Genomic DNA, 144,179 nt, shown 5'->3' with positions numbered 1-144,179 from the left:
ATTGTGAGCATTTTACCTCAGTGTAGAATTCTACACTGAATTTTTTCTCTAAGAAAAAGAAATCAGACTTCAAGCTAGTGAGATTGTTACTATCCAGATAATTACACTAAAATTTTTTGTGTTAATTTGAGTTTTTCAATCATTGAAGCCTGACTGATATGTAACAAAACTCATCACTTAATTAAGGATTACAATTTTATGAGTCATGATTAAAGTTTGCGGTCTTAAAACCACCATCTTGATCATGACTCAAAACATGCCTATCATTCCAAAAACCTCCTTTGAAACCCTTTGCCTTCAGTGTCCTTAAATCTAACCCCTGAGCCCTGGCAGACACTGATTTTTTTTTCCCTGTCAATCACAATGGTTCTACCTTTCTTGAATTCACAAAATGGATTCATAGAATATGTATTTGCTTACATAAGATTTCTCTTACTCGGCGTATGTTTTAGAGATTCATCACTATGTGTATTGGGATTCTAGTCTTTAATTTTGTTGAGTAAGTTTTCCTTGAATGTTCTATCATTCTAGTGGATAGACATTTAGGTTGTGTCCAATTTGAGCTATTTTTTTATATAGCTGCTATGAATATTTGAATACATGACTTTCTGGGGACATAGCTTTTCACTTTGGGGAACTGATTATCTAGAAGGGGAGTTGTGGTTGTATGCTAAATACATATTTAAATTTACAAGGAGGGCAGCCCGGGTGGCTCAGAGGCTTAGGGCCGCCTTCAGCCTAGGGTGTGAACCTGGGGTTTTGGGATCGAGTCCCACATCAGGCTCCTTGCATGGAGCCTGCTCCTCCCTCTGCCTGCGTCTCTGCCTCTCTCTCTTTCTCTCTCTGTGTCCCTGATGAATAAATTAATAAAATCTTTAAAAAAATAAATTTACAAGGAAATTATAAATTGTTTTGTGCTCCCACCACAATGTGTGAAAGTTTAGATGGCTCAACATCCTTATCAATACTAGCTCTTATTTTCTGTTTTTTTAACTAGAAACATTTTGGTGGCAGTCATATCTCATTGGTTTTAACTTGCATTTGCTTAGTGACTAAGGATATTGAACATTTTCAATATACTTATTTCTCATTTTAAAAAAATTGGGAGGGTATCTGTTCTCTGCATTCAGAAGCATTCTTCCTTTGTCTTCAAGTATATCCTGTTTTAGCAGCTCAGTATTTTTATCAGCCTGCTTTCCATCTGGAAAATATTAGGAATCCAAGCCTTCTTTCATTTCGTATTCATCTTCTCTCTGTTCTTTTCAGAACCTGGGGTCTCGAGTGTCCACTACCCACAGGGTGTTATTCACAACCCTTAAACTTAATGGATTTTGTCCAGTTGAATTTTGAAGGAACTGAGAGTCAGAGAATTGCTATATGAATAGGAACGTGAATCCATTTGATTATAAAGTCAATGTTCTTTTCCTTTCATTAGTATTTTGGTATGATGGGCTATGTAGTATGTTCTTTAATAAAAGGAAACATTAATTCATCAGGAGAGTAAGATATTTGGTGATTAATATCTAAAAGGAAATTATTCTTTTATGAAGAATATTGAATAACAATAAGATATTTAACAATGATTTTACATAAGGTACAGAACATTTCTCCATTTCTGAAAATTTCAACTTTAATAACTTTCAACTTGAATAAAATCAGGACATTAAAATATGCCTAATGAAGATCTTTAAATAGGTAGCAAAGCAGATGAGTTTGAATATGGCTTTGAGGTAAATCTATACAAGACAAAAATAGGAAGTTCAAAGGGGTAGATGTATAATGTCTATTTAAGAATGACCAAGAAATTTTGTGAAGAATTCATAAATTTATACCTGATTAATTTGCAGTGGCACTGAACAGAAATTTTCAGTAGTCTGACATATCTCTCAGGTACTGTCTTGTATTTTTGTTTTTTAATTTTTCCTGGTTATTCAATTTCATGAGTATTGACAGTTTTTTATTTTTATTTTTGGCCATTGCTATGTTTCAATGTCAATATGCACTGTATACTTTAAAACATAGTGGGTTTCATATTCAAATGCTAAACTCAACTCTCCAATTGTAAATTCTCTTTAGAGGTACTTAAGAAATTGTCACTCAAAGAAAAAGATGCCTTGTAATAATTAAAATTTCTAGTTTGCTTAAAGAACATGAGGTAAATTTTCCATTGAAAGGATGTGCGGGGGGTGGGGGCAGCTGGGTGGCTCAGTGGTTGAGCATCTGCCTTTGGCTCAGGTCTTGATCCTGGGATCCTGGGATCAAGTATCTCCTTGGGCTCACCGCAGGGAGCCTACTTCTCCCTTTGCCTATGTGTCTGCCTCTTTCTCTGTGTCTCTCATGAATGAATAAATAAAACCTTTTAAAAAAAAGAATGTTTGGATAGTACAGTTAAATAGCAGCAATGAAAACAATGGCTAAATCTGACAGGTTTTTATTTCCATATTGGTCCAATTTATAATCTATCCTTTAACAAGTCCTTTGCTTAGGAACTAGTTCTTATTGAATCTTAGGTGTCTTTGATAATCAAACAAGATGTTGCTAATACTGGCTGTCGGCTATGATAATCAAACAAGATGTTGCTAATACTGGCTGTCGGCTATCCTTTTTCAGCCCATCAATTTACTGTGGGTTGTTTTGTTTTTGTTTTTTTGTTTTTTTTTTTTTTGTGGGGAAGTATTCCCAGAAAAAAATCGTGTCTTGATAATTCTGCAAATTGTCTTCTGATGATCAGCTCATAACCAGTATGACAATAATAGCAGCAACATGTATGCTGCTTCAAATGTATCATTTAAGTTACCGTAAATTCACTATTAGAAACCCTCAGCAGTAGGTTTATATATGGAATCTAAATTTCAGGCTATAATACCATGATTTCTACTAACTCTAATATTGACTTAGCACTCACCATGCTAAATGTTATCTCTTAGCTATTTTGTTGAAAGGTACAGGTTAGATTTCCCTAGAAGCTATGGGATGAATACTATTACATGGAGTTTTAAAGATTAAAAAAATATTTTAAGATCCTAAGCAACAAATTTGCATAGCTACTAAGGGATGGAAGTGCGACCTAAGCTTTTCTTAGATACCAAAGCCCACAGCCTCAGCCTCAGCTGCGGCTCCTTCATGATTCTAATGCTCTAGGCAAAACTCCCCACCGAACCAATAGAAAATCATTATATGCGAATAGCACTAGGGAGACAGGTCCCTGCCTTTGGAATGTTCAGTCTAAACACAAGCAAACAGGGAGTATCCCAATAAAAAGTGTTCTGAAGAAAATACTGATTTGTTTTTAATAACACTGGCAAAGATATTATTGAGCTTCATTAACATTAAAAAGGAGTTCTTCCTAGGTCTCAGTGCTGTGAAGAAAGAAGAAAAGGAAAGGAAAAAGAAAATCTTGACACGTTGGTAGACCTGTTTAGAAAGGGTTTTGTTTTCTCTTGTTAAGAAACTCCATTAAAGAGATGGAAACATTTTTTCCAGTCTTCCATTATTGAAATAATATGTTACAGCTATACATTTAAAATGTATTATAAAATTATCAACTTGTAAATTGTATAATTTCAGTTTTAAGGAAGGCACTCAAATATGTAGAAAATAAGTGCCAAATTGAATTGTGGATCATGTATGCTCAATGTCACAGCTTCATTGAAAAATTGTGCTAATTTTATTTTCCCATTTTTATTTCATGCCATTTATTTAGCTTGCCTTTTTTCTTTGTTTTTTTTTATAGCCAGATTATTTTATTTTATTTTTTAAGATTTTATTTATTTGAGAGAGAGAGAGAGAGCATGAGCAAGGGGAGGGGCAGAGGGAGAAGGAGAAGCAGACTCCCCGCTGAGCAGGGAGCCTGATGCATGACTCTGGGATCATGACCTGAGCTGAAGGCAGACACCCAACTGACTGAGCCACCTACGTGTCCCTTTTTATAGTCAATTTAAATATAATGATATTTATGTGTCTTAGATAAGAGTTCCTTGGAAGCAGAACATGTGATGGGGACTTAGTGAATGTGATTTATTTGGAAAGAAATCTCTGGCCCACAGGAGTGAGAGAAGCAGGAAAAGGCAAAGGAAAAAGGCTGAGCAAGAATGGGTTCTCAACTGGAGCCTTCACTGTGGTGTCAGGTGACTCAGAAACACAAATTACACCCTCATTACATCCTTGAGGCGAGGGGAGCAGCGTCTTGTAACCCTTTGCCAGTCAAACTTGGGAGGGCGCCAGTTTTCCAAGCAAATGGCAACCATGAGGCATTAACAGTCAATTCCCAGAGCAGCTGGGATGTGGGTGCAACAGCTGGCCAGAGGCCAGAGGCTACTTACACCATCCATGGTGCAGGTATGTCTTAGAGGACACGCAGTCTATCATGCTGTGTTAAATACGAGCTGAGCTTCTTTGAATTCACATTTGTGTATTCCCTAGGGTAGTAAAGAACATGAAGTGGTTGCAAATGACTCAGTAGAGGGTCACCTACAGGCTCACCAGCTAGTGAGCCAAGAAAGCTATTTTGTTGAAAGGTACAGGTTAGTTTTTGCCTGATTGGTCAGTGACTTGTTTGAAATTATACCCAATCCTTTAATTTTGTAGTTCTTTAGTGCAAACTTATAAGAAAAATGCTGCATAAATAATTACAATGATAAAACTTATGTAAATTCAATTTTTACATGATTTGTTTATTCCTAATTGTGTGGTTTGCAGTGTGGAGTTACCAGGAAGTATGGGCAGTCATCTAGGGGTTTTCCAACTGGAAAGGATTGCTTTCAAGCCCATAGGATGTTTAGATTCTTCTGTTATTTTCTCTTGTTTGTCTTTGAAGCAAGAATGAAAACTCCTATGTAGCATACTTTATTAAGATAAATCATTTACACAAATTGTTTTGTATCTGATTCAATAAACGTGAATTGAATCAAATCTGTTGGGTTGGGTAAAGAATGCTAAATTCTCTGGCATGATTCTCTTAGATAAAACACATGTCATACATTCTTGATTATATTGATGCGTTTTGTAAAAGGATTTTTTTTCCTAATAAGGCATTTTTTGCTTGAGGAAACTCAAAAAGCAGTTTTTTCTTTTCTTTTTTTAATTCCTGATTTGCTTCTCTATAGTTACGTTTACACTGACAACGGAAATAACAGAGTCCAACCCTGAGACAACTGGCTGAATGTTAAATGCAGTGTGTCTCTGCCATCCTTGTCTGTATGAAGGGGTATCAGTATCTTTCTTTTTTTTTTTTTTGAAACAGTACGTCACATTGGGTTTTATCCTATGATTATCTAAATTGGGGTCTAAGTTTAGCTGAGACAATGACAGCCATAGCAACCCACAGTTTAGTAAAGCCAAGGAGAACTTTAAAAGAAAAGTCACAGATGAAAGAGATCCCAACTTGCCTCATATGTATACTCTTACATGATTTTGTTTACCAGCCACATTTTAGGGGAAAATGAGGGCATTTCATCCAGAATAGAATATATGATTATAATTCAGAAGGAGAATATGGAACAGAAGTAAAAAAGAATGAGAAAGACTATTGAAGGCAAATAAGAATCCGAGTATAAAAAATAAAATGTTTTAAAATATTTAAATTATTAAGTTGTTGGATTCCATTCCTAACAAAGGTAACCTTTAATTAATTCAGATTACTAATAACAACAAATAAAGTCTCATTTTGTGGGTCTTTTAAGAAACCATAGCTTATTTATAGACATTGGGAGGCAGTAAGTGTATCCTTTTGACCATAGTACCACGTCTTAAAGACATCACATTTCTTTGAGTCTTATGAGACATTGAAAATATAGTTGCAATGTATTTCTTAATTAAATATTAGGAATGCTTTGAAAATAATAACCTGTATGTACTTCAATACATCTTTTGGACCTAAACAATTGAAGAAATTGCAGAGAAGTTTGTCGTGAAGGACCACAGAAATATACATTTACAACAAACAAAAAGGTAAGGCTAAGTTTTACAATGTTATTCTTTGGAGGTAATGAAAGAGTTGTTCTCTCTGCAGTGCATGGATTCTGTTTTTCCTCTTAAAATGTGGCAATTAAAAAAATGCTATATTAAAAACAAATTTAATGTATGCCTTATAAGAGGAAATATTGCATTTGAATGTTTCACTACATCTGTACTGACTTATAAAATAAATATGGTATCATTTTGTCTACCCAGAATCATTAAGACCACGAGTCATTCTGAGAAAAAATATTTTTTACTTAGCTAAAGCTATCCCTTTATATGCTACAGTGATTTTCTTCAAATTTTAACTCTTCTGTTGAGATTTTTTTCTAAAATACTTTGTGTATATCCTTGTATGTTCTTAATACTGCTGAGTGTGATGAGTATAATTTAGATATCAGGCATCATGGTGAGAGCAAAAATGATGGGCTTTGGTGCTGATTGAGCTTAAATTCCAGTTTTACTATTTAGCAAGCTTCTTTAAAAGTTGCTTAACTTTCTGATTTAAAACCAAATTAAAACATAGAGATGATTTTCTGTCTCCTGGAATTGTTCAGAAAATTAAGCTTGAGCTTATATACCACTCCTGGCATTGATCCCATCCTTAGATAATTCAGGATCGTTGTGAACATCAAATTGAGCCATTAGACTTATATGACCACATGTTAATTAACACTAAGGATTTGGAGAGTCCTTTGCCTGATTTAACTTTTTCTCATTTGTTTGTCATCTCCCCTCCAATTTGCTCCCTGTAATCTGCTGGGATCCCTGAAAGACAACTTTAAAGAGAAAATAAAACTGAAAGCCTACTAAAAATTAATTCACTCAAACACTACATGAACTGTCCACAACTGCACTGTTTAAGACAGTAGCCACTATCCACATTCTAATTTTTATTACAATTCAGAATCCAATTCTTTAGCTGCATGTTTCACATGCTTGACAGCCACAGTAGCAAGAAGCTATACTGGATGTAGAGAAATAGTTCCACCATCACACAGTGCTCTATTGCACTGTGCTGTTCTGCATTGTTTAAGGTTCTGAGTTTCTGTTGCGGAATTCTAAAGATGAGTGGAATGTGGCTTAAGCCTAGTGGAAGGAAATAAGATATTTTGGGGAGCTGTTTGGAAAATGTAAAAACTCAGTGGTGTAGATGACGACTGTTTGAAAAACACTGGGGAGTTAGAGTAAACAGCTCAGGATTAAAAGAGGAAAGAAATGATGGAGATGAATCCTCAAGCATTATTACATTTCTAATCCTCCCAGAGCATCAAGATTATAGAATGTACTTCCTCGGGTCTACTTGTAGAAGGACAGAAGGGGAAAGGTTAACTTTGTGCCCTTACTTGTATTAGTATTTAATTTGTTTTGTGTTTGAGGGCTTTGTACTAAAAACTCATAAATAGAAGTATATTTTAAAAGAATCATGACTTTTGTATTATTTAAAACCCTGTCACTCTCCCATTCTCCAAATCAATTTCCTGGCATCTGTTTTCATTCTTGTCATTTTTAGTTCTACTTCACTGAAAGATCTTTCTCATCCTGTCCAAGACTAATGTACTTTTCAGAATTGGAAGAGTATTTTCCCCTCCTATCTCATCTTGGGGGTACAAAACACACTTTATTTCCTTCTTAGCCTGTTAATATAGGTATGAGTTCTATATCAAACCTGTTTGATCTTTTCTTTCTCTTTCCTTTTCAAATTTCCTAAAACAGTGGCCCCCATTTATATCCCCAATCCCTCACTTAGAAATGATTTTTCAACCTTGAAGTTTGGCTTTTCACTCATTATTAAGTGTATGTTTTTGTTTGTTTTTCCATGGCCTCCAATTAACATTGCCAACAATTACTGTTGTCAATGCTAACAGATCCTCATAGGCCATCTATTTCTTGGATAAGATGTTGACCTCTTCATTCACCTATACTGATGACTTCTGAATATGTCTCTGACCCAAGTGTCCCTCATAGTCTGTCTGTTTACTGATTGACCACATTAAAAACATTTGCTATTTCCACAAGGATGTAGGCATTTCTAACTTTACACTTGATCTTACCCAAAAGGCTGAGAGGCGATAGGCATTTCAAACTTTAACACAAACTTTTCACACCAAAATCCTCACCTCCTGCTCCTCGGGTATTTTTCTCTTGGTCAGTTGCACCACCATCTACTCATTTGCCCAAGCTAGAACCTTAGAAAACCATCTTCTGCATGCCAAATACATTTGGTCTAGCACTGGCTGATACCTCCTTGGAATTTCTCCCATCCGCCTCTACAACCTCACCATCACTGATGTGGTGCAGGAGTAAACTTGGTCCCAAATCTTTGTCCCTTAGTTCTCACCCCCTCCAATTCATTCTTCACACTGCCTCCAGGGTGATCTTTCTAAAATTTAAATCTGTCCTATCATTGTTTCTTTTTCTATGTCCTTTATTTTTAACTTTTTTTTGCTAAAGCTCTCTGGTAGTTTCCCTCCCTTCTTAAGTAATGCCTGAATGATCGTTTTTTATTGAAACAAAGCAAAATACAGAATTCCCAAGGTCTGAGCACCACTCTAAGAATCTCCAAAAAAGCACCCAGATCTGACACTTCTTTGCTTTCAAACTCCCTTCAGCATTTTCTCTGTCATTACTGCCATCCCCCAACATGCAAGGTCCTAGAAATGACACTTCTTGGTTAGAATATAGTCCCAGATGATACCAATTCTTATACATAATATTCAATGATCTAACAAGTACACAAGGGGCACCTGGGTGGCTCAGTTGGTTAAGTGTCTTCCTTTGGCTCAGGTCATGATCTTGGGGTCCTGGGATCGAGTCCCCACATCCATTGGGCTTCCTAATCAGTGGGGAGCCTGCTTCTCTTTCACTCTCCCTCTGTGCACACACACACTCTCTCTCTCAATCTGAAATAAATAAAATATTTTTTAAAGTACACAAAATTATAACTAAATATTATAAAACATAATTAAAACTTGAGGGAGAACAGAGAAAATCAAGGAAAATTACAAAAGCAAAGACTTGTGATTTTATTTCATATCTTGCTGCCTTCTTTATTTTTTTAACCAAGTGTTAATCCACATCTCTTAGGCCAACATTTTAGATGGAGGAAAGGTAGGCCTACAACACAGTTACTCAGCTACTCTGCTACCCTCTGAATAAATGAGCCACAATCAGTGCAGCTCAGATGGTTCCATTGGCCTTTGTGCAGATGGTGATGCTTGCTTCTGGCGGTACTTGAGTGTGGGTTCCTGGTGATTATGGATGATTGATCTACATCTAAAACTCCAATAAGAACCGGAGTTGGCAGGCATGATCCTAGATGATGTGAAAACTATATTTTCACTTACCTATAAAATATTTGTGAATCATAGGATGCTGCTCTTAGAAGAATTCAATGAATATTTCATGGCCATTTTGAGTGAGAAAGTTACTCTTGATGCAGGTAGGACTAGTCTCTGTAGACTGATGGGATGGCTCAGTGGCCTACTCGTCAATATTATCAGTAGAAAGGCTTAATATTTTCAAATTACTGTTTCCAATACATTTGTGCCAAATAATTCCATATGGAACATCAATTAGTCTAAAATTTTAAAGATAAGTTTGGCACCTAATTTGTATGTGTTTTGGGGGATGGTGCATGGAAAGCTACTTTAATCAAAATGAGATGGTCACTAAGAATCTTCTGTTTTAAAAAAAGTTCATAAAATATATTGTCAATAAAATGTCTTTATAAATGAAGACTGATCCCAAAAGTAGTATATAAAACATGATTTTATTTCTTTGTTCACAATGTAGATTAAATCGTTCACATCGTAAACATATCTACTAATCGGCCTGATGTGTGTACCTATAGTACATAATACTAATGACCTTGAGCCATATCCCAGAACTGAATGTTCCTAGATTTTCAAAGCATTTTCTTCAGCATAGTTTCAAAGTTAAGGTTAATTTAATTGCAATCAGTTTTTATAATCCTAAAATGAGTGTCCTCTGAATTGTAACCTTTACCAGAAAGCATACTTTATTGAATCACAGAGCCAAAAAAGACCTTTGAATTCCCGTAGCTTATTAACTTATGAAGCTGTTTATGGATCAGCATCATCTGGGGAAATTTTTTAAAAGAATGCAGATCTGTAGGGCTTGCCTCAAACCAATTAAAACCTGAAGATTAGGGTTTTTAAGAAATTCCTTAGATATTACTGATGTGGATAGAAGCCAGTTTTGGAAGAATAAATTCATTCTTTCCAATTTATAAATCAGAAACTGTAGCAAGCCAAAGAAAGCCAAGTGACTTACCCAAATAACATAGCAGGTCTGAGACAAGATCCTGACTCCTATCTCCCAACACAGAGTAATTTCTGTGAACAAAAATAGAGTATTTCTTTTTTTAAGATTATTTATTTATTTATGAGAGACACAGAAAGAGAGAGAGAGAGAGAGAGGCAGAGACACAGGCAAAGGGAGAAGCAGGCTCCATGCAGGGAGCCTGATGTGGGGACTTGATCTCGAGACTCCAGGATCACGCCCTGGGTCAAAGGCAGGCGCTAAACCACTGAGCCACCCAGGGATTCCCTAGAGCATTTCTTTTTTTTCTTTTTTTTTTTTAAGAGCATTTCTTATACAAGGAAATCAGAGAATTATTTAAAACAGTGGAAAATACATGAGTTTCTGTGATTTCATGTGGTGGGTCTCTACTAAGAATACATTTTTTGCTTCTAACTTAGGTGCTGTTGGACCAGGCTGAGTAAATAATATGTTTGGTTGAGATTTGCTATCCTAAATGGAGGCCATGCCAATAAATGTATTACTTGTGACAAGTGCAAAGACTAGTACCATCAATAATAATATGCATTTTATAATAATTTACTTTTTCATATTCTTCTAAGAAACTCAATATATTTTCCCTCAACTTAAGCTTTGTGGTTTTATAAGCTGGATTTTCAAATGACATCGAAATGCAGCATTAAGTTCTAAAAATATATTCACTTGTTCCATAATATAACACTGCTAAGACATGAGCAATCACTTTTTATGCTGCTGCAACACTACAATGATGCTAAATCCCTGCCAAGTCAATGGGTTCAACTAAAGCAGCCATTACCCAAATCATAAATCATGGCAAAAGGCTCATATAATACTTGGCATTTGTTTTTATCTCCAAAGAACAATGCATTATATTAAAAGCTAAAATCTATACTGATCTTTAATAATTTCTGCCTATTGATAGCCTTCATTTTTTACCCTGTACCTCACTGATGCTAATAAGTGCTCTGAAACATTAGTAGGGTTCAGAATTTAGCTCTAAGTGCTTTTGGTAGAATGGCATCATAGGTCCTTAAAGAGTGATGGGTTTACAATAGTAATTATTTAGTCTCCTGCTGAATTGAAATTGCAGTTCTTTGGGAAACCATTGCTAGTCTTTTATTTACTAGCCCTAGCAAATACCATTAAACTTACATATAGCAGACAATCCTTTATTTTTTATTTTTATTTATAAAGAATTTATTTGAGAGGGGGGAGAGACAGAGAGAGAGAACAAACACATGAGCAAGGGAGGGAGGGAGAGGGAGAAGCAGACTTTCCCCAGCCTCATGTCAGGAGCAGGGGCTGTCAGCAAGGGGCTGGATCCCAGGACTCAGGGATCACGACCTGGGTCAAAGGCAGATGCTTAACCAACTGAGCCACCCATGTGCCCCAACAATCCTTTTACTTTTGCCATTGTGAGAATCTTCGTCAAGTCAGTGTACTTTCCTGCTCCTGGATGAAAGGCAAAGGAATCTGTCCTTGACCAGTCATCAGAGTGTGCTTCGGAGCCTTATAAGGCTCATCATCATGGTATGTGTCAAAGAAGTAGGAGCTTTTGACAGTGCCAGCTCTGTTCCTAAAGAGCACATTCAGATTCAGTGTGACCACTGCAAAATGAGAGGTAGAAATAGAACATCTCTAAGGAGCTTTTAGTTCCAAAGGTCTGTATTATTTTGAAAATGAAAGGTTGGGCCACACTGTCCTGGTCCTTGCTGATGATCTTGAGTTCCTAGTGTTGGCCACTTCGTCATCTTTAGATTGCTCTTAAAAGGGAAGAAGATTTCCTAATTAATGGAGGCTTCATCTTAATTAGGCAGTAAAAAGAATAATCAGCACACTGATTTGCTGAGCATGGCAGTTGATCACGTGATGTGAGTGAATGCTATTTGTGTAACAACAAAACTTGTCATAAATGGCTGCTAAAACTCATCCCCACTCTATGTGCCTCACACCACTCAAGTTCTCTGCTATGCCTATCCCCGTTAGGCGGCAGAAATAATTCAGATATTCAACAGTTGGGGCTTTAGGTGTTTGTTTTTTCTTGCATTCCTAACACATCGTTGGAAAAATGAGCAAAAGTAATTATTAGAAATAATCCAATCTACCTTAGTTTAACTCTGAGATGTTTTATACTGAGTAGAAATGACTTTGTTCCAATTCTTTGTGTGTGTGTGTGTGTGTAACATGCTACTATTGGTTATGCATTAATATATTTTTAAATACATTGTAAAAGCAAAAACACATGTAGATATGTGCAAAGTATAAGAAACGATCATTCAAATGCATACTCTGCCAAAATCCTGTTTTAAGAAAATGGTTGTCATTCCCTTCGAGGTCATCTTTGTCATCGACCTGAATTCTATTCCCATTTTTTTTTCTGCTCAAAAGAAGTAATTTTCCGCTTAACATTCCTTTGCTTTTTGACTTACACTATACATCATTGTGTACCAAAACAACATCATGTTTAAGTTTTCATGGATCCCAAAGAGAATTACGTTGTACAAATCACGTATGATTTGCCTTTTAATTTTATTAGAGGCCATGCTCCAGAAATTCATTCTTACTATTCTTTAAGGGTCAGTACATTCATGCTTGTCTTACATCAATATGACAGGAACGTAGCACAGTTTAGGGATTCTTTTGCTAATGTACAGATTGTATCTGTAAACACTGGGTCCTTGCAGAGATTATTGTAGTATAGTGACACACAATGTTACATTAGTTTCAGATGTATAACATAGTGATTGGCAAGTCTGTATGCATTATGCTATGCTTACCACACGTGTAGCTACCATCTGTTCCCTGACTGATTTTGAGGTTTAGCATGATTTCAGGTATTAATTTGATGTTTATGATTATTTTTATATGATGCACCTTTACATGGCTTTTGACACGTTTTCTATTGTGTTGTGTGTTTTTAAAAGACTTGTAGAATTTCCTTGTGTATTTTGGACACTACCTTCTCCCAATTTTTGTTTTCTTATTTACAGTATCCTCTGATGCCATAAAACCTCATTAATTCATTTGTGTGTTACTTTGTATCTTATTTAAGCCTTTCCTAACTGGTAACATAAAGATACTGTTCTATATTAGCTGTTAAAGTTTTTATAAATTATGTTTTGTCACTAAATGTCACACAACGATATATGGTGTGAGGGAAGAATTCAATTTTTGCTTTTATGACCTCAAACGGTAGTGTACCATTTATTGAAAACTCGATCCTTTCTCCACTGACCCGTAATGTCATTCCTATCATGAAGCGATTACCAAGTATATGTGGGCTTTCTGTTGGGGGAAGAGAGGAGAGGACTGTTCAACCGGTTTATCTTTAAATAATACCAGGTTATCTATTACTCTAAGTTTATAATACTTTCTGATGTTTGGTAAGGTAATTCTTCTACATTTTTATCTTCCTCAAGAGTATCTTACCTATTCTTGGGTCTTTGCATTTCCATATACATTTTTGATTTAGCTTTTCAAATTTCACAAAAACTATAGTTTAATCGATGCCAGTTAACATTTGTAGCTATCCTCATTTTGGGAAGAATTGATATCCCTATAATGCTGATGGTCTGGGTTCATTGTTCATGTTATATTTTCTAGATTTTAAAAAATTTCTGCTGGTGAATTATATTTATAAAGATCTTGTAATCTTAGTAAAGTTTCCTTATATACGTTTTATTCAATAGGTGACATCTTTGAAAAGTTACTTTGAAAGAAAGAGACTTTATTTTTAGAATTATTTTAGACTTAGAGCACAAGTAAGCAGATAGTATAGAGAGTTTCAATATACCTACCCCTACTCCACAGGTTCCCTTCCTAACTTTTTATGTTAGTAAAAATGTGTATGGCACATTTTTTTACAACTAGTGAACTTATAGTGGTACAGTATATTAACTAAAGTCCAAAATTTATCCAGGTTTCCTTAGTTTTTATGCACAGTCTTTGTCTTTTTCTGTTCCAGGATCCCATCTAGCATATCACATTACATTTGGCAATCATGGCTCTTTAGGCTCCTTTGTGGTCTGACAATTTCTAGTTTTCTTTATATTTGATAATCTTCACTACCTGGAGGATTACTTACTGTTCATGTATTTTGGAGACCCTTCCTCAAGTGGGATTTGTCTTTTGATCTCATGATTAGAATAAGGCTATGGATTTGAGGACGGAAAACACAGAAGTAAAGTAGAATTTTCATTATAACGTATCAAGGGAACTTACTATCTACATGACTTATGACTGTTGCAGTTGACTTTGATCACTTAGCTGAAGTAGTGTTGATCCAGACTGTCCCCTACTATAAAGTTACTATTGAATTCCAACCCCCTTTCCGTACTTTTGGAGGGAAGTCACTATTCACAACCCATACTTCAAAAGTAGAGAGTTATGCTTTCTCCAAAATTACACTCTGATTTTTCCTTGGTGAATAAAAGTTAGCATTTTTTAATAACCTGAAAATTGTCAAGCTGTCTCAATATTTGTCTATTTTTTGTTCTTTTTAAACATAGACAATAATATCATCTGCAAATAATGTTTTGGTTCTTGCATCTGATACTTTTTATTGTTTACTGAATTGGCCAGATGCCTGAAGACAACAGTGAATAGAAGGGTTGATATTGGATATCATTATATTTTTCCTAATCTGTCTACATTTAGTTCACAGTGGACCCTGGTTAGTTGTGCTCAAGAATCTTGGAGAAATATGTAAAGATGGATTTTTAAACCAAATACGACTGTATTCTGTTACAGCAACTATAGGTTCTTTGCCCAAATTTAGCTTTATTACCATCAACTTCTTGCCAAGTGACCTAAAACATAACCACATATCAATTTTACAACAGCCAGAGTGTAGTAGACCTCTCTGTGTCTGTGAAACTAACTCCTCTCCTGCCTCCTATGTATAACCTGATCCTCCTCTCTTTTTGTCTCTTGAAATTCTTACTCTGCTCTCTTCCCAAGTTCTCATGTTCCTGACTCTGAGATGTAGAACCTGCTCTAGGCTCTCTTCTTTCTCTATAGTTTCTCCTCTATGTATTTCCACTACCCTCTTATTTCAGCTTTGGCCAGTATATTTCTCCTACCTTTAAACTCTTTTCAAACCCTATCCCCATGTTCCACTGCCTGTAGGATAATTGAATGACGCTGTATGTAGACTTGTCTAAGATCCAACCTAATTCCCCACCCCCCAAATCAGGCCTTCTTCCTTTCACATATCTACATGAATCCCACTGTACTTCCAGTTACCAGGTTCAAAACCGTGACATCTCCTCTTCATACATGGAAAAAAAAATAATATGCAAATGATGGTACTAGGCTAGACATGGAAAATAAAATGATGAATAGCACATGCCCTGCCCCCATGGACAGTTCACAGACACGTGGCAATCTCTCATTCGCTTCAGATGAGAAGTCCTAAGGTCTATAGATTACCAATAAATTCCTATTGATTTAATTTCTTTTCAATCCCTAGTGTCTTGACTAAGATTCAAACCTGCCTTCATTTTATTTCTGTTCCTCACAGACATCCCAGATGTAATCTACATGCTGGAAAGTTGGCCTTTATTCAATACAAGCTCTGGTGATATTTTGATCTTACTAAAACAGGTGGCTCTAAGTTCTGAACCTGACATTCGAAGCCCTCCTCAAAATGTTTGTTTGTTCTGGGTATGTCATCATTGCGCTACTAAACTCCCAAGAAAGAGCTTCATTAAATTCACAGTTGGTATGACACCGCAGTAAAATGTAATTTTAAATGAATTTTTACCTGATACCAGAATTTTTTCCCCCAGAAAATAGGCAGGATATCAGCCTTTTAGATTTTCTTTAGGCTTATGGTTTTTTGTTTTGTTTTGTTTTTAGGTTTAGTAGTGCTCCAATCAGCTCACAATGTTTAACTCACTAATCCAAGTAAGGAAAGTCAGAATTGTTTTTTTAACCTGCTCCTGACCTATTGTACTCTCATGGGGAAGTCTGCTTTTTCTTATTTGCTTGCCTATAAAACGGTAATCATAAACTGTTTAATTCTTGACTATCAACAGGTGAATTATAATCATTGTAGATAACCTTGACTTTATGTCCTTGTTGGCTTAATTACAGAGTACTGGAAATCATCTTTAGCTGACATTGAATACTAGTAGTAGAAGTAGATTCCTGTCTATTCAGTCTTTGTCCAGACACTTTGTTGCTCTTAAAGAGGGCTTTTAGACTGAAAGACATAATCAATTAATATTTTCACATGTTTGGAAATCTTTGAACAAGTATTTCTTAGCTACCACTTTTGAGCTGATTAATTGAGCAGACCATGCTTGTTATATATAGCTTGGAGTAAGGAGTGAGGATGATGGGGCTTCAGAAGAAAAAGCTTAATGTTTGCCCAACTCCTATGTTAGCTTTTCTTTTTTAAACAGACAGAAATGCTTTAATATTTGATGATATGCCTGTCAAACAGTAGATAATTACCTAGAACAATTTTTGAATTGAGTTTGGATCTAGATTATGCCTCTCCTATGTCTGTGACCTTGGGGATAGTATCTAATCTCTCTAGTCTCTGCTTTTTAATGCACAAAATGGACAGGAAAGAGGATGAGGATTGCACTTAATCCACATGTCTGTTGTACCTTCTGACCCATGTAATAAACAGATGTAAAACGTTAGACCAGAAGTTATCAAAGTGTAGTTCCTAACTGTAGCAACATCATTACCTGGGGACTTGTTTAGAAATTTCAAATATTGGGTCCCACACCAGACCTACTAAATCAGGAGCCTTCTGGGTGGGGCTCAACAATCATGTTAACCAGTCGGCCTAGAGTCTCATGCCTACTTCAGGGAACCCATGCAATGAAAGTATGAATGAATAAAAGCATTAGTCTACAATTATGGGATGAAACAGGGAATGATCATATCTTATATGGCCGAAGAAAATTTGAGATAGTCACTACATTTGAGCTGATAATGTGTCATTTATCATAGAGACAATTCAAAATAGTTAAACTTGGTTTGGAAAAAAAATAACTTTATGCAGGAGAACAAGATGAGGATGTGACTTCCATTACTCCAATACATTTAGGGAACTAGAAGTTCTTTTTTTTAATTAAAGATTTTATTTATTTATTCATAAGAGACACAGGCAGAGGGAGAAGCAGGCTCCCTGTGGGGAGCCCATCATGGGACTCAATCCCAGGACCCCAGGATCATGAGCTGAGCCAAAGGCAGACACTCAACCACTGAGCCACCCAGGTGCCCCAGGAACTAGAAGTTTTTCAGAATGCACAGAACAAAGAGCAGGAGGAAGAATTTATTGAGTTAAAAATATGTAAGTTTCCAAATTTCAGAATCAGTTGAAAATCAAGAAGTCATACTCGTTTTACCACATAATAAAATTTCTAGCAGTTAAAGGTGCTGTAGCAGAACTGTATCATCCAGTGGGAATGACAGAAATCTTGGGGTGGAGTGAGGGGTCCCTATTCTTAAGGTGTTGGGTCTCTTAAATCCCTAAATAAAATGAGATCAAGGAAAAGGTAAAGCTTACAGTACAACACTTAGAAAAGGTAGAAATTCTTTAAACTCTATAATCAGTTTCTATCTCCTAGTCACCAAGAAACACTTAAATATGTATCCCAAACTGTATGGATTGGAACTGACCTACTTTTAAAGTATTTCTTTCTTGAATGAACTATGTGAAGGTCAGAAGAAGGGGAAGGGGGGGCCGGAGGAAACACTACCAACAAAGGAGTCTGTGTGTTTTAGCCAGAGTGCTCTGCTTGACTTCACTGGGCAAATTCATGATTGGCCTGAGGCAAAACAATTCTATTTCATTCCTGACCCTCTGCTATATGCTCTGCCTTTCTTGCTATGAGGTTTTTAGAGCTAGGAAAATGTGATTCTAGAAATGTTTGAATATAATATTCTGACTTAAAGGCATGAATTAATTCTGTTATGTAAATCATCAACTTGTAGGTATGCGTTAGGACAGAAGGGTTCAGCTGCCATCTGACCTATTCTGTTAACACTATCATCTTCTAAGGAAAAAAAGAAATCCAGTTAATATTTTTTTTAATAGTTTTCTCTCCCCTTCCTTTGTTTTTAGTAGGTGTCTTTCTAATCAGAGCATGCCAGTCACCAGGGTCATAAGACATTCAAAATTTTCTTGTTAAGGCTTTTGGATTAAAAATGTGGGCAGCCAGATGGCCCAGTGGTTTAGCGTTGCCTTCAGCCCAGGGCGTGATCCTGGAGACCCGGGATTGAGTCCCACGTCGGGCTCCCTGCATGGAGCCTGGTTCTCCGTCTGCTTGTGTCTCTGCCTCTCTCTGTGTTTCTCTCTGTGTCTCTCATGAATAAATAAATAAAATTGTTTTAAAAAAATGTCTCTGCGGTCAATATCAAATATAATCCCTAAACTGTACCAAGACCTTGGGTGATCATTAATCTACCTAAAAGTTCCATTTGCCTGTTGATTTTTATTAACATGTTTTTAATAATTATTTTAATTCCCATGCTATTAGGAGTCTTCCTTCCAGATTTTTCTTTTTTATTATACTCTGGAATCTGACAATTCCTTTAACAAACTTCCCTACATCTCCAAGCACGTTGACGAAAACTGCTTCTCCTCAGATGCCTATCTTGGTGGAAATACCCCTCCCACATAGTATGTGCAACAGGGTTTTAAAACAAAGGTGGCATCACCTGATTCCTTGAGATGGTTTCCAAACAACTACTTTTCTTAATGTCTTTAAAAATTATTTTAAATTTAATTCACATTTTTATTGAAGTGATATATGGATATACCTTAAAAATGTAAATAGTTCTATAAAGCTTTTTACAAAAATCCAGTAGTCCCCCAGACACCAGGGGCTTGCAATTCTCAAGGTAATACTTGTAATTCTGAGTTGTTTCTTTTGGAATCTGCCCTCAGATTTATAAACAACATGTATATATATTGTCTTTTCCTTTTTCTTTTCAGTTTTAGATATTAGCTATTCCTACAGAGCAAGGGATAGCCTTACTTACCTTTATTATTCACTTATCCCACTTTCCTTTCCTCTCTACCCACCTCCAAATATAGGTATAGTTATTAAGCTAGTCTTTAAATCAAGATTTAGTATAAGGATTGTGTGATTATTATTTACTGCTGAGTCATTCATGTGATATACAAAATTTCTTTTCTCTAATATTTCTTCCCTTAATGATACACTTTCTCTGTTTTCTCTGCACCTTCACTATGTCATCCTTAAACTCTGGGTCAATAAAAGCCATAAGTCTGTCTCAGAAGTGGATATCATTTTATGTTTCTCTGATCTTCACTTTTTTATTCTCCATACATTTTGCTCTAAAGCCTCACTGTTTCCTCAAGTTGTCTCTCTGCAGGGTTATGGCCTTATCTAAAGACATGACTCATGACTTCACACGTGACCATATAGCAAAACTCAAAGTGATCAGCTGTGGTAACTAATACAACCTCTTTGTTACCACTTTCACTGCTTTCCTTCCAGTCTCAGTAGACAGGCTTGCTCATACCTTGTACAATCTAAGTCTGCTCCTTTGTTCTAGATCACATCCCTCTAGCAGCTCAGTAAACTGCATATTTAAATCCCTCCAAGCTCATTTCTTACCTTTTTATTTCATTTACAACGGCCTTAGTCTAGTTCTTATCATCTGTGTTTACCTATTACAGCAGTCTCCTATGTGGTATGTTTATCTCCTGCCTATGTCACCCCCATCTATCCTCACATTGCCACCAGAGTGACTTCCTAGAACACTTTTTTTTTTAAAGATTTTATTTCTATTTACTCATGAGAGACAGAGAGAGAGAGAGAGAGAGAGAGAGAGAGAGAGGCAGAGACACAAGCAGAGGGAGAAGAAGGCTCCATGCAGGGAGCCTGACGTGGGACTCGATCCCGGGTCTCCAGGATCAGGCCCCCGGCTGAAGGCGGTGTTAAACCGCTGGGCCACCCGGGCTGCCCATAGAACACATTTTGAATCATGTGATTCCCTTGCTTAAAATCCTTTGGAAGCTCCCCAATGTGTATATAGTAGAATGCATGCTCCTCACCATGTCGTGTGAAGCTAGTACAGCTTCCTGACTCTCAAAACTTATCTTTTCTAGATTCACAACCATTTTTTGATGTATTATATATTGTTCAATGCACAGTCATTAAGAGTCATTCAATGTGTTTTGATAAACGTGTAGAGCCATGGTACACTGTGCTTAGACTTAAGCTCCCAGAATAATGAACTACGTATATTTCTTCAAATATGCCTCATTCTGTACTTCTGCATATGCCTATGATTTTGTCCCTTGACCTACAATGTTTGGCTTGTTACCTGGCAGCAAACACGATACCTTCTGGGAAATATATCCATTCTTTTTTTCTTTTTCTTTTTTTTTTCTCTCGCACCTTCTACATAACTGTCATGGTACTCATGAAGCCTTGTCTTTATATATCACTTACCACTATTCTCTATCAGAGTGGGCACCTTCCAGAATGGGATCCACGTAAATATTTTTCTATGAATATTCCATCGTTAGTAGCAAATAGGCATTCAATAATCAAATAAAGGCACAAAATTAATATTTCTTTTATTTTCTTTAATCTTAATATAGTGCAGTTCAGGTGAATGGTACAATGAATGGTTAAGAGCAGAAACAGGAGAATCTGACTACTTGAGTATAAGTCAGGGCTCAGCGACATATTGCCTGTGAGATTTGGGAAGGTTCTCTAGTCTTATGTGACTCAGCATCCTAAAATGTAAAATGAGGAGATTTATGGCACTTACCTCATGGGTTGTTTAAAGCTTAAATTGTACTCTTAAAATTATTGGAACAATTTTTGGTACCCGGTAAACATTCAACATTATTGTTACTATTGTTAATTTACATTAGTAAATTGATGTTACATTGAAAATACTAAAAATTTTAGCTAATCGAAGGAAGGTCAAATCTTAAAAATTAAAAATCATTTAATTTGATCAACGAGGTACCTTGTTCATAGTGCCTCTTAGGGAAGGTAAGAAAAATATTGAATTATCACAAGTATCTATACCACTGAAGTGGTATAGGATTCCTAGAATCCAGGTTTGTTCATATGTATTTCCTCTTTATTATTTTTATGGGTATTACCTTAGAACTACCTAATATAAAAACATTAGTGCAGCAAATCAAAATTAAACCTGTATTGTTCATACTGGAGATCACCAAAACACACAAGCACATGTAAGAGAATGACATAGCAAGCCCAAAAACCTAGAGCTATTCGGATGCATAGACAATTGATCAGTTTTTCAAAAATGAGAAAGGATGAAAGGTTGAGAAAGTAAAACAAGGAGAGTGGTGCATGGTTAGAAACAGGTGGGACTGATTTAGAATGCCCTCCTGAAGGAGATGCTGATTCAACATGGAGTTGTTTTATAGTCCAGATCTGGTTGTAGCCTGTCTTTAAAAATGATTCTTTTAAAAGACTCTAAAATCTGTTGCAAAAATGAGTTGGCAGCCCATTCAAATGGAAAGCTGTAGTTAATAAAAGTAATTTTTCCTGCCTAACACACAACAGAATTTGCACCAATGTATTTTTATGGCTATTCAACTAAAAATAAAATCAAGATGGGGACTGTAGTTATATTTTTCTTGAGCATAATCTGAATTTTTAGATTCTAAAGTTCTGTGGCTGTATTCCTGCCATCTGGTGGTTGAAAATATTGATGTTCTTGCAGTCTGTGAAGCTATATCCTTTGTACACACATATTAATATGCATTGCCTCCCACAAAGTAATTTGCCATAACTGAAACTGGCATGCGTTTCAGTACATTGTGCATGGAGAAAATGGAATGTAGTTTCCTTTTTGAATTCTTCAATCAAAATTTATGATGACTTGTTCAATTATTTGCACACAAAAGTTTATTGTGTTGAATTCTGTAAACAGTATTGTTTCGGAGTGAAGCTTTTTTTTTTTTTTTCATTTCAGCATGCTCTATAGATATTTTTCTCCACTCTCTCCAACTCAGTGCATTTTTAGAATGCCAAGGAATTTTTAGGTAGCCTTAGAATAAATTATTAATTTTGGTTAACACCTTTTCAAGAATGGCAAAGTAAAATTGAATGCAAAATGAAAAGCAAAGTGGAGTTATGAGTGGAGTTGAGTCGAAGACAACCATTTGCTTGGTTTGTGAGCATCTGGACCTTCCTTCACTTCTGCAAAGACAAGTTTTTTGTATGCCTTCCAAATCACAGAAAATATGTAATGAAGCAGGAGTGAGGACAAGAGAATGGGGAAGGAGAGAGAGCAGACCCTAACTTTGTTATAGTGGAAATAAATATATCTCAGGTTAGGTAATCCATCAAAGACTCCCTTCTCCCTAAGGTCAGGATCAAACTTAATTGCTGACTCCTTTTAGGACCTTGACTCTGGGTTCATGACTGCCCTTAAAACATTTCACTCCTGTTGGTTACCAGGAACCTCCTCTATCCTATGGCTGTCAGAGGACTTTCAACACTGTGGAGAATTCCTCCTTTTAGAATGGGGTTGGTTTTCTGCGGCTTATTTCTTTGTTTAAGCCTTTGCAGCTGTGTGTGCAAGAGGAGTGGTTAGATAAGAACATTTTCAATATTAACTGGAGTTTTACTTGCCATTCCCTTTGAAAGCTCTGATTTTTTTCTACTTTGTTGGACAAGGACATGGAATTTGGAAACCTACTATTTGGATACCAGGTCTAGTTTTTTTTTTCTGTTAATTGACTTCACTCAATAATTTTAGTCTTAATAGATGTATCTGTAAAATGGGGATGATGACAATACATACCCCCCCATCAGAAGGCTTTTCCATGATCAATAAATACGCTGCTAAAGAATTTATAAAATAGACTGCTAAAAAAAGTTGTGACATTCATAATTGCTCCAATTCTATTTGCTTCTTTTTATCTCTGGTTCCAGCCAGTTCAAAAAGAGGGCAAAATAGTATTTAATGGAGGAAGAATATTGTGTGTGACAAGAGCCACTTTACAGAAAAGGCTTATTTATAATGGAGACTAAGTGTATGGGCAGCTACAGAATGTGGGTTAAGGAGACTAAGAATGGGGCCCTCTACAAATAGCTACCACCATCTACTATCAAACTGAGGTTGAAATTTTGTAATTAAAGATTTATTTCATTTAGATCTCGATGGTCCCTCTTCAGAAAGTCTGTACCAAAATGCAAACACTTTACAGAGGTTATCAGTTAGTTACCAATAGCATGTAGAGATAATTGAAGGGGTGGTCTACTGGTCAGAGGTCAAGTTACCTTGGTCTTCCCAATGGATTTTCCTAAGGCTGAGCCCAATTCGCATATTTTTCCCCTCAAAGAACATCCCTTTACTAAAACATAATTAAAATAAGAATTCACCAGGGATATAAATACTCAAGTTTGTTTTCCTTCACTATTCTCTAGGCTTTCCCCAAGTTTGAACTCTTTTTTTTAAATATTTTTGAATTTATACTATATGTAGTTATCACTGTGGTAACCTTATAAATAAAAATATCTAGCACATACAATACATTTAAAAGCATTTCTGTGGATAACCTTGATATGGTGGTGATAGCTCAGGGAATTTTCCGTTGCTATTTAAGAAATCAGGGTGAATTTTTTCTTTCTAAAATTACTCCGCGCCAAATATATTTTGTTCACAACCATAAAAATGATGTTTAGAATGGTGACAGGTTGTGATCACAATTTTCTCTGTGCCAAGGATGAATTTATAAAAATACCATTCTTGCAAGATTGCCAATCATTTTATATTCCTTAATATATTTTAGGAACTAAGTCTATAAAATAGAAAAGATAAGGAAACAACATCTTAAATGATATTCTCTATGTAGTAAAATCTTTATAGAACTTGAAATTAAAAGGGCATGAGATTTAAGTATGATCCTTAATTAAATACCATACAAATATCCATTTGTTCATTCATTGTTAGCACCCAGTACAACTACTGGCTTAGTGCGAAGTCCTTGAATGGTATATGTAACAACTCAACATGGATCCTGCCTTTAAGGAGCTCATACATTTCAGGGAAATCTAAGACGTTATGCAGCATGATAAGAACAGTATGACAGACACTTGAAAGGTAAGGTGCAATCAGAAAGAATGACAAATTCTTCTCGAGAATAAGAATGAAGAAAGGCTGTGTAGAATAGGACAAAAAAAGGAACTGAGTCTTGAATGAAGACAATAGACTTTTTACTAATTAGATAGATATGGTGGGTAGAGATGTGCGTAAGAACTGGCATTTTGGAGAGAGGGGTTGACATACATAGGAACTTTATATGACATAAACTAATACTTAAATAATAGATTAAAAGGAATGAAAACTAACATGACATAATATGTCTAATGACCCACTTCTTTCCTCACTTGAATAATAGCTACAATTAGAAAGAATGCATTATAAGATGGAATCTTTAAGTATTTTGCCTGTCTTGTTTGGATCCAGTATTTTAAAGCATCAGTAAATTATAAATGATACAGGCATATGAAAGAATGTGTTTGAATATTAAGGATGCCTATGAGAATTTATGAATCTTACATTCTCTCCTCAAGCTATGTTTCTATAAAACTGGTATTTTTGATGTGGAAATACATGAATGTTTTAATGCTTCAAAATTTTTGAGGTATATACTTTAGAATTTTATTTAGGTAAGCATGGAGATATGATAAAGAATAAGATTTTTTCTAATATTTTTGAATTTATACTATATGTAGTTATCACTATATGTAGTTATAAATAAAAATATCTAGCACATACAATACATTTACAGATTATACTGATTATGCAATAAGATTTAAAATTATTTGATAAAGAATTAAAAACAAGCCCATTTAAGTAATAGATTTATAATAGTAAACTAGTAAACCAACCTAAATATTTAATAGTGGAAATGCTAAATCAATTAAACTATATCCATACATTGCAAATACTATGCAGTATATTTAAGCTCCTTAACTGGACACATTGAATGGAAAATATTTCACAATATATCAAAATTTACAATATAATATTTGCTACGTAAAATAGGCATTTGTCTTTTGAAAAAAATCCTATTTGAAGATTCTAAACTTGATGATGTCTCAGTTTTGTGAAATTCAATGACTAATCTTTAATCTTTGGGACAGTACTTAGGGATAAATGTGAAGTATAATAACTGATGCAATTCTGAAATTTGTATAAGTATATATTATATACAATAAAATATACTATATAATAGAATTATATATAATAAAACAATGTATATTGTGTATATATGTAATTTATATTACATAACATCTATAATGTTGTATATTATATATATTGATTAAAGTATTTTTAGTCATTATATATATATAAAATATTGCAGACATTAAATTAGAAAAAAAAATAGGCTAAAATAGTAGTTTTATAGAGCTAGGATTCTTCAGATAGCTTGGATCATCCAGAGAGGTGTTCTTATCTTCCTAACATTGTCTCCCTGGTAAGCCTCTAGAATATTAGCAGCTATCATCTCTCAATAGGCAGTTATGGTTGCTTTTTAATTTTTTAAAATCATATATTGGCTGAATATTTTCTAACAGGTACTAATCACTATCATAAAACCATACTGTTTTTGGATAAACAAAAAATATGATGAAGAGTTGGTACTGAATTTATCAACTGGAGTAAATGAAAATTTCATTCCCTTATCCTCATTGATAACTCTTGGAATAAACTAGCGCTTTAATTATTTTTATTCAAGTACTTAACAAAGGCAGAAGAGACATATTCATTCATTCATTCATTCATTCATTCATTCACTCATTCATTCATATAGCTAAGAAACGTAACCATTGTTTTTCCTCTAGCTGCCTAGTAAATCATATAATTAGTTTCTACTTTCAAAGTACCTTTTATAAAGGAGGCATACTGTACCCATTGTCTTCGGTAGTATACTTCAAGTGGCATCATCATATTGTAAAGTGGGTTAAATATCCAAGGAGGTAGTTATATAGGGAATATTTGGCTGCAACATTAACTAAAGTATGTGTTTATCACCAAGCAATGACTGAGAATGCTTAAACTAGACCAAATTATGAAATGTTAGTTGTGCCTTAGAGATAATCTAGTTTGACTTCAAAAATGATCATTTTACAGATAAGTAACTTAAAACCCCAGAGCTTATGTGAAACAACTTTTCCAGCTAATCAGTAGCAAAATTAACACTAGATTCCATTAATATTTAACAACTTCTACATCATATTTTTTCTACTCTGTAACATTAGCTCCAACTATTTTGAATTTTTTCATAATTGCTTGAAAACATTATTTTTCAGTCTTCTAACCAACATTTTACAAATTCAAATGCAAATTCATTCATTAAATTAAAAAGGAATCCTACTGAAACCTGTTTTGCTTTGGGTCATTTTGATGGAGTGTAATAAAAAATAAAAAACCATATTAATAATTCCGTGGTTAGGGGTCAACTCATACATTAATCGGAGACATAGAATGGAGAATACATCTCATGGGGAATTAAAAGTGTAAACTCGGTAGTTATGTAAAATGAGCATTTATACTTCTTAAATAATAAATTTTCTTATTTTGAGGATTCCAACTTTAGGATTTGTCCCAATTCTTTTAAATTACTACATTTTGTTTAAAATATAACTTTGACATGTCATTAACACAAAATTAGGATATTTTATACTTATTTATTATTTTATTTTAATTGAATAAATTTAACATATAATCTTGTGTAAATTTAAGGAATACAGCATGTTACTTAGAAACATAAATTGTAAAATGAGAATGTAGCAATATTTATCACCTTAAATAATCATAGTAAAATATTATCTATGTTCATTATACTGTGCATTAGATCCCTTTGGTTTATTTAGTACCCATTACAGGTTGGTACTTTTAAACACCATTGATCTTATTCCCTTCCGCCCATCACCTGGTAACTACCATTTTACTGTGTGTGTGTGTGTGTGTGTGTGTGTGCGCGCACGTGCACACACTTTACAGGTATAACTTTTTTTAGATTCCACATATAAGTAATATCCTACAGTACTTAGCTTTCTCTGTCTTGGTTATCTTGCTTAGGATAATGTGCTCAAGGTCCATTCATGTCACAAATGGCAGGATATCTTTTCTAATGGTTGAATAATATTCCCCATGTATACATACTACATCTTTTTTGTCCATTCTGTTTAAATATTCTGTTGATGAATATTTGGGTTATTTCCATATCTTGGCCATTGCAAATAAAGCTGTGATAAACACCTTGTCAAACTCCTGTTGCCCTTCCTTTGGATATATACCCAGAAGTAGAAATGCTGGATCATATGGTAGATCTATTTTTAAAACTTTGAGAAACCTGCATAGTTATTCATAGTGGTTGGACCCATTTACATTCCCACTAACAATTTTTAAGGGTTTCTCTCTTGCCACATCCTGGGTAGCACCTGTCGTCTCTTGTCTTGTTGTTAATAGCCTTTCTAACAGGTTCTAAGAGCTCATTATGGGTTGATTTGATTTTTCCCTTCAGGATTATTGATGAACATCTTTTAATGTACATGTTAGCTATTTTGGCATCCTTTTTGGGAAATGCCTTATTCCTTCTTAAATTGGAATGTTTTGTTTGTTTTTGTTGTTAAATTGACTGAGTGGTTTATGTATTTTTAAGAATCAACTCCTTACCTGACAGATGTTTTACAAAATTTTTCTTCCATTCTGTAGTTTATCTTTTCATTTTTTTGATCTTTTTGGTTTTTGTGCAGCAGCTTTTGAGTTTGATGTAGTCCCACTTAAATTTATTCTAAAGTGATTTGTTGTCTTTTAAAAACAGATATATTTATTTATTTGAGAGAGAGAATGGGCATAGGGGAAGGACAGAAGGAGAGGGAAAATCTCCAGCAGACTCTGGGCTGAGTGTGGAGCTGGACTTGGAACTTGATCTTGAGACCCTGAGATCACGACCTTAGCAAAATCAAGAGGCAGACACTTAACTGACTGAGCCACTTAGACACTCCCAGTGTTTTATTGTCTTTTAATGCTATTGTGAGTGAGATAGTTGTATTTCTTTTTAGATGGTTCATCATTCATGTAAAATAATGCAACTGACTTCTATATGTTATATTTCCATTTTTATTTGTTTCAAGATATTTTTTAATGCCACTTCTGATTTCTGTGACCAATTAAATGTTCAGGAGCCTACTGTTTAATATCCAAATATTTGCAAATTTTCCATTTTTCTTATAATTGGTTTCTAATTTTATACCATTGTGGTCAGAAAAGATGGCTGATATGATTTCATTGGTTTTAAATTTATTAAGATATATTTATAGCTTAACATATTTGTTCTGGAAAGAGCTCCACGTGCACTTGAGAAGAAGATGTATTCCATTTGGTTGGAATGTTCTATATATGTTAAGTCCGTTTGTTCTAAAGTATGGTTCAATTCCAATGATTCCTTGTTGATTTTCTGTCAATCTATCTATTGCTGATAGTGGAATGTTGAAGTTCCCTATTACTGTACTGTTGACTATTTCTCCCTTATTATCTCTTAGTTGAATACATCTTACTGCTTAAGTATTGGGAGTGTATGTATTTATAATTATTATACCTTCTTGATGTACTGACCCTTTCATTATTATACAATGACTTCCTTTGTCCCTTCTTACCCTTTTGGGCTTGAAGTCTACTTTTTTTTTTCTGATATAAGTATGACAATGTCTACCTTCTTTTGGTTCCTATTAACTTGGAATATCATCTTACATCTTTTCACTTGAGGTTATGTGTGTCTTCTTTTCGTGTGTGTGTGGATTTTTAACATTTATTTGAGAGAATGAGAGCGCACCTATCATGTGAGGGTGAGGGGTGGAGAGGAAGAGGGAAAAGGAGAAGTAGACTCTATGGAGCCAGGAGTCCAATGCAGGACTCAGTCCCAGGGCCCTGAGGTGATGACTTGAGCTAAAGGTAAATGTCTAACTAACTGAGCTACCCAGGTACCCCTTTTGTCTGTCTTTAGAGCTGAAATGAATTTCCCATAGGCAGCATACACAGTTGACCCTTGAGCAAGATGGGATTTGGGGATCCAACACTTTATTCAGTAAAAAATCCACATGGAACTTTTGACTCCCCTAAAACATAACTAATAGCCTGCTATTGAGTGAAAGCCTTACTGATAATGTAAGTAGTCAATGAACACATATATTGTTGTTACCTGCATTATATACTGTATTCTTAAAGTATGCTGGAGAAAAATGTTACTAAGAAAATCATAAGGAATATAAGATACATTTACAGCACTGAATTATATTTATCAGTACTGTATGTTTATGTTATCTGTTTATAAGATGTAGGTACTGAAAAGTGACTCATAGATATGAGGATAGAAAATGTTATATGTAGATGTTATATGTATTGCTAAAATTAAAGATGAAAAGTGAAGAGATAATATGAACAAAATTATATTACAGATATAATGATGCATTGATACGAAGAAGCAGCAATATGATTGTATTACGGTAAGCCCCATGTAATACATGTGGTTGCTTCATGATAGCCTACCCTATACACTGAAGAATGATAGAAAAATTTGTATGGCATACAGTATTAGTCATATTCATAATAAAACATTGGAAACATCATTTCATTAAAAACCCTCACTTATCTGTGGTGTTAGGCTAATAAAGTTTCTCCAATTAGGAGGAAGAGGCATGTTGTGTAATTCTTTGAAAAAAATTACAAAACTAACACAATATTTTATACTATCACTCACCTTATGCCTGCATAAGGATAGGCTATGCACTTACGCATGATCTACATGATGAAAGCTTAGGTGGTGATGATAAACGTCTGATGCGGTTTGTGCCGTTCAGTCATCAGATGTCCACATGAAGATACACGCATACACACCAGATAGTTTTATTAGCTGTACAGCATGATGATTATCTACTCTTCATTAAGAGAAAATAGATCATCATAAAGGTCTTCATTCTTACCATCCTCATGTTGAGTAGGCTGAGGAGGAGGAAGAAAAAGAAGAGGGGTTGTCTTACTGTCTCAGGAGCGGCAGGTGGAAGGGGAGGCAGGAGAGGGAGGCACAGTAAGTGGAATTTTATGGAAATACACTGTAATTTCTGAGTGTCTTTTTAATTTCTCTAAAAATATTTCTATACAGTTCCAATCCTTCTTCCACCATTTGCTTTAGTTTCAGTGCCTGTATCATAGAAGGGTCAATGTTGTATAAGAAATTCAAAGCAGTCTTGAATAATTAGAGCCCTTCTACCAGAATGTCTGAAGTCCATTTGTTTTCTGGCACTATTTTCTTCCATGATTTCTTCCTCGTCATCTGTCATGGGTTTAAGCATTCACCTCCATGAGGACATCTTCTGTTAATTCCTCTATATGCCGTCTATTAGCTCTTAATTTTTCTCAAGATCTGTATCTTGAGAGTCTTCACCCATCACCTTTTTGTCATATTAATAATCTCTTTAATGATTTCACTTACTAGCTCTGTTGATAAACCTTGTGAAGTCTTGTATAACACCCAGTTTCCTCCAAGACGAATTTATTGTTTTAACTTATGGTTTTCACAGCTTTTTCTATAATGATGACAACATCTGCAGTGGTGTAGTCCTCCCAGACTCTTATGTTTTTTCTATTAGGGTTCTCTCCTATAGCATTAGTAGTTCTTTCTATAGAAAGTTGTGTGTAATGATCCTTAAAGGTTCTTATGACTCTTTTATCTGAAGGTTGAATTAGAGATGCTGTGTTTGGGGGCAGAGAAGCCTTTTGACACTTTGGTGTTGAACTCATAGGGTGCTGCACCCAGGGGCATTGTCCAATATCAGAAGAACTTCAAAAGGCAGTCCCTTATTGGCAAGGTACCTCCTGACCTCAGGGACAAAGCATGCATGGAGCCAGTCCAGAAAAAGAGTTCTTGTTGTCAAGGCCGTCTTGTTGTGCAACCAAAAGGCTAGCAGCTAGTATTTATCTTTTTTCTTCTAGGCATGGGTTAGCTGTTTTATAAACAAAGGCAGTCCTGATCATAAATCTGACTTTATTTGCTTAAAACAGTAGTTATCCTATCCCTTCCCACCTTAAATCCTGGTGCTCACTTCTCTTTCAAAACGTCTTTGCAGCATTTTTTTTTCCCCAAATAGGGCACTTCTATCTGCATTCAAAACTTCTTCAGGCAGATATCTTTTCTTCTCAATGATTTTCTTAATGGCATCTAGGAATTCATCTGCTGCCTCTTGACCAGAAGCAACTGCTTCTCCTGTTATCTTGACATTTTTTTTTTTTTGAATTTTAGAGCTAGGATGAGAGCATGCAAGGGGGAGGAGTAGAGGGAGAGGGACAAATGGACTCTGATGAGCATGGAGCCTGAGGCAGGGCTCGATCCCAGGACCCCAAGATCAGGACCTCAGACAAAATCAAGAGTTGGACGTTCAACCAACTGAGCTACCCAATATCTTGATATTTTTAACACCAAACTTCTTTTTAAAATTCCCCAATCATCCTCTGCTGGCATTAAATTATCCAGCTCTAGAACCTTCACCTTCCTTCTGGTTTAAACTGTCATATAATAACTCCACTTTCCTTGAATCCTATTGGAATCTATAGGTGTGCCTTTCTTAAAGCAAGCTGCACCCACCCTAGAGCTGCATATTCAACACAAGATAAAAAGGTACATATTTTACAAAAAGTGCAAGGCTATTATGCCTGCTGGTGTAGCTGCTGTGGTAGCTTCCCAAATGTTCTTGTTTTTTACAATTCTCCTTACACCAGGTTGATATTTTGAAATGGCAGGCAACTACAGCTGCAGCCTTAATCTGTGGTACATATCAATTAATTCAACTTTTTCTTGTGATGTTAGGACTTTTCTTTCTGCTTCTTGGGAGCTCTTTCAGCATCACTAGTGGCAGTTAGTAAGGGTCCCATGGTGTTAGTTAAGGTGCATGGTACTGCACCAAACACAACGAAAACTATGTGAGGATGATGAGAGATCACTTTTTACTGTGATATGAAATGTACAGGAGAGACAAACTGGTCGGGAGGAGATGATTAGCATCACACAGCATGTTAAGTGGATACAAGAGGCGACTACAGAATTATTACAGTATACTATGTACTACTGTTGTTTTTATGTGGTTATGATTTAATACTGCACCTTTACATTAGTTGACATTTCTCTCAACTGTGAATGGCATGTATAGCCTATGTATATAAGTTTTAACAAGTTTTAGCTTTTAATAATTAGGGTATATTTTATGGTAGTAAGCAATAAGATAGACTGACTAGTACCTACAATTCGTATATTATGCATTCACGTCATACCTAACTTTTTCTGAATTTTGTTGTTGTTGTTATTTCTGGGCAATGCGGTTCATCTGTGAGTTCTTTCAAATTGTCAAAAACCTCCAAAAGAATTTTCCAGTATATTTATTGCAAAAAAAAAAAAATTCACATATAAGTAGATCCATGCAATTCAAACCTATGTGGTTCAAGAATCAACTGTCACTAGGTCTGGCTTTTTAATCCAGCCAGCCAGCCTGGGTCTTTTGATCCATAAGTTTACAACCTTATCTGATATTTAGGGTGATTATTAATAAGTGAGGATTTACTACTGCCATTTTATCTTTTGTTTTCTGATTATTTTGTTTATCCATTTTTCTTATTCTATATCCCCTCTATCTTTGTAAGTTGGTGGTTTTCCGTGGTGATTTGTTGAGTCTCTGCCACCTGCCCCCCACACTTTATTTTGCTTTTAGACAAAATGCAAGTAGGGAGGAGGGGTAGAGAGAGAGGGAGAAAGAGAATCTCAAGCAGGTTTCATGCCCTGGACAGAGTCCGATATGGAACTCAATCCCAAGACCCTGAGATCATGACTTAAGCCAAACTTAAGATTCAGAAGCCTAACCAACTGAGGCACCCCAATATCCCAAGCCTCCTCTTCTTTGTGGATTTGTATCTCTGCTCTAGATTTTTGCTTTGTGGTTAGCAAGGTTTACATAAAACACCCTATAAATGAAATAGTCCTTTATTTCTAATGATAACCATTTATCTTCAGTTGCCCATAAGGATTCCAGCCTTTTATTCTTCCCCTTTCATTTTTTTGATGTCACATGTTACCTTTTATGCTATAATTTAACTACTAAGAGGCAATAACCATTGTTATTTTTAATGTTTTTTCCCTTTAACCTTGACACATTATATAATTAAGAGTATGATAGACTATTGTAAAAAAAGAGTTATACTCATCTAGTTATGATGGTGTATGTATCACTTTGATCAGAGCTTTGTGTACTTTCGCCTTTTGGTTTCAGGTTGAAGACTTCCTTTTTACATTTTTTTAGGCAGTTCAAAAGGTGGTAAACTGCCTCAGCTTTTGTTTGTCTGGAAAAGCCTCTATCTTTCTTTCAAATTTGAAAGATAACTTTGCCAAATAGAGTATTCTTGGCTGGCAGTTCTTATCTTTCAATATTTTGAATATGTCACTCCATTCTCTCCTGTTGTACAGGATTTTTGCTGAAAAATTGGTGGGTTGGCTAATGTGGATTCCTTTGTAGGTTGCTATACTTCCCCTCACCCCCTGCCGGATGCCTGTAAGCTTCTTTATCATTGACTTTTGGCAGTTTTAATATAATGTGTCTTGGAGAAGGTCTTTTGCATTGAGATAACAAGATGTTCTATCAGCTTTGTGGATTTCTATCTCCAGTTCCTTCCCCAGGTTTGAGCAATTCTCAGCTATTATTTCTTCAAATACACTTTCTGCCCTTACTCCCTCTCTTTTTCTTCTGGTGTATCCATTAATATTTTTATGTCTTTTCAAGATTTTATTTTTAAGTAATCTCTATACCCAGTGTGGGGCTCAAACTCCCAAACCTGAGGTCAAGAATCGCGTGCTCCACTGAGCCACTAGCCAGGTGCCTCTATTCATTAACCTGATGTTGACTTTCCTGGTGGACTCTGATAGTTCTCATGGAGTGTCTTTACTTTTTAAAAACCTTACTTCTTTCTTCTCTTCCACCTGAATTATTTCTATATTCCTATGCTTGAGCTCACTTATTCACTCTTCCATCTGATCTTTGCTATTTCCAATGATTTCTAGTGCAGTTTTTATCTCATTTATTGGGTTCTTCAGCTCCAGAATTTCTGCTTTGCTTTTGAATTTTAATCTCTTGGGTGTTCCATCTGCCCACCAATTTTTATTCCTGAGATTATTGTGTTACCTTCCTGACTTTTCTTGTAGCTCATTGGAAACAGCTATTTCAAATTCTTTATCAGTTGATTAAATATGCCACGCTTTCAGCTCAGTTGCTGGAAAATTGTCATTTTCTTCTTGGGAAACCATAATGCCATGATTTTCTGTAGCATTTGATGGAAAGTACATTTGCCACCACATTAGAAGTATTAACACCTTTCTTACTTAGGTTATGTTTTGCTTGCTTTGATTCTAGAAATTCAGCAATCTTCCTTTTGTTTTCCAGATAGTGGCACTAGAGCACAAGTTTTTGGTTTCTTTTAACAGAGCTGACTCGAAGCTATGATTGGGAAAGCTTGCCTAAAAAGAGCTGGCAAAGAAAAAAAAGGGTGTGTCAACAGACTGGGGTGAGGTGTCTTCTTTGCCCCAGGGTTTTGGGTGTGCCCAGGACCTGATTGTGTGGCTCTATTGGGGACAGGGGCAGGGTCATGGAAGTCCTCTTGCCAGAATCTCAGGGCAGACCCCATGAGACATTTTCCCTCAGTTCATTGCCTTCCTTCCTCCCTTGCCTTTAGCCCCCACCAGTCACTGAGGTCACTCCTCAGAGAAGGCGGTAGGCATCTCCAGCTGCAGAGCCGAGCCAGGTGGACCTTCACTTGCCGCCTTCACCTTCCACCACTTCTGCCGAAAGAGGTCCCTTGTGGGACCTGTGTCTACCACCACTCCCCTCATTCCACAGCCTCTTCTGAAGTTGAATTCACCCGCTTCGGGGTGCACAGATGGATGGACACTCAGGTGTCCTGCACAGAGGTGATTTTCTCAATTAAGAACATTTGATTAGTTGTAAATTAAAGGGGAGAGACAAAAAGAACTTGTGCCACCATAATGGTGACCACACTCCATCCCAGTTCTTAAAACCATGTATTCTTTCATTCGAAACTTCTAGATACACAGATAAGTATTCTGGAACTGTTTCTTAAGCTCTCAGTGGGGACCCACCTATTATGCCAAAGATGGTTGGCTAAAAGTAATTTGGGAAAGCAAAGAGGAAGCTTTTCACGAATCGATCAGAATCTTGAATGGTCTGACTTAATCCAAGGATACATTTTTGAGTATCTGTAGGAATAGTGCATATCCAGGCAAACCACAACTACGGTCTTGTCCAACTGGACAAATATTTAATATCTACAAGACACAGTGGTGTGTTTTACTCCCTCCCCCTGCCCCCTTGCCCTGGCTACTAATTAGAATGCTACTTCTCTAGTTTCCAGTTAAGTGCAGTCATACATTGCAGCAAATGGCTGCATAATATATGATTGACGTCTTACAGAATTTAATCTCTAACAAGATTCTACATTTATGACATGGTAAGCCAAGCAGAGAAGAGAGATGTCGATAAAGAATGGAGGTTCCATTCACAGATGATATTAGAACTGAGTTTTATGAGATTATTCAAGGAGAATGTAGGAGGAACAGAAAAGTGGTATGTGAAGGCCACTTAGAGGAAGCCAGAAGTCCTATGGAGAGAATGAGCACCACAAGAAAATGGTGCCTTGGTAGTCAGGAGTAAATAGTATTTCAAGAACAGATTGGCTTAAAATAAAAAGTGCCAAAGAGAAACGGAATAGGATAAACTGAATGTTAAATATCATTGAGTCAGTTAAGATGTTACCATTGACTTTACTTTGTCTTTGACAAAGACAGGTTGCAGTGCTTTTAACATTATTTGAGATGTGGGAAAGTTCCTAGTCATCAAACAAAATTGGACTGAAAAAAAGAGAATTTGGGGATCTAGGGTAGATTTAGGACAAAAGCATAGAAAACAGTGTTTTATGCAGGTACAAACAGCAGAAAAAGTATTTAATAGAGCAAGTCCTGGGGAGGTAAAGTAAGATGAAGTCAAGATTACAAGTAGAAGAACTAACTTTGTAAAATGGTATGGACACCTCTCCTGTTAAAATTCAAAAGTTAAAAAGGATGGTTGAAAATAAAGGACATTATGAAAGCAGAATGTTTTTTTGAAAGATTATTTTGTAAAATCAGCTATTTGGATAGAGGTGGCTAGATTAAGAATAAAATAAAAGTTTGTAGTGAATACTCTAGGCTGTAAATAATTGATTTAAGGAAAATAATTTGAGGCTGATTAGAGACAATGAATAGAATTCTGAACCAATTACAGGCTGATTCATAAGAGCATCATATATTTGTAATGATATCTAGGTGTAAAGCTCTCTGACTCTGCCTGGTGATGCTTGACAGCCTAAAATGGGGGGGGGGGGTATTCCTCTTTCTCCAGAGATGGGATTATCATGATAGCTGCAGTGATAAAGACAAAAAGACCACAAAGTTATTATTGAACCGAATAAAAGAGGCTTTTGAGACCACTTGAATGAAACTGTTAAGTAGTGGATTGGCAAACTAAGATTGACTTAGTAAACCTCTGGGGTTTATGGAGTTACTTCCAGCTTATTTTCTGGTATAGCTTAAACTCTGTCAAAATCTGCATCAGTAATCAGTTGAATAGTTTGATCTCAAAGACAAACTCTATTTGTTTTCTATAAACATAGGCCAAAGGGAGTGGAAAAAATCAAGCTGAAAATCAACAATTCAAAACTGTTCCTATTCTATGTGTGTGATTGATATAAAATGATGATGCAGGGGGAACTTCATTATATACATATTCAAAATTGGGATGTAAAATTTAATGGTATTACTATGAAACTTATCATTTTATTTATTATTTTTTTAATTTTTAAAAGATTTTATTTATTTATTTATGACAGACACACACACAGAGAGAGAGAGAGAGAGAGAGAGGCAGAGACACAGGCAGAGGGAGAAGATTGATGTAAGACTCAATCTCAGGTCTCCAGTATCATACCCAGGGCTGAAGGCAGTGTCAAACCTCTGGGCCATCGGGGCTGCCCTATTATTTTATTTAAATTTTAGTTAATATACAAGGCATTATTGGTTCTGAAGTAGAATTCAGTGATTCATGACTTATATACAACATCCAGTGCACATCACAAGTGCCCTCTTTAATACCCATCACTCATCTAGCCCACCCTTACCCTCCTCCCTCCATCAACCTTCAGTTTGTTCTCTATCATTGAGAGTCTCCTATGGTTTGTTACCCTCTCTCCTTCCCCCCACCTCATATATTCATCTTTTTTTCTTTCTTAAATTACAAATATGAGTGAGATCATATGGTATCTGTCTTTCTCTGACTAGCTTTTAACTCAGTGTAATATACTCTAGCTCCATCCATGTCATTGCAAATGGCAAGATTCTATCCTTTTTGATGGCTGAGTAATAGTCTCATGTGTGTGTGTGTGTGTGTGTGTGTGTGTGTGTGTGTGTGTACAACACGTCTTCTTTACCCATTCAACACTAGATGGGCATTTGGGCTCTCTTCATAGTTTGGCTATTGTTGATGATGCTGCAATAAATATGGGGAGTGCATGTAGCCCTTCAAATATGTATTTTTGTATCATTTGGGTAAATACCTAATAGTGCAATTGCTGGATATTAGCATAGTTCTAATTTTTTAACCTTTTCGAGGAACCTCCATAGTGTTTTCCAGAGTGGCTGTACCAGTTTGTATTCCCACCAACAGTGCAAGATGGTTTCCCCCTTCTCCACACCCTTGCCAACACCTGCTGTTTCTTGTGTTAATTTTAGCCATTCTGACAGGTGTGAGGCAGTATTTCATTGTGGCTTTGATTTATATTTACCTGATTATGAGTGACATAGAACATCTTTTCATGTGTCTATTAGCCATCTGGATGTCTTCTTTGGAAAAGTGTCTATTCATGTCTTCTGCCCATTTCTTAACTGGATTATGTATCTTTTGAGTGTTGAGTTTGGTAAGTTCTTTATAGATTTTGGATATTAGCCCTTTGTCAGATCACTTGCAAATATCTTTTCCCACTCTGTAGGCTACCTTTTAGTTTTGTTGATTGTTTCTTTCATGGTGCAGGTTTTTATCTTGATGAAGTCCCAATAGTTCATTCTTGCTTTTACTTCCCTTGCTTGTAGTGACACATCTAATAAGAAGTTGCTACAAATGAGATCAAAAAGGTTGTTGTCCATGTTATCTTCTAGGATTTTAATAGATTTCTACCTCAAATTCAGGTCTTTCATCCATTTTGAATTTATTTTTGTCTCCAGCCTAAGGAGGTGGTCCAGTTTCACTCTTCGGCATGTGGCTGTTTAGTTTTCCCAACATCATTTATTGAAGAGATTTTTTTTTTCCACTGGATATTCTTTCCTTCCTTGTCAAAGGTTAGTTGACCATATATCACTGTTCCATTTCTGGGTGGAACAGTTCTGTTCCATTGATCTATGTGTCTGTTTTTGTGTCAGTACCATATTACCTTGATGACTACAGCTTTGTAATATAGTTTAAAATCTAGAATCACGATGCCTCCAGTTTTGTTCTTGTTTCTGGATTGCTTTGGCTATTCGGGGTCTTTTATGGTTCCATACAAATTTTAGGATTATTTGTTCTAGCTTTATGAAAAATGCTGGCAGTGTTATGATAGAGATTGCGTTAAATGTGCAGATTGCTTTGGGTAGGACAGATATTTTAACAGTATTTGTTCTTCCAATCCATGAGTGTGGAATGCTTTTCCATTTCTTTGTGTCCTCTTCAATTTCTTTCATATGTATTCTATAGTTTTCAGGGTACAGATCTTTCAGTTAAGTGTATTGCTAGGTTTCTTATTGTTTGTGTTGCAATTGCAAATGGATCAAGTCCTTTTTTATTAAGATTTTATTTATTTATTCATGAGAGACACAGAGAGAGGCAGAGATATAAGCAGAGGGATAAACAGGCTCCATGTAGAGAGCCTGATGTGGGACTCGATCCCGGGACTCCAGGATCACACCCTGGGCCGAAGGCAGGCACTTAACCGCTGAGCCACCCAGGCATCCCTGGATCAAGTCCTTGTTTCCTTCTCCTGCTGTTTTGTTACTGGTGTACAGAAATGCAACAGATTTCTGCACAGTGATTTTATATCCTGCAACTTTGCTGAATTCATGTGTTTAGTTCTAGCAGTTTTTGGTGGAGCCTTTCAGGTTTTCTACATAGAGTATCATGTCATCTGCAAATCGTCAAAGTTGCACTTCTTCCTTGCTGATTTGGGTGCCTCATATTCTTTTCGTTGCCTAACTGCTGAGGCTAAGACTTCCGGTACTATGTTAAATAATAGTGGTGAGACTGGACATCCTCGTCTGGTTCCTGACTGGGGGAAAGGCTCTCAGTTTTCCCACCTTGAGGATGTTATTAACTGTGGGTCTTTCATACGTGACTTTTATGATGTTGAGGTATGTTCTATTTATCCCCACTTTGTTGAAGAATTTTTATCAAGAAAGGATCCTGTATTTTATCAAATGCGTTCTCTGCATGTATTGTCAGAATCATATGGCTCCTCTCCTTTCTTTTAATAATGTATGTCATGTTGACTGATTGTGGATATTGAACCAACCCCACAGCCCAGGAATAAATCCCACTGGATCATAGTGAATAATTCCTTTAACGTAATGTTGAATTCAATTTGCAAGTATTTTATTGAGAACTTTTGCATCCATATTTACCAGGGATATTGGCTTGTAATCCTCCTTTTTAGTGGGGTCTTTGGTTTTGGAATCAAGGGACTGCTGGCTTTGTGGAAAGAATTTGGAGGTGTTCCTTCCATTTCTATCTCTTTGGAACAGTTTGAGAATAGGTTAATTCTCCTTTAAATTTCTTGTAGAATTCCCTCAGGAAGCAATCTAGCCTAGGACTCTTGTTTGTTGGGAGACTGAATTTCATTGCTGGTTACAAGTCTGTTCAAATTTTCTATTTCTTCCTGTTTCAGTTTTGATAGTTTGTAGGTTTCTAGGAACTTGTTCATTTCTTACAGATTTCCCAGTTTGTTGGCATATAATTTTTCATAGTATTCTCTTGTAATTGTCCATATTTCTGTGGTGTTGATTGTGGTCTCTCCTCTCATTTGTGATTTTATCTATTTGGGTCCTTTCTCTTTTCTCTTTGAAAAGTCTGGCTAGGGGCTTATCAGTTATATTAATTCTTTCAAAGAATCAGCTCTTAGTTCTATTGGTATGTTCTACTAGTTTTTGTTTGTTTGTATATTTTATTCATTTCTGATCTACTCTTTATTATTTATCTTTTGCTGACGTTAGGTTTTATTCATTGTTCCTTCCCTTCCTTCTTTAGGTGTAGGGGTAGGTTGTGTATTGGAGACTTTTCTTGCTTCTTGAGATAAGCCTGTATTGCAATCTACTTCTTTCTTAGGATTGCCTTTGCTCCATCACAAAGATTTTGGACTATAGCGTTTTCATTTTCATTTGCTCCCACATATTATTTTATTCTTTAATTTTTTGGTTAATCCATTAGTTCTTTTGTAGATGTTGTTTAACATCCATGTATTTGTGGTCTTTCCAAATGTTTTCTTGTGACTGACTGCAAGTTTCATAGGGTAGTGGTCTGAAAATATGCATGGCATCATCTGGATATTTTTGTACTTGTTGAGAGTTGGTTTATGACCCAGCAAGTAATCTGTTCTGGAGAATGTTCCAAGTACATTCAAAAAGGACATGCATCGTGCTGCTTTAGGATGAAGTGTTCTGACTCTATATGTTAAGTCCATCTGATCCAGTGTCTTTAAGCCATTGAGTCCTTGTGGATTTTCTGCTTAGATGATCTGTCCATTGCTGCAAGTGGGGTGATAAAGTCCCCTACTACTATTGTATTATTATCCTTGAGTTTGTTTTATTATTGATTCATATATATGGGTACTCCCGAGTTTGGGGCATACATATTTACAATTGTTAGGTCTTCTTGATGCTTAGACCCCTTAATTATGATATAATGGCTTTCTTTATCTCTTGTTACAGTCTTCAGTTTAAAATCTAATTTGTCTGATATAAGCATGGCTACTTCAGCTTTCTTATGACATCCATTAGCATGATAGATGGTTCTAAAGAACCGTCCTAACTTTCAATCTGCAGGTGTCTTTAGTTCTAAAATGAATCCCACGTAGGCAGTACATAAATGGATCTTGTTTTATCCATTCTGATATGTCTTTTCATTGAAGCATTTAGTCTATTTACATCAGAGTGACTATTGAAAGATATGAATTTAGTGCCATTGTGTTACCTATAGAGTTCATGTTTCTGGTGATGTTCTCTGGTCCTTTCTAGTCTTGTTGCTTTTGGTGTTTTTTGCCACTCAGGTGTTTTTTGCTCTTATTATTTCTTGCAGGGCTGGTTCAGTGGTCACAAACTCCTTTAGTGTTTGGGAAACTCTTTATCTCTCCTACTCTGAATGATAGCCTTGCTGGATAAAGAATTCTTGGCTGCAATTTTTCCCATTTAGCACTTTGAATATATTTTGCCACATTCTTCTGTCCTGTCAAGTTTCTGTGGACAGATCAGCTGCAAACTGGATTTGCTACACACCTGATCTGTCTTCCCTTGTAGGTTATAACACTTTTTCCCCTTGCTGCTTTCAGGATTCTTTCTTTGTTACTCTGTTTTGTGAATTTGACTATGATATACCTAGGCAATGGTTAGCATTTGTTGAATTTAAGGGGAGTTCTCTGTGCTTCTTGAATTTTTATGTCTGTATCCTTCCCCAGATTGGGGCATTTTTATGCTCTAATTTGCATGGTTAAACCTTCTGCCCCTTTTTCTTTTCCTTCATCTTCTGGGACTCCTGTGATAAGAGTGTTAATCCGTTTTAATAAGTCACCGAGTTCCCTAAGTCTACCTTTATAATCCATTATCTTTCTTTCATTCTTCATCTTCATTATTTTATATAATTTTATCTTCCATATCACTGATGCCTTCCTCTGCTTCAACCATCCTCATTTTTATGCCATGCATTTGTGTTTTCATCTAGGTATAGCATTTTTAATTACAGCCTGACTCAATTTTAGTTCTTCTATCTCTGCAGCAAAGATTTCTCTAGTGTCTTCTATGCTTTTTCAAACCCAGCTAGTATCTTTATAATTATTGCTTTAAATTATAGCTCAGGCATTTCATTTATATCTGTATTGATTATATCTCTGGCTGTAATTTCTTCCTGTTCTTTCTTTTGCAGTGAATTCCTCCATCTTGTCATTTTGGAGGAGGGAAAAAAAAAAAAATAAAACAACTAAATGTTAAAAAAATAATTAAAAGATAAGATAAAATAGATATAGGAAGCTAGATCCTACATATGTTTTGATCTCCTTATGAGAAACTTAATAGAACAAAGAGAGAAAGAAAAGAAAATTAAAAATTAAAAAATTAAATAAAATTAAAAAAAATTAAATTGTTTCTTCTGTATCCAAAAATACAAAAGAAAACAAAATGAAAGGACAAAACAAAATGAAAAGAAACAACTGAACAACTAAAAAAACTCCAAAGGACACTAAATCCTGTTTTCCCTAGAGCTGAAACCTTGTAGTTCTCTGTAATCGGTAGACTTGGTGTGATTGAGGTTTTTGTGCTGGTCTTCTGCCAGGAGGGGTCCGCTGTCCTGATTCTCAGGTGGAATTGCTGGAGTGGGTATGTGGCTGCAGGGCGCACGAGGGCCCGGCTGGGTGTAGCTGCTCCTTTCTCCAATTGGGAGCGCTATTTAGCTCACTGGGGTGGATTAAGTTTGTGGGCTCCTGGAGAAAATGGCCTCACCCTGTTCTTTCCTCTCCTAAGCAGGAAATACATGCCACCCCTCTTAGGTAAGCCCTCTCAGATGTCCAAACAGTGACCTCTCCTGTGTCCCCGGTTTCCATCACATCCCACCTTCGCCCTGTGTCCGGGCTGCCCACCTGCCAAGCGGCACAGCATCCCAGTGTTTCATCTCAGCAGTAGCTGTATCTCAAAACCCAACACTGCAGAGACTCTGGTGGCAGGGACCTGCCTTGATCCTCTGGGGGAGGGTATCCCTGCACTCTGGCCAGTGCCAGCTCGTCCCAGAAAACAGTCCTGGGACTGCACAGTGCTTTGGAGTTCATGGTAAAGTGCAACACACAGCTGGCGCCAGGGCTTGCTGCCTTCAGCTGGGGAATGGGATAGCTATATCGGCCCTCCGGGCCCTTTGCCGGTGGAGAGGCCTTATCACCTCTCCCGAATGTCCTCCAAGCAGGGGAACCACTTCTCCTGTGACCCTGGGGATCCTTGCTGCCTGCTGTTGGCCTTTGGCCCTGCTCTCCCACCAGAGCACTATTTCCTTCCCCAGGTGCAAGCCTGGCAATGCCACAGACCTCTGAAACTTCAGACTCTATGCTCCACTGTTTACAGAAAATGTGGCGTTGTAATCCTTTCCTTTTTCCCTGTCAGTGGTTTTGGGGAATTGTTTTCTTACACAGTCCCCTGCTTGTGTTTTCATTCTTCTCCCCACCCCCCCCCACCCCCCCTGCACCGCTGCTTTCTCACCTCTCTTCCTTCTCTCTTGCAACTCCCTCTGTAATCAGGGCTCCCTCCCCTGGGCAGCCCCCAGGGCTCTTTTCTCCTACCAATCAATTCCACAGTTCCTAATTCTAGGGGTCATTTTTCTGGTTTGTTCTTGTAAAACTTCGAATTGATCTCTTGTCTTGAGAATGATTTGGTATTGTCTAGCTGTGTTCAAGGGAGGAGACAAGCTTGGGGTTGCCCTACTCAGCCATCTCTCTCTCTACGATAAAACCTTATTAGAGGGTATGGAGTCTAAATCCTAATCACTTCTCCTTGACCCAATAGAAAAGTAAAAATAGGGGTGCCTGGGTGACTTAGTTGGTTAGGCATCTGCCTTCAGCTCAGGTCATGATCCTCAGGGTCCTGGGATAGAGTCCAGCCTCAGGCTCCCTGCTCATCAGGGAATTTGCTTATCCTTCTGCCCCTGTCCGTACCTCTGCTCATGCTCTCTCACTTTCTCTCTCTCTGTCTCAAATAAGTAAATAAAATCCTTAAAAAAAATTAAAATAAGTCTTGGTTCATGATACAAAATTATATTTGATGTATTTTGTTTGTCTACAGTAGATAACTTTTTTTATTTAGAGAAGCAGAGAAGTGGTAAGATAAGTTAACCTTTAAAATATTCAGCTTACTTTAGTTTAAATGTGGCCTAAATCTAGCTGTAAATGTTATTTTCCATCTTTAGTCATTTCTTTCTGTTTCACTGAATGTTACTTACAGATTACCCCAAGTAGAGTAAAATAATGCATCTTTTGTGGAGTGTAAAAAGAATCACTTACTTCTTGGTATTTTCATATTATTATGAAATATTTTATGCTGTGATAATAGATTACAAAAAGGAGGGGGATTTCTATTTCTCTTCTTCAAAATCTAGCTTTTGAGAGCTCTGATTTTTGACTCTGGAGTTCTAGTGAGGACTGACATTCAGTCTTGAGTTAGGGCAAGACAGGCACAGGCTTTTTAAACATTTATTTTTATTAATTTAATCCTAAATTTGCATTGGATTGAAGATAGATTAGCATTATTCACCTAATGGTCAAAACAATGATTGTGTAATTCCCTACACCCTGATTTTTACCTCTGGACAATGAAATGAAAGCTAGATGTAATGTTTTCAATTCTCTTGGGCATAAACCCAAAAGTAGAGGGACTGAAATCTGGTCATATGGAAATCTGTGCTTTTTTTTTTTTTTCTTTTAAAGCAAAGTAGGGTTGACATAAAATATTATTTTCAGGTATATAGCATAGTGATTTGGCAATTATATACATTGATAATACCACAATAAGTGTAGTTACCATTTGCTGTCACACAAAATCAATACAATATCATTGACAATATTTCCTATGCTGTATTTTTTCATCCCTGTGATTTATTGATTTTATAGTTGGAAGTTTGAACCTCTTAATCCTCGATTTCACCTATCAGTTTGTTCTCTGTATTTGTGAGCCTGTTTTTGTTTTGTTTTTCAGATGTCAGGTATAAGTGAAACTATATGGCATTTATTGTGCTCTGGATGACTTATTTCATGCAGCATAATATGCTGCAAGTCCATCCATGTTGTTGTGAACCACAATATTGCATTCATTTTTACGGCTGAACATTCCATTGTGTTAACACGCCATATCTTTTTTTTTTTTTTTTATCTATTCACCTATTGATAGTGCCGTATCTTGGTGGTTGTAAATAATGCTGCCATAAACATAGTGTACATATCTTTTTGAATTAGTGTTCAAAAAATTCTCAGTAAATTCTCAGAAGTGGAATTAGTGGATTGTGTGGTATTGATTTTTTAATTTTTTTTTTTAGGGAATGTCCATACAGTTTTCCCCAGTGACTGCACCAATTTACATTCCTAAAAATAGAACACATGTGATCCTTTTTTTATCACATCCTTGCCAATGCTTGCTATTTCTTGTCTTTTGACGTCTAGCCATTCTGGTAGATGTAAGGTAATATCTCATTGTGGTTTTTATATGCATTTCCCTGATATATATGGAATATATATATATACACACACACATATACACATATTTCACATTTTAAATCACATCTGTATTTTGGAATCTGTGGACATGTTTTTCTTTTTTTTCCTAGAGAGGTTGGAATCTAGGAGTTAAAAGAGGTAAAGGAGAAACTGGGCAATTCTTTTACTCACAATGCTTTGGGCCTGACTAGTAAATTAATTACAATACTTTCTGTTGACAATACACTTGGGGAATTTATTTAGATTTACTCTCAGGGCTGACTTCCCAAGAGAATGCAAGTCAATTATGGTTCGAGTTCTTCCTGTCTCATTAGTGATTTGAATAATAATATATTTGAATGATGGCCCAAGAGACTAGAATTAGGAACTGCTTGTCTTAGTCCCAAATGAACTTCTTAGTCAGATAATCCTAAGTGTCCATTATTAGTTGAAGCTGTGCCATGACTGGCTCAAGTATGTTCTACTCAATTCCAGAAAAAAAATTGGTGGGCTCTATAGCTTTATTTCTTTTTAATAAACATGCAATTGTACTCAACATCTGCAGCTTAGCAAATTAATTTCAAATCATCAAAACTGCTTTATGTCAAGAGAGTCTAAGTGATCTAAATCAGTTTTATTCATTTTCAATTTATAAAAAAATGTAACTGCTGTGTTCTAAAAAAAGGAGTTTTAAAATTTTTTTTCAAAATGACCATTTCTCAGTAACCAAAATTAACATTTAGTACAAAATTAGGTTGTTGTGTTATTCTGGTGGCTAGCTGTCCTCTGATGCATGATGTAATGAGATGCAGATCAATCCATAAAATTCCACAAATGAGGATGACCTCGGTCATTATTTAAGTAAGTTGTTGAAGACAAATTATTATTTTAAAAACTGTTTTCCAAATGTTTGGAAAAGAGAGTAAAGCACAATACAATATGATTGAAATAAGAATATATAAAAGAAAAACATAAACTATGCAGTAACTGTATGAACAGCAGTTCCAGAAAAAAATAGGATGGCTCTTTTATAAGTTGCAATTGTAAGCATCTGTAAAAGTGAAACTAAGAAACAAAATCAGTTAGCCTTTGAATTAATCTTCATAACACTAGAGAATATCAGATAAAAAGTCAAAAACCCACTATTTTCCATTCCCAAAGGAGATGTTTCCTTTGTGATTACTACTCCATTTTGGTAATGTATTTAGCCAACTTGAAGATGTCATTCCTTACATGTAATGAAAACTTTCTCTCATCCTATGAAATGCTGGTCCTCACTAGTTGGAACATTAACCCTTCATCTCAGAAACCTCAGAATTTACAGATAACATGAACTTAATTATCGCCTAGTTCTATCTAAATTCTTTATTATCCTTAAATTCTTTCTATCATGTAATACAAAATATTCTCATAGAAACACACTAATAGGGATCCCTGGGTGGCACAGTGGTTTAGCGCCTGCCTTTGGCCCAGGGCGCGATCCTGGAGACCCGGGATCGAATCCCACGTCAGGCTCCCGGTGCATGGAGCCTGCTTCTCCCTCTGCCTATGTCTCTGCCTCTCTCTCTCTCTGTGACTATCATAAATAAATAAAAAAAATAAAAAATAAAATAAAAAAGAAGAGAAAAACTTAAAAAAAAAAAAAGAAACACACTAATACTAGAAAGGTCTAGATTTCTTATAAAGAGATTTCTGCTAATTTTTTTCTATAGAATATGCATGCTCTATGTATATTATGTACTTTTTCTTACACAGTATCTGATATTGATGATATTGGGTTTTTTGAGTTAATAGATTTCCCATGCATATAAAAATGATTCGATTATAGGTGAGATAACTATACTGGATTCTTTGTTGATTGATGGGAATTACCACAGAAGCAGGGACCTGTGTTGACTAATATTGATCAGCACAGAAGCTATAAAATGTAGCATGCCTTTTGCAGGTACAGTGACCAAGTGAACATATCTCATTTTAAGCATAAAGACTCCAACTAAAATGGAGGTAGAATTATTTTATAAAGGATTAGGATTGGGGAGCCTGAGTGGCTCAGTTGGTTAAGTGTCTGCCTTCAGCTCAGGTAATGATCCCAGGTCCTGGGATTGAGCCCTGCATGGGGTTCCCTATTCAGTAGGGAGCCTGCTTCTCTCTCTCCCTCTGTCCTTCCCCTACCCTCTTTGTACTCTCTCTCTCTCTCAAATAAATGAAGTCTTTCCAAAAAAATATACAAAAACAAACAAACAAACAAAAACAAAAACAAGATTAGCATCATCATTCTATGGTTAAATATATTTAACTCATCTTTCTGGTGGTCTGTCTTTGGATACTGTCTATGAACACATTAGCCTTATTTCAATTATTTTTAAAAAGTGAAGAAATTTTACCTATAAATTTTTTAATAGATCTCTAATGGTAAACATTCCATCATAACCAGTAATACCGCTCCATCTGTTCTTAGTTGGAAGACAAATATCTTGGCCTGTAAAAATTTGTTTTCTCATGCTAATAAAAGAATCTAACTATTCCCATTAAAGAAAATAACATGCCGTATATATTATTTCTAGACTTCTTCTTGCTTGAGTACTCTGAAAACAGGCTGCCCATTAAAAAATGATGATAATTCTAATTGTGTAGATGCTATGGACAAAACCGTGTTGCTGCAAAATTCATGTGTTGAAGCCCTAACCCCTAATGTGACTGTATCTGGAGATAGGATCTTTAGGAAGTGATTTAACTTTATCTGAGGTCATAAGCATGGGACTCTAATTTCGACATGACTATGGCTTTATAAGAAAAGGAAGAGCTCCCTCCCTACCCCTCCCTCCCTTCCTCCTCTCTCTCTGCTCCTCTTCTTCCTCTCCCCACTCCCAAGTCATGCAAGGACTCAACAGGAAAGTGTAGGTGTCTATCTGCAAGCCAGGAAGAGAGCTCTCACTAGAAACTGAACCCTGCCAAACTTTGAACCTGGACTTTATAGCCTCTAGAGATGTGAGAAAATGCTTTTCTGCTGTTTAAATCACTCAGTCTATGGGATTTCATTATGGTAGGCTGAGCTGACTAATACAGCGATTTATAATTAGTGTGTTTTGATAGAAGATCTGCTGGCACATTGAACAAGCTGCATCACAGATTTTAAAACAAACTGATTAATTATGAATTGTACTTAATTTGACAATAGCTACAGACAAAAATCAACACTTTCTTACAATTATAGGATGAAAAATATCTTTTATGACATCACTGCTATATTTAACAAAGGCTTTAAAGTACTCTGCTTACTAGGTGCATGTCTACAGCATCTGTAACAGCAGTTTCAAATCCTTAAGTTTCATAACTACACAATAATTAAGAGACTTCATATTTATTGAGCACACATATCCTAGGAGACAGTTACATTATTTAAAATCTCCTACTATAGAGTAGATTCTACTTTTCCCATTTCACAAATGATGAAATTGACCATAGGCATGCAAATGAAAATAGAGATCACACTTAATGCATTTAAGACTATTATACCCCATGCTACACTTTTATCATAGATATGCATTCCTGTCACATCAAACATGTGTTTATGGGATAATGCTGAAGATACGGTGCCAGTTTGGTTTTTGTTCTCTTTTTTATAGATGATGTTTAGACCATTTATTAAAAGATTTTAAAAAAATCTTTAATAAAACTTCCTCACTTATAATCATTTTACAGTTTTTCATCCTTGAGTTTATTATACACAGGGTTTGATTGAATACTTAGGTTATCTCTTGCAAGGAGCTAAACTTGGTCCTTAGAAAGTTTCAACATATAGGGGCACTTGGGTGGCTCAGTTGATTTAGGCATCCAACTCTTGATTTCAGCTCAGGTCATAAATCTTAGGGTCCTGGGATCAAGCCTGCAAGGGACTCTAAGTTCAACCAGGAGTCTGCTTGGAGCGTCTCTCCCTCTCTCCTTGTCCCTCACCCCTCAAATAATTCTTTAAAAAAACACTTCAACATATAATTTATTCTGAGAGTAACCACAATTTCAGTTTTGAAAATGCTTGATTCTTTACCTACAGGGAAAAAGTAAAAAAAAAAAAAAAAAAAAAAAAAGTGGAGAGAGCCGTCTGTCTCTGTATACCAGGAAATATCCAGAATGAATCAAGTATGTCTCCCTTTTTCTTAGATTATGTCTTTCTCAGTGGGTTCAGGCTGCAGAGAGTTTCTGAAAATTTGTAGGAGCCACCAGTGGGCATACCAATGACCTATAGAAATGCTTTTCAGGATAACCTATCTATCCAGCTGCTCTTAGACCATCACAATGGAAAAGAGGTAGTGAGAGTCATATGCATTTGGCAAATTCTCCCACAGACCTTAGAAAAGGGAATAGAGCCAAACTGCTAATAAATACTTTGGCAGAAAGCAAATGTTGAAATGGTAGTATTTTCCAGTGCTTTCTGCCATGAATGTCTACTGGGAGAATCAGTACTACCAAGCCCCTCATTGTTCCAGATGTTAGCTTCTTAGCCAAAACAGGCTGTTGCCATATTTTCTCCAAGTCTCGTGCTTATATATGTCACAAAACATATATTAAACAAGTAAATACAAACTCATCATATAACAATCAGATGTCTGTCATCCAATAACAATATTTTAAGTATAATATCTACATAGAGGGTGATTTTTCCTATAAGATATATTATTCTCAGAGCCTGGTTATGCTAAGGACTTGGGGAAAACATTCATGGAGAGGATAGGGTATCCATGGAGAGAGTCAGAGCATGTTTCCCAGCCCCCTGACTTATGTTGTAGACTTAATCCCTAATCTGTAGCCATAATTATTGTGGCCATCTTAAGGAAATTAAAAAAGAAAAAATAGGGAAAATTAAACTAAAAAGTAGAATACAGTCAGTTAAAGTACAAATGAAAAGAGAAAGAAAATAAGTACAAATACAAAAGAATATTTAAAGAGTAATTTGTGATTTAAAAAAAAAAATTGGAAATCAGGGCACCTGGGTAGTCAGTTAAGTGTCTGCCTTCGGGTTGGATCATTATATCAGGGTCCTGGGATTCAGTCCTGTGTTGGGTTCCCTGCCCCACAGGAGTCTGCTTTTCCTTCAACCTCTGCCCCTCCCCCCTGCTCAGGTTTTCTCTCTCTCTCTCTCTCTCTCTCTCTCTCTCTCACGTGAGCTCTCTCTCTCAAATAAATAAATAAATAAAATTGGAAATCAGAAAAATAAAAATGTAATCAGAAGATAATTACAATATAAAAGAATATTAAAAAGAAAAGTTCATGGGACCCCAGGGTGGCTCAGCGGTTGAGCATCTGCCTTGGGCTCAGGTCATGATCCCAGGGTCCAGGGTCCGAGGACCACATTGGGCTCCCTACAGGGAGCCTGCTTCTCCCTCTGCCTATGTCTCTGCCTCTCTCTCTGTGTCTCTCATGAAAAAAATAAATAAAAATCGTTATAAATAAATAAATAAAAGGAAAAGTTCATAACATGCAAAATTAGGAATAAAATAGCTCAATGTTTATAACATAAGTAGGTAAGGTTGAAGAATGAGTGTAAAAATTAAGAATTAAGAACTAAAAATGTGGAGCATAGATTACAATATAAAAACTGGCAACAAACACAACCAAGAGAAATCGGAGTTAACAGTAATTAGACAACTAGGTAATAGAATTTAAAAGCTACACAAAAAGCAATGGAATTCAAGTCAATAAAAGAACTAGAAATATATCAAGACATTAAACTTGATTCTCTCAAGTGTGAGGCCTTGAGGATGATATGGTACAGATCAACAATGACAGGGAATGAGCTTAGTATGGCAATAAAAAACTTCTACAAAGAAGACATTAGTAATTCCACAGAAGCAGCAACTACATTTGTCTAAATACACTTTTCTGTTTGTATTTGAGAGATTAGCATTTCAGACTACATAGAAAAAAACTTTGTAAACTGTTTCTGCTAGATGGGAAAAAGGAAAAACACTTCCATTTTGGTATAAACTGAAGTGTTTATGTGTGATTATCCATATCAAGATAAACTATTTCAGCTTGGGCATATTTCTTTGTGACTCAGTCTTGGCACCCACGAATGCTCTTCAAACAGCAGAAAAATGAACTCTGTGAATCAAACAGCTGAACAATTTGTTAAGACACAGGCTTTCGAAGTCTCTTTGGCCTTGATGCTGATGTGATGTCCTTTACTAGAACAAAGAATAAATAGATCTGCTCTGTAATTCTTGAATTACGTATCTAGCCTTCCTTTTGTTTAGAGTTTATTAGCGGAGAATGATAAGACAAGCAGCCTTGAGTTGGTAGGATAATGAATCTGTGTGAGCTTTTCATGCCTACTTTAATTTGTCTATCCAAAAAGGTCCAACCATTGAGTCACAATGGAAGAAGCTCTGGGATGTAGCAAAGATCATATAACAAAATGTCTGAAAGATGAGATACATAGATGTATGAGCTGATCATTGGGGAACTTAAATATTGCTCTATAGAAGCCAAAGAGTTATAGATAAAGATGTTTATTTTCTACCTTGTTTGTCGCCTTAAAGACTAGTCCCCTAGAGAGACCTCAGGGCACAATATGGCCTTAGCTTCATCCTTGTCTTGCACTGGCGCAGGTCAGCTCAGAGCCTTCTCTTCTCCCCCCCTTTTGGGCTCAGTGTCCCCTTGTGTCCCAAACTGCCTGATACACCAAGAATCCACACACGGCCTTTACTCCTTTTAAAGCACTTCTTTACTCCTTTTAAAGCACTCTGTGCTAAACCTTTTATTTCCACTCAGACTCAAAGCCCTACAGTCAATCTGTTGTCAGCTACATCTAAAAGGAAGGCAATAGACTATGTTAATTGGTACCAGAAGTAGCAATAGCTGATAACCCCCATCTACTTCCAAACCCTTTGAGAAAAACATTTAAATATAAGACACTTTAACCTCTATAAATACTCATTTGGTAGTAACTTAGTCACTATGAGAAAGTGAGAAAAGGCAAAACAGCAGAGATTGTGAGAGAACTTGGAAAAAGAAGGGCATATTTAATAACTTCTAAGATACGTAACACAAGTGGAAAGTAATTCATGTCCAAATCCCATTCTTTTTTTAAAATATTTTATTTATTTATTCGTGAGAGACACACAGAGAGAGACAGAGACACAGGCAGAGGGAGAAGCAGGCTCCATGCAGGAAGCCCAACATGGGACTCGATCCTGGGTCTCCAGGATCAGGCCTGGGGCAGAAGGTGGCACTAAACCACTGAGCCACCCAAGCTGCCCCCAAATCCCATTTTTAAAATGCTATTTGCTGATTAATGCCTTATCACCTATGTCCTGCGATTTTTGCCCAATTTCACATACATTATATAGAAATATTGTAGATACAAGATTCTTCTTGGTTACTTTTTTGATGAAATGCTTGGTCTTCATCAGCTGCACAAATTACAATGTAATCCTTGTTGCACTAGTTTCTTTCCAGGCCATAGTGACTGGATTTCTGCTCATTAGATGAGTGAATTTTTGTTTTTTTGGTAGAATGAGTTCTATTTTGTTAAAGGACAGTTGTATATACAGGTGAAATGATCTCTTCTAGATAAAAATAAAATAAAAATCAACATAACTATCAACATAGTTAGAAAGAGACATCTTTCCTTGACTGAAGGTTATGATGTACAGATACGATACACACGTTTCCCCATAATCTTTTCCGTAATGAACATTTCCTGCTATTGAAAAACTATGTGTGTGCAGCAGAACACACAGGAGCCTTGTGTGTTTTCTGCTGGTATTTCTTGTTCTCCAAGTTTCTTTTCTTCTGCTGGGCATAAAAGCACAGTCCAGAGTGTGAGTTCCAAGGAAATGGACACAAAATTAGGAAACTGTCATATCTGAATTGGAGTTGAATCTGGGGGAGAGTAGTATACAGTAAAAGGTGAGACTGAGAAAATGACCAGGTACATATGTAATCTGAAGAGAATCCCAGGAGGAAGAGAGCTCTACTTTTATTTTTTATTTATTTATTTATTTATTTTTTTGAGAGCTCTACTTTTAAAGTGAACAGTAGGGATCCCTGGGTGGCACAGCGGTTTGGCGCCGGCCTTTGGCCCAGGGCACGATCCTGGAGACCCCGGATCGAATCCCACATCAGGTTCCTGGTGCATGGAGCCTGCCTTCTCCCTCTGCCTGTGTCTCTGCCTCTCTCTCTCTCTCTGTGACTATCATAAATAAATAAAAATTAAAAAAAAATAAATAAAGTGAACAGTACAGGGATGCCTGGGTGGCTCAGTGGTTGAGCGTCTGCCTTCAGCCCGGGGCGTGATCCCTGAGTCCCGGGATCAAGTCCTGCATCAGGCTTCCTGTGTGGAGCCTGCTTCTCCCTTTGCCTATGTCTCTGCATCTCTCTTCATATCTTTCATGAATAAATAAATAAAATTTAAAAGAAAAATAAAGCGAACAGTACACACTTACTACATGCTCCCGTTTTATTTCTGAGTACATCGAAGAAAATGAAAAAAAATACTCATGGGCCCCTACAGACCTGGGCCTGAATTCCAATTCCAGTCCTTTATTTGATTTTTTATTATTATCAATACTATATATATACATATATGTATAATAATTATCAATATTAATTGATAAATGCTCATACTTAACAATAAAGTTATTTATATCTGGAGGAACTGCTAAGTCAAGTGTACAATGATATATAAGGAATATTCATTTTGGCAATAATTTAATGTTTTACTGAGTCCATGTGGTAGATTAAGATACGTCCATCCAATTGTTGATGTAGCATATTTGTACTAATATGGAATATTTTACAAATAGAGTTTATAAAAAGAGTTTGCAGGAAAATACATTTTACTGTTATGGACTGAATGTTCGTATCCCTCCCAAAATCATATGCTGAGGCCCTAACCCAAATGTGATAGAACCTTTGGGAGGTGATTAGGGCTGGATAGGGTCTTGAGGAGGAGGCCCTCATGATGAGATTAGTGCCCTTATAGGAAAAAATACCAGAGAGCTTGCTCTCTCCCTCCCCATGGGCCTTCGAAGAGATGATGTGAACCCATAGCCACGTGCTGGCTTCCTGAAGCCAAAAGAAGCAGCCATAGAGAGAAACTTGCCTTGCTAATATCTTGGACTAATCTTGGATTTGCCATCCTCCAGGTGAGTGAGAGCTAAATTATTGTTGCTTGAGTCACACAGTCTATGGTATTTGTTATGGCAGCTTGAGCCAAGACAGTTATATAAACTTATGTTGTTAAGGATCTTAATATGTGTGTATTAAGGCAATAAAGTGGTTTAAGAGACACCAAACACTTAACAGTGGTTAGCAGTGGGATTTAACATTCAGGGCTTCTTAATTCTTTTACTTTCTAAATTTGTACAAGACACAGATATTTTCTAATGTGCATGCATTATCCTTCTGATTTGAAAAGAGAAAAATCGATACTTTTATGTAAAAAGTAACTAAAAGTAATTTATGTAAAAAGTAATTAAAATTTTAGAAAGAACACTTGAGTTCAAGGTTAAAAGGAGTGATGCTATTCTTGATCATGTTAACCACATGCATACCTCAGGCAACTTTGTCAAGCTTCAGAAGCCTCACTCCCTTCATTTGTAAATTATGTATAACAGTATTAGCTCTACGCACAATCCCGGAATTTTGTAGGGGGAAAATTAAGAAAAAACATAAGAAAATTTTTAGAAATCATAAAAGCATTTTTCCTATGTACAGTATATCATAAATAACTTTGGCACTGCATATTTTAAGAAAACCTATTTCTGAATAAAAAGGAAGGAGGAAACATTATGAGAACTCTTAAGAATCAGCGATGCACAAAGATGTTTTTAAAAAGTTACTCATCTGTATGAAAGGAGTGAAGACTGAAACTGCTAACTTCACCAGCCACGGCTGGAAACACAGACCAGACCACAAGCCTATTACTCTGACATGTCACATATTTCCAGTGGTATGTTCTTACCTTGTTTAAAGCATTACTCAGGTCTTCTCTGTCTGCTAATCTTCTCTTCTGTTCTTCTTTCCAGTATCTCTACATTTCAGTCTTTGTGTTTTTCAGAAAATAGTTTATATTCTCAGTTCTGATCAGATGAGATTAATCAAGATCTGTGGCTCCTCATCACTTCCAAGAGTTCAGTCAGACCTATTGACAGGAAACAGTAATGGATTTTCTTAAAAATAATCTATGGCATTAAAAAAACCCCAAACCCATCTTTTATATCTTAATTGATGCTTAATTAACTTTAACATTGTGTACAGTAAGATATTAAAAAAAAAAGCCAGAATTGCTGTTGAGCAGATTTGCTGTGCATTTTTTTCAAAAACTTTTTCATTATTTTTTTTTTCATGAGAGACACGGAGAGAGAGAGAGAGAGAGAGAGAGAGAGAGGCAGAGACACAGGCAGAGGGAGAAGCAGGCTCTATGCAGGGAGCCCGATGCGGGACTCGATCCCAGGACCCCAGGATCACGACCTGAGCCAAAGGCAGATGCTCAACCACTGAGCCCCCCAGGTGCCCCAGCTTTGCTATGTATTTGATAGGTTATTTACTCTGAAAAATAGAGTACCATTTTCCTGTCACTTGTCTTCTTTCTATTGTAGGAGTAAAATGCTTGGTGAAACAAAGATCATATATGGCATTAATTAAAATCAAACAAACAAATAAACAACAGCAACAACAACAACAAAAAAAACCAGAACAAAACCCCTTACATTGCTTCCTTATAGAGGATAAGTTTTCTATGGAATAACTCACTTTGTGGCTAAAAATAAGTCTGACCTTCCTGTCATCTTTTCCTCAATAAATAGATACATCACCTTGTCAGAAGACATATGGATACCCTGTCATATGTATATAGCCATGGACATCCAAAATGTCATATTTTCCATTGGAAAATTAGAAAGATAGAAAATTAGCAATAAAGAAAACTCAAGGTTACAATCTTCAAGTTGCCACTGCTGATTAAAAATGTAATATGTACTGTTTTCACATTAAGTGTGGAATGAATCTGGTGTTCTATTAGCTTTCTAAGTCTATGCTTTTTTAGAAAAAAAAAAGTAAATGGAGGTAAAATTCTTCTTATGTTCTCTGGGTTCAAACATTGCCCGAATAACTAAAGAAGATATATATATATATATATAACACAGGAAGACGTGAAAAGTCACAAGTTGAGCTTTAGAAGTGAAGATGGGGTCAATTCAGAAATACTTTCAAAATGAAAATACTTTAAAGGAAAGTGATTTTGTAAAAGGTGACGGTAATGCTCACTAGCTTTTTGTTTGTGTGTGTACTTGCTTTAATTTCAATAGCCTTGAGATCTAATTCACATATCCTGCAATTCACCCGTTTAAAGAGTACAGTTCAGTATTTTAGTATACTCATGTGCTTATGCAACCATTACCACAAATTTTAGCACATTTTCTTCTCTCCTAAAAGAAACTATGCCCTCATTAGTGGTCAGTCACCATTCCCATCCTCTTCTACCCTCTAACTTGGATGAATGGTTAATCTAAATTCTGTCTTCATAAATTTCCCTAAATATTTCATATAAGGAATCCTAAAATACTTGGCCTTTTGCGATTGGCTTCTTCCACTTAGCAAAATGTCTTGGAGGTGTGTCTTTGTTGTCATATGTGCCAATACTTCATTTATTCTTACTGTGAAATAATAGTCTGTGTTACAGATACAATGTATTTTATTTATCCGTTCATCATTTGGACATTTGAGTTGTTTCCACTTTTTGGTTATTAAGAGTAATGCTAGTCTGAACCATTGATGTCTGCTTTTGTGTGGCTGCATTTTTTTCTCTTGGGTATACCAATAAGAGTGGAATTGCTGTGTTATAATGGTACGTGTGATGAAATACTGCAGGGGATGGTGGATTTGAGACTGATTTTTAGAAGGATGATGAGTGATAATATGAAAATAGCTATCACTAACTGTACAGAATGAAAGAGAAAGAGGCAGATGCCTCAAGGGGATGTCCATATTTAAGCAGTTGATGGAAAGGTGAAATTGAAGAAAGACGTGAAACAGAGCTGTTCAGAAACTGAAGAAGAAAGCCATGTCAATGCAGCCAATAGTTCACGAAGAGCAAGAACAGAGACGTGGATACTAAATGTGGCACAAAGGAGATCAAACATTGGTGACCTTGCAAAGATCAGTTTTCGTAGATTGAAAAAAGTTGGCCTACATACCAAAGGCTTAAGGAGTAAGAGGCAAGGAGGTGGCCAATGTGGGGTAATATTTAGCAATTTTGATTTTAAAAGGAAAGACTGACAGGGCTATTGTTCAAACTAGGAAAGCATGTTTGTAATCAGAGAAGAAAAATCAGAACAAAGAAAAAGGAACTCTGAGAGAAAGGGAATTGTTCCTTGAGAAAAATGTCAAGTGAGGTGAGAGAGCATAAGGGAAAGAACACAAGTAAGTGTAGGGTGGAGCGTTTGAAAGAAGGAAATACCATTCTAACAAATACACATTGCGGTACAGAGGGAAGTTATTCTGTAAGGAATTTTTATTTTAGTTCCAGAAAATACTAAATAGCTCATTGAATGATTATGTAACATTTATTAAGCATGTATTTTGTTCCAGAAACTATGTTAAGTGCTTTATGCATGAAATCTAATTATTATAGCAATTTTATGGAATAACATTGTTAATAGCAATTTACAGATGATAAAACTGAGGTTTAATGTTTAGACAACTTAAAAAGCCACAGAAAAATAAAGATACTATTTAAAGCCCCGGCCTGTATAACTTTGCTTTTAATGAGTTAGTTTTTGTTTTTGTTTTTTTTTTTTTTTACATTGGTCTTAATCTTTTCTATAAATTAGAAGATTTCATTGCTGACATTTGGAGTGTGATATGTGTTTGACTGGATTTGTGACTGTTTGAATGTGTAGGAGTATAAATCTGGAGTAGATAGGAATACAAAAGCTGAAGCTGTTTGATTTCTAAATGACTATCTTTAACAGTCGATGTGAAGACAATGATGTGAAGTCTTGAGGCAATGTCCTACTCATGAAAACCTAGCTTTGCCCATCTCCAGTAGGGTGCAGCACATACCAATGTACACCTCCATTCACTGCGCCTGCAAACAATACAAGTAATACGGAGAAAGATCTCTGAAGAGTCCACCGTGTAAAGGTAGTTTAAAAAAAAAAAAAAGCACATATTACAGTTACGTTTCTTCCTATATGATTTCTTCATCTGCTAAAAGAGCTATATTGTCAATTCTGCTTGAGAGTCATAATGGAGATATTTGGAAATTCATTTACTATCAGTTCAATTTCTAGCAAATAACTGATATAAAAAAAATAATTCTCAAAACTCAGAATAATAAGAGGAATTTGACAAAAATCAGTGCTTGGAAGTTTATGCATTTAAAATTTTCCAGCATCTAAAGCTTTGGGGTATGTATGTATAAAGATGTTATGTTAGTTATTGGCTTTATGAAAGACAATATGATGGGACACCTGGGTGGTTCAGTGGTTGAGCCTCTGCCTTCGGCGCAGGGCATGATCCTGGGATCCAGGATTGAGTCCTGTGTCAGGCTCCCTGCGTGGAACCTGCTTCTCCCTCTGCCTGGGTCTCTACATCTCTCTGTGTCTCTTATGAATAAATAAGTAAGTAAGTAAATAAATAAATAAATAAATAATAAATAAATAAAATCTTTTTTTAAAAAAAGAAAGAACAACAACATATAGTACTATAAGATAGAATTTATTTTTGTATTTTGAAGGCCACTCAACTACATTAGGTTTTTGTTAAGAATACAACACATCCATTGTTGGCTATTTTATTAGCTGGGTTCAAATCACCATCATTTCATCAGATGTTTTGTTTTAAAAAATTCTTTTAGTGTAGTGTAATTAATGCACAAACAAAAAAGATATGGTTCATTGCTGAGACACAGACTAGGCATTTTAGAAATAAAAGGAAAATATAATCCATGTATGATAGTTTTTGCTTAAAGATAAACATCAACTTTCAGGGCAACCTTGGATATTTTCCTTAATAAACACAAAATTTAAGAGTATATTAATTCCAGTTCTATAGTGTTCCATTACCCATAGAAAATCATCTTAGATTTGCTGAGTCACGGGGTGCCTGGGTGGCCAGTGGCTGAGCATGTGCCTTTGGCTCAGGTCGGGATCCTGGGGTCCTGGGATCTGGTCCCCACATTGGGATCCCTGCAGGGAGTCTCCCTCTCCCTCTGCCTGTGTCTCTGCCACTTTCTCTGTGTCTCTCATGAATAAATAAATAAAATATTTTTAAAAAAGATTTGTCGAGTCACCTAATTATGTGTGCATTATTTCATAGGGAATATTTTATAGCTGGAAGGAAAAAAGACTTAAATGCTTTCTGTGCTTTACCCAGTATCACACAGCTGGTGAAGCTAGGATTCAAACACAGGCCTAATTCCAGATATTATGATCTTTCAGAAAACCACAGCACACCATTCCCACAATCCTACTCTAAGTTTTTTAATTTACCATATATATTGCTTTCTTATGAGGTAAGAATACTCAAGACTGAGGCCAAGATGGCTCAGAAGAAGCAGTAAGAAAGTCGCCTTCCCAACGTTTCCCTTCCCACTCTTCTGTCAGGATACTTGAGAAGCCATTCCTTAAATCTAAAAGCAAGGCTGGGGTAGGGGGAGAAATTCTAAGGACATACATTGTCTATTATCCACAAAAACAATGGAAGAGCCATGTCCTGAAAGAACAACGTCCTCCTTTGGTTCCTGTACCTCTCTTCCCTGGAACATTCTCCTATTCAAGAAGTCCTTTCCATCTTCTTCGCTTGGATCATTCCCTTTCATGGGCTGGGCTGCACTGGGCTTCCTTCTTTGACTCATAGTCCATTCCAACGTTTTAGAAAAACTCCATTCCAAAAAGTTGGAGGCTTTGTCTCATGGACCAATAACCAATCTGTGAGGTACATATAATAATGGCTGTACTCTATAATAAAGCTATTGCAGATTTTACAAAGTAATTGAGACATAATTGAAATATAGTCAAATGTACATACTTAAAGTCTGCAACTGGGTTATTTTTGACCTTTGTGTATGTCTGTAATGCCATCACCTTAATGGGGTAACATATAATTCCATAACTCCATAAAGTTTCTTTGTGATACTGTAATTTATAATAAAAAAAATAGTTGGGTTTTGCCTTTGTCTCTAACAGAGAGTTCCTAAAACCTTTGGAATTTTCAAAGTGATAAGAACAACAAAAGTGTCTTTTGTTACTCAAAAAAACCCTAAATACTACCTGCCTTCTTGTCAATGAGGTGATTTTTGGAAAGCCCCTAGATAACCACAGGATGGGGTTTGGTTACCAAAGGAACCAAAAGTGCAATTAGAAGGTGGAAAACTTTTAGCCCTATACCAGGACTTTTGGTTGTGGAAAGGACTGGAGGTTGAGTTAATCATCAGTGGTCAATGATTTAATCAGTTATGCCTATGTAATGAAGCCTTCATAAAAACTCAAAAGGATGGACACCTGGTGGCTCAACTGGTTAAACATCTGCCTTCAGCTCAGGTCATGATCCCAGGGTCCTGGGATCTAGCCCCCCATCAAGCTCTCTGCTCAGCAGGGAACCTGCTTTCCCCCCCTCCCTCTGCTCATTCCCCCCACACTCATGCTCATTCTATCTCAAATAAATAAAATCTTAAAAAACAATCCATAAGGATAGCTTCCAAGAACTTTGGAGTGGTGAGCATGAGGAAATGCTACCAGAGTGACATGCTTGGAGAGAATCTGGAAGCTCTGCGCGGCTTTGCACCTACTTTGCAGATGCATCTCTTCCATGTGGCTGTTTTTGAGCTGTATCTTTTTATAACAAATTGATATTCTAATGAGTAAACGGTTTTCCTGAGTTCTGTGAGCAGTAACAAATGGAGCTGAAGGAGGGGATGAAGAACTTCTCACTTATAGCGGGTTGGTCAGAAGCACAGATGATAATCTAACCTTATTGTCCTCTGAAGTTGGAGGGATCCTGTGGGACCGAGCCCTTAACCTGTGGGACCTGATGTGATCTCCAATATTTTTCAGCAACAAAAAGAATGAACTACTGATAGGAGTGCCTGGGTGGCTCAGCGGTTGAGCACCTGCCTTTGGTTCAGGTCATGATCCCGGGATTTGGGATCAAGTCCCACATCAGGCTCCCTGCATGCAGCCTGCTTCTTCCTCTGCCTGTGTCTCTGCCTCTCTCTCTGTGTCTCTCATGAATAAATAAATAAATCTTTAAAAAAAAAAGTGAACTACTGATAGATTCAATGGCGTGGCTGAGTCTGAAGGGGTTGTATTTTTAAAGTGACTGTCTGCCTTTAAGGAGTTTTCAGTGAGGGAGAAAGGGAGATCTGGTTTTATTGTAATAACTTGAAGATTTCCCCCAAAATATACACACAAGATAGCTTCCCTGATGTATGGGGCGGGGGGGGGGGGGTGGTATGCAGAGATAATTTGAAATGTTAGCCATCCTTTCTTTCTCTCCTGTCTTCCTTCCTCCAGGACAATTTCAAACATGAAAGTTGTACTGAACCTTCCTGGCATGTCTTGAGTCAAACCACATAGCCTCAGATCTTCCCAGGCAGAGCCAACTCTAGATGGTAACAACATGAGAGTATCGTTTTAAAGTCTTAGCCCCCAAAAAAGATAGGTCTGTGAGGAGTGATAGGCAGCTAAGGAAACTTTGGAGCATATAGTTCTACTGGTGCTCCCAAGGCCCGAGTAAAGATCCAGCAAAATCCTGAGAGCCAGGTGCATTTTATTTGGGTAACATTACTTCAGATTTTTTCTACTTTGAAGAAGCACGTCTGCAGTGAAAGCAAAATAGGAACTATTTCAGGGTCAGGCAAAATCACTCTATTCTGTTAATTACGAGTCTCTCCCATAGCCTAATTTCTTATAATATTTGTCATCTTTTCCATAAAGCTCTTCTAATTTGATAACCTCTTGCTATATATTCAGCCATAATCTCTTTTTGTATTATTCATACTAAGTCCAATGATCATCCTATGTTGAAAAACTATTGATGATGTATTTTGATATGGTCTGTTGGTCTAGAGTCTTCCAGTTGGTTCATGACCACTGTGCCTTTTATTTTTCTCATTCAGAGCAATCCCCACTCTTCTCTGGGGTTTTTAATTAGAGAGATTACAAAAACAACAGAAGCTTTTCTTTACCCTTTCACTTTTTCCTGTTAAATTTCATTCTACTTTGTTCCAATAAACCAAATGCTTATTTCGCAAGCCGAAAGAACGGCACGTATTCAGTGACTCCCACATCTCTCTACCTGACCCAGCCCAGGGTCACTTCTCCTCAAACCAGCCCTCCACATCTGCATGCATCCTATGCATATCTCCATTTTTGTTTTGTCCAGATGTTTTGTAATTGCTCTCATTCTCTGTCCCACAAAAGAAGACCCCGTAATATTAATTAAAAGCGATCTTCTGCTAGGATCAGTTAGGCCAGCGTACGACAGGCAAAACCTCCTGGATGATAATAGGACCAGAATCTTCATCCAAGTTTAGAGAAGGCAGATGATCTGGAAAGCGTTGATCAACAGGCACTTAACACAAACTAAAAGGCATGCTTGTAACTGTAGAATTTTTAGTAAAAGTAGGAGGAAAACAAACGGCTCTATATATTTTACAACTAATGGAAAGAACATTACATTTCATTTCTTTAATATAATAGATTTTTTTTTTCAGATTTTATTTATTTGACACACAGAGAGAGAGAGAGAGCCCAAGCAGGGGGAGTGGCACAGAGAGAGGGAGGGGCACGATTCCAGGACCCCAGGATCCATGACCTGAGCCAAAGGCAGATGCCTCACCCACGGAGCCCCCCAGGCGCCCTGATAAACATTTTAATCTGATTGAGATTATTCACTTTGTTTATTTGTTTATTTTTATTTTTTAAAGATATTTATTTGAGAGAAAGAGACAGAGAGAGAGCATGAGCCGAGGGAGGGGCAGAGGGCAGGGTGTGGAACAAGCAGATTCCGAGGTGAGCAGGAGGCAGATGGGGGTCTGGGTCCCAGGACCTCGAGATCATGATTTGAGCTGAAGGCAGAAGCTTAAGCCTAACTGAGCCCCCCAGGCACCCTGATACTACTCACTTCTGTTTGAACATGCTCTCACAAGGTGGTATTTTAGTGTTCAAAAACATAATTATAAGGTTTTTAAATATCTTTAATCAAATTAAATATACTAAAAATTGAGACACGTATTTATGTTTTACATATATACATATTTTAAAGATTTAAATTTATTTTAGAGAGAGACAGAGTATGGGTAAGGGACAGAGGGAGAGGGAGAGAGAATCTTTAGCAGACTCTCACTGAGCATGGAGCCCAATGCGAGGCCCAATCCTCCACCCTGATAAGATCATGACCAGAGCCGAAATCAAGAGTCGGATGCTTAACTGACTGAGCCGGGGACCCTTGTTTTACATATGTTTTGTCTGAGTTTTCGAGAGCAAACCTGAAGAGAAAAAAATCCTGAGGAATCATTTATTTGGGAAGTGATCCTGGGGAGTGGAGATGAAGGATGAAGGAGAAGTGAACGTGCACCAGAGAAACCCCATGTAAGGATGTACCGTTGCATCAGCTGTTACTTGACCTGGGGTTCTATCCTTAGGGATTTCTGAGGAGCCTAGAAACCGCCTCATAGAACTGTCTGTCCAGAGATGATAAAAGAGGAAAGCATTATGCATAAGCTTCTGATCTCCTTTGATGATGGCTGGAATCTCAATTTTTTGTATATTTAGTTTGATTAAATAAGTAAATCTTTATATATATATATACACATATACAAAGTCTCTCTCTTCCCCTCTCTCTCTGTATATATATATATATATATATATAAAGATTTTTATATATATTTTATAAATATATAAAATGGAATATAATATATATATAGTTTAAAAGGCCTATATAAATTTTTATTAGCACATTTTCACTAGCACTAGGAGTTACATCATTATACTCATTAGCATTAGGAGTTATTTTTTAAAATTATTGCCAAAGTTGATAATAGTTGATAATCATTCTTGACATACCTTGTGGTTTTACAGTTTACTCTTTATTACTAGATTTTTTCTTTTGACTTTTTTCTGAGTGTTAGTTTTTTAATGCTACAAATAACAAACTGAGTGACTTGAAACATTATAGTTTTATTATCTTACAAATTCAGTCAGGAGTCTGAGTATTGGTTAGATGGATTTTCTACTTTATATCTCACCAGACTGCAATCAAGCTGTTGGGCAGGGTTGCAGTTTTATATGAGGCTCGGAGTGTTCTCTTCCAAGCTCAGTTTTTGGCAGAAACCACCCCTTAATAGCTGTATAACTGAGGTCCCTGTTTTCTTATTATTAGCTCCTGGAGACCACAGATCCCTACTCACTCACAGGAATTCTCACAATATGACAAATACTTCGTCCTTCAGACCAACAGAAGAGCATATCTCTGACACCACAGCTTTTAAAGAGGTCATCTGATTAGGTCAGGCTCACCCAGTGCATTATCCCTTTTGAGTACCTCAAAATCAGCTGATAACCAGCTAATCACAGGAGCGGTATCTCATCATATTCACAGTCCTGCTCAAAGAGGAGGGTATTCTACAAGCTGTGTGCACCAGAGGGTAAAAATCTTGGGGCCTTCTTAGATTTCTGCTACTATAATGAGCTAAACTTAGAACTTAAGATTCTGTATTGAAGCAGACTTAGATTTCTGCTACTATAATGAGCTAAACTTAGAACTTAAGATTCTGTATTGAAGCAGATACAAAATTGTGTATTGAACAGATCAGGAGATTAAGTGAAAGACAAACATAATCATATAAGAAATAAGGACGTAAACATTTCAACCTCAGTTATATGATGGTTAAGGATAATTGCCTTATTTTTCACACGAATTTGAAATGTCCTAGTGTTAAAAGTTGCCAACGAACTATCCATTTTCATGTCATGGAAAACCCTGTTGATTATAGACATGTTAGTCAAGGTAATTACTTTAAAATACAATTTAAGCTACAGGCATAATACCAACATTATAAAAACTGGAGAGAAATGAGACCAAAAAATGGATTACTCATGATGTCAAACCCAAGCGTCTTACTATACCTCACTGATCTCCCTAATTCTTGTCTGGATGACTTGTTGGTGATGTCCAGACTTACCCACCCCCCGACCCCCCTCCCTCCTCTGCTGTCCTTTGTCATACCCACACAGAACATTACCTTGCTTTTTCTTTAATTACACCCCTCTGACTCCAACTCATCATCTATATCAATTCCCGCCATCTGCCATCATGCTGAGTGCATACAGAGCCCCACTTGACTTTTTCCCATTACCTTGTGCAATTTCACAGGATTTTCAATATGGCTTTCTGTATGAATACCTCTAGGTCATGTCCACTGAACTTCCATATTGATACTGAAAAAACTGCACATCACTTTTCCCTTGAGAATTAGCTGAAGTAGACACAGGTCTTGGTAGTCTCTGGCACAGCTCCGAGATTTTCTGTTGTTTAACAAGGTCAGGTCTCAATATTGTCATTTCTGTATTTCTTGGAAGGCTGAAATCAGAAATAATGACAGAATTTATCTGATGTTTAATATGTCTCAAGCACTGTGCAATTGCTTTATATACACTACTTCTTATATCAGCTCAATAAATGAGAAAACCATTATCGCCACTGCTGTAGATTGAATGTTTGTGTCCACCTAAAGTCCATATTTTGAAATCCCAAGTCCCATTGTGATGGTCTTAATTGGTCAGTATTTGGTAGGTGATCAGGGTGTGTGGGTAGAGCACTCATGAACGGGCTTGTGCCCCAACCCCCTTCTGATAAGTGAGGACTTTGGAATGAACCAGGAAGTAAGCTCCCACCAGACACTGAGTCTGCTGCCGTCCTGATCTCAGACTTAAGGTCTCCAGAAGTGAGAAGCAAATCTCCGTTGTTTGCAAACCATCTAGTTTTGGTATTCTGTGATAGCACCTCCAAGAGACTAAGACATACATAGTAAGGGTAAGAAAGTGAAGCTCAAAGGTGAGGTCACATGCTTAGCGGGTGGTGGGGCTGGGGTTTGAACTCAAGGAGACTGCATCCTACGTTGGTATTCTAGATCTGACACGGCTTGGCAATGGGCTGAGTTGACTCTGATCATAAGGCATTATTTTCTTCAGACAGCAGTCTAGGAGGGCGAGGAGGGAGTGGATAATAGGATTTCTTTCACTTAATAGTCTGTGATTCCCTGCTAAAGTTCCACTGAATGTAGGTGCACTCTCGCATAATGTTTTCTCCTTATTTATGGCATGTTGGGTTAATCAACAGTGTATTAAAATCACCTACATTTATTACTGCTACCTCAATATTTTTTCTAGAATCATTGTTCCTATCCTAGAAATTTTCCGACTTTATATCAAGAATTAATGAGTATAAAGAGACATTCTTTTTTATTCCTTTTTCCCCTTATTAGATCAGCTGTTTCTAGTTTATTTCTGCTTGAGATCTCAAAGATCTGTCATTCACACAAAGGAAAATACATACATTTAAGAAAACTAATTGATGATTTTCCTAATCTAATACTGGTACGGACTGCTCCTCAAATTCATCAGGTTCAACACCATTTTCACATACTCCCTCTTCCTTCCTCACCACTGATCCTCTTGGCCATCCTCTATCTTGGTAGCTCACCATCATCCCTAAAACCTTCTCTCCCTGACTGTCCACTACCCTCTCATATCTCATAGTGATGAATGAATCGCAGGGTCTGTTGCATTGGCTCCAGAGTACATTATGAGTCTCTCTGCCATTTTATTCTCCATCTCTGTAGTCCTAGGTTAGGTTATTATCTCCTTTTGGATCATTTTGAATATAACTTCCCACGGATCTGTGCAAATCCAGTCTTCCTTCTTTTAATCGCCTTTCCACAACACTGCCAGGGTAAATTTTTTAAATTGTCAGTCTTATCACACCATCCCACTTCTGAACACTCATTTAAAAAATAAAGACAAAATTCCTTAATGTATATTAAAAGATCCTGACTGGTCTAATCTTTTCAACCTTCCTTCACTGTATTCTTTTCCTTCCTATTTGAGCTCCAGTAACCATAGTAATTTACCTGCACCATGATTTCTCTAACCTCAGGGAGTTGGCCCGTGCACTTCCTTGGCCCAGCAGAGATCCCTTCTTCTCTTCAGTTCATTACTGCACCCACATTCATAGGTCAAGTTTATTTACTCAGAAAAAAAATTGCTGACCCCATCTGAGTAGATCACTGTTTGCATGTTATATGCTAATAAAATCATATTCATTGCTTTCACAACATATATTCCATTTTATACTTATATTGTTCTAATTAGTGTAATGGCTTTCTCCTTCCTGGAGTAGGAATTCGCTGAAGGTAGAACATGTGCTTGGTTTTGTTCGCTATTATAGACACCTACTTTGAGATAATACCTGTGCTGTAACAGGTGAGTGATACATGTTTACTGAGTAAATAAATGAATAAGTAAATGATTTAATGAACACAAAATTGCAGATAATACCTTTATTATAGAATTCCTCTTGAAATATCTAGTTATCTCCCTTCTTAGAATAGTAGGTTTCAAAAGTAGACATTAACCTAATCCACTCACATTTCCCTCACATGTCTAAGTTGGAACACAGTATAAGTGCTTTGTTAAAATTTAAACTAGAAGAAAATATGTAAGTGGAAATAAAAATTTAAATCAATATTTACTTTTTGATGTTTTAAGCAATGTTTCCCTTACTACCTTGTCACAAGAACCACAAATTAATGGATGTTCTTCAAAGCAACAGAATCAGAATGGGAACCTCAAAATATACATTTTTAAACAGTCTTCTCTAGTGTTAGCAAGGCAAGTTTGAGAAACACCAATTTAATATCGTTAATATATTTATAATGTAGTAATGAGCAAAAAATGATGACATCATTCACACATATCTTGAGGAAAAAATATGTTCTATTTTTCCTACCTTCTTTTTTTTCCACCCATACATTCATACTGATGTATTCCAAAATCAAAATCAAGTTTGTTTACAGTAGATTTGCAAATTGTGCTTCGTTTTCCTGAATCATTAGTACACTTGGGATTTCCTAGTATCAATTTTTTGCTAAAGCAAGAAACATGTTTGTCTGAGCGGTAAAGAAATTGTTACTTATGTCTTCAGGTTGGGGGTATGCTATTTAAGGTTGCATGCTAATAGTGTGGTTGTACTTAATGTGAAATTTTGTAATCCGCAATGGTGCAATTATGTCTCATTCATCTTACTATATATTCTTTGGGGAAATCTCAACCTAAGTGCTAACATTTTTCTAGGTTCAACTTTGTGAGTTAAATTGTCTGGAAAATAGCTAAGCTGAGAAAGCCATGTTAAGATTATTGCAACAGCATTTTAGTGAAAAATTAGAGTGTCAAGGAAGAGTTGTACTCAGATGAATGACCTCATATTGATTTTGTACAATGGGGCAAGTGGTTTCCTAGGGAAAGAGAGAGAGGGTCTTGTCTCTGGCTCAGCATTTTAAAATGATAATAAATGAGATTAATGACACTCTTATGGTTTCAGTTTTAGAACAGTTAAGATTCTGCTAGGGTTGGATTTGGATTGCAGAATTATGATATCTGTTCAATGTACTTCAAAGAGTCAGGATGAAAGTCAAGGCCCTGGAGAACCCCAAGGGCCTCTCCTTATTTGTGGCTTTTGGTTTTTTAAGGAAAATTGCTGCGCAAATAGTATCTGTGATCCATTGGCCTGGGAGGTGGGGGGAGCAGTGCTGACTCTCAGCACAAAAACATTACCTACAAGATGGCCTGGCTATGCCCAGGACATGCATGGCTCACTGTATTGCTTCCTGGACTTGGTCAGTTATCAAAACTGCTTTTTTCTGTGCTGGAGTCTGTTTCTCGTGTGTGTGGTCTAAAGGAATACAAATAGTGCCCTTATTTCCTGAAATTTAGTTTGTGGCCATGTCCTTGTATGCTGAACAAAACTAAAAACCAGAAAGTAAGTAGAAAAGGCCTTTTCCCAAAAAACCTGTCACATAAATCCGTGCAATAATGTTATTGGTGTTAATTTATTATCTAATATTGCAGTGACTGCTTTCTCAACACTAGCTGCAACACTAGTGGTTCCAAAAAGGAACTCTTACACTGTGTCTCAGAAGACTATGGTATAGTTGAATAGTTCCTTATGGTTTAAGATACCAGGGTTTGAAGGGAGCAAATACTCTAGTAGTTTGAAAACACCCTATTTAGTAAGAAGTCTCCCGTATAGGCAAATGATGATGTCCTTTGAGTTCCAGATGGCACGGTTGTATCATATTCTGCTTATACAACTTGTGTACCACAACAGAGTTTTTTTTTTTTAAATTCATAGTCAGCTCTACTATTCTTGCTCTCCTTATTGGAATAGTAATACAATATGACACTCTATGAGTTACTGGATGAAACGATTTAAAAGTGCAGCATCTTTCCCATACAGTTCTAACACTCTTGGTCAGCTGATTGCTGCAGGTGAATGTCACAGTTAGTATGTGGATGTCTGCTCTGCCAGTCTCCTGGGTTTGGAGCACTGGGAAAATGCCGTGGGCTCAGCAGGGTGTCGTGTGGTCATAGCTCACCCAGGTAATATAAACAGATGTCTGGACTTCTGCTGAGATGGAGTTTCAGGATAGGGCTCTCTTGATGTAAGATTTGATTTAACTTAAAAGAGGAAAAGGACTTCCAAAGTGAAAATTTTGTCTTCAGAAGGCAAATTTCACAGCACCTTTTATAGACTATTTAATGATCATCAGAAAGGCAAATTGTGTGCATTCACCATTCACACTGTGGGAGTTTAATAGATTGCAAAGCTGGTTGTAGTTTGGTCTGGTCCTTATGCATGAGAGAAAATCTGCCCCTTCAAAAGCTTTCAAAATTGGAACTTATGGTACTTATATTTTTAGAATCACCATTGAGAGATAGCACAGAGTATATGCACAGTAAATTCACTGAATCTTTCTTAAAAGTTTTTTTTATTGAATTTTTTTTAAGAAAGCCCTGTGAATTGTATAAAAAATTTACAACCCCTAACTGGTTGGACTTAAACTTATGATTTAAAGAAGGACTAAGTAACTGGCAGATTTTGTTACTTTAAAAGACACTTTTTAAACTGTGTTTAGGGCACCTGGGTGGGTTATGTAGGTTATGTAAGTTATGTAGGTTATGTGTCTGCCTTGGGCTCAGGTCATGATCCCAGGGTCCTGGGATGGATCTCTGCTTCTCCTTCTACTGCTTCTCTCTCTGCTTGTGTGCTCTCTCTCTCTCTCTCTCTCTCTCAAATAAATAAACAAACAAATAAATCAACTGTGTTGAGCAAAAGTGGTTTTAGGTCTTTCTGAAGCATGAGATGATGTAGGCAATTATATTTAGCAACTTGCCTGCATACTTTATATCAAAAAGATAAAACTAATGATATTTTCTAGATTTGATGAGTTTATAAATTTAAGGGAGGACAATAAAAGGAATCTAAAAATCTCATATTATACACCCTCCCCACACACATGATTAATGGAAATTATGAAATTCCTACATCTATATCAAAGATCATGATCGCTAAACCTCATGGAGAATAAGTATTGATTTTCAACTGAAATCTATCCCAGACAACTAAATATATTCATGTACATCTCAGTGAAGGAAATATTTTTTACATAAAGATATGTTAAAATGTGAGAAACTTAAATATATTCAGATTATAGAAAATATACACGGAGGAATTTCACTATGTACTTGTGTTTATAGACATTAAAGGGTAATTTATTCATTAACTTTACAAGTTATACTGTAAACTTTGAAATGTAAGCGTTTTCCAAATGTGATAGAACTTTGGGTACATGATTTGCATTCTGTTGGAATGTCATAGATAGGGGTTATTTCTCCTACAGGTGTCATTAGACTGATCCTTTGGTAAAAATCTGATTTATGTTTGTAAAGCAGTTGTGAACATAGGAGGTTCAGAGTCTGTCCTGTTTTTAAGGGGAGAAGTTGCTTTTGTAAGAGTTAAAGACAGTTCTTTTAAAAAGGACACAAAAATATTAGTAAATTTAAAGAGATCACCCTCTAATTTTTATAAAGATAGCGTATAAAGCCATGAAATTAAATGTCTAAGGATCTAAAGGTTGGTTCTTTTATTATTATGTTTTGCTGCTCTAAGGACAATGCTTCATATGACATAATTCTATCTTTACAAGTTGGTGAACAAGAGAAATGCTCACGTTAAGGTTTTTCATGTAATGGACTAATTGTTGCAGGCCTTTGTAATATGCTGCTATTCATTATCCAAAATCTCAAAAAAAAAAAAAACCTGTTTGACTTAAACATCTACTCTGGATCTGCAGTCTGATTTCAAGCCTTTTGAGATATTCTAGATAGGTCTCTTTTTACAGAGGCATCAGTGTGGCGGCAGAGGCAAGAGTGGTGATGCTTTCTTTTCAAATGTCTTTAGGATGATACTGTTACTTCTTAGAATAGTGAGAAGCTTCTCTCTAGAAGCTTGCATAATTTGTATTGATGCTAGTAAGACATGGTAAATAGCTTTGAGCAAACAGATTGCTAACATATTCATGTAGCCTCATTTGGAATATAAAATAAAGAGGTAATGAATGACTGATGGGAAACTTTACCAAATGTATTTAAGAATTTTTCAAAGGCTTATTCAGGGAAGAAAACAGGTTTTGTTTTTGTTTTTGTTTCTAGATTTTATTTATCTATTCATGAGAGACACACACAGAGAGAGGCAGAGACACACGCAGAGGGAGAAGATCCCAGGACCTCAGGATCATGAGCTGAGCTAAAGGCAGGCGCTCAACCAGTGAGCCACCAGGTGCCTCAAGAAAAATAGGGTTTTTTTTTTTTTGTCATGATACATGACTTTAGACACTTTTATTATCCCTTGCTACCGCACCAAGAACATTAAGACAGGGTTGTGATCTTTAAAACATGTGGACACACATGCACAGAGTGTCAACATAGCATACATACAACTATGCTTATCTTAAAGTGGATTATGTACTCTTCATAGAGATGGACGTGCATTTACTTGACTACGTTTTCATAAGGCTTACCAAGAAGGAGCCACAGGTGGTCAGAGAGAACAGAGGACAGACAGGTAGACAAGACCTGGCAGATGAGGAGAGAGTTTCCGAAAAAAGTAAAAACTTAGAGGTTGAGTTAATAGATCAGCAAATGGGGACACAGGAATATTCTGGAAAGGAGCACACTTGCAAGTGGACTTAGAGCAAATAATGGTTAAAGATGGAGCTAGAGAGGTAAAAAGGCATCAGGGTATGCAGGATATTTAACCATCATGGCAGTTGGACTTTACTCTGTGATAGTGGAGAACCACGGAAGCTTTTGGAGTCTTCTACTATGTTGTTCTGCATTTTAGAAAGAGCACTATCATCCTGTCAGTTGGATGGAAAATAGATTGGGAGTGGTGGGAATAGATGCAGCGCGGACAGTTCAAGGAGCTGTCCCAGAAATCTCTGCAAGAGAGAGACTTGAATTTGACAAGGGGTAAATAATGATAAAAAAGGCAATGAAAGAAATACTTAGCATGCAGAATCCCTTAGAACTTGTGAGTGATTTGAGTTGGGTCTCAGAAGAAGGAAAAGAAATGCAAAACCCACATTTGGCATTGAACAACTGAGAGACATCATGGGAGGAGGCATAGATTCAATGAGTTCAAATGTAATTCAACTCATTAAGTCATGAGTTTAATTTTGAAAGTGTTGAGGTTTATTTGTGCACGTCCCAAGAGGCAGTGAAGACAAACATCTAGAGATCAGAAGACTGATCTTTACCTACGAAAGAATGAAGTCATGAAAGTACTTAAGACTGACTCCTTATAGAGAATGTGTCAAGTAGTAAAAGATGGACTAGATAACAGATTTTTAGTAATACTAATATTTATGGGATGGTTGGAGGAGGAGAAGAAGAAACCAGATAGGAAATTCAGGAAAGTATTGTATTCCAAGGACCCAGAGATTAGAAGCTTTCAAGGAGGAATTGGTAAACAACCATTGATTCATCCATTAATTCACAAGTAACCATTAAGCTTCTACTTTGCATCAAGCACAATTGTGGAAAACCCCTATACCGGGCACTGCTTTCAGGGAACTTACAGAAAGGTGGGAAAATAAATATAAATGAAATAATCACACCAATACTTCATTGTAAATTTCAAGTAGTCATGAGTAAAATTATTATTAAAAAACTATAAAAATACAAAGCAGGTGAACTTCTACGAGTTCTGGGAACCCCTGTCTGAAGAGGCAAACTTTGACTTAAGATTTAGGAAAGAAATAGGAGCTAACAAGGCACAATGGGGTCGGGGGCAGAGTTCTGGCATCTGGCAATGAAATGGCAAACATTACGCACCTACTAAGTGAGGAATTTAGCCATGTACTCTGAGCTCTAGGAGTTAACCTTCAACTTTTAGCATGAAAATGGTTTCAGCTTCCAGGAGTTTTAAAAAATACATTACTACTTTTAGGCAGCCAACCACCCCGGAGATCGAAAGGAATGTTGGAGTTTGGTACATTTCCACTTTAGGCTGAGAGGTCATTAATTATAGGAAATATGAACTTACTAATTTATTAAATATTTATTCTATTACGTGTAATATGTGTGAGATACTATGGGGAAGATAAGTTCCATATTTTTAAAAATCAACTTTATCACTATAATTTGAAGGACAATTTATATATTCATCCAGTTTAGGTGCATAATTCAAATATTTGGTACTTTTACTAAGTTGTCACATTATCTTTAATAAATTTTTTATACATTAATTGATGTATTTTTCCTTCCTTGGATGGCAAAGGATCCTACCAGGCTGAACAATGAAATGTTGCCCTTCTGAAGCTTTACTAGGACCAGTGTTACATGCTTGATCCTTCTACTCAACAATGAATGACATTTCTAAGCCCCTAACTTAAAACTGAAAAGTAAAAGAAATCCCAATTTTAAGCATTAAGTCAATTTTAAATGTTCATTACAAATTAAAATACATTAGTCTTCCAGTTTCTATTTTCTTTAAATAATTCAAACTCCATTCAAGAAAGTAAAATAGCCACTTAGTAAAATTAAGAACTGTTCGATGTCCCACTGGCAGACAGTTCATCCTTTAACTATTACTTAAATTCAAGTTCTCAAGCATGGCACAGGTTCCCTACAGTTACCGTGTCACCTGTCCCAAAGACAGGATGTAGTTCAGGAGGACTTTTGCCACAGATTCACAATGAAATACTTGTTGAGAAACTTTCCGTTGGAATCTCTGAGTTTAATAGAGGTTTCTCAGCATGGCGGTCTAGAATATGACTGTGCAGATACTTACATTACTGTTTTATAGCAAAACAATGTAATTATTGCTTAAGTGTATGAAATAGTACTTCTTTTTATATTTAGAAAAAAAAGCAAAACTGTGGAAAAGGAATAAACATTTGTATCTGTTTTCACGTAAGGTATATGATAGATGTATAGAGAAGGAGACCTGAACTGAGATCGAGAATCAGACACAACTGATTGAGCCACCCAGGTGCCCTGGTTTATGTTTTTTATAATGAATTTCTCTGCCCTTTGTTTCAAGAGATGGAGATGATTATGCTACACCACTACAGCTGTCACTGGGGAGCTCACCATACATATTAATAAAAATGTGAAGTGATTTTTCTCTTGAATGTAATAGAGACCAGCTAAATATTTGTAGACTCACTGTGATGAATTAACTTGACTTTAACAACAAAGGAAATAAAATTGTTTCTTTTGTTGGAAAACTATCTCACACATTTGTGCTAATACAGGCATATCTTAGAGAAACTGAAGGTTTGGTTCCAAGCCACCACAATAAGGTGAATGTCATAAAGGGAGGCCAATGAACTTTTTGGTTTCCCAATATATATGTTAGTTTTACATTATTCTCTAGTCTATTAAGGGTGCAATAGCATTATGTCTAAAACAATGTACAAACCATAATTTAAAAAAAAAAACACTTGCTTACTAAAAAATGCTAGCCATCATCTGAACTTTCAACAAGTTGCAATCTTTTTACTGGTGGAGGGTCTTGCCCCGATGCTCACAGCTGCTGACTGATGAGAGTTGTAGTTGCTAAAGTTTGGGATGGCTGTGGGAATTTCTTAAGACAATAATAAAATTTTCCTCATGTACCTATTCTTTCTTTCACAAATAATTCTCTGTAACGTGGAATTCTGTTTGATAGCATTTGACCCACAGTAGAACTTTTTTCAAAATTGGATTTAATCCTCTCAAACCCTGTTGTTGTAATATTCTAACTCCTTTGTGCTCATTTCAACAATCTTGAAAGCATCTTCACCAGTAGTAGGTCCCATCTCAAGAAACCACTTTCTTTCCTCATACATAAGAAGCAATTCGTCATTCTTTTTTTTTTCTCTCTTTTTTTTTTAATTTTTATTTACTTATGATAGTCACAGAGAGACAGAGAGGCAGAGACACAGGCAGAGGGAGAAGCAGGCTCCATGCACTGGGAGCCCGATGTGGGATTCGATCCCAGGTCTCCAGAATCACGCCCTGGGCCAAAGGCAGGCGCCAAACCGCTGTGCCACCCAGGGATCCCGCAACTCGTCATTCATTCAAAATTAATCCCGAGATTACAGCCATTCAGTCACATCTCTAGGCTCCACTTCTAATTCTAGGTCTCACCCTGTTTCCACCCCAACTGCAGTTACTTCTCCATTGAAGTCTTGAACCCCTCAAATTCATCCATGACGGTTGGAATTAACTTTTTCCAAACTCCTGTTCAGATTGACATTTTGACCTCTTCCCATGAATCAAGAATGTTCTTTATGGTATCTAGAATGATTAACCCTTCCCAAAAGGTTTTCAGTTGATTTTGCCCAAATCCATCAGAGGAATTGTGCACTATCTCTGGCAACTATGGTCTTACAAAATGGGTTTCTTTAGTAATAAGACTTGGAAGTAGCAGTCACTCCTTGATCTATGGGCTATAGAAAAGATGTTCTGTTAACCAGCATGAAAACATTAATCTCATCAGATCTCAATCTCCATTAGAGCTCTTAGATACCAGGTACATTATCAATGAGCAATGTTACCTTTTTTTTTTTTTTTTTAACCTGAGCGGTGGTTCACAACAGTGGGCTTCAAAAATAGAGAACCACATTGTAAGTAGATGTGCTGTCATCCAGGCTCTGTAGTTCCACTGATAGAGCACAGCAGAGTAGAGGTAGCATAATTCTATGGGGCTGTAGGATTTTCAGAATGGTCAATGAGCACTGGCTTCAAATGAAAGTCATCAGCTGCTTTAGCCTCTGAGAGAGTCAAGAGAGTCAGCCTCTGTCCTTTCAAGCTTTGAAGCCAGGCTTTGACTTCTCCTCTCTAGCTATGAAAGTCCTAGATGGCATCTTCTTCTAATATAAAGCTATTTTCTGCACATGAAAAATCTGTTGTTTGGTGTAACCACTTTCTAGAATTAGTTCGGTCTTCTTTTGGCAAAGTAGTCAGAACACACACAGCACACTGCTATAGCTTCTACAACAGCACTTAGTGTTTCACCTTGTACTTTTATGTTACGGAGACAGCTGCTTTCTTTACATCTTAATAACTAACCTCTGCTAGCTTCAAGTTTTTGCCATGCAGCTTCCTTACCTCACTCAGCCCACAAAAAATCAAAGAGAGTTGAGTCTTGCTCTGGATTAGGCTTTGGTTTAAGAGAATATTGTGGCTGGTTTGACTCCCTATCCAGACCACTAAAATTTTTCCATATGAGCAATAAGGCTGTTTTGCTTTCTTGACATTCATGTGTTTATTGGAGTAGTACCTCTGATTTCCTTCAAGAACTTACTTTTGCATTCATCGCTTGGCTAACCATTTGGTGCAAGAGACCTAGCTTCTGGCCTATCTCCACTTCGGACGTGCCTTTCTCAGTAAGCTTAATCATTTCTAGCTTTTGATAGTGAGATATGGGCAACTCTTTAACTTGAACATTTAGAGGTCATTGTGATGTGGGAAACAAAAGCAGAAGAAAAATTACTAAATTTCCTTGCTTCCTAACAGCCCATTGACCAGTCCTTGAAACAGGCAGTGACATTCCTCTAGGGACTCAGCTGCCTCAATGTTAATACTTTGCTTAAGGGCAAAAGGCAATCCTAGCCTGATCCCCAGGATCCTGTAAGACTATTTTAGCATATAAAAATTCCTTTGGAAACTTCCTTTATCTCTACCTCCCAAGATAGGTGTTGGCAATCATCCCCCAAGCATATGATCTGAAGGGTCTCATGATAAAGGTTGTATTAGTAATAAATGACCTTTTCCTAGCAATAGCTAGCCCCTCAAGGTCCTGAAATTCTTGCTTCCAAAATTCCTTTGAGATTTATGCTCTCCCTAACCGCCTCTCGCTTGAAAGTATATAAGGGGCCACTCTTCATGACCCCAGTGCAGCTCTTTCTGCCCATGGGTTCTGTCCCTGGGCTTTGTGCACCAAAGACGTCTCAAGAATTCTTTCTTGGCTGTCTGCTTCATACTCTAACATCTTTCCTACATCAAATGTAGGGTGGTTGTATCTCAGATAATAGGGAAGTCCAAGGAGAAAGAGAGGGATGGGGGAAGGGCTGGTGGGCAAAGTAGTCGGAACACACACAGCATTTATTGATTAAGCTTGCTGTGTTATTTGGTCATGATTCATGGTGTCCAAATGATTACAGTAGTGACATCAAAGATCACTGATCACAGATGGTCACAGCAAATATAATAACGAAAAAGTTTGAAATATTGCCAGAATTAGCAAAATGTGACAGAGGTGTGAGGTGAGCAAATGATGTCAGAAAAGTGGCACTGATAGATTTGCTGGAGACAGGGTCAAACCTCGACAAACCTTCAAATCATAAGCAAAATATACTGCAAAACACAATAAAGCAATGTGCATTAAAACAAGATATGCCTGCATATAAATGTACATTTGTACATCAATATTTTTAAGATTTAATAAAGTATTAAGATTTTAATTGGATAGGATAAACAATCATAGCATACATCATCTTTTTCTTTGGCATTCTGCACGCGAGCCTTTTTATGCCAAACCTTCATAAGCTAACTCTAAGTACAATCATCGATGGTTTTTTTCCAATGTAAGGCTTTTAATATGTTAAAGTAGAAACAGTCACCACTAATGGCACATCATATTTAGCCATTTTTCTTTTTCAAAAAAAGAAAACACAGCAATCAAAACTGAAAAAAAATATTTTCAATCACGTATATGTGCTAGGTTTCGTTCTAATCTAAGGAATTTAGAAAATATGAATGTCTTTCAAACAATCACTTTGCTTGTGTGTCTCAGATGTTATTTGCTTTCTGAAAGGTAAAAAAAGTTAGAGGGCTATTACTGTCCATCTCGAGTAAATTAGGGCCTTTTTATTTCCTTTTTCTTTCATGTGACTCTATTTACGTCTTAACTAGTGTGACCAATGTGGTTTAAAGTAAAAATTGTGCTATTACTAATGAAAATGTGTTGGCAGCCACAGTACCGGTAATCACAAAATGTCACAGAGCACTTATTTTCCTGTCTATCTGGTGGAGTGGTGGTTAAGGAAAAAGTTGTAATCAACGTAATAATGGGATGGTTGATGTTATAGCAGAGTGAAATTTTACTTTGATTTACTGAAAAGAAGCACATCGATAAGCAGCCATTTAATTACCATTCATGAAACATAGTTGTGAAACATCAAATTATTTTTCTCCTACGTTTCACTGTAAGCTAATCAAGATTTTCGAAACAATATGGATTAATGGAAAATCACACTGTACAAAATTAATGGTAACTTAGAGGTAAACAACAGTTGAGAAGTGGCAAAAAAAATTTAGAGGGTGAGAAAAAACCAAATTATCTGTGTAACACTGAACAAATCTGGAGCTGTTTCAATAGCTTTGTTATTTGCAAATTTGACTAAAGTAGTGCATATTATGATTACCAGGAGATTATCGTATGCTTCTGAGCTGGAAGCGCAACATGAGCTATGTTTCTTAATAGGATTTCATTATCTGTCTCATTGAAGTTATTGGTAATCTAAATTTATTGTGTTGGCAACATTTGGGGAGAAAAACACATGATGTTAGTGTGCCCCCATGTGGCTATAGACCAGTTGGGAAGGATGTCAGAAAAGGAAGAAAAAAGATCATCCAGCCATAAATGGTTGAATTATCATCTGAAAGCTTGCTGCATCCAGGCAGAGGCTGGTGTCCCTTATTTTTCAAATTATTCTAAGTGAGAGGATTCTTCTATGGTTCTTACAGATATTTTATTTTTAGTAATTACTCCTGCTTACCAGCACATCCACCTCTGATTCTGAAGTGGTGTCTCATAGGAAGAACAATTATCTCCACACAAAAGATGTATTTTTCTTCATTTACAGAGTAGAGTGTGTGATTAAGTCAACCGGAATGATTCTGTGCAAGTATTTTGAAAGTATATTTTGTGATTAGATAAGATGATGAATCAAGTAAGAAAACTTGTCTTAGGACAGGCCCAAGGCCTGAAAAAACTAGTTTGCCAATTTGTATGATTTACATGAAAACTAGTGTTTGTTTATGAATTTTGTTAATCAATAGAAAATGGGAAATCTATAATGTATGTTGTGGATTTCACAGAATTGGGCACTTCTTTTCTATAGAGCTTCTTTTTAGAGTCACCAGCTTTAATATTTTGACTCAAGGGTATTCCCAGTTAATAGTCTTCTTTAATTCTCTAGTCACTGGTCCCCAGATGCAAAGACTTATATGTTGACCAGTTCATGCTTCTGGAAAAACTCTGCAAGAACCAGTTGTTAGTGACTCCATTAGCTATAGGCCTGCACCAGGTCTCTGAGGTAGTACAGTGTATCTACAATGGACACATTTTAGAAATGAATGAGTTGGGAGTGTTATCAATGTAAAGCAAGAGGATTGAAGGACATTCTGAGAGAGGAAGAGAAACCTCAAATAACAGCAAAGGAAAATAGCAATAGAATATTTGAACTTTTACAAACACTAAGACCGCTTCGGGACACCTGGGTGGCTCAGTGGTTGAGCATCTGCCTTGGGCTCAGGGTGTGATCCCAGTGTCCCCGGATCAAGTCTCGTGTCGGGCTCCCTGCATGGAGCCTGCTTCTCCCTCTGCCTGTGTCTCTGCCTCTCTCTGTGTGTCTCTCATGAATAAATAAATAAAATATTAAAAAAAAAGAAAGATTAGGCTGCTTCTTTGAGATATGTCAGAGCAAGAACACTAACTGTACAGTTGGAAGGTTGAATTTTCCCCTGAAACAGGTGTTTGAATTCTAACCAACTTTAATATTCCTGATCTCAGTGTAAATTTCTTCCAACTAAAGCATGGTTTTCCCGATTTTCTATTTTGTTACTTTCTTTAATTAGTTCAAAATACTGTGTTTCTATGCCAACTTTTTTTATTAAAAATTTAAAAAATGAAATCAGAAAGATACTCAGTTTTAAGAAGGATGATCATTGAAGAAATAATACAAACGTCTATTTTCTCTACTTAAAATTTCTTTTTTTAATTAAAATTCATGGGCATAACAACTGTTTGTGATTGAGAAGACATTTTAAAATTCCAATGATAGGGTTGGAAGAAATAGGTTTTGTCTTGTTTTCCTGTAATCCAAAGTGACCTCTAATTTTAGTTTGATCATTTAACATATTTTTTTTAATTTCCAAGAGAAAATGATAAATATTGATAATTGTCAATCTTTTTTGCACAGATCAAAATAATGAAATTTTAAAAGACAAATTGAAACACTTTTGACTCCACCATTTACACCAAAAAGAGAAATCCTAACGGTAAGACAAAGTCAAAATCCAAACAATAATAGTAATATGTCACAAACGATCTTACTCCTTTATGGAAAATTCTCTTCACGCTGTTGGAGAAAAGCAGGTAAAAGCAGAATGGGAAAAAACAAAACGACAAAGCAATATATAAAATGACAGCATTTGTAATCTTAATTTAGAATCTCTTAGCATTGAATATCTCCCAGCAAAATGTTGGGTCTTTGTCCTATAGATATTGGTTTTTAGCCAGAAAATTTCACTGAATGCTTGAAAATGTTTTCTCTCTCTTTCTCTTTTTTTTTGTCCTTGCTATCTTAGGCTCCTTAATTAATAATTTATATTCTGCAAAGAAATTTCCAATTTATTTTTCTTACTATGACATTTTTATTGGATTGTATTTGTTGACATCTCCTTTCTGTTTTTGAAAGTAAAGCCAGAAACACTCCAGTCAAGGCTATTTATTGAATAGTGATCATTCCTAACCGTTTAGAATGGAAATGTTACAGAACCCTGAAGAGGTGACCCTGAGACAGAGCTTCCTAAATCCATCGGAGCTATGGATTGGCAAATTGCTTAATTTATGTTTTCCTAAACTGGCTTGTAAAACACTAATTAGCCCTCTTTTGTGGGACATAAATCTCATGTCCTGACCTATGTATCACCTTCTACCAGGATAGAGAGTAAACAATATCAAGACTTGCTTAAAGAGCATATGTTGAAAGTGGTACACACTTTAAAAACAGAAAGGTCATCTTTTCTGTTTGCAGATGACATGATTTGGTTCGTAAGGCACCAAATTAGCTTTTTAAAAGTGGGCTTGACCATTAGCATACAGTCTAACATTTAGAACGGACCGTACAACGCTAGCAGAGAAGCTCAATGTTTCTCTTCTACAAATTCTCCTAATTATTCACTCTTACTTTGTACTTCTTCTTCACAAAACTGAAACATAATAAGTGCCAAGAAACTGAATTATTATTATTATTATTTTTCTCTCTTGTGGTTTAAAAGTGTTGTCCTTCAACCATCAATTGTAATAATGCTCCATGCCACTCTAGGGCAAAATATGGGAGATGAGTACCCCATTAAGGACTGTGGTTCAGTATTTGACTCTGCATGGTCCCATTTTCAACTAGGCTGGTAGAAAAAGATAGACTGTTAAAATCTCTAATTCTAAGGGTAAATTCAACATTAATGACTTTCTTCCCTAAGAAAAATGTAGCAGATAAAATTACATGCATTTCTTTTGCATGTGTAATTTCCCATCAACAAGTACATGTCTGGTGAACATTTCATTAGCAACTTACTGAATAGCAGGAATGGACCAATAATGAATAGTTTTTATACCAGTGAAAACAAATGCCTCTCATAATCTGGCCGATGATGTAACATGGAAAACCTTGCATTTTTTGTTATTCTATAATTAGAAATAGATCACAATAGAGAAATTTACTACCAAGCAAATTCCCTGTCATTGATATGCACTGACGCAGAGTTACCAAAATGTATATTTTTAGATCTGAGGACATGAAAGATACCCCCATCCTCAATGTCACAGGGAAATTGAAACTTATCCAGATACAGTTGACAATATGTTAAAATTTTTGTATGAAAACTTTTTTCTTCAGAACACTACTCTATTAAAACTAAACACGTCACACAGCACCTTTCCTTTTGTATCTTGAAAAGTGTACATGAGCAAGAATGGAAGAAGAAAGGATTGATTAGAAAAGCCCACAGTCTTTTAGATTCTCTTTGATTATTATATCTGTAACTGCATCAAACACGAACTTGACATTTTGAGTATCCGTAGCACAGGTCATATGGGAATAAATTTCCTTATCTTCTTTCTTTAAATTCAGGTCTAGAAACTGGTTTTTGATGTAGTTTCCTGCGTCTTCAAATGTATTTGGTCCTTGTTTAAAAAAAGAAAGAAACGTAAATCGCATCTTAAAAGGAATAAAATTAGAAGTATCAGGAAGTGTTAGGATTTTACTTTGTGTGCTGCTGTTTGATATACTCAGTATTGAAAAATCAAGATGGCAATGGTCAGTTATCTAAGGTTTATGCAATATTAAATTTGTGCTGGGAACTATACTTGCCCCACTGATAAGGGGCTTCACTTGCCTAAAATACAATACAGTAAAAATACTGACATATATACATAAATGAGCAATGAAGTCTATATATATGACAAAGGCTCTGCATATGTATGTGTATGGAGGAGTGTTTTAATATGAGCTAAAGGAAGAAGAGAAATTGAAAATGAGTAGACTACAGGGCAAGGTGGTATTTCAGCTGGATCTTGAAGTTCAGTGAGAAGAGAGAAGGAAATAGTATGCATGAAGGCCAAAAAGTGGGAGTGAGAATGGCCTGTGTCAGTGGACTAGAGGGTAGGGTTGAGAGGTAAATGTGCAGTTTGGAGAGATTTTTCCAGAGGAATTGTAGCAAATCAAGGAGAATGGATAGTATGGGTCAGATTATGGTTTATGTTGCTAACCAAACAAAGGAGTTGAAATGACATATGTAAAACTAGAGAGAGCTGTTCTTGACTGAGGCTTTCGTAGAGTTAAATGGAGAGTGGATGAAGGGTGGGCTTGGGAATGGTTAGCTTAGTAGCAGGACACACAATGGATCAACTGGGGAAAGGTGGTAATAAAATACACACAAGGCAAATAAAAGTGACTTTGTTGATGGCCTTTAAAACAGAATATACTTGGTGGGAACCTAACATACGATAGGGCAGCAGCATGGAGATTTTCCAAGGACATGAGATTTTTATTGCCCCACTTTACTGTAAGTAGGAGAACAATTCCATGAGGGACAACCTTTAAAACCATGTAATGTGGTTAAAATCCAAAACACTGACAACACCAAATGCTGGCAAAGATGTGGAGCTGCAAGAACTTGATTTCATTGCTGGCAGGATCACAAAATGGTACAGCCACTTGGGAAGGCACTTGGTTGGCCTATGCTTCTAGATATTTACACAAAAACGTACAAGCACACAGGATCCTGAACATAGATGTTTATAGCAGCTTTATTCATAATTGCCAAAAATTGGAAGTAACTAAGATGTCTTTCAATAGGTGAAGGATTAAAGAAAGCAATTTGTTTACGGAATGAAATATTTTTCAGCAATGAAAGGAAATGGACTGTCAACTCATGAAAAGACATAGAGGAAATTTAAATGTGTATTGCAATTTATGACAAAAAATGAGAGCAGTCTGTCAGAAAATGCCATATGTTGTATGATTAAAGCTCTGTAACATTCTGGAAAGGGCATAACTATAGGTAGAGCAAAGAGAGCACAGGCTGCCACAAGTTGGAGGGGAGGGGTAAAGCACAGAGACGATTTTTATGGCAGTGAAATTATTCTGTATATTACTGTCATGGTGGGTATGTGACATGAATTTGGCAAAGCACACAGAACTGTATAACACAGAGTATAAAAAGCTATGGACTTTGGTTATGACATATCAGTACGTATTAGTCGATTGTAACAAATACACTACATCAGTGCAAAATGTTAGTAATAAGGGAAATTGGAAGCTGACCAGAGAGGGAGTAGCCTATTAGTCAGAAGAAAACCTATAGAACTGTCTTGAGTCTATATTTAGTTTGTAATATTCTACATGGAATCATGATTATATTTAGTCACAAGATAAATGTGTCAAAATGTAATTGATATTTATAATGCTAGAAGAAAGATATAAGTAATAGTTTTAGATGAGCATAAATAGCTACCGTGGGGACTCCTGGGTGGCTCAGCTGGTTGGGTGTCTGACTTCGGTTCAGGTCATGACCTTGGGATCCTGGAATGGAGCCGAATGTCAGGCTCCCTGTCCCTCTGTTGTTCCCCCTTCTTGTGCCCACTGACATTCTCTTTCTTGTCAAATAAATAAATAAGATCTTAAAAAATAACTACTGTGACAGAATGCCATGCTTCTAGTAACATCTGGGCTACCCATGTATCTAAGTGGTGAATTGAGCTTCTATTTGTGTGTGTGTGTGTGTGTGTGTGTGTGTGTGTGTGTGTTTTAAGATTCCATTTATTTGGGAGAGAGAGTACACATGCACACACCACTGAGTGGGGGAGGAGGGACAGAGGGAGAGGGAGAAGCAGACTTCCAACTGAGCAGGGAGCCTGTCACAGGGCTCGATCCCTGGACCCTGGAATCATGACCTGAGCTGAAGACAGCCGATTGACTGAGCCACCCAGGTGCCCCTATCTGCGTTTAAGTCATAAGGAGCTCTGCCTTATACATAGTTTCATTAGCAAAGCATTGGATAACTATATACCCCCTCAAAAAAGTGTCTATGAAGGAAAAAAAACCCTTATAGAACCTGACATTTATAGTCATTAACAGGATCAGCACTAAAATTCTAGGATCTATGAAAACTAGTAAAAGAAAATGTCACTATTCTCAAAATCATTCAAGCTGTCCCTCAGGGAATTTAATTCAGACTTTGAGAAACCACTGCATTATAAAGTTTCATTAGGAAATACATAAAACGGGGCACCTGGATGGCTCAGTGATTGAGCATCCGCCTTTAGCTCAGGTTGTGACCCTGGGGTCCTGGGATTGAGTCTCATATCAGGCTCCCCAGAGAGAGCCAGCTTCTCCCTCTGCCTGGGTCTCTGCCTCTCTCTGTGTGTCTCTCATGAATAAATAAATAAAATCTTAAAAAAAAACTTAAAAAATGCCAATTTGAGGGGTGCCTGACTCTTGGTTTCAGTTCAGGTCATGATCTCAGGGTCTTGAGATTGGGCCCTAGGTTGGGCTCCACACTCAGCACGGAGCCAGCTTAGGATTCTCTCTGCCCCCTCCTGCTTGTTCTGTCTCTCTCTCATAAATAAAACAAATCTTTAAAAATGCCAATTTGGAATATATTGCATTGTTTATAGTGTTTAAGATAATATAGTTCTCAGTGTTGTTTCATACAGAGAGTAGTAACACTGGTCTACCGAAATTCCTGTTTATTCCTTAGAGCTTTGCTTTAATGCTGACAGTGTAGACAGGGTTTCTTATTTGTCTGCAAGATCTCTTCCAATTTGAATCATACACATGACTCAAGCAATTATCATAAGCCTCAACTTCATAAATGTTACCTGTCAAGATGAAGATAGGAAAATATAAGTCGATAGAAGCATTTAGTATGGAATTAAAGAGCAAAGTATCTTACCAGTGTATTCTGGAAAGCAGATACTAAGGTGCACTTTGGTAACTTTTTCTTGAAAGAGGTCCTTTTTATTGAGAAACAGGACAATGGAGGTGGTTGCAAAGTACTTGTGATTGCAGATACTGTTGAACAGGTGAAGGCTTTCATGCATTCTGTTCTGTTAGGTATAAAGATGAAAATGTGTAGGATTATTATTTGCAAAGTATTAACCCTGGGCATTATAAATGAGGCTCTAGAAGGAACACGTATGTTTGGAAGATCTTCACTGAGTTGGGCAATGTGGTAGTAATGTTGGAATGCACACACGCTTGGTTTTTTGTTTGGTTTGCTATACCCTGGCTTTATTTTCCTTTTTAGACTTACCACTTCTTCGTCTTCCACTAGGACCATGTCATAGGCACTGAGTGCAGCACAAAATATAATGCATGTAACGCCTTCAAAACAGTGAATCCATTTCTTTCTCTCAGATCTCTGTCCTCCTACATCAAACATTCTTTAAAAAAAAAAAAAAAGAATAACAAGTCTTTAAAATACCCAGCAAAAGTTACATTAATATTAAGATTTAGAGCTCTCAATGAATGCTCTCATATCTTTACAAATAATCTTGATTTTTATTGGTTATAAAATATCTTATTTGGTCAATTTGCAGCTCAAGGACTACAAAAAAAGAGAAAGTTCGTCTTCCTTTCTTTTTTTTAATTCATGCAAATTAGATAAAAATCACATACAGACTTTGAAGGACTGGGAAATTTCAGGCAGTTTACAGTTTTAGTAAGAAATTACTAGACTTGAGAAATTTTGGGTCAAAGTTTATGCATAGTGTGGAAATCTTGCATCACTATATTGTACAGACAATATTGTGTGTATTGTATTAAAAATAATAGAACACAACTAACTGTGTTGGAAATTGAAAAAAAAGAAACCCTATGCATAGTTTTAAATGAAGAGAACCTACAGAAAGATTGGAAGCTAACACAGTTCTGATACTACGTATGATTCTTGCTTCTCTTAGTTCTTCCTACATTCATTCATTTAATTATTGTTTGCATTTTTTTGTGCAAGACACTGGTAGGCCTATCAACACAAAGATGAAAAAATACGGCCACTATCTTCAGAAAGCCTGCTGTCTTGGAGAGAGAAAACCAATATGTTATTATAGGATTTTATAATAAATATTCTTTTTAAATATTATATTTATTTTAGAGAGAGAAAGCAAAGGGAGGGGCAGAAGGAGAGGGAATCTCAGGCAAACTCCTTGTGGAGCACGGCCACAGGGTGCTCGATCTCATGAGATCCATCCTAGTCGAAGTCAAGCATCACTTAACCCAGGGAGCTACCCACGTGCCCAGTACTACATCATAAATATTCTAACACACATGGTAAAATGTGAGCCCAGAGGAAAACTTATGTAAGCCTGAGTCATCATGGAACTTACTCAGAGGAGGTATTTGAAAGTTGAGCTCTCCCTGTTTTAGTATTTCGGTGAAAGTCACCCTTGTGGACCTTGTAACTCAGTAAAGAAACTAAGAGTCATTCTAAAGAGCTTCCTTTCCCTTACTCTCCATGGAATACACATGCAAAGTGCAGTTCCCAATCCATGCACTCCTTTCCAAGTCCCCTTGTCTAGCACAAGCCACCGCCGTTCCTCAGCAGGCCACTGCAAACGCTCTGCGACTCCTTAGCCATGGAACAAACACAGACCCATCTGATGACTCTTAAGGCTCTGGCTCTTTGGGTTCCCGCTTACTTTTCCCAGTGTAGTCCATACCACTTTCCTCTCTACTACAGCCCCATCGTGCAGAAACCTAACTTCTCTGCTTCAGGAATGTGCACAATATGTCTCCTTCCCAGGTGACGTGAGTCCTTTCTTCATTACGTGACACTGCCTAACTCACAGGTCTTATAGTCCGTGTCTCCTTCACAAAGAAACCCTCTTGAGTCCCCATGTGAGTTGTGTCTCTCTCCGCCCGCATTTACTTTCTGTACGTCACTTTCTTTCCTATAAAGGATTGCAATTGTCACAATCAGTAATGTACTGATTTATTTAGTTTTTTACATGTTTAATATCTGTCATCTTCCTAATAGAATAATGGCCCCAGGGTAGGGACTTAGCTATATTAAGTGACAACTACATTCCCAGTAGCAGGCATTAAGTCTGACCTACAATAGACATGCTATAAATATTTGCTAAACAAAAGAATGTATTTCGTGGTAATGGGATGATGGGGGGACTTTGACATCAAGTGCATGTGCCAGTTACCAAGGAATGAGAGAACATTGGAATGTTTGGGGGAACATGAAAATTTAGGTAAAACCATTGAGATAAATGGCCTGATAATTGTTAATTTGTTCAATAAATATTTATTGATCATGCCAGGCATTAGAGATTCAACCTCAAGAAGCTCCTAACCTACTGTGGAGGCAGCAGTGGTAGCAGTGGGGCTTGTTGTGTGTGTGTGTTTGTGTGTGTGTTTGTGAACAGGCTTAGGATATACATACAGAGAGGGTAGGGGTGAGTCATAATTTGAACAAAACTAATTGGAAACTGCTAATTAAACACTTAAGGAGATGAAGGATAGAGCCAAGTAAATGTCTGGGAAAACGTTCCAGGTAGAGGCAGCAGAGGAAACAGCAAGAGCAAAGATTTAAGCAGGTGGGAGGGAGTAAACCTGACATGTTAACCCTGAAACGATTAACTGGGTCTTTTGTATTACATGAGAAGATGACATTCATATTGCAACCAGTGGGGGAACTACAGGAGATTTGGGGGCAGGGAATTCGCATTGTTTGCTTCTTGTTATGTTAGGTCACTTTGATCTGAGTCCAGAAGATAGATTCGATAAGGAAGAGACTAGAGGCAGGGAAAGAAATTATGGGGCTTTCATACTAGTTTAACCACAAGATATTAATTAGTGGAAACAACCAAGCCGTACAGAGATTTCAAAGGTAATAATTGTAGTTGGGGTAATAAATGTCAGTCAGCTGACCTGCGGAGGATAAGCAAAAGTAGACTACATTGTACTTCTCTACTACTTCACACTTGAGGTATGAACCAGGCAGAGAACAGACAAATAGAACTGAAGTCACACATCTCTATGTACCCCAAAGCAGAAAGACTCTAGCAGTAGATTGAAAGAGAAGATGCTCACAGTATTCAGGATAATGTTGAAGAGTTCAGTAGTTGGGTGCCTTGGAAATTTAAATCCAGTGTCTTTAACACTAGTTAGGTGCTGCTCATACCGAACCCTCTGCATCTTGAGACTTGTGATATAAATGGAGCAAAGGGCAGCATTTTGACTTTAAGGTTATATAATTTGTAAGCCAACCAGCAAATTTAATTGTTAAAACCGGTCAATACTCTTATGGAAGCAAAGATAAGCAATACGCAGACCTTTACTTTTAGTCAAATATTTTGTTGATCTATAAAAATAATCTTAGTCTTTTTTTCAAGCTTTCAAAATAGCTTTCCTTATAGCTTTACTGAAAGTATTAAATGCATTACAGTGACTTCTAATTCTTCCATAAGTTCCCACCAATTGTAATGTCTTAATTTTAATTTAACACACCTAATAAATGTTTATGTGCCAGGCATGTAAGCAATCTACGACAATTTACTCAAATTTTAAACTATAAACTTATAAGGTAGGTACAATATTATTTCTATTTTTCAGATGAGATGTTAAAGCAACTTGCCCAAAGCTCATTAATTCTAGTAATATTTGTAGAGGCTGTGATGTGTCAGGTACCATGATAGATTCTGTGGGTTTGATAATGAAGCTTTCTTATGAATCTTATTAAGTGTATGTTTATTTACTTAGACCAGAGGGCTCCAGTTAGTACCCAGCATCCACAGTTAGCTTTAAAACTCTTAAGTTGTCACCAGTGGGTTGGAATCGCCTTCACTGTAGAGTCCATCCTTCTTACCCTAGATCAGATACTAGTCCTACATGTTGTCAAACTGGGAAAAAATGTAAAACTCCCCCCTTTCCAAGTGTTTTGTTCCATGATTTGAATAGTGATCGTTTAGACTACCGGGATTCTAGGTGTCGTGTATATTTTCCATTTGGTCATATACAAATATGTGATGGATCATTTGTTGGCAAAGAAAGGTGGTAACTGTAATTGAACAAAGATACGTTAACCTGTGGAGTTTGGTGTGTTGCAGATTGAATACACATCAGTAGGTTTAAACTCCTGGTAAGCTTTTCCAGCTAAAACCCACTAGATTTGAACAGGTAAGTATCTCCACAATTCTTGTTTCCTCTTTGTTCTGGTGCTCTCTTTGCTTCCATACTGGGCATCCCATAATGGAGAAGTAATTAATCATGGAATGAGGACAGAAGTTGCTGGATGAATAGAATGCCTGTGCTGAGACCAATATCCAATTTCCCAGTAGAAATGATATTGCTGTAGGAACTAAACTCCAGGACACCTTGGTTTTGTTTTCTCCACTAGGTAGGACTTGGGTTAGCATAACTAGCATTTGTTGTTGAGCCTCTTTATTTTCTCTGCTTTTATGGCCAACTAAGTAAATTATCTCCATCTGTCTGATGATTTCTTTCTTTTTTTTTTTTCTTTTTGGTCAATTTTATATTTTCAATTAGATTATATTCAAACTAAAAAAAAAAAAGATTATATTCAAACTTTACAAATCTGAGAATATTCTTAAGGTGACTTAGTATACCTGCTCAGATGCCTGGCACCTCAAAGAGAATAGTCTTATTTCTCTCATGTTAATAGTTTTTAAATCAGAAAAAAAAATCACAGGGAGTCCCTTGCAATGAAAATAGTAATAAGAATTATCAAGATATGAGTATTGCTAATTTCTGAGCTCTGAAAGGAATTTAAACTCCCCAGGAAATAGAGAAAACAGAAACTTTGTGTACTTTCTATTTATTTCATTTCTGCACTGTAATGATCTCAAATAGCTATCCCAAGAAGTAGAATATTTGAAAAAATCTTTGAGATGAAAGTCAGAGCAAGCCCAGCCATCTCTTTGGCTCTCAGCAGCCTAATGTTGACATTAACATCCTTGTACAAGGGTAGCTATTCTCCTCTAGGTAAACAAATACAATTAAGAGTACAATGTGTAACATGACCCTTAGCCTACTATTTTAGCGTATCATGCAGCCTTCAATAAATCACCTTTCTCCTGAGAGAGGGAAGACAAGATTTATCCTCTGAGGGCTTTGTCATATTGATAAAAACGGCTTTTGAAAGTCTTAGATTGCACGCTAATAACCTCATTTTATGACTCACTTGATAAACAGTGATGTGTGTATACACAAGCGTTCAGGTTGACCTTAGAGACAAAAGTCCAGGGAGCATTGAACATTGCTCTTATGCCATCTGCCATTACGGAACTGAAATGTTCATTAGCAAATCAGACCAACAGCTGGAGTCTTGCTTTCATATTGAGTCTACTGGATATGATGTTAGCTCTGAGAAGTTACATGTTGTTATGCTGCTGTTGTAGTAGGTTCCTTTCATACATCTCTCTCCACTTTTAGCTCTTCCTCTAAATTGTAATTTGGGGCTTATTTTAGAGATGTAAAAGCATTAAAACCTATTGAAACAATTTAGAATCCCAAAGCAGAAGCTTTTACTTATACATTTCATTGAATAAGTATTCTCCTATAAAAAATAAATGTAAGAATATGTATGAATATATAAATATATAAGAATATACTTGAATATGAATATATGTATATTCCATCATGACCATTTTGTGAAAAACAAAAGTAGAAATCTGAGGAAAACATGCATTCTCGCTGACTGAACATTTGGATTGGTCACATCAACAGGGACAGGTAGTGAGGTAAATGCCCATGTGATGCAGGTTGAGTACCCTAATTCCCTGAGCATTAACGATATTGAACGGAATGCACAGTTCTCCGTTTAGGTGAAGGGATTTTGTTTTACTTATTTATTTCTTTGGTAATATATACTTCCTTATTAAGTCTGATATTTCAGTTAGAATTCTTAAGTTAAAAAAAGAAAGTTTTTAAATGCCTGAGTTGTATGATACAACTAAAAGTCCACAGGCAAGGCTTTTAAGTGACAGCTGAACATTGGCTATTTATTAAATTGCTCATGGCACTGATATAGGGCAAGTGATCAGAGTTTTATGGCTTTATATTAATCAATTGAGTTGTGTAGTCTATTTTAAACAGTTGGGAAAACTGTTGAGTTTTATGGCTTTATGTCAAACAGTTGGCTAAATATTTAACCAATACCAGATTATTCACACTTCATTTTAAAACAGATTATAATGAAGTAATCCGTCCTTCATGGTACTTACACAATTGTTACATAATCTATGATAGCCAAACATTACTAATGCTACTGTAACTAATTTTGTTAGGTGTTTTTGCTCTTCCTATAAGTATGTGACTTCTCCTGGAAAAAACACAGTTTCTGATATCTATATATTTGACCAGAGAAAAAGAAGATCTAATCTGAATTGGAATTTATTTTAAATTATTCTGCTGAGTGGAGTTGTTCCAAGATATTTGACTGTATCAGAACTGATACAACTTCTTAAGATTGGCCACATTATGAAAGTGTCATATAGATTTGTGTCATCATTACACAGACATAGCAAAATGGTCTAACCAGGTCTTTCCCTTGTGCCAAATTCTGAAAATAGATCAGGGTAAATGTTTGTAGACAAAAAAAAAGATACACAGAGATATTCTAAATCCCTTAATAGCTTGTGATTCAAAAAACAGAATCAAAAGGACTTATAACCATGAAAAAGTTAGGTTTCTAAATACCCATAATTAATAACATTATATACTTTCTACTCAATGTGTGTGTGTGTGTCCGTTTGGCATTTAAAATGCCCATTAGGGGGATCCCTGGGTGGCGCAGCGGTTTAGCGCCTGCCTTTGGCCCGGGGCACGATCCTGGAGACCCGGGATCGAATCCCACGTCGGGCTCCCGGTGCATGGAGCCTGCTTCTCCCTCTGCCTGTGTCTCTGCCTCTCTCTCTCTCTCTGTGACTATCATAAATAAAAAAATAAAAAATAATAAAAAAAAATAAAATGCCCATTAGGGACGCCTGAGTGGCTCAGTGGTTGAACGTCTGCCTTCAGCCCAGGGCGTGATCCCAGAGTGCAGGGATCGAGTCCCACATCGGGCTCCCCACAGGGAGCCTCTTTCTCCCTCTGCCTGTGTCTCTGCCTCTCTCTCTGTGTCTCTCATGAATAAATAAATAAAATGTCCACTAGATAATTCTGTAATTATTGAATAACATAATTTATAAAGTCATTACAATATATCACTAGAATACATTAGACATATTACAGGGTTTATTGGGGGTAATATTGACCATGAACATACCTGAAACAAATAATAGTTATACATGAGTTACTGCTCTCTCAGATTTAATAGACAATGATAAAGCTAATTTGAGATTTAGCAGCTGGGTAGACAATCAGACTCACTCCTAAGACTAAGCTGACTTATGTCCCCATAAAAAGGAACACGGTGCACATGCTCAATTTAAAATTAAAGAAAATTCTGGGGATCCCTGGGTGGCGCAGCGGTTTAGCACCTGCCTTTGGCCCAGGGCGCGATCCTGGAGACCCGGGATCGAAACCCACGTCGGGCTCCCGGTGCATGGAGCCTGCCTCTCCCTCTGCCTGTGTCTCTGCCCTCTCTCTCTCTCTCTGTGAATATCATAAATAAATAAAAATTTAAAAAAACATTAAAAAAATAAAATTAAAGAAAATTCTAAATTATGTCAGATCCTAGATCCACTTAAACACTGTTGACAATAGTTCTGCTGAACTTACAAAATCTAAAGCTTTACATCGTAATAGTTACTGACTTCTCTTCTTGGAGTTCCACATAGTTTTACGTCCTTCCAGTTCTCTTATTTAATATTGGAGCAGTTAGGAAGGAAATGACTTTTCTATAATTGTTTGATAAAGCCTTGTAAATCTTTACGTTCTTTGTCTCAAGGAATTATGACAGTAACAGAGCTCACACTTAATATTTTCCATTTACATAGTACTCTAATATCTGTAAAAACAATTTATTTTATGTTTGACTGCTGGAATTCTGGTTTGATAAGAACTCTAAGATAATTTCCATTAAATTAGGTGGTACAGGAAGATGATACTGTACATTGGCAGAAAGAATTTTTCATTTTGATGCTCCTGTTTAAAATGCTAGTTCTCTAATTTAATATGCAAATTAAATCTTTAGTTTTATATAATCACAGGATGATTTATGCTATGTGAATACAGATCAATGCTAATGCAATATATTTTAATACCTGGCACTTACTGAAATGAAGTTGGAAGGTATCTTATTTTTATACTCTCTATTTTGAAATACTACCATACTTTATACTACAAAAGCCTGTTCACTTTCAGATAATCCTATTCAGCACTTCAAAAAAAAAGAGTGATTTAACTGTGGGAATTTATTAAGGGATTAATATATGTCAGTTGCTGTGACCAAACTTAAAAATGTAAGTAAGTGATTTTAAATAGTTGCTTCAGAAAAAAGTATAGTTGCCTTTTTATATTTTGTGGTAAAATTTAATATTTTCTAAACATCATTGCTTAACACTTGTGTTGAGAGAAATTCCCTGCATTTGAGTAATGTCCTCCATTTCCTTAGAGAAGATACCTTTTAATAGCACACCCTCTTGAGTGAGAGGAAAAACAAAACCTATTAAAATAGTTAAAACCCTCTTTAATGAATGGCAAGGAGGTAGTAGTTGTATAGTATAGAAAATGTTATGTCAAAAGAAGTCCTAACTTGGCTTCACAATCCAGTTCACGAACATCTTCCATTTCAGCGTTGATGCTGTCAGAGAGAATTAGCAAGACCTTTCCTACTCCTTCATAAGGGTCAGCAGCATTTGGAAGTAGCATAGACAATCACTTACCTATAGGACTTCAGACAGTGCCTCCAAAACCACAGAACTGCAGAAGGACAGGAAAATGTTGATGCACCAATGAGGGTTTAGAGGTATGATGAGAAGAGGCATATTATGAGGTAACATATCTTTACAATAATGTTTTATTTTTTTAAAATTAATGCGAATGGTTTATTCCACTCAGAATATAATTTTTAAAACTTTATGAATATTATTTGGTCCTGGGAGAAATAGATGTGCCAGGAAATGAACGTGACTTTCTGAGGTTTTGTGTGCTCATTGGCAGTTGTCATGTCCTCTGGTTTCAGAAGCACAGATGTATGAAGGTACCAGAGCCCTGCCAACTTGGAGAGGTCTCCCTACCAGCTGTCCATTTTATCCCCTGTTCCCTCTTCTCTCTGAAGGAAGTTATGAATGACCAACAACATTGGAAGAAACACTCTACAAAGAAAGAATGCTCTCTGCTCCAATTTACCTCATAGCCCACAGCGATACACAGTGTAAGAATGTGGTCTTTGAAGTTAGAAAGATGTGTTCTAGTCATATTTCTAGCACTTTTCTATATGATCATGGGGAAATTTTTCACTTCATTTTAGCCTCCATCTTTTTACTCTTTATTCAACATAAGGGCAGCAGTGCTCTTATAAGGAATGTGTTATAAGGAGTGTGTAAAAATAGATTAGGTACAGTGATTGGCATAGCACATGTATCCATCCAGCAAGAACTGACTGTAAGCCTACCCTGCACTAGCCACCACGATAGTCATAGGAGGTGGAACTGTAAGTAGACACGGCCCCCACCCTCCAGGAGCTCAGAGCATATGTGACAGAAACAAACAAAAGAGCAAACAGATTTTTTAAAAGGCTATTTCATATATTAGTAAGTTTTTTTTTTTTTAGAAAAGAACAAAATAGTGTGATATTTCAATGTTTTAAAGGTATTGGCTCACATTGACATGGCAGGTGAGAGCTGTTTGCACTTCTTCTCCATGCTGCATTTAGTGACATCACATTGCTAAATTGCAATTAGCCATTGTTAGGGTATTTGTACCAAGGGAATCTTCAATGACCACACATCAGGCTTTCCCTCCCTCCTGTCCCAGAGAACCTGTTGATAGGTTCGCCAGCACACTACTGGGTATGGTAGTGACAAGTATATGCAATGATGGTACACAGAATGATCAAGGCTGTATGAGGGAACAGGATCTCATTTGGGAACTTAATGGTAAGAAGGAGCCAATCCTTGCAGAGACCCAGGGGCAGAGCATTTTAGGCAAAGAGGACAGCAAGTGCAAAGGCCCTAAGGATTGGAATGTTCAAGGAACAGATAATTTATGAGAGTGACTATTTCTGAGAAGATACTAAATTGGTGTTGCGTAGACTGACTAGAGTTGTAACCTTCTAGGTATCCAGTATGTGATATTAATTTTAGTAACTGGTTTACCATCCAGACTGTTCCCAGACAGTCTAAAATCCAGAAAATTCCATTAGCTTGTGTAATGCTTTGACAGGCTTAGGAGGGGCAGAGGGTCTGAGCAATTGGACTTGGGTTCCCATAGGAAAACCACTGAAACTGGATCAAAAACCAGGAGCCTGGAGAAAGCAGTTCCTAAGGAGGAACTGTGCGACAGCGATGACAGAATGGAAGACAAACTGCTGACGTTTGCCAAGAGTAGATGTTGCTCCAAATCTTGGCAGTTCCTTTATCCCAGTTTGATCTTTGACTCATCTGTCAGAAAATTAACTATTTATAGACTTGAAATTCAGGTGTAAATTTTGAAGAGCTTTCTTTGATAGTAACTTGAAAATACCCTGGCTATCTACGTTAACATCTATTCGAATTAGATGTTACATCTCGCCAATTCTAATAATAAAAAAAATTTTTAAAGCTCTTATCCCACTGAGGTAAATTTTGCTTCACAATCAGTACAGATAATTCGTATCACTTTTGTTCAGTTTTTCTACTTATTAAAAATATTCCCATTTTGCATACATGGATGAGTTTATTAATTGCATTTTTATTAATTTTTTCATTATTAAGTGATGCATCTGGAACCTGATTGTAATATTTAATAGTCTGTCAATTCACATTCCACAGGGAGAGGCACTTAAGTGTTGTGACATTCTATAACACTATGGTTTGGATTTCCATTTCTTGGTATAGTGAATAAGTGGTTTTGCAATAGCATTTCTAGAAACGTCTCGATAATGTGACAGCAATAAAAATAGTGGACTCATTTTCTTACCCAAACCATGCTTATAAAATAGGTCTTATTTCAGTAAATAGTATCATATTCAAATAATTCTCTCAATTATTTGCATTTTTTAAATGAAGGAAATGAATATTTCAGGCAAATGAGAGAGTTGAAGGGCAAAGGACATAGTAGCTGTGGCACCTGTTACTTAAATTTTATTTAAATATATTTTCTTTCTATTTTTTTCATAGTAGGATATCAGTTTCAAGAGGAAAATGAAATTTAGCGCCTACTTGGTCAAGACAGAAGCATCTTTCTTAGAGGAAGGGATGCGGCTTAGGATGAGGGTTAGGGTGTTGGGCCACAGGAAAGCAGTAAGAGAGAGAGTGGTACTGAAGGTGAACCAGTCCTGGGAAGGATGCCCAAGCACTCACTCGGCTTGAAAGACCTTCCTCTGTGAAAAAAAATATTGAATATTTCTATTGATGGTTAGAAAAGACATGGTGCATACCTGAAATGCAAATCTTTAAAGGAGAATTGAGTTTCAATGATTCCAGTTGTTTTCACTCGAGAATGTAGGACATCTTGCTCATTTGGGACATATCCAGGAGCTGTGATTCTGTCTACATCATTAAGGTAGCTAATAAAACAACAAAAATAGCATGTGATTTTAAAATTTATATTTGAGGACACCAGGATTCAGTACAAATGAATTTTTACTTCAGAGTCCATTAAAATGATCAAGTTGCAGACTGGTGCTTTTTAAATTCTGCTCATTAGAGCTTGGTGGGCGGATGTTGCAGAGTGCTAAGTGGTGCACGGCTGACCTGTGAAGGCCTCTTTTAAAGATTGCTAGATTGATGCTGCCTTGGCCTGGATTTTGTGAGGTGTATGAATTGATGGTGTATGGATATGTTTCAGAGAAAAGTTCTATCTTCAGGTTTTGATCATCCCCAAAAGACCTAAATACCCGCAAGTGCTATCCTGTGATGCTACTCACTAGACTGTCCTAAATATGCTATAGTTTGAATTCAAGCACTTTGAATTTTAAGAGAGTGAGTGGTTGCAATAATGTTGTTCTCTATAGATTGTCTAGCTTAGGGCTCTGGACCATTTGTTTTAAGCGCCGTGATTATATGCAGTTAGTGCAATAAAAGAAAACCTTTTTGACTTTGTTGCCAATTCACAATGGAACCAACTCATGATACTGATATGATGACCCCTCATGATTTGTGACCCACATGATATTGGTGACCCCTCCAAGGGATGGAAGGCTGAACTTAGACATTACATTGCACCCACCTCTAATAGTTTCTCTTCCACCCGTGTGTCATTGTCCTTAACTCTTCCTTGGAGGACATATTAAAAGCCCTACTGTTAGGAAGCTGAATCCTGCCCTCTTTTTGCCCACAGGATCCTCGGGGTGCTGAGGAGGAGGATTAGGTCTGAGGAGACTGTTTGCTCTCTAAGAGTCTGTTGGATGAGAGGAAAGAAACTGTTCTCTGCCTCCTTCTTGAAACCAGATCATGTCTTTAAACTAAAACAAAGTATTTCATAGCTTTCAAAACAGTTGGCAACCAGTATTCTAGACTTTCAAAACTAAGGCTTTAGTAGCTTAGCAATATGGCTATTTCTGTGAAAATGCTAAATAGAGATAGTAAAAGCCTGGTAAGGTTTTTATGACAAAACTGGCCATGATGTTAAACTTAGTTTACATATGTGGCTAAATAGGAAGATCATGATGGGCAGACATCCATCCAGACAGAATTCCAAGGGTATAATCCAGCTAAATATTTTATTATCCAAAAGTTACATTTTTCAGGGACAAAGTTAAAGAGTTGTTATGCATTAGCACCTCATATGATGCCTTAAAAAGCAAAGCTATTTTATCATTTAAAAAAAAATAAATTCGACAGCAATATGGATAATTTATTCTCAGAGGTTCTTTCTGATTTTGAGCAGAAACAAACTGAGTGAATGCCCCAAAGGGATTTCGGCCAAATGACAAAAAGGCGATCACAGTTCAGAAACACATGTATGTGTGGTGTGAAAATTTATCACCATGCTTTATTCTAATAAAGCTGAATTTTTCTTAAAAGCAAGAGACAATCAAGATACAGATGTATCAGAAGAAAATATTGGGAGATTTTTCCAAAATCTCTTTATTTTTTTGTGAAGCCAGGTCCTTTGTGAATTCCCTGTTGACTAAGTCTGCACATATGGTAAAGTATACTGTTGGTCAGGTGGTTCACGCGGGAACAGCAACAACAAAAGCAAACCGTCAACCTAGCGACTAAATTCATTTTATGCTAGCTAAATGAATACTTGAAAAAGACACATTTAATGTGCTTTCATTTGCATATACAAATGATTTCAAGCAAAGCAGAAGCATTAGCAGAGTGACAAATTTGCATTTAAGACACCTGTTTTGGGGACATCTGGGTGGGTCAGTGGTTGAGCTTCTGTCTTCAGCTCAGGGTATGATCCTCGAGTCCTGGGATCGAGCCCCACATCTGGTTGCCTGAGGGGAGCCTGCTTCTCCCTCTGCCTGTGTCTCTGTCTCTCTCTGTGTCTCTCATGAATAAATAAATAAAATCTTGAAAATAACAAGACGCCTGTTTTAAAATTTTTTTTTTATTTATTATCTATGATAGTCACACACACAGAGAGAGAGAGAGAGAGGTGCAGAGACACAGGCAGAGGGAGAAGCAGGCTCCATGCACCGGGAGCCCAACGTGGGATTTGATCCCGGGTCTCCAGGATCGCGCCCTGGGCCAAAGGCAGGCGCCAAACCGCTGCGCCACTCAGGGATCCCAAGACGCCTGTTTTTAATAAATATAAGATTTGAGTGCTCAGGCCTGTGATCTAGAACTTAAACCAGAAGCCTGACATACATAAAATCACTTAAATCCCCCAAACCCCACCTGATTCTTTTTCTAATCATGAGCAAACAGTACTTTTTAAATTGTTTTTCTGGTAAAGTCTTTGTTAGATCTTAAGGCTTATAGAATTTAAATAGCACACACATGGCCTTAATCAGTAAACCATGAAGTAGTAATACAAATGTTTTCCCTGTTTGTCACTGTCATGACTTTTCCTTCCAGTTTGCTTGTATTGATGGGGGCAGGGAGGTGTTATATTGCCAAGGACATTGCCTTCCCTACTTTGATTAGGACTCACCTCTTTGTTAGCCTAAACTTGAAGGCACTATAGGTTTGTGGTTTTTTTTTTTTTTTTAATATTTATTTATTTGAGAGAGAGTGTGCATGTGCGTGAGTGGAGGTGGGGGGAGGGGCAGGGGTCAGGGAAGGCAGAGGCAGAGGGAGAGAGTCTTAAGCAGACTCCTGCTAAGCATGGAGCCTCACCAGGGCTCGGTTCCACATCCATAAGATCTTGACCTGACCCTGAGATCTAGACCTGAGTGGAAACCAAGAGTCAGAAGCTCAAGGGACTGCACCACCCAGGTGCCCTGAGAGGGCTCTAGATTTAAAATAATAATAAATTTCCTATTTTGACTGAAAAAGGAAAAAAAAGAAAAAGGGGAAAGGGAGAGAGAGGGAGGAGAGAAAGAGAGAGGAAGGAAAGAGGGAAAAGAGCTCATTACCTTATATAATACATATGAAGCAGACATGGATTCGATACTGATCTGATAGTGTATTTAGTTTTATTTATTTATTTACTTTTTTGTATTTAGTTTTAAAATGTGAATGCAATGTGGTATTTGAGGAAAATATTAATTTTTGGAAGAAAACAATAGCTTTCAGCTATTTTTATTTGTTTTACTTAATCTTTCTTTCAAGGGCCTCTAAGGGCAGAATTAATTAATTAATTAATTAATTATTAACATAGTTAATATTTAAATTTGGGGGGTTTTAAATGCAAATTTTCTTAGACATGGAAGTGGGAGTGAAGGTGAAGGGGCGGTTTGGATTTCTTGTCCAACTGGTCTGTAAATCAATCGTGGTGTTTAAAACCATTATAATATAGGCAACGTTCACCAAATGAGTACAAATGTGTAATTGTGTTTAACTTGAACAGATAAGTGCTTACTATGAATCTATAACTTGATAGTTCTGCTGTAAATTATGTATTTTGCACGTGAAAACAGAAAAACTGAAACTAAAGGTTAAAAAGACTAGAAAATACAATAAAAGATAATTTTATCTGCCCATTTTAACAATACAATACATAAATTTTTTGCTATTAAATAACAAAGTATTTGGTAAACATAATGATAGCATAATTGCAAACACACTTCTTACATTATTTGAATAGAAAAATAATGCTTAATCAATAAAACTAAATATATTAATTGCAGCTATTGAAGGGGTTTGGGACAGCACACACCACTCTCTACTCCCCGCCATACCCCAGAATGTGCCACTTTGGCATGTGGATTATTTTGAGCTGAAAGCACTTGAGACTCTGCAGGCTCAAGAGAACTTTTGCCTCTTCCTTAACTACATTAGAAGAATCTAAATTGAGAATCTTTGCCCTCAATTTAGCAGAGATACATTTTATCTGAGTGACCCATCTGTATGGTAGGGCAAACACCTAATTACCAAATATCTGCTCTTCTTATCACTCTCTGAAATGTATTTCTTTGCTCTCAAGTCCCAGACCACTTCCCTCTTCTCTTTAGTTCAGAATAACATATAGACTTCATTTTGTCTGACTTTGAAACTTCCATGTCCATGTAGATTCCCTGTATGTACCTTATTAAATTTGATTTTCTCCTGTTAATCTGTCTCTTGCCAATTTGATTCTTGGGCCAACTAGAAGGACCTTGGAGGGGACAGGAATTCTCAGTCCCCAGCACTGTGTTATGTTTGCTTCGGCAGCACATTTACCAACATTATCCATTACTTTCTTCCTTCTTCCCTAGAATTTTGTTAAGCAACATTTTATGAGAATAATCCACAATTCACTTTCTTATTGTGACTGCCCTTATATAGATTTATATAGAAAAGCAGTGGTTTCTAAATTACAGAGAGTTCTGTTAGTATTATAATGTGGCTAGGTACTGGGACACATAAAACAGTTCTTGAGGTTTATGTAATTACATGACGCTATGCATTTTCTACTTCACCAAAGTGACAAGAGCAGGACTTTCCTCCAAGGGCTTTGGAATCTAAAATGAACATGGGTGAGTAATCACAAAAGACTTGTTGTTGTTGTTAGCTTTTCCTAAAATTTATATGGGTTGCTTTCTATCCATAATTCTTCTGACCACCATGATCAGAAATCTGAAGTATTGTACAAGCTTCATTATTCTGTCCTCATTTAATCTTTCATTTGCTTCATTTTTACCTTATTTTTTAAAGTACTACTAACATGTTCCATTGGGAGTTCATCAAAAATATTGTATTTATACCTTTTCAGACATTGGTATGCATGGACAGAAATACAGAATAAGTAAATTATATTTGCATACATGTGCACACACGCTTGTAGGCATTTAACCACAGCATAGGCTAAAATTTGCTTACTAAGATAGAAATTTAAAATAGTTTTGATAATGAAATTATACATATTGTCATAACCTTCTAATTTCTTTGTGGCTGGTTATTGCCAACTGGATGATATTAGCTGTGAAAATTATAACTTTCTTGAGACTCAAACAGAATTATACAATATACAAATGTTTTGGAAATCATTATTTTCTTCTAGAATTCTGTATCATATTCATCAAACCAATGGAACCAAAGAATGTGTGTCATTAATAAAATTATTTTAGAAGATGATCAGTAATATGAATAGAAGTGAAATGAATAGCCCCAAACCTCAGTATGCATGTCACCAATCTGCGTTTATATTGAGCACAGTACACAGTGATTAATTCTTTTCAGTTGGGAGAAAATATTTGCAAAATATGGGTCTTCTTAGGCAAATAGCTTCAAAATTAGTTATTTTAAATGCTCCTTTGCTTAGATTTTTAAATCTCATGCTGTTTTCTTGATCTTCATTTCTCTTCAATTACTTTTTATTTTAGTTTAACATATTGTAAAGCTGTTTTCTTTCCTCATTTGTGATTACAAATGCAGAATATGAAAAATTAGAATTGTTAATTTAAAATGTTTCAACTATAATTCTTGTCAAATGCATTCACTTACTAAGCTGCTGAGTCGTTGAGGTGATACTCAGATGCCCTTTCAAAGCAGGCCTGAACTCCTGGGTCTCTCCAGAGTCGTTTTATTACCTCGGCCAGTTCCGGGGTCATGCCTCCATCTTCCAGAGTGTTTGCCATCACACAGAGTTGCTGTTGGTCTTCCTATAGCAATGTTTTTGTGAAAATGATAAAAATGTGTTGTTATTTGGAATCACATATCTCTTTTTTAAATAGAGCATTTCAATTCTATTATTTTTATCTTACTCCTTTAGATAATAATTTTGTTGAACATCTATTCAATGTATCTTAAGGTTTTTTTTTTTTTTTTTTTTTTTGTATCTTAAGGTTGATGGAATCTTAAGTTTCCTTATAATGGCTGGGTAGAGTTCTCCATAGCAAAAACTGTGTAACATTATATGGTGAAATTAGGATATTTTTATATATATCATTAACTTCTGAAATATTGATATCAAAAGGGTTAATACCTTAATGTAAATCCATTGAAATCTTAGGGAGTCAAAATGCAGAGATAAAAAGGTAATGAATCTGAACTAATCTGATTCTTCATCTACCTTTCATCACAGCCATATATTTTCCAGGAAATAAAAATATCATGCAAGAATTAGAGTTAAAATGGAAAATAGAACTCAATATTCTTTGCCATCGTGTATCTTTTGCAATCCTATAAATAAGAAATGATGAGCACTTTAATCCTCACACAGGTTTTAGATACCTGTCTAGGTGTTGTTGATTATATGCTTTGGTGCTAATCAATAAGGCAGAGGAGAAAATTAGGAAAATAGAAGAATGGCACCTGGGTGGGTCAGTCCGTTTAGCAGCCAACCCTTGATTTTGGCTCTGGTCATAATCTCATGGTTGTGAGATCAAGTTCTGAGTCAGGCTCTGCACTCACACAGAGCGTGCTTGAAATCCTCTCCCTCTCCCTCTGCCCACTCCCCACTCATGTGCGTGCATGCACTCTCTCTCAATAAATAAATAAAATCTTCAAAAAAGGAAATAGAGAAGGGAAGGAAGAAAAGAAAAAAATGAAAAAAAAAACAAGCAAAAAAGAAAGAATGCATTATGTTAGTCCTTATGGGATATTTAGAGGTGACAAGGGCAGAAGAAAATAACATTTTATCAAGTAAATTATATAGCCCATGCTTTATTTAAAAGAATAAACCATTTATGACTGAAAAAAAATTAAGAATTTGAGTTCCAGAGTAATTAAATTATTGCCCATGATACTAAACTAGGGAAATGATGTCTGGGTTCAAATTCTGGTTGTCAGACTTCAAAGCTCATACTCTTTTTAGTACATAGTATTATAATAACAGCTTATAAGACAGTACCTGTAATATCTCACAAAATCCTCACAACACTAGTCACATAGATGCTATATTTTCTCCATTTTAAAAATGAATCTAAAACTGGGAGGTTAATTTGCCAAACCAAGAAAGACAAGGAACATCAGAAGAGTCAAACCCAAACTACTTTGTGCAATGGTAAGTGGCTCCCAGTGAAGAATGGACAATGAGAACTTGCTGCTTTTCTGATACAATTCGATTTATCATTTTAAAATAGTAAAAATGGGGGCAGCCCGGGTGGCTCAGCAGTTTAGTGCCACTTTCAGCCCAGGGCGTGATTCTGGAGACCCGGGATCGAGTCCCACGTCGGGCTCCCTGCATGGAACCTGCTTCTCCCTCTGCCTGTGTCTCTGCCTCTCTCTCTCTCTCTCTTTCTGTCTCTCATGAATAAATAATCTTTTTAAAAATAGTAATAATGATGTACTTCACCATTTTATTAAAAATCTGTTGTTTTCATTAAAAATGAAATGTATGTCTCTTATTGTCAAAGAAAGGCTCTGTTACGACAAAACCTTATTGCATCTGCCTTCACATTCAGATTTTATTGCTAACCCAAACAGATCAGATGACTATCAAGCCAGAAATTGTAAATGGCCAAAAACTTAGAGTTGACCCCATTTTCATATATTGTCACAGCATAAATTTTTGAGTCCTTCTTTCCAATAAGTTGGATATGAGCAAGCACTACAAATCCAGTGAAATATGACCTCACCAGTTTAGCTGGCATCATCCCATTTGCCTCTTTGCACTGTTAAGGTGCCATTTAGGACAAAGGATGCAATGAAATAGCTGCTCAAACTAGTTTTTCCCTAAAGGGACAAACTGACATGCTTTATTAGTATACCTTTAGAAACCAAACTAATTTCTAATGAACTCTTTCATTAAAAAAATTATCCAATTTCAACCTACACTTTATTTGAGTAGTAACCATGAAAATAGTTTCATATTGAACATGTAAATGTCAGTCCTACTACTTTCTCCCCAGGGCAGGCCAGCCTATCAGTTTGGTTTTTGTCTTTAAGACCTTTTATTTTTTAGCTTATTGCTTTCATTGATAGAGCAAGTTGTTGGGATTTTCAAACTAGGCTGTGCATTATAAGCATGTGGGGTTCTTCTACAATTATTAAAAGGCTGGCATGGTAATTTAAAGAATCTAAATTCATGTGTTTCAGGAATTGGACCCCAAATCACATTTGAATTTTTTAAATATATAATACCAAAATTAACCAGTATTATGAAAAGTTGTCTTCTACATAAACAGCCAAAATGGTAGAAAACTGAACTCCTACTGATAATCTTACTCCCATATTTTAAAAACTCTGGTAGTTTCCCATCATACTCAAAACCCAAATCCCATGCCATGGCTCACAAGGTTCTACATATTTTAATCCATGTATTCCTTTTCACCTTTCCTTCTCATTCCTTCCCCATTTTTCCCTCCCCTCACAATTTGTCTCTCTTTCCTCCAGATGCACTAGACTTCTTATTGTTCCTTAAACTCACTAAACCCCCATTTGAGAGCATTTGAATGGCTCTTACTCCAAGTCTTCCCTGTGGCTCATTTCCTACTTCATTTAGCTTCTTCTAAAATATCACCCCTCAAGAATGCCTTCCAGGGCCATCCTTTGTTCCACTCTTTCCTTACTTTATAGCCTCCTGCCCTCCTTGATTTTTCCTCATAGCACTTATTTCTACCCATATAGTGCATTTTTTTTTATTTTGTATTTTTTATATTAGACTATAAGCACATGCAGGTGACAGGTTTTTGTTGTTGTTCTGTTCATTTCTACATCCTCAAGACTGGTAGCAGAATCTAACATATAGTATATGTCCCAGAAATACTGTAGAACAAATGAATCAATAAAATGAATTTGGCGTATTGGCTCAGACCTCACTTTCTAGAGAAACTTAAAAGATTCTCCAATAATTTCCTACATTTTTCAAATAGCTCCAAAGAGGTTTGAGTGGCATCCTGAAGAAATGTTATTTCCTTGTGACATATTTGGAAAAGCTTGGGAATTACGATGATTCTGAAATTGTTCATTCTATCAAGGTTGTGTAGCTCTGGAACAAGGTTGCATAGAAACCGAAATATATATTCTCTACTAGTTTCCCAGACTCCCTCACCAGTATTAGGTGATGATCCTAGAACATTGTGGAACTCATTCTAAACCCTTGGTCGTATTTTCAAGATTGCAGGAAAAAAATATATCAAGGAAGGGAGACATATGACAACCTTGTAATCTTGGGAAATGTCAGGTTAAGAAATGCCAGGTTTTTGTCTCTACAAGACTGTCAGAGCCTTTGACTACTGCCATTTGCCAATTTCCAATAAGTTGTTATATGTATTCAAACTTGATTGATCACAGAACTTTTCTCCTAAAACATCTCATGAAACAGCGTTCATTGGTTCATATTAGAGGCTTCACTTTGTAAAACGCTGTCCCAAGGATGGTCACAACAACACCCGAATCATGATAAAGTCTTAAAACTTACAATATGTTGGTCTGGTGGTTGTTTGAGATGCTCTAAGATAGAATAGAATAATATTCAGAGAGGATAAGTTGGAATGTACTAAATGCCTGTATTGTATTCCCCTCTAGTTTTCCACTTCCCCCCTTTATATGTTCTATATTTAGGAAATTAGTCTGCCAAGTATTAAACCAAAGCAAGAACAAGCCCTCCTTAGCTGCATTCACCTTCAGCTACAGATCCTATTTCTCTCCTACTCCTCACCAATAGGTGCTAACAATGTCTTTAAACCCTTTTCACATATTTTCTTCTCACTTCTCAGCATACTTCATTGGATTCTGCATCCACAACTCTTCCTTTTGTTGTTGTTGTTTTTAAAATTTTCTTTTCACAACTCTTCTAAAGCCTGTCTCATATTCCCCAGTGTTTTCTATATTATTAAAACCAATAGACTTTAAATATACTTCTTTCCTGACTTCTCAAGACCTTTCAGCTTAGATAATTTCCCTTTGGAAACTTTGTATTGAATTCTGTGATTCCACATAAATTTGGTTTTCCTCTTACTATCCTATCATCTCCAAACTTCCCTCTTCCTCCCAAATGACCACAATATGTTACTTTTTCAACACGAGCACCTAACTTGCTACTCTCCTTTATGCCCTCAACTTTTCTTTTGAAGCAGTTGACCTCTTCCATCCCATCTGTTTCTGTAATATAAATTATACACCATAGTGTAATGCCAATACTACTGAGGTTTAGATCTCTCATCAGATTATCTTGTTTGAATTTGAAAGGCACATTTTCAACCACTTACACATGTGGATATGTTATAGAACTTACAAACTCAACATTTCCTAAGACATACTAGTTCTGCCCCCATTTTCACTGGTGATAGTATTTCCTTTCTCAGTAATTCTTTTCATAAGTGAGGATTTGGTTTCCCATCCAGCTGTGCTGCACTTCTGAAATAGGTGATGCTTTGTAATTAATTACTTGTTCAGCATCAGACTTCCTTCTCTTAAGGGCAGATACTGTTTCTATTTTATTTATTGCTGATTTCTCAGTGTCCAAACAAGGGTCTGCCATATAAATAATAGTTTGATGAAATATAATTTATTCAAATGATGTTAGATGTATAGACTTTAATACATAAATTTAATGAGCTTGCATTCAGAGTGCTATTGGAAAATATATATACTCAATATTTCCTAGGCTCTTACAGTATTTTGTTTTTAAGTGGATTTCCTATATTTCTGTTCACTTCTGTAATAGTCCTTGAAACTCAGTGAAAAAAGCACTAATGTTTTGTGGATGTAGAAACCCAAATGTAGAGAGATTAAGTAACATCAAAATTTACAGAACAGGTAACCAATAAAGTTTATGGAAATTTTCCTTTAGGACTCTTCCTCTCTGAATGTTGATATAACAAAAGGTAATGTAAAAATATATAAATTGTATAAATAGCTAAATTGAAAGCTATAGTACAGCCGAACTCTGAAAGCCACACACACATGGATAAGATGTTTAGCAATTAATCTGTTTAAACCGTGTAAACCTGGTATAAAGTATATTAATCTTAAAATCAAATACTAAAGAAGGTCACTGAAACTATTATAGTTTTCAACAACTGAAATCAAAATTTGAATTATGCAGTACCTGCCAACTGTGATGTTTAACAGTTGAGGGCATAGGTCCTCCTGAGACGTCATATCAATCGTTCAGTATTGCATGAATTACAGTGTTGCTACCATTTAATGTACAGTTTGAATAACTTGCATTATTTTAATTTTCAGTCAACATAATGGCAGCAATCTACAGAGTCTATATTATTTTCACTTTGCCTGCATGCAGATCATTAAGATGTTAACCAGTTAAGGATTAACAATCATTCCTGATCATTAAAAGTATTTTTACAAAAATTCTTGCATAGGGAAAAGCACTCTAATGGAAGCCAGTAGAAGCGGGTTTTGACTAAAGCACTAGCTATGCAATGCAGGCCACATTGCTAATCCTCTTTGATGTTTATATTCCACACCTTTATTCTATTTTATTTTTTAAAAGATTTTATTTATTTATTCATGGGAGACACAGAGAGAGAAGCAGAGACACAGGCAGAGGGAGAAGCAGGCTCCATGCAGGGACTCCGATGTGGGATTCGCTCCCAGGACCCCAGGATCAAACCCTGAGTCACCCAGGCCTCCCTATTTTCCACACCTTAAAGTATGGGGTTTACACCCGGTGGTTTCTGAAGAGCCAATTTAAAATCTCAGAGCCTTAGGAACAGCCAGGGTCAGAGTGATAACCAACTATCCTTAAATAAAAAGGGGAATCACTAAGTCATGGAATGGTAAAGAATGCCGTGAGAGGGAAACTGTAATCTAAAAATGTAGGTGACTTACTGGAGCCACGTTTGAGGAAAGGTAAAATTGGAAGGAGATCCTCCTGGAACTCCTGACTCTGCTTATAAAGGATCTGCCCTAAGGACATACTTAGAATTTCTGTGCTCTTTGTGGAAAATGACGGATGAGGATTGACCATTTCCTTTAAAATGAACAGCTTGAAAGAGGCATTTTTCTTTTCATCCTAATGGCTTCCAATGGTAATGTACATAGTCTAATCTTAAACTCCTGGAGGGGTAGGAAGAGACAAGTACACATATCACATTCTTCTCTAAACATGCTGTTCCTCTCTTTTTTATTGTGAGTGTAACAAGGTATCTAGGAGTTATATTGGGAGCAGTTTAGTTGATGTCATCTGGAGGCAACCAGCTGCTCCACGACAGAACAAATGGAAATGAGTATTTTCCTGTTGATTGTACACCATTACTCCTTTTTGGGGTGTGGTTAACTATTGTTCTTTGGAAAATACTAAATGCTTCATTTGTCAACTAAAATAGTTCTATATGTTTGCACATAAACTCTTTTAAACTAAGTGGGTTTTTAATGTGTTTTAACATAAAATATATTACAAAATATAAAACAGGATGAAACTGTTTAGATATACCTTATAAACATAACTGACGAGTTGACTATATTATACAAACATCTTACTTAATGACACAATTTTGAGTTGTTTTAAAAAAATTAACATAAAAGAATCATTTCGTTGCCCCACATTGTCTTTGTAATTATTGTTGAGCAATAATGATAATTATGTTATAAATATAATGTTTACTCCATGAATGACTCATAATTAAACTAAGAAAATAAGTGTAGATTTATTGCAGTTTGAGTTAATGGAATGAACTCTTGTATTTAGTAAATGTTATCAATCTTTTTCTCTAATACAACATATTATTTGATACTAGGTTCGATTCCTAGAAAAATAGTTAATGCTAAATAAGATAATAGTACACAGCTATCTAAAAGCTTCATTTAGAGAGAAAAAGGAATCTTACATGAAACAGAATTAAAGTTCCCAAAATTCATATTTTATACTTTTAAATTTTTGTTAGATTAGTCCTACAAATTTAGTTCTATTGTTTTATGGCTGAAACTCCTTTGTAGGACCACAACTGTCATTATTCGCATACTTACTGCACTTCTGGGATTTACATAATCAATCCCAAGGGTAGTCATGGCTTTCACAATAGCTAGAATGGATTGCAATGTATTACTGTAAATAACTGCTTTGAACTCCATGCATTCTTGCTCACTGTAACCATTCTTATGGATGATCCTATAATTTAAACATGAAAAGCTTTTGTGAGTTGAGCAATTGTTTTTTTATAATATTAAAACATCAATAATAATTTGCTGAAATAAAATTACAGTATGTATTTGCTACAAAAAATATTGTCCAAAAAAAAATATTGTCCATATGTCTATGTTAAATCTGAACAATTTTATGGCTTTGAATTTTTATTATCATCATTGGGATTTAATACAGTATTTTCTTTATTTTCTTTTATTTTTCAGTATTTTCTTTCTGAGCTCCTCATGTTAAATATAAAAAGGACTTTGAATTTACCCTAGATAAACCAGTATTTAAAAATGAGTAAATCATGAGAACCTTACTTAGAAAGCTTACTTGTTTTCAAAAGAAAAATTTCCAGATTCCCCGCACAAAGATACATACAGAGTTCTGAAACGTCTTTATAACGTGATTTCTAGAGGAAGCAAAGCAATTTAGCAGAACATTCATTTCTTTTCCTATCACTTAAGACACACTGGAAAATAGGAGTGCCGGCTTTCTATATATAGCATTAACAAAGGCATTTTTTTTAATGTAGGTAATTACCTGCTGTTAAATCCCTTGTCAGTTTTCCATCTGTGTACGTGCCACTAGTTCTCAAAGTATAAATGCTCGACATTTTATTTGACTGAACTCATCTTTTCCTTCCACTCGATCAGAACACAACCTTTTACTCATAGTTTTGGAGTAATAGATTAAAATAGATTTACTTTCAAAAGCTAGAATCTCTGCATATGCTGATTACTTTTTTACATCTATCATATAGTATGTTCTTGCTCCTTTCTGTTGTTTGTTGTTGTTTTTGAAGAGCTGTAGGTACATTGGGTATAATTTTGGATGTCATATTCTGAAGCAGTTGTGTTTTATCTATACAGAGACGCTTTATCATAAGTGGAAAAAGAATAGAAGTGTCCCGCAAGATACTAAAACTTTGAAATACAAGAATTTCTACAGTGAGAAGAGTTGAAGCAGCCTCTGTATCCATATTTATTGTTTTTGGTATTTAATTACCAGTAATTGCAATATTTCTATTTTAAACATGGCCATGTTTATCTTGCTGTATTAAACAAGTAACTTTAATAAGTAAATAGATAATTAGAGATTGTAGAAAAATACAGTAAAATGTCTTTGTGGATAGATCAAGAATAAGTTCATTAAAAAAATCTCAGTCCTTTCTCAAAAACTGAAACTGGGAAATTATTTTAATTTCATTAAAATGGCAAGTACAACTAAACTTGGGGGCATTTAGGATTTCTTTCTGGAATAAATTCTGATTCCTATCTTTTCATCATAGGATAAGGAAACATCACAAAGCAAAATGACAAAATAGTGTTTAATTTACTTTTTAAAAATCCAGCTGTAGTGAGACTTTAAGCAGCATTGTTTGAGTAGGGACTGCATAAATACATTTCGGTGAGATAGAGCTTTTACTTGCAAGTTGATTCCTAAATCTGTTTAAATTAATGGGCTTTTACTGGGCATTTTCTGTAACATACTGAATTATGTGCTGAAAAGAATGAGTGAATTATACTTTCCCTCCTCCCCAAGGACTTATAGACTGGATCTCCACTGTAGCCCCTAGACGTTATAGAGTAGCCACTAGACGTTAATTAAAATTAAATTAATTCCTCATTTACCCCAGCCACATTTCAAATGCTTAATGGCCACATACGACTAGGAGCTGCTGTCTTGGAGAGTGCAGATAGGGAATCTTTCTATCATCACAAAATATTCTATTAATACCAGAAAGGAAGAACATAAAATCTTTTTTTGTGCATTGCTAGTACATAGCAACCATGTCTGCATGTGATGCAATAAACTAGAGAAGAAAAAGTGGTAAACTTTATTGGGAGTATGTGTAAGGGGTCACAGGAGACTTCCTGGGAGCAGTGATGATCAGCTGAGTTTTCAAGGAGAAGTAGTTACTTCCCAATAGTGAAAACGAAGAACATTCTAGGCAGAAGGATCAGTATGACCAAGTAGATGATTACAATTGTCAAGCTTTGGTGTATGCCAAGCACTGTTTTAAGTGCTTCATATGTCTTCTCCTTTCTTGCGCTGAGTCCTTTAAAGGAGGTAAGATTCTTGCCTACATTTTACAGGAAAGTAATGGAGGCATAGGTAAAGGCAGGAAGCCCCCCAACTCATTCAGTTAGTACGTGGTACGGTTGGGCAAGGAACGCAGTCTGATTGGGGAGCCTGCGACCTTAGCCACTGAGCTGTACTGACTTAGGTAGTTCACAGAACAGTGTGAGTTCAGCATTTCTGGTGTAGAAGCAGGAAGGGGGATGTCGTGGGATGTTAGGAGGAAGAGAGCTTAAGAGCTGGATTCTGAAGTGTCTTCTGTATCCTTCAAGGAGTTTGTACTTAATAGTTCATGAAGAGTACAATTCAGGAAAGAGATAACAATTTTCTTTTTAACAAAACTGGTTGATGTTGGTGTGGTTACTGTGGTGAAAGAAAAAGGAAGGAAGAAGAAAGTGCTTTGCAGGTTAAAAATATTGTTTCCTCCTAAATTCAAATGGATCATTGATTGACATATTTTGAAATGTTTATGGCTTGTGCCCACATTACCAAAACCCTAAATTATACCCAGATTAATATATTTAAAATATGACCGCTTTGAGTATTCATCTTGTCGAGAAGCAAAGTTTAAGAGAGTGGAGATTGCAATATTACACACCAGTTGTGCTCTTTGTTAAAGGAGGGAGGGATACTTGCACAGGAATTGTGCCAGCTCTGCCACTACTTGGATGCACAGATTATCAATCAAATTTTCCATAAGTATTTATTTTCAGACTGCTCAAGTACACAGACCTCAAATATCAAACATTTTAAATAGTCTATACCTACTTCATTTGTTTAACGATTGTGCTTTTTCCAGATTCCCCTGCACCTGCAACAGAAAGATGGGACTGTTATAAATTGCTAAATTCATACAGATAATAAAACCTGTGATTATCACTTTCTTGTGGGTAAACCTTGAACAGAGAGCTCTCCTATATAAAGAAGGAAAATAATCTCTGTCAAGTCTTGAAAGATATTAGCTGCCTACTTTCTAGGATACCCGAAGAAAATAAAACCCCTGTATATTGATGTTAAATCCAGATATAGGTCTGACTTCAAGGTAAAGGGTATCTTCTAAAACAAGAAATGTATACTCTCAGGAAAAAAATATATTACTGCATTTGAACATAATTTGGAAAGCTCGTGTCTCCTAGGTTTGCACCCCAAGGAAAGTAGTCCCAACTTTACAGTCTCTAGGTAACTCTATGTCTCCCAGAATGTCTCCTCATGTATCCTATTAGATTAAATAGCAATAAAAAAAGAACACTAGAAAGTTGTCTTTTATTCCCAGAACGTTTTGAAGCCTATTCTAATTGAAGAATAGACTCTTGTCTTTAATACTGTGTTTACCTTGGTACACAATGTTTTTTCTTCTGTTTATATAAAGGGAAATTAATAAGATAAACAACACTAAACAAACCTAAAGAGGCTGCAGATAACAATGACCGGTGAGCATCTGAAATGGATTACACATTCCAGAGGGAGGAGCATGGGGGGGGGGTGATAATACCATAGAGAACCAGTTGCATTTACCTCGAGCATTTATTTTAGTTGATATACAATATACAACTTAATTTTGGTGTGTTTGGCAAACAGTGTATAGAGAGGTACAAAATTCACATGATTTATAAAATATAAAATATAAAAAGATTTATAAAATATAAAAGGCCAGCTATGTCGCAAGGCCTTTTGAGCATATTTCTTGAGTCTCCTGTGCCATTAATGAGTGTTTACTTGTGAAATGAAACCCAAGAAGTACTGAATTGAAGTGACCTGGGTTTGAGGGTTTGGTTCTGTCCCCGTGTGCGCAGGCCTGTGAGCTTTGTGATCTCTTTGGTAAGTTCTTAAGGCCTTACCTATAAACCGAGAATATTTACTTCACAAGATTATTGAAGACTATAATGCCATAATAAGCACAAACTTATTTGCCAGCTACCATGCAAGATAAAACATAAAGCAATGTACTTAAGAATCCACGTATGTCAGAAACTCTGTGGTACTTTGTAAAGAGAACAGTGTAAAGAAACCCTACATGTATTAAATAAATGATGTTGAAGCAACTGGTTGTTCATGTGGAAAAACAGCATTGACTCTTCCATGACAATAATCCAAAAATTATTTTGAATTGATTCATAAACATGTATCTGTTTGTGTGTGTACTAAAGCTATACAAGTTCTAGAGCAATACATAGATTAAAAATCTTTGCAAGCTAGAAGTAGCCAAAATGTTCTTAGGTAACACAAAACAAACAAACAAAACAACAAAGACTTAAAAATTGATAAATTGGACTTGCTCAATATTAAAAATGTTTGCTTTCCAAAAGACACAGTCAAGCAAATGAAATGACAAGCTACTGTCTAGGAGGACACATTCACAGCAAGTCTGTCAGGCAAAGGGCAGGTACCTAGATTTATAAAAACTATTTTAAGTTCATAATGAGAAGACATAAATATCCAATAAAATTAGGCACAAAATTTGAACTGATGTTTTTCAAAACAAGATATTTGTGACCAATAATCTTGTAAAAAGATGCTCCATGTTAGTAATCAAGAATGGCACCCTAGAGAGATAGCATTACATATCCAGTAAAATTGGCTACAATTAAAAGATTCACAATACCATGTATTGACAAGGATGTGGAGCAATTGGGAGACTCTAATTTGCTGGTAGGAAAGAACAAAGTATATCCACTCCGGAAAACAATTGGCAGCTCCTGATATGTTGAGTATAAACCTATCATATGATCCACTCATTACCCTCTTAGGCATTTACTCCAAATAAAAGAAAATGTGCATCCTCACAAGGATTTGCACATGAATGTTCATATTTGATGAACTTTATTTGATAGCGCCAGAGCAGTAATACCCAACTGCCCATTAACAGGGACAATAAACAAAACGTAGCATCTCTTAATGAAATGCTGCAAGCAGTAAAAAGGAATACACTCATGACTCATGCAACAACACTAATAAACTTAAAATGATGCTGCATGAAGGAAGCAAGGCAAATAGAGTGTATTGATCCCACATATTCCATAGTATATTTGTTTCATTTATATAAAACTCTAGAAAGTACAAACCAGGGCACCTGGGTGGTTCAGTTGGTTAAGTGTCTGGCTTTGGCTCAGGTCATATTCCAGGGTCCTGGGACTGAGTCCCACATCAGACTCCCCGCTCAGCAGGGAGTCTGCTTCTCTGCCCTTCTCCCTTGCTCGTGATCTTTCTCTCTCTCTCTCTCAAATAGATAAATACAATTTTAAAAACATAAAAAAAGTACAAACCAAGCGCAGTGACAGAATGCAGATCCATGCTTCCTACTCACGGGAGAGGAGAGGAGAAAGGCAAGGATTGCAGAGGCACAGGAGGAAACTCTGAGCATGACGAAAGCATTCAGTATCTTTAGTCATGGTAAAAACGATTTCATGGGTGTGTACATCTATCAAAACTCACTAAATTGTACTCTTTCAGGATTTGCAATTTATTATATGTAGATTTTTATCTCAATAATCTTGTTTAGAAAACATACATCCTCAGCAACTTAAAAATGATTGTACCGTAGGTCATTATCAGGAAGACTACAGAGAATAAAACACCTATGATTTTAAGGTCCAGTATTCCCATAATATCTTAATATATGTGTGTTTTATAAAGTAGAATATTACATACTTATATGTAATATGTAATATTTATATATTTTGAATACTAGGATAAATGCAATGGGACTCAGAAGTATTCATATGAGTGTTTATTAAAATGATGACAGCCCGCCTGGGTGGCTCCGAGGTTGAGGGTCTTCCTTTGGCCCAGGGCATGATCCTGGGATCCTGGGATTGAGTCCCACATCGGGCTCCCTGCCTGGAGCCTGCTTCTCCCTTTGCCTGTGTCTCTGCCTCTCTCTGTGTGTCTCTCATGAGTAAGTAAATAAAATCTTTAAAAACAAATGATGACTAGTGTAAGGATGGCTGCCATATGAGGAGTCTAAAATGGATATATCTAAAAAAAATAAAAATAAAATAAATAAAATGGATATATCTCTTGAGAGTGAAAATGATGGGAGAATTTGGTTAAAATTACTGCAACATGTAGGGCATACTGTATGGAGTATAAAATGATATATAAAGACATATTTTTTTTAGCGTATTTATCTATGAATCCTAGACATACGAAGCGGGAGGTGGGGAAGGAGCAAATTTAGGCAGCCACTAGAACTTTGAATGTTCTGATTTTACAGATGGGAGAGAAGCAGTCACCAAGAATTGGCAAAGCCTGATAATACAAATTTCGTAAAACTTTTAGATAAAATCACCAATAAATCTTGAAAGCATTGGGGAATATTCAGTATTTTGTAATTGATATGAAATCATATTTTTTATAATTATCCTCAGTTTACAACTAACCCTTATCCAAGGAAATATGACATTAAAATAATATATTGACCAAAGATCTGAACTAAAATACCAATGAGTAGATTTGTTAGTTTTCTCATCCTAATTTGTGTATCTTTAAGAGAAGCAAGAGGCTTCATAATACTACTGGTAGCTCCAAAAATTGGGTCACGGGACACATTCGAAGCCTCAATGTGCCTGTTAATTTTGGACAGATTTCAAAGTAGCACAGCTAAGGCAGTTTTAAAATTTCCCAGGAAAAATCCAAACTCAGGATTTGGATTTTATTATGCTACTAAACGTCTATCCCTTACCAGCATGGCAGTCAACTGCCTTGTTTTACCTGTTTTTATGTAAACAAGACTACTAGGACTTTTGATAACTCTGAATCTCAGAATTTCATTTAAACTTATAGCAAAATATATATTGAATTGGAGGAACTTGACTTGCCTGCTTAGATTTTTAACTCCACTGTCAGCTACTTTATTCTAATTTCCCTACTCGACTTTTTCCTAGCACTTACTGTATTCTACAAATTAACAAATTACTCACATGCCATTTTTAATTTTTTTTTGTCTGTCCTTCCAACACTGTGAGGTACACTGCATAAGGGCAGGGGTCTCTGTTTTGTCCACTGATGAATCTAAAACACCTAGAAGAGTGTCTAATCCTAGAATTCCAATGAAATAAATGAATTCTTTAAGTTCATACTTAAAAAATAAAATTTTGCCCTTTGTATTGGATATTACACTTTTTATCTTGAAACCTTTCTGCCTGATTGACACTATTTTCTTCAGCTCTGATAAACAAATATATCTACACCTAAATTTAATTCTACTTCACAGCAAATAGGTATTGTCTCAAGCTTATCAAAATGTATCTAGTTCCTACAGTTATCTGAAACAGCGGGCCACCTCATAGCAAGGATATCAGAGTGGTAAAGCTACGAAAAATGAGATTTCATTGCCTGGTGAGGATGTATGGATTCTTCATCCTGAGGACCCTCCAGCAGACTTCTCTTCATGCCTTTATACTACTGTGGTCTACACCGCACAGCATAAAATATGACAAATGCAAAATCAGCCACAGCAATTTGCTAATCTTTCTTTATAGACTTGTAACCAAACATGAACTGACAGTTGGCGCAAAACCATCCCAATTAATAGAGACTGCTATGTCCAAGGGTAAAACTTTTGAGGATAAAATAAAAATCACATTAAAATATCACCTCACTTATTTTCAGAAGACAAGTGGCTGTTTATTTTGCATGACTAAGCATTGCTTGTTTGCAAGAGTGGTAAGAGCAAATCAACAAGCTCTGTACAATATTTTGGTTTGCTGGCTTCAGAAAATTGGCTATTTTGCTCCAGGTTGTGCCTCATTTTGGGGGAAAAAAAGTTACCTAGCAATATTATAAAACTGTTCTTGGTAATTTTGTTTTAAACTCTCTATAGTAGATGTGGACATTAGAAATTATAGTGTCATCCTATTTGGGTGACAGATTTGGAGAATATCTCACCTCCAAATTTATATTTATATGTATATGTATATGTATATTCATAATTTTGCTATATGGAAAATTGTAGAATCATAAGGATGTGGGAGGACAGCCTATGGGCTCAATAGGAACCCCACTGCTTATTCATGCAGATGTGTTTAGTGTTATATTTTGATCAATCAGAACGGAAGTATGGGGGGGAAACTTTGGTGAAAATCTGAGACTGAGATAAAGAACTCATCTCTGACTATTATATTTAATTGGTAATTATACTGATAACACTAAGATTGGGCAAGTTGCCAAATTATTTCTGAGTCTAGAGGGTATCTTATTATAAAATGATTCTTTATAGGTTAACTGATCATTCATGACCTTTCTTGGGTAAGCAGAATAATGTTTACAAAATAGTATGTTTTATGAAACTACATATGAAATATGAATATTTTCCTTGGAAGACTTTAGAGAAGCTATCTGGATCATTCTTTGCTCTATGTAGTGACTTCAGTCTTCTATATGAAGGTCCAGTATAGTCCACTATAGTGTTAACAGGGAAAACACTTGAAGAAAAGTCAATCTCTCCAAAATCCTTATTATTTGAAACTCTATTAGAAAGTTATATCAGAAGTAAATTAGCAAGTCCCATTCTCACAATGATTCAAGGTCATAGTTCACAATAACCATTCCATTCTTGTACAATGAGATCATGTTACAGTGTCAAATATAGACATCAAAACAGCATGTTCACATAGGCTGAGGGTGTCCTGAAATAATCTCTTCCTTCCAAACCGGTCATCACTAAAATTATTTTCTGGGTCAAGGGGTACTAAAGGAATTTTATTTATTGGAAGTGGATAATGTTTCAAATAATTAAATATTCAGGTTGGTGCTTCCTATTTTAATACTCAAATTATTCCTAAGAATTAAAGATTTTATTTCACATTTTTATTTACAAATATTAAAGACAATTTTAAAGCTACATGACATTTATTGTTGTAACTGAACTTCAACTGGACACACTTCCAGGCTTGATTATTCATTTCCTAAGAGGCAAAGTGAGAATAAACACTTATCCTACATAAGATTTTTTTGTAAGTGGTTTTAAAAATCACATAATTGTACAGTAGAATACAAACTCAGAAATCAACCAACTATGCATATCTCTTCATTCTATGCATGAGAAAAATGGGTCCAGGAGAAATTGTGATACTCACCCAAAGTCCCACATCTACCTCAAAACAGAGAAACTATGTCTTCTGACACCCATAGTAATGCTGTAAGTTTGATTTATTAAAAAAAAAGTCCTTATGATGTCAATATCAAAATTGTTTCATCACATAAATTATTTAATTCCTTCATTACAAATTAATATGAAGGCAGTGTACTTGTCATAGATATCGGTGTGCAGTGTCTGCCTGTCATCCATTTATAGACTGTAGGCATGGAAGGTTTTTAGGGTAGCCCTTTTGAACCAACTTAATTTTATTGCACTGACTATTCCTCTTTCTTACAGAGCGGTGACAAAATTATCTGTCTCTTCCTCATGACAACCCTTCAAATCGGCTAGACCGACGGTAGGAAAACGTGATAGGCATACTCACATTTTGGAATTAAACAAATGCGGGCTTGCAATTATTTTTGACTTTGGATATCTTGGTCAAATTTAATCAGAGAGTCCGTTTCCTCTTTTATAAAATGGGGCTATTAATATCTACCCCTTAGGGTTGGGCAGGTTAAATTACAGATAGAAATCCCCAGGACATACTTTAACTTACGGTGAGTTCTCTGCATTTTCTCTTAATTGAAGCATGCTCTATCTCTTTTCTAAGAGAATCTGCAAGTTTAATATGTTCTGGTCCTTTAATCCCTTCTTGTGGAACAAGATATTTAAACCCCTTACACTCGACACTGGACTCCACGTGAAAGCCAGTGTCCTGAAGCACTGGTACTGAAAATTGTGCCATACATATCAGGAGATTTATCAACAATACTGACATTCTGATGTAGTAGGATAGGAATGCAAGCTGGGCTGGCCTTGCTCTTGGTACTTGTTTTTAAATAGAACACTTAATGCAGACCATGATTCATTTGCCACTGCCATTGTCTTCCTCCTCCTCTTCTTCTTTTTCTTCTTCCTTCTTTCTTCTTTCTCTTTTCTTCTTCAGTTTTATCATATCCTCTACCTATATTGAGTTTGGAATATTTAAAATGTTTCTCCTTTGATTCCACATCACCTCTTAGCAAACAGATTATTTCACATACTGTGCGTGTATAATCTTTTTTTAAACCTCAGCTGAAGATCTCTGTTTAAATTCCATTTTGTTGGGGCACCAGGGGGGCTCAGTGGTTCAGTGTCTGCCTTTGGCTCAGATTGTGATCCCGGGGTCGCAGGATCGAGTCCCCCATCCGGCTCCCCACAGGGAGCCTGCTTCTCCCTCTGCCTATGTCTCTGTCTCTCTCTTTGTGTCTCATGAATAAATAAATAAAATCTTTTTTAAAAAAGTAAATTCCATTTTGTTTATTTGGATCAATCATTTCTGATGGTTAAAGTCAGTCAGAACTTTGACTTTGTTTGTCACGATAGGTTGCCAAACTCTGAATCTTATTTGAGTATGAAATGGTGCCTATCCACCTTCACCCAAACACCTGGTAAGAGCATTGAATAGGAAAGGGTGAGGGGCAGGAAACTGGGTCAAGTCCCTGAATCATCATTAGCCCTTGTTCACTGTTTGTAGTCAACAATGTAGTCAACTGGCTTACAGTATGAACTATGACAACCCCTGAACGTTATTGTACATATTGCTTATCTGGTTAAGGGAACTGCCTTTATAGCTTGTTTGATAAGAGTTTTATCAGATATGGATGAAAGAAATTTATTATTTGTTTTTGGTTACTTCAAACATAACTATAACGATTTTTTTCCTTTAATGTGGTAATGTAGTAATGTAGTGAATGATATTAATATTCCAGTGCTATTTTAACCATGCATTTTTAGGATAACTGCACCCTGAAAGAAGATACACTTGATATACTTCCATACTTCCTCCTCCTCCTCCTCCTCCTCCTCCTCCTCCTCCTTCTTCTTCTTCAACATTTTGTACATTCTTAGAATCAGCTTGCTAATAATACTGGTTTTGGTCTTTGCATTTATGTTTCTGTTGAGGGAGATTGCTGTGTCACCATCTGTTAATTTTTTTTTTTAAGATTTAATTTATTTACTCATGAGAGACACAGAGACAAAGGCAGAGACACAGGCAGAGAGAGAAGCAGACTCCATGCAGGGAGCTCAATGTGGGACTCGATCCTGGGACTCCAGGATCACGCCCTGGGCTGAAGGCAGGCATTCAACCGCTGAGCCACCAGGCTTCCCTACCATCTGTTAAGTTTTGTTGTCAAGGTTATCAAATAATGTATTTGTATCAAAGTATGTATTTCTTGGGATGTCTGGGCAGCTCAGTGGTTGAGTGTGGTCTGCCTTCAGCTCAGGATGTGATCCCAGGGTCCTGGGATTGAGTCCCACATCAGGTTCCTCATGGGCAGCCTGTTTCTCCCTCTGCCTGTGTCTCTGCCTCTCTGTGTGTGTGTGTCTTTCATGAATAAAGTCTTAAAAAACATATATTTCTTTGTGAAATTTGTAAATGATTTGTTCATGAGATTATTGGTAGAATTTACTTGTAAAGTCATACTGAATTTGTAGTTGAATTTATACATTTTTTGCCAGATAATAAACAATATCTCAGTGTACACTTATTTTTTCCCAAATATTTTATTCTAATAATCTTAAAACCTGCAAGAGTTTGAGAAAATAGTCCATTGGAAATCTATATTTTTAAATTGAAGTATAGTTAACATACAGATTTATATTAATTTTAGGTGTACAACATATTGATTCAATAATTCTGTAAATTATTAAATTGTATATGTTGAATATATAATAAATGCTCACCAAAATAGGTACAAGCACCATCTGTCACCATACAATGTTATTACCGTAGTATTGACTATATTCCCTGTGCTGTCCATTTCATCTCTGTGACTTATTTGGTTTATAACTGGAGGTTTGTGAACCTCTTTATCTGTTTCTCCCATCCTACCAACCCACTGCTCCTCTGGCAACCACCAATTCTCTATATTTAAGAATCTGCTTGGTTTTTTGTTTTTTGTTTTTTATTTTTTTAGATTCTACATATGAGTGAGATCATATGGTATGGCTCTTCCTCTGACTTGTTTCACTTAACATGATACTTTTAAGTCCACTCATGGTGGGGATGGCAAGAATTCATTCTTTTTTTATGTTTAATAGATAGTCCATTGTATTTACATCTTCTTTATCCATTATCTATTGATAGACACTTGGGTCACTTCTGTATATTGCCTATTGTAAATAATGCTGCAATAAATAGAAGGGGGCATATGTCTTTCCAAATTAGTGTTTTCATTTTCTCTGGGTAAACATCCAGTAGTGAAATTACTGGGTCATACAACATTTCTATTTTTTTTTTTTTTTTTGAAGAAACTCTATGCTGTCATCCATAGTGGCTGCATTTACATGACACCAATTTACATTCTCACCAGCAGTGCATACTATGTGTGTTCCCTTCCCCACATCCTTGTCAACCCTTGTAATTTCTTGTCTTTTTTGATACTAGACTTTCTGACTGGTGTGAGGTGATAGGTCACCCCGGTTTTGATTTGCATTTCCTTGCATCCCATAGTTTTGAGTTGCATCACTAATGATGATTAGTGACATTGAGCATCTTTTAACATGTCTGTTGGTCATCTGTAGGTCTTTGGAAAAAATATCTATTCAGGTTCTTTGTCCATTTTTTAATTGGATGATTGTGATGATTTAGTGTTGAGTTATATTAGGCCTTTATACATTTTGGATATTAATCCCTTATCAGAGATAACCTCTGCAACTATCTTCTCTTATTCACTAGTTCACTAGGTTGCCTTTTTTTTGTTGATGGCTTCATTTGCTGTGCAAAAAAAAATATATATATGTATTTTTATTATGTATAAATTTATATACATAATAAAAATATATATATATATAATATTTTGTTGTAGTCTCAGTAGTTTACTTTTGCTTTTCTTTCCCTTGCCTAAAGATATATTTCCATAAATAAAGTGCTAAGACTGATGTCCAAGAGATTACTGCCTTTTTCAGGAGTTTTATGGTTTCAGGTCTCACATTTAGATCTTTAATGCATTTTGAGTTTATTTTTGTATATGGTGTAGAATAAGTGGTCTAGTTCCTTTTCTTTCTTTCTTTCTTTTTTTTTTTTTTTTTTTTTTTTGCGTGTAACTCTTCACTTTTCCCAGTACCATTTATTGAAAAAGCTGTCTTTTCTCCATTGTAGATTGGGGAATTGTCTCCTCCTTTGTCATAGATTAATTGATCATATAGGTATAGGTTTATTTCATGGCTGTCTATCCTGTTCCATTTACCTATGTGTCCATTTTTCTGCCAGTATCGTACTGTTTTGAATACTAAAGCTCAATAGTATATCATGAAATCTGGGATTGTGATGCCTCCAGCTTTATTCTTTCTCAAAATTGCTTTCATTAATAGGGTCTTTGTGATTTCATACAAATTTTAGGACAATTAATTCTAGTTCTGTGAAAAATATTATTCGTATTCTAATAGGAATCGTTTTGAATCTGTAGATTGCTTTGGGTTGTATGGGCATTTTAATGGCATTAACTCTTTCAATGCATACGTGTGGTACAGCTTTCCGCTGCTTTGTGTTGTCTTTAATTTCTTTGATCAATATTGTATACTTTACAGAGTATAGGTTTCTCACTTTTTGGTGAAATTTATTCCTAGGTATTTTAATCTTTTTGCTACAATTGTAAATGAGATTTAAAAAAATTCTCTTTCTGCTACTTCATTATTAGTGTATAGAAAGATAACTATTTTTGTTTATTAATTTTGTATCCTGCAAATTTACTGAATTCATTTATCAGTTCTAGTAATATTTTTGGTGGAGTCTTTTGGGTTTTCTATATATAGTAACATGTCATGGGCAAATAGCAAATTTTACTTCTTCCTTACCAATTTGGATGCCTTTTATTTCTTTTTCTTGTCTGATTGCTATGCCCAGAACACCAGTACTGTGTTGACTAAAAGTTGTGAAGTGGATATCTTTATCTTGTTCTTTTTTTTTTAAAGATTTTTATTTATTTATTCATGAGAGAGAGAGAGAGACAGGCAGAGACAGGCAGAGGGGGAAGCAGGTTCCATGCAGGGAGCCAGATGTGGGACTCGATCCTAGGACTCCAGGATCATACCCTGAGCCAAAGGCAGACGCTCAACCGCTGAGCCACCCAGGGATCTGTTTATCTTGTTCTTGATCTTAGAGGAAAAGTTTTTAGTTATTCACCATTAGTATGTTCCCTCTAAGCCCACTTTGCTGAAAGTTTTTATCATGAATGGATATTATATTTTGTCAAGAGCTTTTTCAGATTATCATATGTTTTTTATCCTTTCTCTTATTAATCTGATGTATCACATTTATTTTATGAATATTGAACCACCCTTGCATTCCTGGAATAAATTCCACTTGATTGTGGTGAATGATTCTTTTAATGTATTCTAGACTTCAATTTAATATTTTTTGAGGATTTTTACATGTATGTTCATCAGAGATATTGGGCTGCAGTTCTTTATTTTTTACTTTTTTTCTTTTTCCTTCTTTTTCTTCTTTCTTTCATTCTTTCCTTCCTTTCTTCCTTCTTTTTTTTTTTTTTGGTGGCATCTTTTTCTGGTCTTGGTATTAGACTATGCTGATCTCATGGAAGGAATTTGGAAATTTTCCTTCCTCTTCTATTTATTGGACTAGATTGAGAAGAATAGATATTAACTCTAAATGTTTGATAGAATTTACCTTTGAAGGCATCTGATCCCAGACTTTTGTTTGTTAGTTTTGATTACTAATAAATTTCATTACTAGTAATTATTCTGTTAAAGTTTTCTATTTCTTCCTGATTCAGTTTTGGAAGTCATATAGTCTGTGAATTTATTTAGTTCTTCCAGATTACTCAATTTGTTTTTATGTTTTTTATAATCTTCTTTTTTAATTCTTCATATTTCTTCGATATTGATTATTTTTTCTCTTCCTTTCTTTCTGATTTTGAGTTCTCTGTTTTTTTCTTAATGAGTCTGGTTAAAAATTTATCAATTTTGTTCATCTTCTCAAAGAACCAGCTCTTGGTTTCATTGATCTTTTCCATTGTGTGTGTGTGTTTGTGTGTCTATGTCATTTATTTCTGCTCTAATCTGTACATTTTTCTTCCTTGTAATAGCTTTGGGTTTTGTTCATTCCTTTTCTATGTCCTTTAGGTGTAAGGTTAGATGGTTTTATTTGAGAGTTTTCTTGTTTCTTGAGATATGTTTGTATCACTATAAACTTCATTCTTAGAACTGCTCTCCTTGTGTCTCAAAGATTTGGGGTCATTTTGTTTCCATTTTTATTTGTCTCCATGTTTTTTTTTAATTTCCATTTTATTTCTTAGTTGACATACTCATTGTTTAGTAGCATGTTGTTTAGCTTCCATTTATTCCTGTGCTTTACAGATTTTTTCTTGTAATTGATTTCTACTTCCATACTATTGTGGTAAAAAAAAAAAAAAAAAGTTGCTTGGTATCATTTCAGTCTTCTCAAATTTTTTGATAGTTATTTTGTAGCCTAACATTGTGATCTGTCTTGGAGAATGTTCTATGCGCATTTGAAAATAATGTGTATTCTGCTGGTATTTTTAATGTAATAATCTGGTTATATCTGTTAAATTTATCTTGTTTAGTGTGTCATTCAAAGCCACTGTTTCCTTTTTTATTTTCTTCTGGATGTTCTATCCTTTGATGTAAGGTACCATTAAAGTCCTCTAGTCTATTGTGTTACTGTCAACTTCCCCTTTTATGTCTATTAATATTTGCTTTGCACTTAGGTACTCCTGTGTTGGGTGTAAATTAAAGTAATTATTGGTAGGAATGTACGTATTGCCATTTTGGTAATTGTTTTCTGGTTGTTATTGTAGTCCTTCTCTGTTCCTTTCTTCTCTTGCCCTCTTCCCTTGTGATTTGATGACTTTCTTTAAATGTTATGTTTTAATTCCTTTCTCATTATTTTTTGTGTATCTGTTACAGATTTTTTATTTGTGTGATTACCTATATAGGTTCCTATATAACATCTTACATGTAGAGCAGTCTATATTAAGTTAGAAGTCATTAAGTACAAAAAAAAAAAAACATGAAATTTTCTCTCCCCCTTGATGTTTTATGTATATAAAGCCAAACTTATCTTTTATTTTCTGTATCCATTGACTAATTTTTTGTAGATATAATTGACTTTATGCTTTTGTGTTTTAATCTTCACACTGGCTTTATAAGTGATTGTTCCATTACCTTTACTGTGTGTTTACTTTTACCTGTGAAATCTTTTTCCTTTCATAATTTTCATCTAGCTATGGCCTTTTCTTTCCACTCAAAGAATTTTCTTTAACATTACTTGTAAGACTGATTTAGTGGTGGTGAACGCCTCTAACTTTTGTTCATCTGGGAGGCTTTTTATCTCTCCTATTCCAAATGATAACCTTGCTGGGTATAGTATTCTTGGTTGCAGGTTTTCACCTGGAAACTTTGAATATATCATGCCACTCTCTTCTGGTCTCCAATGTTTCTGCTGAAAAATCAGCAAAGAGCCTTATGGAGTTGTCCTTATATATAACATTTTTCTTTTGTTCTAGCTGCTTTTAAAATTCTCTCTTTATCATTACTTGTTGCTATTTCAATTATTATGTGTCTTGGCATGGACCTCCTTGGGTTAATTTTGTTAAGGACTTTCTGTGCTTTCTGGTACTGGATGTCTGTTTCCTTCCTGAGATGTTATTACTCTTGGTGATGTCACTGAGTTCCCTTAACCCATTCCCATTTTTTACTCTTTTTGCTATTCAGCTTGCTTGCTTTCCACTACTCTCATCTACATTGCTGATTTGTTCTTCTGCATCTTCCAATCTACTATTGATTCCCTCCATAGTATTTTTTATTTTAGTTACTGAATGCCTCATCTCTGATTGGTTCTTTTTTATATTTTGTATCTTTGTGAAAGCTCTTACTGTGTTCGTCCACTATTCTCAAGTCCAGTGAGAATCTTTATGACAGTTACTTTGAATTCTCTATCAGACATACTGTTTATCTTTGTTTCATTTAGCTTTTTTTTTTTTTTGCTGTGATTTTGTCTATTTTTTCATTTGAGATATATTTCTCTGTCTCATTTTGTCTCACTCTATGTTTACTTCTAGGCAATAAGGAGGTCAGCTACATCTCCTGGTCTTCAATATAGTGGCCTTGTGTAGAAGAGGTCCTGTGGTGCCCTGTAGTGCAGTGCTCCCCTGGTGACCAGAACCAGATGATCCAGAGTTGTCTTCTGTGTGGCTGCATGTGCCCTACTGTTGTCACTAGGTTGCTCTTGTCTTCTGCCCATCCAGCTGCAATGCGTTGGGTGCAGACACACCTAGTGTCAGGGCTTGCTCCCTGTGCAGCCCCCTATGAAGCTTGGATGCAGGAATTATGAGTGTGCTGGTACATGGGGTTATCTTCCCTTCTCCCTAAAACAGGAATCATTTTGGAATGGCGCTGATCTCTGCTTGCAGGGTGTGTGTGGGGGTTCTTTAAGGGCAGGGGCTCAGTTTTCTATTGCATTTTGGCTCTCACAGAGTTAAACCCACTGATTTTTAAAGTAATCAGAGTTAAACCCCACTGATTGTAAAATCTCTCAAATTTAAGCTCCACTGGTTTTCAAAGCCAGACTTTATGGAAACTTGTCCTTGCAGTGTGAATCCCCAGTTCCTGGGGTGCCCAGGGTGGAATTTAATACTCTTGCTTTGCTGCACTTGTGTTGTCCCTCCTGTCTGTGGTTAGTCTCACTGGAAGTTTGGTTCCCAACTGCATCTCTACCCCTTATGCCCTTTGCAATGTGGACTCCTCTCTTCAATTAACTGTGGAAAAGTCTGTTGGGTCAGTCTTCAGGTCATTGTCAGGGTTAGTTGCATATGTGCAGCTGTTATCTCAGTGTGTCCAAGGAACAAGGTGAGCTGAGCATATTCTTACTCTACCATCTTCCCTGTACTCCCTTAAAAACCTGTATTTTATACCCTTTACCAATTATTATATTTTGTCATGTTTGCTTTCTTTTATATATATATATATACATATATATGTATATATATATGAAATAATGTTTTACATATATATGTATACTTACACGTATTTAATATACCTTTGAAAGTGGACACTTTACCCATAAATACTTCAGAACACATAATAATAAGGTCATTTTTTCCCTATAAAATCATAATACTAGTTTCATGCTTGAGAGAATTTATATTAATCCAAAATGTGATCTAATATGTAGTCTATATTCAAGTTTATCTGATTGTTCCAAAAAATGTTTTTCATACCTTTTATATTTCTTGGATCCAAGATCCAGTCTAAGTTTATATATTGCCTCTGATTGTTAGATTATTCAAATTTGTTTAATTTAGAATATTCTCCTTTTCATATTGTTTTTATTTTGTTTTCATGGCATTAGCATTTTTCTAAAGTCTAGGGTAATTTCTTATATAATGTCCAGTGTTTTATATTTACCTGATTAGATCCAATATAAATATTTTAGCATAAATATGATATAAATAATACTCTATATTTTACATCACAGCAGTAAGAATATGGTGTAAGCTGTATTTCTATGACTGTTAGTATGTCCAAATACCAATTTCTGTGATAGAGTACTAATAAGCATCACAAATCTGTAAAATACTTTATGAGACAAACTAAGCGTGTTTCATTTGTGTGAAATATTATGGATATGTACTATCTTTTCTAATGAAATTTTATTTAAGTACTTCCAATTTTATACTTATTTTTAAAATGCAATATTTAAAAGATCATATGAGGTATTCTGGATTTTGAGAAGTATTTTAAAAATATATCATCTTTCTTATCTTATTACTATAAACTTTAGGCTGAAAAAAGAAGAGACTGAAATACAGAATTATGTGATTTTCCCCACACAGGCCTGTTTTAATTAGAAATGGATGATAGACAGACATATCTAAGTGTTCAGTAATTGTGGAACAGGCACGTACATATCTCTTGTATAATAACGTTTCCCAAAAAAAACCCTTTCGTAACTACATGGCTATTTTATGCACATTTGATAATTGGGCAAAGGAAAACAAAGGATTGAATATATCAGATCTCCAATGCTCACTTGAGTTGTCCCTCATAATTTCGAGACCAATATATTCATCTCTTTGATAGATATAATCATTTGGTTATGCTATAAACATCACACATTTGAGTGTTCTAAATTATTTTTTCCTTCATATCTTCTGCAGTGTAAACTCTGTCTTGCATTTCATGTACTAATAAAATGATCACTATATTCAATTCTACTTTTAATCATTCCTCTCACTTAAAATCCATATGCAGTCACCTACCACGTTCTTTTGACTTTGTCTCTGAATGTTCCTCAAATCTTACTTCCGTACTTGTAATTTCCACTTTAATTTACAATCTCAAAAGAACTTGCATAGCAGTGACAGTTTCCTAGTTGGCCTACCTACCTCAATCATTCTCATAAAACCTTTGTCTCACAGTGTAGCCAGGATGTTTTTTGATGCCCCTCCCCCCCAATCCAAATGTTATCATTCTCACTTATATTCTGAAAACCTATCAATACCTTCCAATTGAATTAAACAAGCTCTATATGGATGACATATGGCTTTTTTTATAGCTCTGTTTCCACATACCAAATGTAAGGCTATGCTTTAGACACTATGAAGCTTACAGAAATATTCTAGATTCCAATTCTGTCATTCTTCCATACATATATCATGCATGTAGGCATTCCTGTACTAAGCCATAGGAATTCAATGAAGAACAAAACCTGACATATTGTTTGTTGTCATAGACCTTATAATGCAGATAAACATTTAAAACTTACACAGATAAAAATAAAAGGCTTTGCTTTCTTATAAACTAATTTGTGATCTTAGAAACTGAATTAACTTCTTAAGTTCTTGTTTTTTTATCCGTATAATGAAAATAATATCTATTTCATAGGGGTGTTTTGGTAGATAGCAAGCAGTGCAAAAAAAGAAATATGAGATCCATTCTATCAAAGATAGAGATATAACTCAACTTTGCCACAATGGGGAAAGAATGATCACAAAGGAATTAAAGGAGATTGAAATACAGAGTTAAAGGGAAAAATATAATTGGGAGCTTCAAAAAATAAAGCTTAGGGGTAAATTGGCAGCAAGATAAGACTGAAATTTAATTTTCTAGGTCTCCTAAAGTGCAATCAGTTCACTGATAAATAACAGAAGTTTGCAAATATGGGTCAAGACAATGGACAAAAGGAAAGATACTAGTGTCATTCTTCCAGAGGAGATAGTTCTGATGTGAGGTCCCCAAGAGACAGTACAGATTTCAGAACACAAAGATCAAAGGACAAACCTGGACAGGTGAAACCCCTGAAGAATGGGGGAGAAGAAGCGGAGTTCATTAAAGGGAGAGGTGATGGATATAAAACACCAGAGGGTATTGCAGTATTACATGATACGTAAAGAAGAGATGCAAAGTTACTGAGGTCTGAGTTTTGTGAATTGGGGTTTATCAGGACTCTATGAGAGAGAACATTTTAGTAGAGATTAAATTGCAATTAGCTAAACAGAATGTATATGTTAAGAAAACAGAAGCAGTGAGCAAACACTATGAGAAGTATGTTTAAAAAGATACCTATGTAAGGTAAACTCAAGGAGTCCAGAATGTTTTTAGGGTAAAGAAGAGAAATACTTCCATGTATGGAGAGTAAGGAGCTAGTAAAGAAGACTTTTGAAAATGCAAAAAAAGATAAAACAATTTTATAAACCAAAATTCTTAAGATATAGCAAATGATAAAATTTGTAACACAGTGGCTGAAATTAGGTTTAAACTGAAAATAGTGCAGTGAGATTTGCAGCTGATGATTGGTCACTATTTAGTACATAGATGTTGATCTCAGGTAAGGTGGAGGGGAGTTCTAGAGGAACATGATATTGGGAATGCAGGAACAGCTGCCCTTTGGAGGACTGTAGTAGAAAACTAGGATGGAGTAAAATAATTGTTGGTCCAGCTAACATTAAAAACAGAAAATTCAAAAAAAAAAAAAAAAAAAGAAGAACCCAGAAAATTGTCAGCCAGGAAACAGAAAATGATAGCATTTTATTCTTCAACACCTGGGAATGAGGGAAATTAAGGGAATACTTGAGTCAGGGTTAGATCAGCACTAAGAGCTGAAAAGATGTTGAATAGCATCACTTTGGCGGAAATTGGTTGGCTTCAGTGTATTAGAACAATGGTGAATGGAGAATTTTGAGGAATTCTGAAGGGCTGAGGGTATGAATGTCAATGAAAGCAGAAGATTAAGGGAACAGGATATTTCAGAATTGTCTGAGGAACACAGCTAAAAAGGCTGATTCCGATTAAAGGGGGCAGGAAAGTATATGAAATAACTCAGCAAGTGTCAAAAAGAATGAGAGAATGTAAAATGCTGGTCAGAGACTGAAACTTTCAGATAACTTAAAAAAGGAACAATTTTAGGTAGCATACCTATTCTATTTAAATATAAAGTACTGAGGCAGGAATGAAAGCTGGGACATCTGCTTTATTTTTATTATTATTTTAAAGATTTTTGTTTATTCATTTGAGAGAAAATACGAGCAGGGGGAGGGTAGAGGGATGGGGGAGACAGCCTACTGCCTGAGCAGGGAGCCTGATGTGGGACTCCCAGGACCCTGGGATCATGACCTGAGCTGAAGGCAGATGCTTAACCAGGCACCCCCATGCACCTGCTTTAAAGCATCAGGATCTAATTAACAGAATGGGTGTTTTCCCACATCTTGATGGGTCTCGCCCTCAGTTTCACCTTGAATCAATCCAACTTCTATAGGTTCAAGCTTACCGCGATAGATTTACACATCAGTACTTGGAGAAAAATTAAGATACACGGATGGATTCTGAGTTTGAGTATAAAATTTTAACTTGGAGGTATATTATATGTGAAATCTATCTTGGAGACGTTATGCTCTCAAATGTTCACCACGCTCCTACCTCTGTGACGGTTTGGAGGGGCAAATAACTTTTTGTTGGCTTCTCATGGTGCTTATGTAAATGTTTTTAAAATTACAGTATTGCTTGCTCTTGAATCAATAATGCAGAGTTTGAATGAGAAAAAAGTGAATACAAAATGTTCTGCGATATTGTTAGAGAGGTTCTGTTAAATTAGAGTTAACAAGAGCCATTTTCAGAGTATTTAATTTCATTTACACTACTGTAATAAATGGTTTGCATCTTTTATGTGAGAGACTTGAGTCTATGGATAAGATGTGCTAATTAAGATAAATAAACATCCAAATATATCCAAAACATTTGTCTAAGTACTCTGTCTATTGGAAAAAGGGACATAATATAGAGCTATTTAATACTCCCATCTGCCATTCTTGGTAAATAAATACAACATTATAAATATTTGGCTTTCCTTTTAGAGCTTTCAAATTGTTATGGTGCAAATAGTTCACTGTATTTTGGAGAAAATTTGAAACTCTCCAAGTAGACTTTTTCTGTCTGTTTTCTCTTCACTTTACTGAAAAGCAATTTTAAACATTTGTACTAAATATATTTGTTCATCCACAGGATTGGATATCTTTAGAAAGATAGAATAAAATTATTTTATAATATTTTAAACAAAAATACATTAATAGAGCAAAGAAAGGACAGGTTTAATTTGAATAATCAAAACAAATAATTGCGAAAACATTATTTAGGAATATGTCTTACATGTTGCTCACTTATCAGTAGTGATCAGAAAGAAATTTATTGGTTAATCCTAAAGTAATTATCCCAGGGGTCTATTTGTCTGATGACACCCATGGATAGACATTGACTCTTGGTATAATAGAAATTCAAAATAGAATTTCTTATACTTGATGAATTTATAATCTAGCCTGTGACTCAGGAACACCTCCAGTTTCCTGCACACTATCACATTCATATTTAGAGATACTTTTAAAAATAAAAATAAAGACCTACTTGAAAAAAAAGAATAAAAATGAGAACTTTGATTTAATCTGAGTTTGTGTCCTCTTTTCTCTTAGGTATGCATAAAAGGAAAACAAAAGGAAGAAAAATTGTATACATTTATTGACATTCAATTTATTTCAATTTTGCAAATATGTTACACAACAAAAATCACATTTGCAATTTATAAAGTACTTTTACACCCATTTCTCTGAGGTTATGTGGCTAGCCCGAGGTAACTCAGAGATGCAAAAAAAGCATAACGTAATGAAAGTATGAAGTCAACTTTTTATCTCAAATGGCTTAAAAACACATTGTACTCTATTTGTTTTGAATTCTCTTCACTCTGCAGGTGGATAAACCTATTCAGCCAATTCTGCTTTGCAGATTTAGTTTTACCAATTATTTTGTAACAAGTTTTTAGACAGTGTCAGAATTAAAATAATTCTCCCACTATCATACTAGAAAAATGATACACTTTCCAAAATATCCATATGTTGAGTAAGGGGGACCATTTGAAAAGTTTGAAAGTGTTGATTACCTAAGTAAATATAAGCACATTTAAAGGAGATATTTTTAATCTTTGGGCCCTGTTTAAGTTCATGTTTCTAAGAGTCAGATGATTGCAGTAATATTTTTAAACAATAAAGTTCAAATGACACAATTTTAAAAATTATGAGATGTTTACAATATAGCAGATAGAAAAATAAAGAATAGAAGGGCCAAGATCTAAAAGGAAACTAATGATGAACAGTCCAGAATAGTGCTGGAAATCACTGGCTAAAAGCTAATTATAATATCATAATTGCAAATTGTAGAATGAATGTGACAGTGTCAAATATGAAGAGAAAACAAAACTAATTTTTTCTTTATACTTCCCATTAAGCTCTGAGTCTACAGGAGTACAAAAGAAATTAACGGAAAATATAAAGAGAAGCGACATCGAAAGAATGGAAATGATCCACACTGATTTTGCAATTAAATGACAGGTATTTCTTTTGAAGAGAAATAAAATTTAATCAAATATTTATAAATTAAGTCTTTAAAAATAACTAAGAATTCTCCAAAAGAGAACATGTTATTCAATAAAATTTGTTCTTCTAATTAAAATGTAGTCTTTCTGGGGCATCTTTATAGTGTTTTTTTTTTTTTAAGCACATGACATTACTGTTCTAATAGTAATTTTCAAATGTGCCAGGAACGTCTGAGTCATCTCCACTGTTTCCTAGAAGACTGCTTTTTGCTAAGGAAAAAGATTTGGCATCTCTTTTGTAATTTGACTAAATGTCTGAAAGGCGTAATAAAGAGGGAACCTGTCTGCAAGGTGATCCTTTATTTGTAGAATAGCAATTAGATAGCTCTTTAACTTCAGTGAAATCTTGTGTCCAATAATAATACCAAATGGTACAACCACTTTACAGCACATGTTAAATTTGGTAGGTTGTGTTATGTGTTTAAGCGCCCAGAATTTATTAGATAAGAGGATCAACGTAAAGAATGAATTCTGTCAAAAATAATTTTCTATTTGAATCTTTTCAAAAATTGAGGTATAGTCAGGATCTGATCACTACTGAGGCTTAACTGGTTAGTCCCACATGACACAAAATATTGATAAACTTTAAAACTGTTGTTTGGACTGCTCTCAGCTCTTGTGAATAAGAATCATTGTTTCAGTGTTGGGAAAAATTAAGTAGATTTCATTTCTGAAGGGATTTGAGGGTAGGATGGGGAAGTTTTAGGTTAGTTCTACTAGCTTTCTTAGGTCTTAATGAGGCCATGTTGCATATTAAAAATTACTGTTTAGAGAATTTGAGTTCAAGAAAAAAAATGAGGATCAAAGCAGAGTTGTTACAAAACTTTGTTGTTTTGAACTTGACAATTGAATGATCGTACATAATACTCAGAGTCCAGAAAGGAAAACTTAGACAAATATTTGGAATAGACTGGAAGAGGAAGACTTGAGAATTGGATTCACTTGTGTAAATAAGGAGTTCAGTGCACATATCATAAGAACCAAATAAATCCACGCATGGTGCATGGTCACTTTGGAACTGTATTTGTGAAATCGTGATGGTCTTGGGAGAGTAAGAGGTAAAATAGTGCTGCTAACTACTCTTCTAGATCTCTGGTACTAAAAATTATCATCTCCTCTTGCTCTATCTCAACTGCTTTAATCTAAAAATTACTGGCATTTTGAGAATATGTCTGTTCTTTTGAAATTTTATTCAAACATAGGAATTTTTAAATATATTCTGTCATTATTATTATACCACTGTTCTTAGTACTGGAGGGACACTGAATTGTAGGAATGTTTGTCTTTCCCTCTCACCTTTTGTTTGCTTTCTCTATGTCCACATTACTTGTACTCGTGATCAAAGCCTCAGAGAGCGCCCCGGAGTGTGGTGCTTTCATAAGAGTTGGCCCCAACATCTTTCTAAGTTACCAACCCTTAGTAACTTGCAAGTGCTGTGGACAAGTGCATAGCCACAGAACTTGTGCATAAAGGGAGAGAACATTCTCTTTTCTTTGAGGAGCAAGTGCTGGGAATCCCACAGTTGGTTTCTGAGACACTCTTGCCACTGGGAGCAAATTAGCCTCAGTAAGGGAGGCACTTAAAAAAATGAGGGCATTTCGTGTGAAAGATACACAATTCTGAAATAAAATGAAGTCTTTCTGTGTGTACTACACAGGAGGAACACACAACTGATTAAAGTTCTTGTTTTGATCTCTTTAAATAGGTCTTGATTTTTATTTCAAAAACATATTTATCTTGACATGACTACTACATGTTAGAATTTTTATGTTGAGAATAATATTCAGCATATAGATTTTCCTTCAGTTCATTAAACATTTGTTGAATTTAGATTTGTAGTAAAACATTGTTCTGAGTTTTAAAAGGATAAAAAGATATAAGGAACATAATTCCTGACCTGACTCAATATATAGATATCCTAAAAGTCTTTAAATGGAATATTTTGCAAGTATACAGGCAATATCACAGACAGTATTCCGAAGCCTGAACAATGTTATTAATATAAATTACCTTATCATTCATTACTCTCTAAATAACTTGAGACTAGTTGGTTTTCACAGCACAAGTAATTAAATACCATATTAAATTTGATATCAAACAACTGAACATATTTCTCTTCAAAGTAACATCACACTTTACAACTTGTAATTAAAGGATTGTTTTCAGTATTAAATAACTGATATTCAGAAAATGATTAGGGTGTGATAAAATAAAAAAAATGTATATGAGTTTTCTTTTAATAATAGGCAATTGCATTATTGGCAAAGGAATTGAATCATCTCATAAATAGTTGTTTCTCTGCTTAAGCAAAACATAAAATAAAATAAAATACCAAACAAACACCAAAATATTTATAGAGTGCAGATAAAGTCTATTTAAGTTTCCAGACACATACTCATAATAAATCTCCCATTTGGTAATATACCTGAAATCAAAATTTGAGGAATGGAAATGCATCATAAGTGTAAAAAAAATTGGAGTTTTGAAAACAAAAGGAAAAGAGAATGTTACCTAATAACAGCAACTTTACAGTTCTTGCATCTCGCTCAGCATCTTCCTGAAGCTTTTTCTCCAGTTCTTTTGATCTTTTGGCTGACTCCTTGCTCTCTGAACTAATTCCGCTTCCCATCTTGTGGTGTTAGATACTTGTCAGTTTATTTGCCCAAACTTTTTCAAACATCTAGCACAGCTCTGGCTTGGATGAGGGATGCCAGAAGCAGTGGTCTGCAGAGGTTCCTAACAGCCCACTCCCTCACTCTGAGATTCTGCTTTGACTAAGGAGATGTTTTCTGAGCTGTCACATGATCAAAGCATAAAGCCATAGGACACCATGGTTGTATGGCTGGAAGCAAAAGAGGAAATTCATTATGCTTTCAAATTAAATGGCCACTAATGGCACATCTTCAAAAGCTTGCTCAGCTTCCTTAAAGAATAGGGTATAATAGTGTAGAACATGGTCAAAATCTATACACTAGAGATAATATACAAGCAGAACATTTCTAATAGATAATATTTATTGCTGTGATGTAAAGTTCTTACTAATCAACAAGCTTGTATCTTCAGATATTTGAGTTTTCAAATTCTTCACAACCATTCCAGTATCCTATCAGAATATTTATATTGAATCATCCGAATTTACAGTCTTGTGTATTTAGATTATCACTAAAAATTATTGGGAATCTCTTCGTATTAACTAGAAAACATGTTTTTTAGAAAATAGAAACACATAAATGTAGTTCTTATATTTATACTTACTAATGTATTGCCACAGACAGTATTCAACACATACTTTTAAATTATTGATTTTCACCTCATAGGATTCATCTCTATAAATTGAGATTTTACTGCTTGTGAGAAAGCCAATCCATCAACATTACTCTAGGGCCCACTTGGTGTAGACACTGGACTGTGTTCAATTTAGGCAGTGCATTAACTCTTTGGGGCCATTAAGCAACAGCTGTTGTGCTGGAAGCACTTTTATTGATTTGGTACCAAGAAAATACAAAACAATGTTCTTTGAAATGGTAAAATAATTTGGTTCTTCCTGAAAAGTAAGAACAGTAAATACGTCTAAATATGTTCCCTGTCTTTCAACTATCCTAATAGATATCATGCACTTGAAGACCTGCAAGGTAGAGGGCAAAGATTATGTTATACAACTTTTTGTTTATATGAGGCATAAAAAAGCACTTATTAGGTAGATGAGATATTTCATAAACAGGGTTGGCTACCGGTGGCAGCAGGCAAATCTTTCAATGAATATTTCGGGATCTGTGAATGTGCCCCGACCAGGAAATGCGGGACTATCGTCAATCCATCCACATGGCAGTGCTGTTCTTCTTTTGAGATCTTCTGCAAAGACTGAACAGGTGGGGTTTTGCATATTCATAAAGCAAGGAAATGTTAGGCTTCCAAATCAAATACATATTCCTAATTTGTTTACTTTTTCACATAAAATATTAGGCTGCAGATATATAAGCATAGTCAAAACTTCTGGATTTCATCTCTCCAAAGCCTGCTATGATAGTATAAAGATGTGGAAAGGTAGGTACGTAAGGGTTTGTGCAAATCATGTGGTATAGCTTTTACAATGCAAAAGGCTTGCCCCAAAGGAACAAGATTTGCACTGCTTCATTTATTTAACCTCATCCATGAACACAGAGTTCACTCTGACAGCAATGCAAAATAAAAACGTTAAAATAAATTTGTTTTTGCCTATTGTTTTTATATCAAAATCATATATACTGAGTGCCTTGAATATACAGGATTTTTGCATATTTCATAACAGTTATGAACTACCAGACTTCATATAATTTGCATTCAAGTAAATATACCCCACATACCTGGGCTTTGAAAAGATAAGCATTTTACTCAGCCTTCCTAAGTAGGTTATTAAATTGACCAACTCTTTCAGGGCTGGGTACAGTTTTCTGCACTATATAAAATTATGAACTTCTACTTTTCTGTGTATCCCAGAATGGTTAGTCATCAACTTTAAGACTATTGTATGATTTCTTTCAGCAGTGATTAAAATAAGCTTGATACACAATTCAAGATGTGTCTATATTTAGGGGTGGCAGGCTGGGGAGAGCCAGGGAGAAGAGAAAGGTTCCTATTTCAGCCCTCTCCCCTGGGTACCTGGGACAAAGCTTTACTAATGAGCTGGGTTGTTAATACACTATTAGTCCTGTGGCTTCACCTAGAATTATAGTTTCCTGGGCCTAAGAAAATGATGAAAATAAAATAATAAACACTAGAGTGGGGACAATATCTTACTAGCTTGGATGTATGCTATAGTATTTGGCACAGTGTTAGCCATATGAAAAGTTCAAAAATTAGTTCTTGCTGATAGATTGAGGCCTGGAGTCCTTTTTATTTCTTATGCTCTGCTAAGGTGACAGAATGGTTAGGGGCTCCTTTCCAATGTTCATTGTCATAGTAGGTCTGTCTCAACAACCTAGAAACTTTAGAGTATCTCCAAATATCAATGAGAAAGCCTAATTTTGGTCTGAAATAATGTCAAATGATGTCAATTTACCTTTCTTTTTTCTCAGTCTTAGAAATGACATTGGTACACTCTCTTTCTATGGTAAAACCTCATTTCATAGTGAGAGAAAATGGATAAAAGTTAACAATGGGAAAGATAACTACGTTAGATGCTTTTTATTCAGGGGAAAATGTGGCCATACATATTTTTTCTTGAAAACAAACATAAAGTTATCCAAGACACTATAATGTTAGAGTTCTCTGTATTAGCCTGCTGAAGGGATTGCTGTGTACACACACACACACACACACACACACACACACACACATACCAGAGCCTGAAAGCAAGAGATACTGTATATCAGTATCATGGTCTTTTAGAATAATCACTGAGAATGACTTCTAAGAACCTTGTTGCTTTTTAATTTTTTGTTTCACGGCATTAGGCTGACTGAGAATATCTACTTTTGGCACCAGGCTGTGGGAAAGAAAATGGACTTGAGGTAAAGTACAGAGAGAGTCTTCAGCTCTAAATTAGGTCACTGAAATACCACAAGCTTTGTATGGTGTGGATAATTTTTCCTCTTGATATTTTTGGTCAGGGTCTCAGTATTATCTTCAGAAGGGTATATTAGCCCTTAAAAAGTTTGAGTAATCACTATTTTAGATTTATAATTCAACATCTAGCTTGAGATGACATGCAATCATTCACCTGCTTTTCATGGTGAAATTTCAAACAATGTTTTTGTAGATGTCTCTTTTGCCAGAATTACCTGGGCTTCAAGCTGGATTTCCTCCAAGGATGTGCCTTGTGGCTGACTTTAAAAAGTGGTTTCAATGGCTCAGCTCCTTCTGGAAATTGTAAATCCAGGCTACCATCTGTATTGTTCTTTATTTTGTTTCCATATATTATAGGAGGTGTTGACTTCAGACATTGGGCCCTGGGTGGTTTGAGTCCTGGCTACCTTAGCAATGACCTTTATCCTTGCATATTCCCCTGAAATTTGAGGCAAAGCATCCCTCCTTTGCTAATGGTACTCCAATGTGCACTTCTGTGAGCTCTGTGCATGGTATTTCCTCCAGAGAGTTCACATCTTTGGGGACTTCCTGAGAGCAGTCTTTTGATCTTGAGGGAATAGGGCAAAACTTGCTGTTTCAAGTTAGTACATTCATGTGGTGCAATAAGTTTACAATGCCAACATTAAGCAGCTCTTATGTCTTAAGAGGTAATACAAATATGTATTTTTATTCATTGGAATTGATTTCTACATTTACTTACTCTACATGTTCTTTTTAGATTAGAATATGGTTATATGGAATGGTTATTTGAAATCAAAAATGCTATCAGCTTAATGGACAAAGATGAAAATCATAATGATCTCCCAAGGGGCCACTTCCTATCCCAAATTCGGATCTTATTTAAGATGTTTTGTACTACATTTCTTTAATGCAATATTTCCACCACTTACTGCCTTAATCTTACTCCTCAGTCACTTCAGTTCTGATTATTGCAACCACCTCTTAATTTAGGTTTCCAGATTCTAGTCTCTGCTCTGTTCCACTCTAGCCTGTCTGATGGTGCCAGGTTAAATTCCCTCAAACCCAAATTTCATTGTTATACCTTTCTTGTTGAAAACTCAAAGAGTTACTTCATTGCTACTGCTTCCTACTGCCACATACTGAGCAATCTGGTTAGCTCTGTCCAACTAGCCCAAACCACTTCCCATTACTTCTCATAACACACTTTTATAGCTGGGCTTTTATCTCTTTCCTAACTAGATTTCCCAGCTTAGCTTTCACACATGCTTTATTTCCTCACTAGGAATATCTTGCCTTTCCGTAGCTGACTTTTTCCCATAGTACCCATTCTTTGAGAATCTAATATGTATATTCTCCATTATGCCCCACACTGCTACCAGCGAAAAAAAAATTAGATAACACTTCTTTAAAAAAATATATTTAAAAAAAATATATATATATTTTATTTATTTACTCATGAGAGACACAGAGAGAGAGAGAGGCAGAGACACAGGCAGAGGGAGAAGCAGGCTCCATGCAGGGAGCCCGACATGGGACTCAATCCTCCAGGATCTGGCCCTGGGCTGAAGGCAGAGCTAAACCGCTGAGCCACCCAGGCTGCGCTAGATAACACTTCTTATAGACCCCCATACCTACCCTCACATTCTAGAATGTAAGTATGTATGGGGGCTCACACAGACAACAAACCTGATAAATATTTAAAGTATACAGAATTATAGATGGCGACAAGTGTTAAATAAAACATAATGAAATAAGGAGTATGAGAGTTGTGGTAAGGATAGAAATTAGAATTTTATATAACTTGTTCAGGGAAAAACTAATTGAAAAAGGAATTATTTTGTATCAAGAGTTCTAAAATCTGACTTTAATATGAAAAATGCATGCAGAAAGTTTAACAGAAAGTGTTTTTTTTTTTTTTTTTTTGGAACAATCATCCACATAAGTGAGTAAAGGAAGCAATGTTGGCAAAAGGAGAAATTAGATTGCAATGCAGTTACAACAGAGAACTCAGCCATTCCTATGGGGAACTCAAAACCTGGGAAGGTTCTTTAGATTTATATTGAAATGAAGCACAAAGACTGGACCAGTATACCTCCTTTAAGAACATAACAGTGAGGTTCTAGATGGGGCAGTATCATAGGCATCCATTTGATATTCACTGTGTCAGATCTTACTGTATAAGCCAAAAAATGAGGATTTTGCCAACTGCTGTGTATATTTATTCTGATTATGCATTTAGGGACTTCAGAAATGAGTACTGGCTGAGTCTGTGAGTCCAGCGGATCCTCTGTAACCTAGCTATGGTCCAGGATACCATTTATTACCTGGTTCCCATATGTTTCCATTCTAATATAAGGGCCATGATACTACTACTGGTCCCCAACTATCAAGGTTCACACAGACCCCATAGGATATCTTTTGTGAATTTTCATTCTGTACATACATCATTGTGGTTGAAGTTTTGTCATTCGTGAGGATTATTCAGTAATTGGGTCCTGGCTTTGAGAAATAACTCAGGTATAGAAACAGAACAAGAGTTCATAACATTTTTTTGAAAGTGACCACTCTTATCCTCCTAATGATTATTCTTCACTTTTCTGGTTGTTTAGGTTGAGCAATACTTTTATGCCTACTCATTTATTTGGATTTTAAGAACATTTTGTTCTATTAGCTATTTTCATAAGTCTCTCTTTACATAAAGGGTCTCCTGGCTGCTACTCTGACTTTGACTCTCATTATAATATTACCCTTACTTTTGTTCTCATAATTAAGTACTGGAACTTGATCTTTCTTATTTGGGGATCCTATTATTCTTACTGCTTTGAGGAAGCCTAGGTCTGTAATTTGATTTTTTTTATTAACCTCTGTCTATAAAGGACTATCTC

General features: G+C 36.0%; 1 protein-coding gene across 1 annotated transcript; it reads right to left on the bottom strand.

The window, feature by feature from the left end:
• Window positions 1–81,465: 81,465 nt before the first annotated feature.
• GNAT3 (G protein subunit alpha transducin 3) lies at window positions 81,466–138,397 on the bottom strand. The gene is made up of 8 exons (XM_026006114.2): window positions 138,280–138,397; window positions 114,518–114,560; window positions 111,508–111,649; window positions 104,137–104,294; window positions 98,535–98,663; window positions 87,297–87,426; window positions 86,937–87,090; window positions 81,466–83,664 (listed from the first exon to the last, which is right to left on the bottom strand). The coding sequence occupies exons 1-8, from the start codon at window positions 138,395–138,397 to the stop codon at window positions 83,474–83,476; spliced, it is 1,065 nt and encodes a 354-aa protein (XP_025861899.1). The 3' UTR covers window positions 81,466–83,473.
• Window positions 138,398–144,179: the final 5,782 nt, after the last annotated feature.

Source organism: Vulpes vulpes, chromosome 5 (genome assembly GCF_048418805.1).
Source record: "Vulpes vulpes isolate BD-2025 chromosome 5, VulVul3, whole genome shotgun sequence".
NCBI classification, from domain to species: Eukaryota; Metazoa; Chordata; class Mammalia; order Carnivora; family Canidae; genus Vulpes; species Vulpes vulpes.
Note: the sequence above shows the minus strand (reverse complement) of the source record. Positions and strands in the feature narration are given on the sequence as shown.

What these genes read in the sequence shown, in the direction of transcription:
- GNAT3 (XM_026006114.2), bottom strand. Translation starts at nt 138,397, where the DNA reads ATGGGAAGCGGAATTAGTTCAGAGAGCAAGGAGTCAGCCAAAAGATCA. An exon ending in TTTAAAGATTTGCATTTCAG is followed by an intron (nt 87,427 to 98,534) that starts GTATGCACCATG and finishes TTTTTTTTAAAG; the next exon opens with AATGTTTGATGTAGGAGGAC. An exon ending in CTGCTTTCCAGAATACACTG is followed by an intron (nt 83,665 to 86,936) that starts GTAAGATACTTT and finishes TTTTTAAACAAG; the next exon opens with GACCAAATACATTTGAAGAC.